General features: G+C 40.8%; 1 protein-coding gene across 3 annotated transcripts; it reads left to right on the top strand.

The window, feature by feature from the left end:
• The first annotated feature begins 48,830 nt into the window (after positions 1–48,830).
• On the top strand, positions 48,831–142,645 carry LOC126212896 (uncharacterized). 3 transcript variants are annotated; one of them, XR_007540960.1, is made up of 8 exons: positions 48,831–48,980; positions 79,614–79,682; positions 86,083–86,151; positions 97,361–97,429; positions 105,925–105,980; positions 116,688–116,842; positions 135,078–135,146; positions 141,486–142,645. XR_007540960.1 is itself a non-coding variant. In XM_049940416.1 (7 exons), exons 1-5 carry the CDS (start codon positions 48,850–48,852, stop codon positions 116,699–116,701), a joined length of 339 nt encoding a protein of 112 aa, XP_049796373.1. In that variant the 5' UTR covers positions 48,831–48,849; the 3' UTR covers positions 116,702–116,842; positions 135,078–135,146; positions 141,486–142,645. The 3 variants fall into 3 exon arrangements, 1 of the variants encoding a protein (XP_049796373.1); XR_007540959.1 differs by having other exon boundaries at positions 48,831–49,081; XM_049940416.1 differs by lacking the exon at positions 86,083–86,151.
• Positions 142,646–144,179: the final 1,534 nt, after the last annotated feature.

Below are 144,179 nucleotides of genomic sequence, written 5' to 3'. Positions count from 1 at the left end.
TGTGTTCATGTTCTTTAGACATCAAGTTTTTAGCTACCAAATAAGTAAAAATAACAGCATTAATAACCTCATTATTATGACAATACGACCTATTTCTGTCTGTGTTTCTTATATGTTCATCATTTTCTAATACTAAAAGACTTTTATCTAGCTCTAAATATGTTTTAGATGTCTCACATCCCAGCTTCTTAAGAACAGATCTGGCATAATACCCTCAAGAGTATGTGAAAACAGGCAAGTATTCCTGAACAGACTGAATTTGTTCCTCACTGAAATCGATTATACCGTAAATGTTTGTTGGAGGTAAGGTCACATCATCTTCACAGTCAGTTATAAAAGAATCTGAATCTATTCCAGCTTCTCCAAGAGCAGATGATGGAATTTTCAGGGACAGCAGCGTCTGAATCCTAACCTTGAATTGAATGTCAAAATCTGTCTCAACATACCAAAGATTCCAATCATTGAGATCCTTCCACCGTTCGCTATTTCCCAAATTTCGCTTCTACAGCATCTGTCTGAACATTTCATGGCAAAACATATTTAAAATTCGTGTCCTCGCTGCAGTACTTGGTCATCTCTAGACTGTGAATGGTATCTGATATGGCCAAATGTGTGCTATTGGATAATTCAAATGTGTGTTCAGGACGACATTCCCATATATCCAACCACAATGAAAAACTTTCTAAATATCTGATATTTTTTTCGCTGGTTCCGGAAAGTGGTTTCTGCAGTGCATCCTTGAAAGGGATAATCTACCAGGACATCAAACATTTAGAATATTCCACCATGTACAAATTAATTTTGATGAATTTAGCAGTGTTCTCAAAACTTTCAGCAAGATAATGTTCCTACAAGGCTAACAAACCTTGATTAGCGATCTCACTGAAACTATTAAGCACAGGTTTGGCATTTTGTTGCTCAATGTTGCTTTTGTAAAGAGCCTTTAAATTAAGTTTGTTGACAGATTTTATTATCTCTGTATGCACTCCATCATGTAGCTTTTTAACTGCAGAGAACTTGGTCACTAGCAGTTGTATACTTTCTGAAATTGTTTCAAACTGTGGGTACTTTATTTTCTCATCAGTATCTTTCTTACTGATTCAGTTGTTTCTGACACATTTTTATATGTGAACAGAACATAAATCACAAAGAGGCGTTTTGTGTCATCACAGGGGTGTTTGTAAATATTTGACAGTTGAGGAGGGGAGTGATGTGGCATGTGTGTCAATTGGAATCTTATCACTAACAACATAGGCTAATTAAAACAAATTGCGTGAAGTCTATGAAATATTATCTTAATTAGAGTGAAGAGTTCTTCACCATTTACATTCCTAACTGGAGATATAAAAACCTGAACACTAGTTGCCACAATTTTAGAACTGAATCCAGTCTCCAAAATGTTACCTCCTGTGTAGTCTAAATAGTGACTCAAGTGAATTTTGTCAACTATTAGTGAAACAACATAATCTGATTCACAAAGGAACTGTATCTTCTGTTTTGTACAACAGAAAATTGCCACCTAGATACTCACCTGTTTGGTGTGTTTCAAAATATGGACTAATCTTATGCAGTGTATTAGGACAGGGTAGCACAAGACACTGGTGATATTGAAAATAAAATCCTACAAAATATAATAAAATCTAGCTAATATCTGTAATGTTTCTTTTGTTCACCCATTAAATTCACTTCCTCACTTAAGAAATTAATCTTGCTACTTTCAGTTTCTTCAAAACAATTTACCATATTTTCAAATATTTGGTTATGAATAGCGAGTGGTCTGTTGTGAACTATCATCATTCTTTCTGGTGAAATTTCCCAAGTTATCAAAAAAGTCAAGCAAGTCTTTTAAATGATTTACAGTTAAAGGGAAACTCCTTGTACCAAGTTTTGTGGTTTCACTTCTACCAACTGCATATTCTGGTCAGTATTTATTACAACAAAGCTCTCACTAAGTTAAGTGATTAATATTGAAATAAGAGCTAATTTTGTTAATATTAAATTTTAGATTACTGTACTTACTTCTCCTGTAGTCTATCTATTGAAGGTATCGGTTTCCTGACTGTATTTCGATCTAAAAGGAAGTAATTCGTAAAGGTCGTTAGTCGCTAGTTTGTTTACGTTTTTTAGCCGTAAATATGGCACGAGTGTAGATTTTCATTTTTGACTAGAGTTATCCCTTCAAATCCTAACTAATTCGTTTCTCTCATACAGTGTTTATATAGTTAAAACTTTCGGAAATAAGTTTAAAAGTTTGTATACATTAGTGTTTATTTACGGATTGGTACAGGTCTTGTGCCAACCTATTGTCTGCTATTGTGTTAAGTTTGTCTATCAAATCATATGTGACAAATGTGCTGTTTGTCATAGAAATTTGAAAGAGGAGGTGTTCTGTGTAGACTGTAAGTTATGGTTTCGTGGAGGGAATAAAATGAGGCTTTTCTATGGCAGTGTAAGTTATGTAGAAAGGATAGAAAAATCGCTGAACATGAGGCAAAAATTGGTGCCCTTAAGGCTGAACTAGAAAACGCGCACTAGGAATTATGTAATTTAAGGGAGGAAAAACAGACTGGGAACTGGGAAAAGTAGAAAGCAAAGGGCGAAAAAGGGAAACACTTGAAAAGACTCCAGAAATTCAAATACTAAATCAGTTTGGGTTGCTATCTGAAGTGGAGGAAGGGCCTCATCCAGATGTAGTTGAAAGTAGGTTGAAGCAGAATATTAGCTTAAAGGAGAAAGATAGGTCAGGATCAAACCAGAATAGGAAAAGAAGAAGTTTGCTTATAGGCAGCTCTCATGGGAGGAGTGAGACAATTAGGTGCGGGGTACCGGGAAACAAGTTTTGTGAAACGAAGTGCTAGCCTTAGGCAGGTGACAGAAGGATCAGCTATGCAATGACTTTGAGAAGGAAGATCAGGTAATTATAGTTGTGGGAGAAGGAAACACCCTGGCTATGAATCCAAGATACAGTATTAGAAGTGACCTGGATAAAATAGGAGCAGAAACTGGGCACACAAATGTGGCTTCTGAGGAGGTCTTTCAGCGCCATGATCAGCCCTGGGTAAACACTGCTTTAAGGTATGTTAACAGTGAGTTGAATGTGCTGCTCCAGACACCGACAAAATCTCACGTATGTGTTTTTCCAGTTAATGCTATTGGTAGGTGGGGATACACTACATACGGCCTCCACCTGAATAGGAAGGGGGAAAATAAGTTAGCTTCTCTATTAGCAGAAACCGTAAGGGCGGGGGGCAGTCGCACAATAGGTGATACCTGTGGTTAATTGGTCCAGGCAGACAGGTTTTTTAGTTTAAAGCCAAAGTCCAGACAGACACCAATCAAGATAAATAGAATAAAAGAAGCTTCATGTACAGTGAATAGGGGCAAAACTAAGGGCAGTATCAAGTTACTTCATCAAAGTATCATGGGAATAAAAAATAAAGTAGATGAGCTATTAGCGTGTTTAGATGGTCTCAAAAAAAAGAATGTGATTGATATACTCTGTCTGTTTGAACACCATGTAACTGTGGGGATGGATAGTGAACAGTATAAATGAGTATAATTTAGCATTTTAGACTTGTAGATCTAGGATGGATAAAGGAGGAGTTGCCACTTTCATAAAACAAGGGTATAAATACAAAACGCCAGCCGGAGTGGCCGAGCAGTTCTAGGCGCTACAGTCTGGAACCACGAGACCGCTACGGTCGCAGTTTCGAATCCTGCATTGGGCATGGATGTGTGTGATGTTCTTAGGTTAGTTAGGTTTAAGTAGTTCTAAGATCTAGGGGACTGATGACCTCAGAAGTTAAGTGCTCAGAGCCATTTGAGCCATTAAATACAAAACTATAGAAGTAAGCAAATTTTGTGTTGATTAGCACTTTGAGGTTTCTGCATGTAAACTTCAGCTAGATAATGTAGTATTGATAGTAGCAAAAGTGTACAGGTCCCCATTAGGAGACTGGGAGCTATTCATTATAAAGTTTGACTCCCTATTTTGCTGTCTGTCAGACAAAAAGGAGAATTTATTAATCTGTGGTGATTTCAGTCTAAACTTTCTGAGTAATTCTGATAGGAAAAGTGAACTAGAAGTGTTATTAACAACACATAACTTAGAATCAGTGGTCAATTTCCCTACACGTACAGCATTCTAATAGATAATGTATTTGTACAGAAAGAGGATATAAAACAAACAGATGCTTTCCCTGTGGTAAATGGATTGTCAGACCATGATGCACAATTGATTAACTTACAAAACCTAATGGGGTGTCCAGTTGAGAAGCCATTAAGTAAAAGTGTTAGGTTGCTCAAAGTGGTATCTATAGAGCACTTCAGAGAAAGCTTAAGAAATGTTAACTGGGGAGATGTATATAATGAGCCAAATGGTAATGATTAATGCAACATATTTCTTAATAAATTTTATCCATTTTTGAACATTGTTTCACAAATAAAATTACTAAATGTAACACCACAAACTTTTCAAAGAAACCTTGGATTATTGCAGGTATTACAATGTCTTCAGAAAGAAAAAGAAAACCGTATGAGACAGCAAGAACTAGTAAATATCCAGAAGTAGTTTTACACTATAATAAGTATTGTAACCCTCTGAGGAAAGTTGTAAGTAAATCAAGAAATATGTATGTTAGAGAAGAAATTAACAACTCTGGCAATAAAATCAAATCAATGTGGAATATTATTAGAAGGGAGACAGGAAAAGTAACCACTGGGGGAAGTAATATTACTATTAAAGTACATAGAAGAGTCAGTTTTGAAAAATTTTAGTCAGATTGAGTTTCACCTAACAACCTCTTCTGAAATAAGTAAAGTTATTAAGTCTTTGAAAAATAAATGTTCTGTTGGGGTAGATGACATCTTAAATAAGATATTAAAACGATGTGGAGCAATTATAACTGATGTCCTGAGTCACATATGTAATGCATTACTAACTCAAGGTATTTTCCCAGACAGGTGATATACACTTTTCAGGGCTCTCTGCAGAAAGGGGGACACCACAGATGTCAATAATTATTGGCCAGTATCCTTGCTTACAGCATTTTCAAAAATCTAACAGGAACTAATGTACTCAAGTTTGGTTAGCCATCTCAACGGGGATGGGATACTTAGTAAATCACAGTTCGGATTTCGAAAATTCTGTTCCACTGAGACAGCAATATACAATTTCACTGTCCACATAATAGTCTTTAATAGTAAAATGTCACCATTAGGAATTTCTGTGACTTGTCCAAAGTATCTGATTGTGTGAACCATGACATTATGTTACAGAAAGACTATACTTTGGTGTTAATGGAATAGCATAGAGTGGTTTAAGTGATACCTACAGAACAGCAAACAAAAAGTTTCTTTGTATGGGTCAAGTGATTTATGGAATTGTCCCACTTCATGTAACTGTGGTAAAATTACATTAGGTGTTCCATGGGGTTCAATCTTGGGCGCCTATTGTTTTTGATATATGTGAACGACCTTCTTTCTTATCTGAAACCTGAAGCTGAACTGACACTCTTTGTTAACGATATAAGCATCATTATTACTCCCGTAAAAGAATATCCAATTCAAAATGATAGAAATAAAGTCTCTGGAAAAGACATTAATTGGTTTCCTGCAAATGGGCTTACTTTAAACTTTGAAAAATAACCAATACACCTAGTTCTCTTCTGTAAAAATTACAGTTGCTTCAATAATATAACTCACCAACAGAAGTCAGTAGACAGGGTAGAGCATACTAAATTTTTTGGTGTACGTATAGATCACAATCTTAATTGGAAAGTATTTTAGATTTTCTAAGGCGACTAGGTTCTGCAACTTTTGCAGTCAGAATAATTGCCCATTTTGAGGATATACAAATTAGTAAGCTATCATAGTTTGCATACTGTCACTCTCTGATGTCATAGGGAGTAATAATTAGGGGTAAGGTCAGCAAGAATTTTAGCTGTCTGGGCGGGATAAGTCTCAGTGTTAAGAGACTATACAGGAATTCGAAATATTTATGTCTCACTGTGCGGAAAGTGAGTCGCAGATATCGACAGTAGGATTGCAGTCAGATGTTGTGGCAGAAGCCGATGGAGGTTTCCGTCCTGATCTCGCATTTTTACTCAGATTTGACGCAGCAGACATACCGTGAGCGTGAGTGTCCGTAATTCCGTTCCCATTTGTAACAAAATTTTTACCCGGAGTTGTTTTGGGCACCCTTTTTTTTGTTACATGCCATCTTAGTTGTTCCGTTATCCGATCCTGACGAACTGTAAACTAGTCAGCTGGGGTGACATTTAGTGACGATGGCTTCGGACCTCTGGCAGGTTGCTCGGACAGTGGAGCCAACTGCAGTCAATATTGGTAACTTGTGCGTCCTGTCATAGCATGATACTCAAGTGTGTGACTCCCATACGAGATAGCACCGACAGCGGCTACTGAACGTCTACAGAGAAGGGCAGCACAAATAATCACAGGTGTGGTTGACCCACGTGAGAGTGTCACGCAAGTGTTAAAATAACACAATCGACAGACACTTGAAGAGAGTGCAAGTTACCCCACGAGAGGCCGCTTACAATATTTCGCAGGCGACTGGTAAGTGAGGAGTCCAGATGCGCTCTCCAGCCACTACCCGTCGCTGCCGTAAGGAGGCTGAAGGCAGAGTCAGGCCGGCCACAGCACGGAGACGTCTCAGCACTCGCCCTTCACGCACTCCGTACGCGAACGGAACGGGGAAAAAAATTCGAAACTTGTTGCTCTTCCAAGTACTCTCTGCCATGCACTTCACAGTGGTTTGCAGTGTAGTCCGCGGATGTAAATGTGACAGTCAAGTTGGTGCTTGTAAATACGTCGCGTAACTGGGCGATTTAATGGCACGATTGTGTAAAATCGCATGAGACATCCAGCTATCAAAGGAAATATACGGCACATTTCCAAAGTTCACTATTATGTCTCCCTATGCGTTTTAGAATCTGGACGACGTTGATGTATTCTCACCACCGGGTGTGATGTAATCGCTTGCCGATTCATAGAGAAACATGTGAATATTTAGAAACTGAACATACAAATGTTTTTGGACAGGGTCCGCCTTTAGCAAAACACTATTTTGTTTCATATCCGAAACGTGTTTCACTACAATTGCAGCATCATCAGTGGACTTTTATTTCATGGCTGCTATTTGTAATATTACGTTTTAAAATCGTAATTACAAATTTTTGAAGAACACATAAAGTTATATATTCATACTTTTTACCACATGGTGTGGTTTCCGTGAGAGATTATTATTTTATAGTGCCTATTTTCTTTCAGAGATACGGATCCCATACTGATGAGCAGTACTCAAGTATTGGTCAAACTATTGTCTTGTACGCTACTGCCTTTGTTGATGAATTACATTTCCTGAGGATTCTTCCAATAAATCGCAGTCTAGCATCTGCCTTGTCTCCTTTCTAGAAGTAGTTTATCTTTGCAGATCGCTGGAGCAACGAAGGGTATGTAGTGTTGGAGAAAAGCACATGTCATTCCAGTTCCAAGATGGGTCTTATGAAAGATGCACATAGTTATAGACTTGTGTTGTTGATGTCAATCTGTTATGGGACATATTCCCCATGCATGTATTAATACGTTTCTGTGTAACGAAAATATCTTCTGTAAAAATGCACATGGATTCCACAAACAGGGACTTTAAGAAATTCAGCTCGCTCTGTTCCTCCACTAAACACCAGTGCCCAGGTCCATGCCATGGAGAGAGGGAGGGATACAGCAATAGAGTTGCAGCAACAGGTGTGGGGGGGGGGAGATGAAGGAGAAAACCAGGGGGCGGGGGGACCAAGCCTGTGGACAGTGTAAAGGATGTGAAGATGTTGGGGGAATAAGAGGAAGTGGGGGAAGGTGATGAGGCCATACAGGAGTCATGTAGGGGAAGGAAGGCAGATACGGAAGGCAAGGCAAAGTGCATGGCATTCTAGCACTTGGAGAGCCATATAGAAGTAGGGGAGGGGGTGGAGATCCAGGCACTACTAGCATAGCAGAGGATGGGATGTATGAGGGATTTGTAGGTGTGAAGGATGGTGGAAGGTTGCAGTCCAAATGTCTGGCCAGACAGGTGTTTCAGGAGGCAGAGGTGGGAATGGGCTTTCTGCTGGATGGTCAGGAGGTGAGGGGGCCAGGTGAGGTGATGGTCGAGGGCGAGGTATCTCAGGGTGGGGGTGATCTGGATGGGATGACCATAAATGGTGAGGTAGAAATGAAAACAGTGGGTTTGGAGTGTGCTAGGACCAATGAAGGGTAGGATAGAGAGGCAGGAACGTGGTTACATCAGCGTATTGGAGGAGGTGGACAGGAGGAGGAGATTTGGACATACTGGCAGTGTTCAGGAGACAGAGGAGTATGTAGAGAATGGAGGTCTGGGGAACGTCAGCGGTGGGATAAAAGAGATAGGATTTGGTGGCTTGGAGAGTGAAATAGGGGCAGCATGAGAGGAAGAATCCGACCAGACAGACAAAATCGATTGGCAGGGCGTAGGTTTGGCGTTTAAAGAGTAGATCGGGATGCCACATGCTGTCGTAGGCATTTCGGAGGATGAGGGAAACAAAAATGTCTGTGCGATGGGAGTTAAGCTGGAGGGAGAGAAGGTGGACGAGGTTAAGGAGTTGGTTGGGAGTTAACTTGGAGGGAGAGAAGGTGGATGAGGTTAAGGAGTTAGTCTTCGGTGGAGAATGAGGGTCGGAAGCCACACTGGGTAATGGGGAGGAGGTGGTGTTGATGGAGGTGGTGATGGAGACGACGGGAGAGGATGGATTCAAAGACCTTACTGAAAACGGTGTTGAGGCAGATGGGATTATAGGACGAGGTGACAGATGGGGGTTTGTTGGGTTTGAGGAATAAGAGGATGCGGGAAGTTGTCGACAGGTTGGGGCAGAAGCCAGCAGAGAGGATGACTTTGTATAGAACCTTTACATATTTTAACTACCTTTAAAATACAGTTTATGTAACTTCCATCTGAAGTGCTGTTTTAATCTGCTGTCAATGCGCCAACTTTGAGAGGAGTTGAAATCACTATAAAGAAGGAGACTTTTTTTATTCAGGCCTTTATCACAGTCTAACATAACAATCGCAACACTCACTGCTGTAAAAGTTATTACCCTTTTGACAAGTGGAGCGACACTAGCACTCAAAGCGGCGAGGAAGCAGAACTTAAGATGCGTCGTAAGCATAATCTCCTTTGGCAACCCCTTGCTACGTGATTTAAGAAATATTTGAATTATTTTTTTTTACTTCCAAGAGTTTGTGTAACATCAGAAGACATATATGTTTCTAAAAATGATTTTAAAATTAGCGCAACTAGGGATAAAACTCATGAATCCAATGGCAAGCTACAGCACACTCGTGAAGAAACGTTTTTGACGTTGCATAGGACTGCAGCTTACCGCCTTTATATTCACGGAATATAAACACATAGATTCACATTTGAGAAGCACAGACGCCTACCTCTACATGCAAAAGGGATCGACGCCCAATTCTGTAGGTTTACTGTGTCTTAGTCATTGTCGTCTGTTGCCACTAGTACGACTTTCAGCTTTATATTATTCTAAGTGGGGAAATCAACTACCAAATAGTGGGATAAATATACTGTGAATGTAAACTCCAAGCCCTGAAAGCCAAAAACACTGTCAGAAGTGCTGTCATACATTAAATTTGCCTCTAAAGACTTTTCATCCAATGACATATGCACTAGTTTATCAGTATCGGAGAAATGCTGTACCTTCTGCTTTAAAAGGTGGAACATAGTGTCACTTATCCCACATTTTATTTGTATGCCTTCCATATATCTCTGTAATGTGCACACTGATGGAAACATAAAACATTCTGACAAAACCTGTATGCCTGAGTGCTGTAATATAATAAATTTAGAGCGAACAGCTTAGTTTTGTCTTTCCATCTTGCAGATGGCATGCTAATCTGGTATAACAACAAGCCAATGGCATCTATTTTTAAACACTGGGATCCTATAGTCTTCAAAATTTGTTTGCCCTTCACTTGATCCTTTTTATACAGCTTCTGTTGGTGTTTGCACTTAAAATGATAGGCACTGTCCTTGTACCATAACAGTTTTGTGCAAAGTCTAGCTGTCTGCACAATCTCATTCTCCACACACATTTTATAAACACGAATAACTGCACTTCATTTTACCATTTCATCGTCAACGCAGATCTGTGTTGTCGATTCAGATGAATCTGGCACTGATATATGGAGAGTTGAACCGATTGCTCGTGTGCCATTGGAGTGTTTCACAGCTTTAGACGGATTGTCGAACATTTGTGGCAGTCTCCTCTTCATCATCAGTTGAGATGGCGTATTTGAAATGTCAAACAGTGTGGTTAACTGCATTCCACAAGAGTTTTTTATTCATGAATTGGTTATGTTCGACGTCGAGCGGACAAAACTCACATATTATTATAAAGGTAGACAGGGTCTTTCTTCATAGGATCTTCTCGTCTGCTATTCACTAGCCATTTACTACTCCTAAAACTGAACTTCTTTTTTCTTTAATGTTACTTCACTCCCTAGCATGGGGTGGGCTGGCAGCAGCACAATATGCCGCTCTTCAGCCAAGAGAGTTACAGAAAAAACATAGTCAAATTAGAAAATAACACATTAACATAGAATGGTATAAAGTGATGAATAAACATGAACAAAAATAGATGAGTATAAACGGTAGATTTAGAAACAAAATAGATGAGAGCCACACACACATACAGAGAATCAACACAGTGTCAACACAAAAACAAAGAAACACCACACTGTGGGAACACAAATGAATGATGCTGGTGACACTGCTGGTGCTGGTGGAACATAGCACTGCACACGGCACTGGAGTAACACTGACACCACAACGAAAACGTTAAAAATCATGGTGCTTAAGGGGACCTACCACTGGGTGAAGGGAGGATGGGGGAAGAAAAGGGGGGAGAGACGGTGGGGGGGGGTGTACGAGGGGGCAGTGGAGGGGAGAAGGAAAGGAGCTGGAAGCCCTGGGAGGTGACAAGGAAAAAGAATGTGTTTGGGGAAAAGGATGAAGAAGGGAAGGGGGAGAGGGAGTGATGTGTCGGCAGCTGGGCCAACACCTTGTAGATATAGGTGGCTGCAAATGCACGCTAAACTAACGCAGACGGGCGTGAAGTACTGGAACAGGATACGTAATTAATGCTATGAAGAAAAGTACGTAGCTGGAATAATATACTTAACTTTAATATATTCTTGTACATCTCTTGGTAATACAAATGAGTCTCTCTCCAGATATGAATAACTGCGCCTTGCTAGGTCGTAGCTATGGACTGAGCTGAAGGCTATTCTATCTGTCTCTCGGCAAATGAGAGGAAGGCATCGTACGTCTGGTCGCTAGTAATGTCGTCCGTACAACTGGGCCGAGTTATAGTCAGTGTCTTTAGACCTGCCATGTGGTGGCGCTCGGTCTGCGATCACACAGTGGCGACACGCGGGTCCGACATGTACTACAGGACCGCGGCCGATTTAAGTTACCACGTAGCAAGTGTGGTGTCTGGCTGTGACACCACATTCCTCCCCCGCAAATCGGCGAACGGTCGTGAGATAAGGCTTCCGCCCGCCGTGGGGAGGACCCCATGTTGACGTATGCGATGAGGTGGGGAGCCTAACAACAGGCGAGGTTGTGCCACCCGCACCCGGCCATTCGGTCTGAGGGGAGCTAGGAAACGCCTGAAAACCTAGTCCAGGGTGCACGTCAACATGCGGTGTATGCGCCCGTAATGAGACACGAGGGGCCGAAGGGTCGACCTCCATTGCGCCGGGGAATCCAACGCGCGATGACGACATCTGGTCCGGAGCGGGCAAGAGGTCCATGGCGGAGGACGGCTGGGCACGGGAAGCGAGCTGCGGCGCGTGACCCAGGGAGGCGCGTGGCGGCTGCAGCGAAGCGTCCACTGCGGGCGGCGCCGGAGGCGGCTGCGGCGGCGGCGCGACGCCATGAGGCAAAATGGAAGGCAGCGTCGGTAACACCTGGGGATGAGGCGAGCCAGTAGATGGGTCCCCAGGGCGCTGACCTGACGGCACCGTCGCTGAAAGCAGACGGGGAGCGGCAGAACCCAGGCGACGACAGAGGCGCAGCTGATTGAGATGCCGACGCACCTCACCAGAGGCCCCCAAAACCCAATACATCGCGCGGCCGAGGCGGCGAAGAATGCGCCCTGCGAGCCAACGCCGTGAACAGCGATAGTTGCGATAATAGACAACGTCGCCAGGAGCAAAAGCAGGAGTCTGCCGCTGCACAGGAACCTGATGCGGCGGATGCAGCAAAGACATTTACTGTTTCTTTGAAATAGGCATCTAAAGCAGACAAAATTTCTTCGTAGGACAGAGTGGCTACGTCGCGTCGGGGAAACAATTTCACTATCACACGGTAGGTAGACACACCAACACAAGAAAGCAAAAACGGCTGCCGCTCATTACCTTGAATTCTGTTGGCGGCGAGGTGGAAGGCGAATTGACGTGACCATTCCGGCCACGTCTCGTGAGTTGCATCAAATGGTCTAAATTGCGGTGCAACAGCATGTTGTGGCTGCGGTAGCGATGAAGCGGTGGCTGCCGCATCGTTTTGCAGCGCACGTTGACCCTGGACGAGCTGTCCAAGGGCATCCATTAACGCCTGCGTCTGCTGATTCTGCAAGCGAAAAAATTCGGACAGGACATCTGGAGATTGTGGCGAAGCCATGACACAAGCAAATCAGAGCACAACAAGGGAAAAAAAGAGCAATTCAGTCCAAAGCAGAAAGAACACTTTTACTCTCGTCGCCATGTGATGTGTCGGCAGCTGGGCCAACACCTTGTAGATATAGGTGGCTGCAAATGCACGCTAAACTAACGCAGACGGGCGTGAAGTACTGGAACAGGATACGTAATTAATGCTATGAAGAAAAGTACGTAGCTGGAATAATATACTTAACTTTAATATATTCTTGTACATCTCTTGGTAATACAAATGAGTCTCTCTCCAGATATGAATAACTGCGCCTTGCTAGGTCGTAGCTATGGACTGAGCTGAAGGCTATTCTATCTGTCTCTCGGCAAATGAGAGGAAGGCTTCGTACGTCTGGTCGCTAGCAATGTCGTCCGTACAACTGGGCCGAGTTCTAGTCAGTGTCTTTAGACCTGCCATGTGGTGGCGCTCGGTCTGCAATCACACAGTGGCGACACGCGGGTCCGACATGTACTACAGGACCGCGGCCGATTTAAGTTACCACCTAGCAAGTGTGGTGTCTGGCTGTGACACCACAGGGAGGTAGAGAGGGAGCCTTGAGGAGGGGGAAGACGACCTGGTATGAGGGGTAGATGGAAGGCACAAGGACATCATTTGGGAGGGGGAGTTGGTGGAAGCCACCTTGGGCGAGGGTATGGAGCATGTGGAGATGGAGACCAGGTGGGACACTGTGGTACGGGCAGGGCAGTGGGCTAGGGTGGGAGAGGATGGATGAAACCAAAGGATGGGGGGATCCAGTTTGCAGGAGACATATAGGATCTGTATTTATTCTAGGAACAGGAGGAGACGTGGGAAGGGAATCAGATCATAAAGTATCCATGTGGGGGCAGGAGACGGATGCAGTAAGTGAGGCACAGAGCTTAGTGCTCAAGGACTTGGAGGGATTTCTAGCAGATGTGGGGGCAGAGATCCAAGTTGGGTGGGCATAGCATAGGATGGGGCGGATGAGGGACTTATAGGTACGTAGGATAGTGGAAGGGTCTAATCTGCATGTTCAACCAGAGAGGAGTTTGAGGAGACAGACAGTTATATACCTTGACTTGGGATGTGAAATTGGGGGGGGGGGTCCAGGCAGCGGTCGAGGATGATGCCAAGGTACTTGAGGGTGGGAGCGAGGGCAATGGGGCGGAAATGGAAATAGATGGTGAGGTAGAAATATAGAAGGTGGAAGGAGGGGGTGTTAGGGCCTATGATGACTGCCTCGGTCTTGGAGGGATTAATCTTAAGGAGCCATTGGTTGCACCAGGTGGTGAAAAGGTCAAGGTGTGACTGGAGGAGGCGCTGGGAATGTAGGGGTGGGGGGCAAGAACAAGGAAGGTGGTGTCATTGGCATATTGCAGAGGATGGACAGGTGGTGGGGACTGCAGCATCTCTGCCACATATAAGAGGTAGAGGAGAGGGGACACCTGCCAAGGGGTAGAAGGTATAAGAGGTGGAGTTGTGGATGGTAACATAGGAGGGGCAGTAAGAGCGGAAGGAGGCTACATTCAAGGTCAAGGGACACAAAGATGGCGGAGTGACAGTAATTGAGGTCAGTGGAACGGAAGTGTGTCAGGTGGAGGAGGAGATCATCGGCAGGGAAGGAAGGTCGGAAGCCACATTGGGTCAATGGAAGGAGACAGTGCTGGTGGAGGGGTGGTGGATGCAGCGGGAAAGGATGGACTTCAGGACTTTGCTGAAGAATGATGTCAAACTGATAGAGTGGTAGGAGGTGGTGTTGGAAGGGGGTTTGTCAGGTTTGGGAAACACAAGTATCCGGGAAGTCTTCCACAGCTCGGGGTAGAAGCCAGTGGAGAGGATAACACTATAGATGGTGACTAGTCCTGTAACGAAGGCGAGCGGGCTTCTTTGAGGTGGTGGTATGTAATAGGATCGTGACCGGGAGCTGTGTTGCATTTGGTGTGTAGTGTGGTGACGATGTCTTTTGTGATGGTGGAGACATTGAGGTCGGTGATGGTGTGGCCCCCAAGTACTGGAAGCTAGGAGCAAGTGGGGGAAGAGAAGTGTCAGTGCGGTTCAGATGTCAGGGAAGAGGGAATAATCAAATTGTGGATCGTCAGGGATGGAAAGGACGTCAGACAGGTGGGAGGCAAAATGATTGGCCTTACTGGTATTGTCCAGGAAAGGGTGGTCATCGTGTATGAGAGGATAATGAGGAGAAGGTTTTGTGCCAGTAAGGTGGTTGATGGCTGACTAGTACTTCGAGGAGTTAATAAGCAGTGAAGCATTAAGACTGGTGCATGTCTGTCACGAGGCCTGGCGTTTTTTGGCCGTGAGCATGTTTCTAATATGGTGTTGGAGTTGCCGGAGGTGGAGGAGTGTGTCCCAGTTCCGGGTACGGAGGAAGGAGCGGTAAAAGCGATGGGATTCGTGGAGGAGGAATACGACCTGTGGTGGTAAGGTAGGACAGTGAGGGTGAATAGTTTTGGTGGGGATGTGCACCGCAACGGCCTCCGACAAAGTCCAGTGGAGAAAGGAAGCGGCATGGGTGATGTCATCAGGGTGCTGGTAGGTGAGAGGTTGGCGTCCGACCTGGGTATCTACGGTATCCTGGTAGGCATCCCAGTTGGCACGGGAGTAATCATGGACGAGTCTCGGGGGCGAGTCTGGGTCATGGGGTGAGTGAGGGCGAGGTCTGCCTGATAGGGTGAGCAGGATGGGAAGGTGATTGCTACCTATAGGGTCAAGGACGTCTGCAGTAATGCGCCCAAGGAGGTTTTGGGAGGCAAGGACTACGTTGGGAGTGGTATTGGATTCTGGGCAGGTATGTTGAAGGAGAGGGGGAGGTCACCTTGGAGGGTGGCAATAAACCAATGCCACCGCCATAACTGTGTGGATGTGTGGCTGTGGATGCTGAGGTTGGCGGCAATCATGTAGGAGGAGAAGGTGCGGTCTATGTCGGCGAGGAAATCATATGGGATCAGGGTATTAGGGGAGATATAAATGGTGGCATAGGTGACGGTAAGGCCAGGGAAGAAGAGACCGAGGATCAGGTGTTCAGTAGGGTCATTGAAGAGAGGTTGAGGTCGAACAGGGAGATGGCAGAGGTGGCCAATGGCAACTCCACTACGCAGAACAGGAAGGGGATTGTTGGTGCGGTGAAAGGTATACGGAGAGATGTTAATTGTGTGAGTAGGCTGGAGAAAGGTTTCATTGAGAATAAAGGCATCCACATGGTGGTGGGGGAGGGTGTGGAGTAGGAGATGTTTGTTGGTGGGGAGGAAGCAGATGTTGTGGAACAGAATACGGTGCTGCTTTTGCACCTTAGCAGGGACCCTAGACTAGGTAGAACTAATTTTTTTTCTTTACTGTTATTTTCACACCTTACATATAAAGGTGGGCTGGCGGCGGCAATAGTACGCCACTCTTCGGCCACAGACAGTACAAAAAGAATCAAGGAGGACATAGAAACACAAAACATAATGGTGCACAAAAACAGTAGACACAGGAGCAAAAAAACACAAAGCCGTTCACAGGTGTAGAAAAATAAAGAAAATGTCAGCACTGTACACGAACACTGACGATTGAGATGACACACATGAATGATGGAGCGTGGGCGGTGAAAACACTGAAGCACTAACACGAAAACACACACACACAGAACCGATGGCGATGATCTCCAGTGCGCAAATGTTCACTTGATGTGTGCGAGTCTGGGGACCTGCCAAAAGGGGAAAAGTGGGGGAACAGGGAGACGGGAGAGTGTAGATACCAGGGGCAGAGGAGAAGGGTGGAAGAAAGAAGGTACAGGGGTGTAGGTGAAGCCCAGGGGAGGAGGGGGGACGAAGAGAGGAGGGAGAGAAGGGAGAGAGGGTGCCCTAAACAAAAAACACAGGAAGTGGAAGAGGAGGGTCAAAGTTGAGAGGAGGGATAGATGTAGGGGATGAAGGCATCATCAGGGAGGAGGAGCTGGTGGAAGCCACCTTGGGAGAGGGTATGGAGAGTGGAGAGATGGAGAGCAGGTGGAACGTGGGAATACAGGCGTGGCAGTGGACGGGAGTGGGATAGGATGGGAGAGCCAACTGGGTGAGGGGGATCAAGTTTAAGTTACATACATAGAGGATCTGTATCCGTTCGAGGAAAAGGAGGAGGTGTGGGAACGGAATAAGGTCATACAGGATCCGCATGGGGGAGGGGAGACGGATGTGATAGGCGAGGCAGAGAGCATGGTGTTCTTGGATTTGAAGGTATTTGTAAAAGGTAGGAGGGGCGGAGCTCCAGCCAGAGTGGATGTAGCAGAGGATAGGGCGGATGAGGGATTTATAGGTATGGAGGTTGGTGGAGGCATCCAGACCCATGTGCGGCCAGAAAGGAGCTTGAGGAGACGGTGTCAGGAGCGTACCTCTACTTGGATTGTCCAGAGACGGGGGGGGGGGGGGGGGGGGGTCCAGGAGAGGCAACAGTCAAGGGTTGGGGTGAGGGTGATAGGAAGGCCACAAATGGTGAGACAGAAATCAAAGAGATGGAAGGAAGGGGTGGCTTTGCCAACAATGATCGCCTGGGTTTTAGAAGGATTGACCTTGAGCAACCACTAGTTACACCAAGTGATGAACCGGTTAAGATGGGATTGGAGAAGGTGTTGGGAGCGTTTAAGGGTGGGGGCGAGGGCGAGGAAGGCGGTATCATCAGCGTATTGGAAAAGACAGGCGGTGTAGGCGGCGGCATGTCCGCCGTGTACAGAATGTACAGAAGAGGGGAGAGGATGGAACTTTGGGAAACACTGGCGGAGGGGTAGAATGTGTAGGAATCCGTGTTATGGATGATGCAAAACTATTTTTTTTTCTTTATTGTGATTTCATTCCCCTGGCCCGTGTGGGCAGGGGAGGGCTGTAGCGGCACAATCCGCCGCCCTTCAGCCGAGTGTCATGGCAACTAAAATAAGAATAAAATGTTACATACATAAGGCGATAAAAAAAGGGGAACATAAAGCAGAGTAAAGGGAGAAAATGGTGGTAAAAATAGACCGACATGGAGACGTTGATGGGGGATAGTGAAAAAGTCACCAGAAAGTTAAAAAACACTGCTGGTGATTCTCAAAACACAGAGAAGACACTGAATGGACATACACAGGTTAAAAGTCGACCATAGTATTAAAAACACTCCAGAACAATACGCTTAAAACCCACTTGTAGCTAACACGATGAAGAATAAAACTGCCAGGTGGGACCTGCCGAGGGAAAGAGCAGAGAGGATGGAAAAGGAGGGGAGGACAAAGGGCAGCAGGGGAAGTGGCGTGATGTAGAGAGTAGGGGCATCAGCGGGTACACGGAGAGGCAGGAGACACGTGGGTTGGGAGATGAAGAGGGAAGACAGGGCAGGAGGGAGTGCAGATACACTGACAGGGGGCACAAGAGAGGGAGGGGGAGTAGAAGGGGGAAGCCACTGAGGAGGAGAGAGGGGGAGGAGTCCCTCTCCTCCTCCCTGAGGAGGAGGCAGGAAGATGGGGTTAGAGTTGGTAGGAAGGGTAGATGTCAGGGCAAAGCTCATCATCCGGGAGGGGTAGATGGTGGAAGTTGTGTTGGGAAAGGAGATAGAGGCTGTGGAGATGGAGAGAGGATGGGACACAACGATAAAGGCGCTGAAACTGGTTGGGAGTGGAGAGGAAGGGAGACACCAGGGGATGAGGGGATCAAGGCGTCAGACAATATATAATGTGCAGATGTGTTCAAGGAAAAGGACAAGGTGAAGGAAGGGGATGAGGTCATAGAGGATGCACGTGGGGGACAGAAGGCGGAGGCGGACGGCGGGGCAGAGTGCATGGCGCTCGAGGATTTGGAGGGCTTTATAGAACTGGTGAGGGGCGGAAATCCAAGCTACACTGGCATAACAGAGGATGGGACGGATTAAGGATTTGTAGATGTGAAGGATGGTGGAAGGATGCAGACCCCACATCCGGCCGGACAAGAGTTGAGGGATTTATAAGTGTGGAGTATGGTGGAGGGGTCCAGACCCAATGTACGGCCGGAAAGGAGCTTGAGGAGACAGAGTCGGGAGCGTCCCTTGGCTTGGATTGTCCAGGGATGGGGGGTCCAGGAGATGTGTCGGTCAAGGGTGACACCAAGGTACTTAAGGGTGGGGGTGAGGGAGATAGGATTGCCATAGACGGTTAGATAGAATTCGAGGAGGCGGATGGAAGGGGTGGTTTTGCCTACAATGATCGCCTGGGTTTTGGAGGGATTGAGCTTGAGCAACCACTGGTTGCACCAAGCGGTGAACCGGTCAAGATGGGATTGGAGAAGGTGCTGGGAGCGCTGCAGGTTGGGGGCAAGGGCAAGGAAGGCGGTGTCATCGGCAAAGTGGAGAAAGTGGACGGGGGGTGACGGCGGCGGCATGTCCGCCATATACAAAAGGGGCACACTGGCAGAGGGGAAAAAGGTGAAGGAATCCGTGTAATGGATGGTGACATAGGAAGGTCGGAGGGAGAGAAAGGAGCCGAGTATATGGACGTAGTTAATGGGAAGGGCGAAGGTTTGGAGCTTGAAGAGGAGGCCGGAATGCCATACGCAGTCATAGGCAAATTCGAGGTCCAGGGAGAGGAAGATTGCGGAGCGACGGGAATTAAGCTGTTCGGAAAGGAGATGAGTGAGGTGAAGGAGAAGGTCATCGGAAGAGAAGGACGGCCGGAAGCCACACTGGGTATCGGGAAGGAGGCGGTGCTGGCGGAGATGCTGGTGGATGCGCCGGGCGAGGATGGATTCCAGGACCTTGCTGAAGACTGAGGTAAGGCTGATGGTAGGAGGAGACGGCGGACGGTGGTTTACCAGGTTTAAGGAACATCAGGATATGGGAAGTTTTCCACAGGTCAGGGTAGTAGCCGGTGGACAGGACTACATTGTAGAGCCTGGCCAGGGTGGAGAGAAAAGAGACAGGAGCTTCACAAAGGTGGCGGTAGGTGACACGATCGTGACCAGGAGCGGTGTTGCGTATTGTGCAGAGTGTGGCAATGAGATCCTGTGTAGTGATAGGGGCATTGAGTTCCGTGTGTGCAATGTTGTCCAAGTACTGGAAACCAGGTGTGAGGGAAGGGACAGAGGTGTCTGTTCGATCGGGGACATCCGGGAAGAGGGAGTAATCGAACTGGGGATCATCAGGGATGGAAAAGATATTGGAGAGGTAGGAGGCAAAGTGATTGGCCTTACTAAGGGTGTCAGGGAAGGGGTGGTCAGCGTGGAGAAGAGGGTAGAAGGGGGAGGGTTTAGTTCTGGTAAGGTGACGGAAGGCTGACCAGAACTTGGACGAGTTTATAGGTAGGGTAGCATTTAAACGGGTGCATGTCTGTCGCCAGTCCCGCCATTTCTTAGCCGTGAGCAAATTTTGAACGTGTCACTGGAGTTGCCGATGGCATTGTAGTGCATCCAGGTCACACGTGTGGAGGAAGCCACGGTAGAGACGGCGGGATTCATGGAGGAGGAGGACGGCCTGTGGGGGTAAGGTAGGACGGTGGGGATGGATGGCAACAGTAGGGACGTGGGCCTCCACGGCCTCAGATAAGGTGTGCTGGAGAAAGGAGGCGGCATGGGTAACATTGTCAGGGTGGTGGTAGGTGAAGGGGTGGCTATCGACCTGTGTGGAGAGGGTATCCCGGTAGGCATTCCAGTTGGCACGGGAATAGTCATGGACGTACTTTGGGGGAGGGTCATTACGAGGGTCGGGGCGGGGGCGACGACCGTCTGAAATGGTGAGGAGGACAGGGAGATGGTCGCTACCAACAAGCTCCTGGACATCCACCGTTATGCGGCCAAGGAGGTTAGGGGAGGAAAGGATAACATTGGGAGGGGAGTTGGATTCGGGACGGGTGTGCTGGGGAATGGAGACGAGATCGCCTTGAAGGAAGGAGAGGAACCGATGCCACTGCCATAACTGGGCGGCAGAACGAATATGGATGTTAAGGTTGGCGGCGATCACGTAGGAGGAGAAGGTATGGTTAATGCGGGAGAGGAAGTCGAAGGGAATAGGGGCGTTAGGGCGGACATAGATGGTGGTGCAGGTGACAGTAAGGTCGGGGAAGAATAGACTAAGGATCAGGTGTTTGGTGGGGTCGGGAAGGAGAGGTTGGAGCCGAACTGGGATCTGGTGGTGGTGACCTATGGCAGGGGGGGTCGGGCCTTACATTTCTGGGAGTAAGTAGGATGAGGGAGGTTATAGGCATTACAGGAGGGGGGACTGGAGATTGGGGCACTGCCGTAAGAAGTGGGCTTGCTTACAGTGCTGGCAGGTGGGGGTCTCGCGGCACTCAGATTTCGGGTGTGCATTATACTGCAAGCACCTCTGGCAGCGGATGGATTGAGGAGGGGAACGGGAAGGGTCAACTTGGCAGCGTTGGTGAAAGAAAAGGGCACCCTCCTTCAGGAGACGGTCTATGTCAGGGGCGGGTTCAGTAAAGACCCGCATAAAGTGGGTGGGGCCAGTGGAGTTGTGTATACGGTGAACTGCACGAACCTCCAGATGGAGATGCGCCTTGAGCTCCGACAACACCTCCTCCTCCGTGATCGTCGGACTAAGCCGAGTGATCATGGTGGTGAGGGTTGGCGGGCGACGTGGATGTTGGGGTTGGCGGGAGGGAGGCAGGGAAGGGGCAGGGGTGAGGGAGGCATTAGGGCCAAAGCGGGTGATAGGGATGCGGGAAAGGAGATCTGTGTGAAGGGTAGGGCTGGTGGAGGTGATGAGGACCGAATCACGGCGAGGAGTGAGGAGGGAGATGGGGGCACCAGGAAAATGCTGGCAAATGAAGAGGGTAAGGTTCTGGGCCTCAAGAAGAGAGGGATCAGGATGGGAGAGGAGGTAGCGGTAGGAGGAGGGGGAGGAGGAGGGGGAGGGGCAGGGACAGGTGGGAAGACATCCATGGTATCATGGGCTGGGGAAGGGGGACGAGGGGGAGCCTTTTTAGGAGTAGAGGAGGCAGGGGTGCCACTGGGGCGTTTGACGGCGGCGGAGGAGGTGTGGGGGATGGGAGCAACTGGAATGTGGCAGGGAGTGGCAGGTCCCGGTGCTGGAGTCGGCGCCAGAGATGGTGAGGGCGATGGCGAAGGCGATGGTGATGATGAAGGCGAAGGAGAGAGTTGAGCGTGGGCCGTGGCCCTCCAGGCGACCACCCTAGTGGGGGCCGCGGAAACGGAAGGAGCAGAGGGAGAGAGTGGAGGGAAGGGATCAGAGGATGCGCGGGAGGGGGGAGACGGGGATGGGGAGACAAATAGTGAGGGAGATGGGAGAGTGAGGAGTGGGGGGATGGCCACATTGGTCAACCATTACTGATTGTATACAGCATTCGTCAGAGAATGCATCAACGATTGTGATATATTCTTGTCGTAAATCTCTCAAGCGCAAGATGATTCATAGGAAGGTAATCAAATAATTAAAAATATATATCTATTGGCCTGAGCTTTAATTCAACTATTCTCCCTTGATACGTTGAACTGCGGAAAAAACTCGACTGCCACAATAGGCTATTATTGAACGGTGGAACGGCCACGGCACTTTTGCTTGGCGCCACCAACAGATGGCAGCGCGGTTGCTGCTCTTGCAGTTACTGCAGTGTTTGTTCGTGGGAGTGAAGTTTTAACGTTAGTTTAAAAGGGAAAAAAAAGCGAGCTGAATGTGTGAATTAGGGTCTTCAACATGTCCTATAGGTAAAGATGACAGACTAGCGTCGTATGTGTTAAGGCCAGTTCCCAGCAACGACAGCGGCAACCGTATTTTGTGGTGACGCGTCTTCTGGAGGAATTGCGTTCCCACCTGGAAGTGGCAGACGATAGTGGCATCCAATGGCTACTTTGCTTGTGACGTATCCTTCCATGTGTTGCATGATTCATGTTCACTTTTTTCACCGTAAAGAGGCTGGATGAAATATAGCTCATGATTGGTCCCTGTTTCATTATGTAGTCAATAACATTTAGAAAACTAATGGCCACTTGCTGTGACTCCTATAACAACTTTTAGTATTGACAGTTGCAGTACCTAAATACAATTTACGAGAATTATAATGCTTTATGCAGCAGACATCTACCACACATTCGAGGGTTGCATCCCCTCAAAAACCACCCACTTGCCCCGACCTTTCCCCAGACGAACTACACGGCGAATACGATGTCCTGATAGCTATTGCCGCTTTCCGCAACCATCCACCTCTGTCTGCTCCCTGACGCCCATGGCAGCGGATCCTACGACGGAAATGTGGCCGGTACTGGACGGAATTTTCAATGAACATCATTGCCGCCTTCCGCATACACCTCTCATCTTGTTCACCAAGATTTTAAATGGTTGTCTCACGTCTGGCTTTTCCCCCCTCAGTGGAAGCATGCCCAGCTGATTGCGATCCCCAAGTGGTTCAAGGACCCTGTGGTCCCTACTAACAAAAGGCCCGTCAGCCTCTTAAATACCAGGGCGAAGGTCCATCAATCTGTGATCCACCATTGACTTTCCCAATCTCTGGCGGCGTTTGAGACAATCCGACCTGAACAGTTCGAATTTACTTCGCACCTCTCTGCCGAACTTCAGGTCCTACGAATCACTGAACAAGTAACCAAACGTTTCAACACCATCAAGTCGACAGCTGCCATTTTTCTCGACTTGAAGAACTCCTATGACAAGTTCTGGCATGACAATTTTCGTTGATTTGGGGGAAGAGACCAAACAGCGAGGTCATCGGTCTCGTTGGATTAGGGAACGATGGGGAAGGAAGTTGGCCTTACCCTGTGAAAGGAACCATCCCAGCATTTGCCTGAAGCGATTTAGGGAAATCACAGAAAACCTGAATCAGGACAGCTGGACTCAGGAATCAACTGTCATCCTCCCAAATGCGAGTCCAGTGTGCTAACCCCTGCGCCACCTCGATCAATGGCATGACAACCTAGTGCACAAGATGCTGACACAGACCCCTACACCGGATATCTATGTCAAGATTGTAGATGACTTCCTCTGCAGTAGGTCTTCCCTAGTGGCTCAACAGGGAATGCGATCCAGTATTCACCAATTGTCGGTAGGCACTCCACAAGGATCAGTGCTGTCTCCCGTTCTTTCTAATATCCATGTGAATGATATGCCAGTCACCCTTGAGTGCCACCTGGCACAATAAGCTCAAGACATAGCACCATATGCCACTGGCCATATCATTGATGCCGTCATCGCCCGCCTCCAGTGACAGATAGATGCCACCATCACCTGGTGTTGGACAAACAGAATAGATCTTAATGTCACCAAAACTATGGCTGTCTATTACATGAAACGCCGCCCAGTCCTCCACTTCAATCTTTTGGTTGCAGGCGGGCAGGTGCACTGGTCCCTATCTAGGGGTCTGGATCGACCACAAGTTACTATTCCGCTTACATGTGGTGTATGTAGCCAACAAGGGGCAAAATTTGACCAGGGCTTTGTACCCCCTCTTTCATATTAGGGAACTTAACTTGCATACCAAACTCCGCATCTACTGAGCAGTTATCCTGCCTGCCCACACCTATGGCTCCGCTGTATAGGCCACAGTTAGTGTCACCAGGGTGCGGGCGTTGCAGCACTTGTAGAACAAGGTTCTCAGGTGCAGCCTGCATGCCCCACCACTCAAGAGAATTGTGACTCTCCATGAGGAAGCAGATATTGTCCCCCTCAAGACAACCATATGCAACAATGCACAGTGACTCTATGAGAAAGTGACTGCCCTGCGGTACGCTATCCATGGGCTACGCCATGTTCGGACCACACTTATAGACTGCTGGCATCGATATCTGGTTCCTCTAACTATCCTTGAGGAATCAGATACTGATCTTGGCTAATGATAGACCTGGCACACCCACTGCAGCTACATCCTTTGGTGGTACAAGCCCCAATTCTAAACCCAATGCTTTCCCACCCTACCCACCAATGTCGGGCTATGTTTTTCTGCCTGACTGATGTAGTACTGTCACCATTGGAGGGTGGTACAGTAAGTCCCACCAACACACCTCCAAAGTGTATTGCAGTGATGCAGCATCACTGCCGTGTGGATAAATTTACTGCCTCGACAACACAGTTAGACCTCAAAAGACCGATGATGCTGTATTGTAATATATCACATATGAAAAAACATCCCCTACTGGATACGAGGGTTGGATCCCCTCAGTTGCAAAGAGTAGAATTACGCTGTTTGGGCTACAGTCAAGGTCTAATCGTAACTTTGGAAGAGCCCCTGCCATTGCCATCTGTCTGCTGGCCACTGCCATCTGTCCATCCGCTCACCATCGCTGCTACCCATCACCTGCCACCTGACGCTTGCCGCCGCTCTGTGCTCGCCACCATTGGCCACTGTCTTAGTTCTTTTCCCACTTCAATCATGGACACCCCCACTACCAGCATCATCTACACCTCCCCTTCGCCAGAACCCACTGTAACCTCGTGGGCCAAACCCTTCTACTCCAGCTCCCCTCTTTAGTCCCCTCCTCTTCTATCTCCTCCTCGTTCCTGTAACACCATCGGTATGTTGCTCCTGCTCCTGCTCCTGCCCCCTCCCCCTACCACTGCTATCGCCAACCGAAATGACTTCCTCCCCCAACCTGCCCTACTACAACTACTCACGCTTCCCCTACCTGAGTCACCACCTGCAGCACCACAGTCGCCACCACATAGTGCCCCACCTTCATTCCCAGTGCTGTCACCTCACAAGAGGGGCCTGCCTCCCACCACCCCATCCATCCTGTCCCTCACCTCACCTTCCAGGCCACACCCAGCAAAAAACCTCCCAAGCACCCAAGTGGTGACCTGATCTCCCCCCTCTCCTCCAAAAAACCACTGTCCAGCCCACTTCCCTCTGATCCCTTCATGGATGCCACCCCTCCTACTGCCTCCCGAGCCTCCACGCTGTATACCTTCATCCTTGCCAACTGAGATCCGAAATCTGTAGATGCCCGCACCCCCACCCTTGAAATCTGAAAATACATCCCCAGTGCCCCTATTACTCAACTTATCCCACACAGAGACTCTGTTCTCATCAAATCCTCCTCTTCCTCTTTCCATACTGATCTCCTCTGGCACCTTCCCCGTATCACCTTTGCCCCCATACATCCCTCAACTTATTCCTTATATCCTCTTCTCCTCAGCACCCCCAACCCGCTCGTCATCCGCCAACCCTCGCCACCATGATCACAAAGCTCAGTCCTGTGATCACCGAGGCGGAGGTGTTGGCGGAACTAAAGACCTATCTCGGCCTGGAAATCCGCTCAGCCTGTCGTATTAACAACTTCTCTGGCACTACCTTCCATAGGCATATCTGTACTGAGTCCGTCTCCTCCATCAACCACCTCATCACACAGGGAGCCCTGCTTTTCATCACTACCACCCCATTGACCTGTCCTGTTCCCCTCCTCAATCCTACACTGCCAATGCTGTCTTCTGTACAATGACCACCTCACCAAAAACTGCAAGAACCCCCACCCCCACCTGTCCCCATTGTGAGGCCTGCCACCTCCTTAAACAGTATCCCAGCCTCGCCTCTCCTCCTTCTTGCAACACCTGTGAGCTGTGGTAAAATTTGCTGCTTTGAATAGCACGTCGCAGCGCGTAGTGTGAAGTAGTTGTCCTCCATTTCTGGCGGTGGCGCCGCTGTGGCAGTCGCAGCTTTGGTGTCTCCCTCTGGTGGGAATAGTTGCCTGTTCACGTGCATTTAAGGGCTGCTATGAGCTTGGCAGTCGGTCAGTCTGTCAGTCTCATGAGTCTGGAGTTGGTCAGCTGGGTCAGTGTGGGGCAGTCAGTGTTTGTCTGTCGTCAGAGTGCTAGTATGGCTGCAGTTTGGATCAAACTTTAAAGCCAGAAAATGAGAGTCTTGACACTCCGTCAGTAACTGAACTCAGCTAGTGGTCACCCAGTCGGGGCTGTGTTCCTGCATTGAGTCTGTGTGTTAGGCCGCCAGTCTGCTCGAGTTGCTTGGGCAACAGTTATTGGTGGTTGGATCAGTCGATTGGTTGGTCACACACTGAGACACAAGATGACTAGTCCGCCTTGAGTGCCGGTGCATGTGAGGTCCCCACGTGAGTCCAGTGGGCCACGCCGTATAGAAAGAGGTAGTGGCTTCGTGGTCGACACGAGAGCAACAAGGGTCAAACCATGACATTGGGCTGGCTGGGGCGAGCTGCGACACCATGAGACGGGTGATCAGTGCACCTTCCTGCGTCCGTTGAAGCGGCTGGCAGCGGACGATTTGGGAGAGTGTTGGGGGTGCTGCGCCTGGTCTTCGACAGAAATCACAGTTTATTAGAAGTTAAGTGAGTGGAGATATGTTGTTTCATTTACTTGTTAAATTCTACTTGTTTTCTCAGTGAGGTCATCAGCCGCTTTGTTTTGGGGTTGTCCCACCATTCTTCTCCATTTGCCCACCTGCAGGGAGGTGGTTATTTATGAATTTGGTGGTCCGTTTTCCCTTGCGGAGTTGGGGCGGGTTAGAACAAGCTGCAGTTCAGGTTGTTCACCCTGTCAATCTGCCAAACGTTAATAGCTGCCTCTGTCATGTTTGTCAGATTCGATGTTAACGAATTTATAGAATTAAAGTGTAAAGGCAAAATTCCTGAAATATGTTTTTATCTTGCCTATCATCTTGTGAGGTGGTATATGTGTAATGTAGAGCATGTTGGTACATTTTATGTAAAACTGCATTTCATGGATTTTATTTAAGTGGTCATTTTAGTTTATAAAGTTGCCACCCTTCCACCGTAAGAGTTCTTTTATAAACAAGTTGCACTTTTGGTGGCAAATAATTTTTATTAGTGTTTTGTACCATTTCCATCCCTCTTACCAGGTGCATAGTTTATGTGTTTGTGTGAGTTGTTAAAATTTTTAGTTTAAAGTAATCTGGTGTGTTGCAGATTTGCACCAATGTAGTCTTTCAAAGGTTGTTGTGAGCGGTCGTGACTACAGCTGTGTTAAAAGGGAGCAGCAAGGTTCTCAGCCCAAAAGCTCATACTATCAAAAAAAAAAAAAAAAAATGTTATTTCTGCCTCTGAGTAAATTGTAACTTGATATTTACAGGTTGCTTTCTGATTATAATTTTAAATCTGTTTTTTTAAAAAAAGGCTTTTAGGAATAAAATTTCCATTGATTAAAAAAAATTAATTTGTGTCTTCAGTTACCATTGGCAACTACTTCCACACTCACATAGTGTGATTAAATGTGTTAAATGTTCTTGATGAATTGCTAGTAAATAAAGTAAATTCTTAAGAAAAGGTTTTGAAAGTAAATTCACAGTTCAACCTGCAATGAACCCCCACCCCACCTACTCCTCCAAATGGAAAGCCAAACCCACTACCACCAACCCTGAGCTCACTATCCCCGTTCGCCCCATTGACCAGCCCATCCTCCCCAACAATTCCGAACGCCCTCCACCTATGCCTGAAGACATAATCCAGTTCCTGACCATCATCCTGCAGAGCATCCACCACTTCCAATGCCCCCACACCCTCAGCAGATTTCCCTTTCCACCCGTTCTGTCTTCCATCTGAATACCTACGCCACCTACTCCCACAACCAGGCCCGCTTTACCTTCAATTGCCTAGACACCCTCGTTTAAGTCCCTCTCTCCTCCCCCCTCCCACATCCTGGTGCATCAACGGTATCATCTCCTCTATGTCAAAATTCGCTCCCTCCCTGTCAACAAATACCTCTTCACGCATACTCTATCCCAGCACCAGGTCGACTCCTTCATCATTAATGAAACCTTCCTCCAACCTCACTATGTCGTCTGTACCTCTTCCTATCCTCTTCGCCACACTGACAATCCTCACCTGAGGTGGAGTTGCTGTTGGCCACCTTAAGCATCTCCCTGTCCAGCCAGCCACAACCCCCACTCAGTGACCCAACTGAAAACCTTCTTCCCCAGCATTTTTCTTCCCTCCCTCCCCATCACCTGTGCCACCATCTATATCTGCAGCCCCCCCCCCCTCCCTTACGACTTCATTTCCCGCATTGATCATACCTTCTCCACCTATGTGATTGCTGCTGACGTCAACATCCACAGCTGTGACCCTGCCACCCTTGTTCTCGACCCCATTGGTAGTGACCACCTCCCTGTCCTTCTCACTGTCTCCTCTGCCCATGAACCCCCCTCACAGCCCACTGCTAAGTTGCCCCTCCAAAGTCCATCCACAAGTACAGCGACACTGACTGGGATGCCTACTGGGAATCCATTGCCTTACGGGTTGACAGCAACCCCTTCACCTTTCCCCATCCTGCTGACATCATCCACGCCTCTTCCTTCCTTCAGGAGACCATCACTGAAGCTGTGGAGGCCCATGTTCCTACCAAACTCAACCACCCTCACCGTCCTGCACTTCCTCCACAAGCTGTCCTCCTTCTTCGTGAATCCTGCAGGCTCTACCGCTCCTTCCTCCACACTAATGACCAGGATACACTTATCTAACACCGGCAATTACAGTGACACATCTGGAACCTCCTTACAGCAAAGAAACGCCAGGACTGGCGCCAGACATGCCCATACCTCCATCCTCCCTGTCATGTCATCAAGTACTGGTCAGCCTTCCACCACCTTACTGGTAGCCATCCCACCCCACATTACCCTATTCTCCATGATTATCACCACTTCCCTGACAACCTCAGTAAGACTAACCATTTTGATTCCCATCTATCTGAGGTCTTCCCACTGTCCTTGACACAACTGATATCTCTCTCCCACCACTCGCCCCTAGTTTCAAGTACTTCATTTACTTAATGGAGCAGAAACTTTAAATTTAAATAGAAAGAGGGATATTGAAGAAATTCAAAAGAAAGAAAGAAAGATAGATTAATAGGAAAATATTAGGCCCACAGTTACTGATGGAGAAACTTATAGGCTGAGAAGTAATAAGGAAGTACAAGACCATACGAGAAAACAAAGACTTAAATTTTATGGGCACATTAAAAGAATAGTACACACTAGGTTGACAAAAAAACAAATTGCAGAATTCTATGAAAACAGAAGAAAGGCCAAATCCGAGCCAATTAAATGGATCACAGTAATTAAGGATCTTAAAGAAGCCGGTATAATTCAGGCAGATGTAAAGATAGAAAAACATTCAGACAAAAGATATTTGATTGGAAAGCTGGTCAGAGGGAAATTAGAAAACAGACTGGAACACCATGGTCTGATGAAAGAAAGCGACATCACTCTGAAAGGATCAAACGAATTTGGACATAAAGGAAGGCCAACCATAAAAAGTGCCAGAGATGGATTGTACCTCACATAGTTTTCTTGGGCCCATATGTGAATAATAATAATAATAATAATAATAATAATAATAATAATAAATAATAATAATAATAACAATAACAAAGTAAGTATAAAATTCATTGCTTGTTCTACATGTTTGGCATAAACTTGGGGTGATAACTGTTTGTTGGCTGAATTATATGCCTGAAATTGATAACAATGTTTTAAACAATTTTGTACATATGTCAAAATAACTTGATGTGATAATTTTTAATTTTAATATCTAAGGTCTGTACTGTTAACAATGGAGTAATTTTTCAAAAGCAACTGTCAGAATGTTAGTTCACTAGACAGCACTGTTAATCAGAGGATATGTAACAGACTAGCTGTGCCACTTTGAGCAATGAAAATGTAATGAAACGCATAAAGGGACATCTGTAACTTAATCCACATAGCGCACTAAATGAACTTTGGAGCTGAAACCAGTGCTTGTGAAGAATTCCAGGATAATGAGCAAGAAAACAAGATAAGTAACCTAGTTACATCCACCATACAGGCTGTTCACATTTCATCAAGTTTAAAATTGCAGCAAGGTCATATCTTTTTTTTTTTTTTTTTTTTTTTTTTTTTTTTTTTTTTTTTTTTTTTGTCAAGATGAAAATACATTTAGTTCAGAGAAAGAAAGAAGTTACTGCATTGAACCATGAAAATGCTGTTATGCCCCTTGCACTAGCTCCAGGCCATAAACAAACATGTATGCCCCTTGCATGTCTTCATATCCTAATCTCAGTATGCCTGGAAAAATTGAGTCAGCACCCCCGATGATGAAAGAGAAGTTGAGTTCAGGAGAGTGAGAACATAGTACTATCAAGCACTGTAGATCTTGGCACATGATTTTCTTGCAAAAACATTGTATTGTGATCATACTTTTAGATTAAAGAAGACCACTCACCAAAAAGCAGAAGCGCTTAGTTGGGTTGGATTAGGTCGTTTGGGGGAAGAGACCAAACAGTGATCTCATCGGTCTCATCAGATTATTGGAAGGAAGTTGGCCGTGCCCTTTTTTTTCGTTTTTTTATGCAGTACTGAATTTCAATTTTATTGAGTTTTATGAAACACAAATCTTAAAATACTTAGTTTTTTCTAAATGTGTTAATTATATGAATATTATTCCATATAAATTATTGATGTTTAAAAACTGCAGTTGAACAACAGATAATATATTTCAGCTGAGAAGAAAGGAACATCAATATTGTGTTCCCCCCCCCCTCCCTCCCTCCTGCTCACCATTGATTTATCACGAACTTCTTATGGCACCATCTTCCCCCCATACCTGGAATTCTCAGGGATTTTGTTCCCCAAGTATGAGTAGGCACTGTGTTAACAAAACTTGCTGTTCATATGTTTGGTAACTAGTTTCAACCAACTTTTTCATTCTCAAGGTTGACCTACTAAGGCTACACTGAAAGTTCCTGATCTTCATAAGACACATCCGAGTCACAGTACGTGCTTTACAAAGTGATCGCAGATGACTGTCACACTCAACATGCCCCTACTTAGCATGTCAGAATCAAACTTACAGGCGATGTTTGTTGTGAAGATCAAGCACTTTCAGTACAGTCTCAGTAGGTCAGGCTTGAGTATGAACCATCTGGTTTAAAACTAGTTTTCAAACTATGTACTGCAACTGTGACTGATCTGTTAATAAACACTTAATGAAATACCGAAAAAAACATTGCTCGTCATGTATCAACAAAATGTTGAAACTGAAAATTGTGCATTATACAGAATTTAAAGCACCAGTCAGCACACAGATTGTGCTTTGCTTTGGGACTGTAGGAGATTGCATCTCTTAAGTTATTATAATGTAACATTATCTCCCTCTCTATCACACACACACACACACACACACACACACACTGTCTCTCTCTCTCTCATGCAACTCACACACACGACTGCAGTCTCTGGCAACTGAAGCCACACTGAAATTTGTGTGTGTGTATGTGTGTGTGTGTGTGTGTGTGTGTGTGTGTGTGTGGGTGGGTGGGTGGGTGGGTGGGTGGTCTATTTTCAATGAAGCCCTTGCTGGCCGAAAGCTTATTTGTGACAGTGTTTTTGTTGTGCCTATTTGCGACTCTGCATCTCCGCCATGTGGTGAGTAGCAACTTTCCTTCCATATTGTTGTACTGTAAATTTAATTTTATGCTACTGCTTTCACGAGTGGTTTCAAAATGAATTTATTACATTTTATGCCTAATTTTATTGTTATTTTGGGCTATAGTTTATTTTAGGCATTATGAGATCATTGGAGTTTTGGGATGTCAGATTGTGTCTAGGAAAAATGTGATATTGCTTTCAATATATCAATTAAAATAATGGGTGATTAAAACCATATGTCCCATTGGTTCCAAAGTGAAACCACCTGCTTAAAACAATTGACTATTTACTTTTTACCCATTTCTTCTTATACTCATTGCTTACTATGATAATAGAGATTAATTATATGAAAAATGTTTAAAAATTATATTCCAAAGTCAAACCACCTCCTGAAAACAATTCATTGTTTGCATTTACAGATTTCTTGTCATATTTGTTGCTCATGACAACGATAAAGGTTAATTTTGTGAAAAAAATTTGAAATAGTTTTTTCATATTGTTGGGACTGATGAGAAAATAGTCCAGAATTGCTCGTACAAATGTTCTGTAAGCCACTCCTTTCATGGATCAATCAAATATCCTTACTATTTTTTTAATGAATTTCAGCCTGTCATCAGGCTTTCCTACATTTAATTTAATATGGTCAATCCAGTTTAGGTCATTGTGATTGTTTGGTCTGTGGTATGTCAAGTTTGTTGATTTATCCGGTGGTTTGTCAACAGTAGTGTAATTGGACAGTAGTGAATCTCTCTAGCTATTTACACACAGCATGTTGTTATTTGCATTCTGGACCAACTGCAAGTCTGTACACCAATAACGGATTCATCGCAAAACTTCTTGCACTTTAATACAGCTTTCTGGCATTTCGACCTTCTTACAGAGAACAGCATCATCTGAAAACAGTCTCACAGAGCAACTGGCATTATACAGTAGATCTTGATTGTTTACTGTAAATAGTAAACATCCTTAGAGTTTGAGCAGCTGCTTATGGCAGGTGCTCTGTCACATATTGGTGTGGATCCAATTGATTCTGTTAGCAGATGGGATTATACTAGGTACAGCCTTCGCCTCAGATAGAAACTCAATGGTAAACTGGCTGGGCTAGTAACAGGGGACTTAAAGGGGGGAGGGGGGGGGGGGCGTCACTCTCGTGAGTGGCAAAACACCAGTGCTTACTGGTGTCACAGCAGCACATTTTTTTAGGATGGGAAAGTCAGAAAGAAATAGTTTTAAGAGAAGTTAGGATGGAAATAGACCTTCAGTTTAAGAAAGACACTTCATCAGCACAAACAGTTGTTGGTAAAAAATTTTCAGCAATCAGCAGAAATTTTATTTCCAACGACTTACAAAGGGCTGACAGATAAAAACTGAATACCCACCACAATGGGACCATGCAATGGTTCCATTCAAAAGTAATCACCTCACAAATCAAGACATCTATATATATACTAAGATGGTATCTGTTCTTTCAGACATGTCTGAAAGAACAGATACCATCGGTCACCATGCAGCTCGTTAGAATGAAATTATAATGAAATGAAAAAGTACCTGTGGTCTAGGGGTAGTGTCTTTGATTCATAATCAAAAACGTCTTTGGTCCCGGGTTCGATCCCCGCCACTGCCTAAATTTTGATAAATAATCAGCATTGGCGGCCGAGGACTTCTGGCATAAGAAGTCAGCCTCATTCTGCCAACGGCCTTGTCAAAGAGGGCGGAGGAGCGGATAGAGGTTCAGGGCACTCTCTTGTCCTAGGGGTGGGAAATTGCCCCTAAAGGCGGAAGAATCAGCAATGATCAATGACATGAGGATGCAGAAGGCATAGGAAATCACTGCATTAAAGACACGTAATGTGTATCCACAGGACATGTGGCCTGTATTTGAAGAAGTGTCATGATGATCTCTCCATTGGCAAAAGATTCCGGAATAGTCCCACATTCGGATCTCCGGGAGGGGACTGCCAAGGGGGAGGTTACCATGAGAAAAAGATTAAATAATCAACGAAAGGATAACGTTCTACGAGTCGGGGCGTGGAATGTCAGAAGCTTGAACGTGGTAGGGAAACTAGAAAATCTGAAAAGGGAAATGCAAAGGCTCAATCTAGATATAGTAGGGGTCAGTGAAGTGAAGTGGAAGGAAGAAAAGGATTTCTGGTCAGATGAGTGTCGGGTAATATCAACAGCAGCAGAAAATGGTATAACAGGTGTAGGATTCGTTATGAATAGGAAGGTAGGGCAGAGGGTGTGTTACTGTGAACAGTTCAGTGACCGGGTTGTTCTAATCAGAATCGACAGCAGACCAACACCGACAACGATAGTTCAGGCATACATGCTGACGTCGCAAGCTGAAGATGAACAGATAGAGAAAGTGTATGAGGGTATTGAAAGGGTAATGCAGTATGTAAAGGGGGACGAAAATCTAATAGTCATGGGCGACTGGAATGCAGTTGTAGGGGAAGGAGTAGAAGAAAAGGTTACAGGAGAATATGGGCTTGGGACAAGGAATGAAAGAGGAGAAAGACTAATTGAGTTCTGTAACAAGTTTCAGCTAGTAATAGCGAATACCCTGTTCAAGAATCACAAGATGAGGAGGTATACTTGGAAAAGGCCGGGAGATACGGAAAGACTTCAATTAGATTACATCATGGTCAGACAGAGATTCTGAAATCAGATACTGGATTGTAAGGCGTACCCAGGAGCAGATATAGACTCAGATCACAATATAGTAGTGATGAAGAGTAGGCTGAAGTTCAAGACATTAGTCAGGAAGAATCAATACGCAAAGAAGTGGGATACGGAAGTACTAAGGAATGACGAGATACGTTTGAAGTTCTCTAACGCTATAGATACAGCAATAAGGAATAGCGCAGTAGGCAGTACAGTCAAAGAGGAATGGACATCTCTAAAATGGGCCATCACAGATGTTGGGAAGGAAAACATAGGTACAAAGAAGGTAGCTGCGAAGAAACCATGGGTAACAGAAGAAATACTTCAGTTGATTGATGAAAGGAGGAAGTACAAACATGTTCTGGGAAAATCAGGAATACAGAAATACAAGTCGCTGAGGAATGAGATAAATAGGAAGTGCAGGGAAGCTAAGATGAAATGGCTGCAGGAAAAATGTGATGACATCGAAAAAGATATGATTGTCGGAAGGACAGACTCAGCATACAGGAAAGTCAAAACAACCTTTGGTGAAATTAAAAGCAACGGTGGTAACATTAAGAGTGCAACGGGAATTCCACTGTTAAATGGCAAAGGCTCAATCTAGATATAGTAGGGGTCAGTGAAGTGAAGTGGAAGGAAGAAAAGGATTTCCGGTCAGATGAGTATCGGGTAATATCAACAGCAGCAGAAAATGGTATAATAGGTGTAGGATTCGTTATGAACAGGAAGGTAGGGCAGAGGGTGTGTTACTGTGAACAGTTCAGTGACCGGGTTGTTCTAATCAGAATCGACAGCAGACCAACACCGACAACGATAGTTCAGGCATACATGCTGACGTCGCAAGCTGAAGATGAACAGATAGAGAAAGTGTATGAGGGTATTGAAAGGGTAATGCAGTATGAAATGGCTGCAGGAAAAATGTGAAGACATCGAAAAAGATATGATTGTCGGAAGGACAGACTCAGCATACAGGAAAGTCAAAACAACCTTTGGTGAAATTAAAAGCAACGGTGGTAACATTAAGAGTGCAACGGGAATTCCACTGTTAAATGCAGAGGAGAGAGCAGATAGGTGGAAAGAATACATTGAAAGCCTGTATGAGGGTGAAGATTTGTCTGATGTGATAGAAGAAGAAACAGGAGTCGATTTAGAAGAGATAGGGGATCCAGTATTAGAATCGGAATTTAAAAGAGCTTTGGAGGACTTACGGTCAAATAGGCAGAAGGGATAGATAACATTCCATCAGAATTTCTAAAATCATTGGGGGAAGTGGCAACAAAAAGACTATTCACGTTGGTGTGTAGAATATATGAATCCGGCGATATACCATCTGACTTTCGGAAAAGCATCATCCACACAATTCCGAAGACGGCAAGAGCTGACAACTGCGAGAATTATCGCACCATCAGCCTAACAGCTAATGCATCGAAGCTGCTTACAAGAACAATATATAGAAGAATGGAAAAGAAAATTGAGAATGCGCTAGGTGACGATCAGTTTGGCTTTAGGAAAAGTAAAGGGACGAGAGAGGCAATTCTGACGTTACGGCTAATAATGGAAGCAAGGCTAAAGAAAAATCAAGGCACTTTCATAGGATTTGTCGACCTGGAGAAAGCGTTCGACAATATAAAATGGTGCAAGCTGTTCGAGATTCTGAAAAAAGTAGGGGTAAGCTAAGGGAGAGACGGGTCATATACAATATGTACAACAACCAAGAGGAAATAATAAGAGTGGATGATCAAGAACGAAGTGCTCGTATTAAGAAGGGTGTAAGACATCGAGGAAGCAATGGTGTAAATAAAAGAAAGGTTCAGGAGTGGAATTAAAATACAAGGTGAAAGGATATCAATGATACAATTCGCTGATGACATTGCTATCCTGAGTGAAAGTGAAGAAGAATTAAATGATCTGCTGAACGGAATGAACAGTCTAATGAGCCTACACAGTATGGTTTGAGAGTAAATCGGAGAAAGACGAAGGTAATGAGAAGTAGTAGAAATGAGAACAGCGAGAAACTTAACATCAGGATTGATGGTCACAAAGTCAATGAAGTTAAGGAATTCTGCTAACTAGGCAGTAAAATAACCAATGACGGATGGAGCAAAGAGGACATCAAAAGCAGACTCGCTATGGCAAAAAGGACATTTCTGGCCAAGAGAAGTCTACTAATATCAAATACCGGCCTTAATTTGAGGAAGAAATTTCTGAGGATTTACGTCTGGAGTACAGCATTGTATGGCAGTGAAACATGGACTGTGGCAAAACCGGAACAGAAGAGAATCGAAGCATTTGAGATGTAGTGCTATAGACGAATGTTGAAAATTAGGTGGACTGATAAGGTAAGGAATGAGGAGGTTCTACGCAGAATCGGAGAGGAAAGGATTATGTGGAAAACACTGATAAGGAGAAGGGACAGGATGATAGGACATCTGCTAAGACATGAGGGAATGACTTCCATGGTACTAGAGGGAGCTGTAGAGGGCAAAAACTATAGAGGAAGACAGAGATTGGAATACGTCAAGCAAATAATTGGGGACTGGGGATGTGGGTTGCAAGTGCTACTCTGAGATGAAGAGGTTAGCACAGGAAAGGAATTCGTGACGGGCCGCATCAATCCAGTCAGTAGACTGATGACCAAAAAAAAAAAAAAAAATGAAAAATGAACACTCTTAGCTGCTTACAGGCATTGACATACATCAACGGGGACAGATGAAAATGTGTGCCCCGACCGGGACTCGAACCCGGGATCTCCTGCTTACGTGGCAGATGCTCTATCCATCTGAGCCACTGAGGACACAGACGATAGTGCGACTACAGGGATTTATCTCTGGCCTCCCGCGAAACCCACGTTCTCAACGTATTGTCCCGCACTACATTCGTAGTGCCCCCACCCATTATACTCATTTCTCGTAGTGCGTTGCCGATTCGCGTAAGAGTTCGGGCACTGTTTGTGCATTCGCACAGAAGAAGAAGATGGTCAAGTGGCCGGTGAGCCTTAACTTCTTCTGTGCGAATGCACAAACAGTTCCCGAACTCTTACAGGAATCGGCAACGCGCCGCGAGTAATGAGTATAATGGGCGGGGGCACTACGAATGTAGTGCGGGACAATGTGTTGAGAATGTGGGTTTCGTGGGAGGCGTGCCACTGATGAATCCCTGTAGTCGCACTATCCTCTGTGTCCTCGGTGGCTCAGATGGATAGAGTGTCTGTCATGTAAGCAGGAGATCCCGGGTTTGAGTCCTGGTCGGGGCACACATTTTCATCTGTCCCCGTTGACGTATGTCAATGCCTGTAAGCAGCTAAGGGTGTTCATTTCATTGTAATTTCAAGACATCTATCACATTGGCAGGAAAGATCATCAATTCACGTTTCACAGAACACAGTCGGCTGCTGACATATCCACAACCTCACCCTCTTGCACTTCCTAGTCTGACTGAAACTGATGTCCACACGTATTTCTTCAGGTCATCAAAGATGTGAAAATCACAGAGTCAATTCAGAGAACCATAGCCTTCATCTGATTGGAGGTGTGGGGGTGGGTGTTATTGTGCAATAGGATGATTCGATCAGACAGCATTCCTCGATATTTTGATGTGATAGCACGTCACAGTTTTGGCAGAGTGTCTTCCTGGCATTGCACATTGATTGTGGTTCCACACTTGAGGAACTCAACAAGCAGAGGACCCAAGGAGTTGAAGGAGGAGGTTATCGTGACCTTACTGGAAATTGTGTGAACAGCTTTGGATTTCTTAGGCAGGGGAGACGTGGGATCTTTCCACTGTCTGTTTTACAATTTGCCCTCTGGCTGGAATCAGCCTTTTGCACAATAATGCCTGCCGCCACACCACCAATCGAACCAAAGCTGTGCCTCAACAATTTGGTTGAGAAATACTGCAACATCCTGAATACAGTCTGAATCGTTTGCCGTAAGATTTTTACATCTTTGGCAATGCCTTAACAAGTTTGGTGATTACTTTTGAATGGAACCATTCCACGTGTTCAGTTTTCGGATCCCTTATATATTTAAGTCATCATATATTTGAGTACTAACAACTAAAATTAATGAACTACAGTACTTATCTGCCTTGGTGAATAACAGTCATCAAATCCATCTGACATAATTTACCTCTATGAACATTATGTGCCCACTGATACATAAGTGTTAAGTGTAACAGGATTTAGATTAGTCTCTTGCTTCTGTAGAGCAGAAATGGAAACAGAAGGAGCTGCTGCATTCATCAGGAATTGTCATCTGCCTAAAGCAGCTTGTGGAAGCATGCAGGACAGAACTAGAATTTCATATTAAATCATTTATAATGGTAAGGGTGTACCGTACTGAACGCCACTGGGTAATTTTAATCTGTTCATAGATCACATTAATGTTCTATAGGCCTATGTAACAGCAATAAAAAAAGATAAACAGTGATTCTGATAACTTTAATCTAGATTATCTTAAAGACTTGTCCAGTAAGGATTTATCAGTTAGTAACACTATCATTCACGTAATCCATACTGTCAACTTCCAAAATAGGATAGCTAATTGCTCAAACACAGCTATTGATAACAATGCACTATTAATATTATCTGCAGGGTCATTTATATACAACAGGAACAGCAAGGTCCCAACACAATTTCCGCACATCTGAAGATACTTCTACATCTGACAATAAAATTCTATGACTTCTCTACCAAAAAGTGCTCAATCCAGTCATAAATTTTACTCGACACCCCATAAGATCGTAGTTTTGATAATAAGCATAGGTGAGTTACTGAGTCAAATGCTTTTCAGAAATGAAGCAACACAGCATCTTCCTGACACCCTTGATCCAAAGCTTTCAGTAGGTCGTGGGAGTAAAGAGTGAGTTGAGCTTCACATGACTCATGTTTTCGGAATACATGGTGCTTGGCAGTGAGGAGATCATTCTGTTAAAGATGCCTCATTATGTTAGCGTTCAGACTATGTTCTAATATTCTACAACAGATCAGTGTGTGGGATATCGGACAGCAGTTTTGTGGTACACTTCTACTACCCTTCCCGTATACATGTGTGACCTGTGCTTTTTTCCAAGAACTGAGCGAGGATTTTTGTTCAAGGGATCTGCGATATATGAAAGTTAGACAAATGGCCAACTCAGATGCGAGTGCAGTCAGACCTGCAGCGCGGAAGAGAGGAGACGAGGATGAAGGGAGAGATGTCAGAGAGAGTAGCTCAGGGATAAAGTGCACTGCCAGCTTCAGTGCAGAAATGACACTGGCACAGTTAAAAGTAAAGATAGATTAGAAGGAAGAGGAATGAATAGTACAATTAGGAACTATGACAGTATAAGGGGTGGACAGAAAGAGGGCCGGTAGTTAAGAGAGTGAAGGTGGACAACAAAAGGAGAGAAAAGCTTAGTGAAAAAAATGAGGAGGAGGGATGTGTTAATGAAGATTAAGATCAGGATAGGATGGTGTCGAAATGTGAGGATGTCACAGATGGGCAGCTCCAAACTATGGAGTCCAGGAAAACAGTACCAGGTGGGGACTGGAGGGGGGAAAGGGGGGGGGGAGGAGGGAGATCCAAATGACCTGTGTTGTGTAGCACCCTTGAATCATGTGGTGGAGTATATTGAGCAACTGGGTACCGGATGTCCCAAAGGCAGAAAGTTCTTCCATGCACATTTGTATGCTCCACCAGTTTAGTGATGGTCAGGTATGTATATAACACAGTGCAGTGGACACAAGTTAATTGATAAACAACATACACAGTTTTGCAAGTTGATCTGCCTTTGATATTGTAGGATTTACTAATGGTGGAACTGGAGTAGGTGGTGGTCAGTTGGTGCACGGAGAAGGATTTACACTATGACAATCCCAATGGCAGGAACTCTGGAGTGCGGGTAATGGTTTGGGAATGTCATATAGTCTGACTAGGATGGTACGGAGATTAGGTGGGTGTTAGAAGGTGACACTGGTTGGTGCGAGAAAGATATAAGGGAGAGATGATCCCATTTCAGGGCTCAACTTGAAAAAGTTGTAGCTGTGGCCTCATAAAGTAATACCCGATATTTGAGGCTGACTGCTGAATAAATCCACTGCTCCCAAAGTACATTTTCCACAAGGTCCATGACGATAAGATGTGAGATATTAGGGCTTGTATTGACATTTTTAGGCCATTGTTTTTTCCTCACTCTATTTGCGAGTGGATTAGTACAGGAAATTATTAGCATGGTAAAAGTTACCCTCTGTCATGCTCTGTGCAGTGATTTGAGCAGTGTGTATGTAGATGTAGGAAGTATAGAAGCAGTTGAGGCCCGGGTGGACCTGTGCACAAAGAGGGGTCCGTCGTCACTCTTTTGTAATTGAGAACTGCATTAACGAGAGGGAGAAAGTATTAAATTGCCCAGGAGATTTGTTTGTGAATAAAATCTGTGAGGTAGCTGTAGTTGAGGACAGTCTGAGAGAGACTGTCAGTGTCAGTGTATGTGTTGAGGGATTTTGTGGTGTTGTTGTGGTCTTCAGTCTTGAGACTGGTTTGATGCAGCTCTCCACGCTACTCTATCCTGTGCGAGCTTCTTCATCTCCCAGTACCTACTGCAGCCTACATCCTTCTGAATCTGCTTAGTATATTCATCTCTTGGTCTCTCTCTACGATTTTTACCCTCCACACTGTTCTCCAGTACTAACTTGGTGATCCCTCCATGTTTGAGAACATGTTCTACCAACCGATCCCTTCTTCTAGTCAAGTTGTGCCACAAGCTCCACATCTCCCCAATTCTATTCGATACCTCCTCATTAGTTATGTGATCTACCCATCTAATCTTCAGCATTCTTCTGTAGCACCACATTTAGAAAGCTCCTATTCTCTTCTTGTCTAAACTATTTATCGTCCACGTTTCACTTCCATATATGGCTACACTCCATACAAATACTTTAAGAAATGACTTCCTGACATTTAAATCTATACTCGATGTTAACAAATTTTTCTTCTTCAGAATCGCTTTCCTTGCCATTGCCAGTCTACATTTTATATCCTCTCTTCTTCGACCATCATCAGTTATTTTGCTCCCCAAATAGCAAAACTCCTTTACTACTTTAAGTGTCTCATTTCCTAATCTAATTCCCTCAGCATCACCCGACTTAATTCGACTACATTCCATTATCCTCGTTTTGCTTTTGTTGGTGTTCATCTTATACCCTCCTTTCAAGACACTGCCCATTCCGTTCACCTGCTCTTCCAAGTCCCTTTCTGTCTGTGACAGAATTACAATGTCATCAGCGAACCTCGAAGTTTTTATTTCTTCTCCTTGGATTTTAATACCTACTCTAAACCTTTCTTTTGTTTCCTTTATTGCTTGCTCAATATACAGATTGAATAACATCGGGGATAGGCTACAACCCTGTTTCACTCCCTTCGCAACCACTGCTTCCCTTTCATACCCCTTGACTCTTATAACTGCCATCTGCTTTCTGTACAAATTGTAAATAGCCTTTTGCTCCCAGTATTTTACCCCTGCCACCTTCAGAATTTGAAAGAAAGTATTCCAATCAACATTGTCAAAAGTTTCTCTAAGTCTGCAAATGCTAGAAACGTAGGTTTGCATTTCCTTAATTTTTCTTCTAAGATAAGTCGTAGGGTCAGTATTGCCTCACGTGTTCAAACATTTCTACAGAATCCAATTTTGTGGTGGAGCAGATATTTTTGCTGCAGATGTGAGTGTTTATCAGAGATGAGAGTATTGTCATGAGTGCCCCAGGGAAGTGTAATCAGACTGCTGTTGTTTTCTATATACATAAATGATTTGGCGGACAGGAGGAGCATCAATCTGCTGTTGTCTGCTGATGATGCTGCAGTGTATAGTAAAGTGTAAAAGCTGAATGACTGCATGAAGATTCAAGATGACTTAGATGAAATTTCTATTTGGTGTGATGAATGGCAGCTAGCTCTAAATGTGGAAAAATGTAAGTTAATGAGGATGAGTAGGAAGAACAAACCTGTAATGTTCAGATACAGTATTACTAGTGACCTGCTTGATACACTCCAGTCAGTTAAATATCTGGTCATAATGTTGCAAAGCAATATGAAATGGAATGAGCATATAAGGTTTGTGGTAGGGAAGGCGAATGGTCAGTTTATTGGGAAAATTTTAGGAAAGAGTGATTCACATGTGAAGGAAATCACATACAGGATGCTGGTGTGACCTATTCTTGAGTACTATTCAAGTGTTTGGGACCTGTACCAGGTCAGATTGAAGGAAGACATTGAATAAATTCAGAGATAGTCTTCTGGATATGTTACTGGTAGGTTGGAACAACACGTAAGTGCTACGGTGATGCTTTGGGAACTCAAATGGGAATCCCTGGAGGGAAGGCAGCATTCTTTTCGAGAAATACTATTGCGAAAATTTAGAGAACTTGCATTTGAGACTGAGTACCGAATGGTTCTACTGCCAGCAACATACATTGCGTGTAAGGACCAAAGAGATAAGATATGAGAAATTAGGGCTCATACAAAGGTGTACAGACAGTCATTTTTCCCTTGCTCTATTTGTGAGTGAAACAGGAAACAAAATGATTAGCAGTGGTACAGTGTACCCTCCACCATGCACCATACGGTGGTTTGTGGAGTATCTCTCTAGATGTAGATGCAGATGCCTGGGTTGTAGGGAAGGGAGCATTTGATGTAGACAGGGTGGCAGCTTTCATAAAGTGTAGGTATTGTTGGTTTTATATGGACTGAGGTTTGGATGTGAGCTTCAGTGAGGCAGAAGTCAGCATGAAAGGAATTTGCTTTGGGTCTGAAAAAAGACCAGGTGAATTTGATTTGGGAAAATTAGTTAAGTTTTTGCAGGAAGAGGAGAAGAGTCCAGACCACAAAGATGTTGTCAGTGAATCTGTATCAAACTAGGGTAGGGGTGGGGGGGGGGGGGGAGCTTATAGGTCTTGGGGAAGGCCTCTTTCATGCACCCATGAAAAGGTTGTCATAGGAATGGGGTGCCCTGGTCCCCATGGCTTTGCCTCTGATTTGTTTGCAGGTCTGGTCCTCAAACGTGAAGTAGTTATGGGTAGGGCCGGAGCCGGCTTGTGTGACAATAAAGGAAGTTTTAGAAAGACTTTCAGGCGACTGTTGGAAGAGGTGGCATTCTAGGACAGAGAGACCATGTGTATGTGGGTATTAGTGTAAAGCAAAGTTGTGTTGGTGGTACATAACAAGGATAGCACACTGTGGGAGAGCATTGGAAATAAATTGGACACATTCCAGGTGGTGATTGGTGTAGGAGTTGGACACAACTATTGAGGTATTTGAGCAATTGGCTACACAGATTCTTAAGATGGTGAGAGGTTTTGTTCAAGTTTATGGCTGGCTTCAAGGAGAACCACACTGAGTGTGTTAGCACATTAAGGGGCTGAAAGGTAGGATTTTCAAGAGAGAATGCAGCTGTCGGGAATGGCAGTTTGGGAGGCAGTTTATTTGTCAAGGGCAAGGTGGGTAAGGAGTACAGATTTTTCAGTCTGGAATTTAAGGAGGGAATGGTAGAATAAAGGGTCACATCCAAAGATGGGTCTTGGCCTTTGGGAACAGAAACAAAGGTTAAGCGTGTTGGGAATGTGCGTCTCGCGGGGAGCATGCAAGGGATAAGTGCCTGCAGGTGCACTATTCTCTGTGCCCTCGGTGGCTCAGATGGATAGAGCATCTGCCATGTAAGTAGGAGATCACGGGTTCGAGTCCCAGTTGGGGCACACATTTTCAACATGTCCCCAATGAAGTATATCAACGCCTGGTTACAGCTAAGGTGTACATTTAATTATCATTTCATTCTAGCAAAGCTGCATGGTCATATACGGTAACTGTTCTTTTGGGAACAGATAATAACGTCATATATAGTTAAAAAATATGGCTTCCCGACCATCGACCTTCTTGTGTGAACGCACACACTATGCCCGAACTTGTACGGTAGATTAATCTGCCACGAGTAATGAGAATGATGGGCAAACATCTATTAGGCGCACTACGAATGTAGTGGTGTGGTCATGTTGGGAATGTGCATCTCACAGGGAGCATGCAAGGGATAAGTGCCTGCAGGTGCACTATTCTCTGTGCCCTCGGTGGCTCAGATGGATAGAGCGTCTGCCATGTAAGGAGGAGGTCCCGGGTTTGAGTCCCAGTCAAGGCACACATTTTCAACATGTCCCCAATGAAGTATGTCAGTGCCTGGTTGCAGCTATGGTTTCCATTTAATTATCACTTGATTGTGGAATTAATCAGGCCATAAAAAGGAGTAATTTTGCTGTAGTGTTTCTAGAACAGTTTTGACATCTTGTGCTGAGTTTGAGAGCATTATCTTTATGAACAATCAGTAAATCACTCAGAGCATATTTCCTGATGGACTTAAATATGCTGTCACACCAATCTAGAAACTGGACAAACACAGAAAATCACTTTTAATTACAGAACTATATCACTCCTTCCAGGCTTTTCAAAAATGATTGAGAAAGTGGCATGTGATAGAATACGGACTCAATTAACTGAAGAGAACTTGTTAACTGCCTCCCAGTTTGGCGTTTATAAAGGATTATCCACACACAAAGCAATACAAGGCCTCCGAAATAAAGTCTTAGCTAGTGGAGCTAAACAAGAAAAAAATCTTATTGTCATATTCTGTGACCCAACCAAACCCTTTGATTGTGTGGAACACAAAGTTATACTTTGCAAAATAAAGCATTACAGCATTAATGGTGTCTCTCTTGCATGGATGGGACCATACCTCCATGACAGGAACAAACTGTACCTCAGGCTTGAAAATAACTTCAGAATGGAGGAACATAACACATGGAGTGCCACAATGATTGGTACTAGGCCTGCTCTTGTTTCTAACCTACAGACACTGATCAGCCAAACCATTATGACCACCTGCCGAATGGTTGATTGGTACCACATCTGCACACACGTCACCTGGGCTGATGAGCTCTGATGCCAGTTCTACATCTACATCTACATCCATACTCCGCAAGCCACCTGACGGTGTGTGGCGGAGGGTACCCTGAGTACCACTATCGGTTCTCCCTTCTATTCCAGTCTCGTATTGTTCGTGGAAAGAAGGATTGTCGGTATGCTTCTGTGTGGGCCCTAATCTCTCTGATTTTATCCTCATGGTCTCTTCGCGAGATATACGTAGGAGGGAGCAATATACTGCTTGACTCTTCGGTGAAGGTATGTTCTCGAAACTTTAACAAAAGCCCGTACCGAGCTACTGAGCATCTCTCCTGCAGAGTCTTCCACTGGAGTTTATCTATCATCTCCGTAACGCTTTCGCGATTATTAAATGATACTGTAACGAAGCGCACTGCTCTCTGTTGGATCTTCTCTATCTCTTCTATCAACCCTATCTGGTACGGATACCACACTGATGTGCAGTATTCAAGCAGTGGGCGAACAAGCGTACTGTAACCTACTTTCCTTGTTTTCGGATTGCATTTCCTTACGGTTCTTCCAGTGAATCTCAGTCTGGCATCCACTTTACCAACGATCAACTTTATATGATCATTCCATTTTAAATCACTCCTAATGCCTACTCCCAGATAATTTATGGAATTAACTGCTTCCAGTTGCTGACCTGCTATTTTGTAGTCAAATGATAAGGGAACTATCTTTCTATGTATTCGCAGCACATTACACTTGTCTACATTAAGACTCAATTGCCACTCCCTGCACCATGCGTCTATTTGCTGCAGATCCTCCTGCATTTCAGTACAATTTTCCATTGTTACAACCTCTCGATACACCACAGCATCATCTGCAAAAAGCCTCAGTGAACTTCCAATGTCATCCACAAGGTCATTTATGTATATTGTGAATAGCAACGGTCCTATGACACTCCCCTGCGGCACACCTGAAATCACTCTTACTTTGGAAGACTTCTCTCCATTGAAAATGACATGCTGCGTTCTGTTATCTAGGAACTCTTCAATCAAATCACACAATTGGTCTGATAGTCCATATGCTCTTACTTTGTTCATTAAACGACTGTGGGGAACTGTATCGAACGCCTTGCGGAAGTCAAGAAACACGGCATCTACCTGTGAAGTGTGGACGAATAGCGCGAGCTGGGTTTCACACGACCATCTTTTTCGAAACCCATGCTGATTCCTACAGAGTAGATTTCTAGTCTCCAGAAAAGTCAGTTTCAGTCACATCCCAGATGGGTTTGATCGGGTTCACATCTCGAGGGTTGGGGGGCCAGCACATCAATTGGCACTCGCCACTGTATTCCTTGAAACACTCGATCACACTCTTTTCATTGTGACATGGTGCATTATCTTGCTGAAAAATGCCACTGCCATCAGGAAACATGAACATCATGAACTATGTGGTCTGCAATGAGTGTACAATACTCCTTGGCCCTCATGGTGCCTTCCACAAGCTCCGCTGGACCCATGGATGTTTACATGAAAGTTCCCCAGAGCACAATGTAGTTGCCACCAGCTTGTATCCATCCTGAAGCATTGGTGTCAAGGAGCTGTTCCCTGAAAGACTGGGATTCATCACACTGTGCAATGCTCTTCCACTACCCCAACGTCCAGTGCCGATGGTCACGAGTCCATTTCAGTCGTAGTTACCGACATTATAATGTTAACATTGGCACTTGCCAGGGTCGTCAGCATCAGAGGCCCTTCGTTAGGAGTGTTCCGTCTTCTGTGTGTTCAGACACACTTGTACTCTACTCAGATTAACGTCCGATGGCACAGGTTGCTACCTGTCCTGTTTGACGAGTCTACTCAGCCTACAATGTCCAACATCTGTAATGAGGGGTGGCCACCCAACCCTCTGACATCTGGACTTGGTTCCACCTCGGTTTCGCCACATGTTGAAGACACTAATCACAGCACTCCTTGAACACCTGACAAGTTGTGCTGTTTCCGAAATGCTCGTGCCAAGCCTCCGGGCCGTTACAGTCTGCCCTCGCCCAGTCTCAAATAGATCGTGTACCTTCCCCATTGTACACGCAGACAGCATGCTCACCGATACAACATATACCGTGCATTTGCTGGACTACGTTATTCCTTGGCAGGTGACACTGCTATCGCCTGGACGGATTTATATTCATAGTAGGTCGATAATTTAGTTCTGTATCATTTTTTTATGGTACAATCTACATCGCACAAAATATTGTTCAACCTTTTAGTAAGGATTCGAAGCTTTCTTAATAAGCCAATAGTCCAAAATACTTTGAGCTGCTTTCATGCTATGCCTCCAACCCATGTTAACTAAGTGACAGACTTCTTTTAGTCAATAACGATTTACCGTTGTAACTTACATGAAAGCCATGGCCGGTATGCAAGGAATTATCTAACATGATTACGTCTTTCAAGTTCACCTATATTAGTTTTCTGTGCACTTCATTCATCTCACTGTTCACTTTTTTCTATGAATTTATTTACGCATGACCGAGTGGACAGACAAACAGAAAAAGTGGATTGCTGGTGACACCGCGATCGACGCAACTTGAACTAAACATTTCGCCTTCTGAAAATGATGTTTCTACTGCAAGCAATTCTGGCACAAGAGAATTACTTTGACGCTCCTGATCAAACAGTCGCGCATCGGACATAACTCATGAGTGTTTAGAGTACACAGTGACCAGTGTTGAATTAATTCTCTGCACTGCAGTCTGCAAACCACTGTGAACGTGTGAAATGCATGACTCACTCTATACACACAGGAAGTTACACTGACATGCGTAACCGAAACAGATTTTCGGGAGTCTAGCAATGACTGATGCAGCAAATGGGCGATCGAAAGAATTTGAAAAAGCAGTCTCGATATAAAAAAATTCTCACTTCCATGTCAGTGAGAGAGTGATTTTCGATGAACTAAAATGAAGATACAACAGGTTCACGTAATTTAAACGCCTTTAGAAATAGAATTAATGTTTGAAACAACTTAAAAAAAGAAATTTGTAATATTGAGGAGGGTGTAGTAATACTTTCGCGATTTTGATCTGCCTTCAGCTGTTGGGTAAGCAACGATTCGGTTTTTGTCGCCAAAGCTACGTAGTACGTTGGTAGCTTTGGTCTCTGTTCATTTGTTTTAGAGTTATTCCGTAAATCCGTAATAATATGTGGAGCGATATGTTTGTTGTTGGTTACAAACAAAAACAAATTAATAATACTGTGTTCAGTCATGCACGATTTGAATTCAAAAAACGTTACCGAAGATCTGCAGTTCTTGTACATTTTAATACATGGCTGTAAGTGGTTGTACATCACTAGTGTACTACTTTTGCTGTTAATCAAGGCCTTTGAACAAATAGTACAGTAACTTGAAGAATGAGCATGTAATGCGATGCAGGTATTTATCATCCTTGTTATTCGTTTATTTTTGAAACTATGTTAGGTACGTCACGTTACATTGAAAAATGCATACGCGTTGGCAGACAGACAGATGCTTTCAGTTTTGCCGTAATTTAAGCTCATAATATACATTTGAACTTCATCTCACTCATACCACTACTCTAACGCTTCTTCCACTGCCTTAATTTTGTACCCAGCGTAGATAATACTAGAGCAGACAAATTTGATTAAGTTTTGGACCTTGATGTCTCAGTTGTGTCAGATTTTTTGAACATCTGACCATACCCAGGTAGTTAACAAACATCGCGAATTCCAACAGCGTTTACCTATGCTAGAGTTTTTTCTTCGAAATCGTGAGAAACTGCGTGATTTTCCAAACCTTTTGAGAAATATTTCTGCATTTAGCTCTTTAACTATTGAAGCTAGATAGTTAACTCTTGTCAGTTGAAAGCACCTGAACTATGCGTTAATTACTGTGAGATTAAATTTTACTTTAAAAAATTGAAGAAAAAATCCATTTGAAAATCTCAAAAACACACTTTTTATTTTTTTAAGAAAAATATATTGCTGCCATATTTCTGTTTGCCATTGATAAAATTTGAAGGTGAGGAGAGGATGAGTAGAAAGGGGAATTGATTTTTAAATGTACAAGTCTACTGCACTACATTGATTTTTCTTAAGTTACAAGGGATCATCAATAATGAGGAGTGGAAGTTTTGGTGTAGCTTCTATTCTACTTTTAGATGATAGTTACGCTGTTATGTTATTGGAGAGATTTTTTTGGAAATTTGTGGTATGGTCTTATGAGACCAAACTGCTGAGGTCATGGGTCCCTAATGTTATTAAGGGGCAGTCAGTTTTCTTATGATACAAGATGACTCACAAGTTCTCATAACCTATAATTTTGCTGAAAATTACTCATTTGTGCTTTGATGTATGAAATTCAGTCTTACCGGTGGACCGTCTGCCAATCCACAATGCATCCTTCGGTTGCATACTGCAATGAGGATAATACTGAACTCGGATACATGTATTACACATAGACATTTTAGAATGCGTAAAATGCAACACAGTGATATTTAATGTTTTCCATTCAACAGCCTATCTTAAAATGGCAGCATTCACAAGACTTCAACAATAATGAAGCAGCATTCACTGTCTTCTCATAACAAATTGTAAAAGTGCTTATAGCATATTTATGGGCCAGTGACAACAGACTTTCTGCTAATGCGATGTTGATTTGAAAATGAAATTATGAAACACAAACAGCTGTGCAATAATAGCTCAAGAAACCATTGTCGGAATCTGTTTTGAACAAAGGAATACTGTCAGAACCAAGCGATTCAGAAATCATCCCAGGGACTTCCCTCTCTCATTCCAATGTGTTAATTTTAGGTTGCACTTAAGCCATATGCTGTGAATGATAAATCAGGTGCACAGACCATAGACCATTCCTAAACAGAAGACTTCTACAGAAAATGTGTCATTGAACCTCGATTGATTGCATCTGCTTGAACCGAGAGTAGCTTAACATTTTTCAAAGTTGATAGTATGTTGCTTGCCAACATTCAAAGAAATTAAAAGTTAGTGTTCTGTGCCCAAAAGGATCAACAGCTTCATTGTTTTTCCTTATCTATATCTTGAAATATCTTACACATCTTAACTGGTTGTATTCTAGGGTAAGCTGAGCCCAGTACGGCCACTGGGAGAGTCTGTACTTTGATTTTTGATAAAATATCATAATAACCACTTTGTTTGTTCTTGTTTACAATTTGTTGTAAAATCCAAACGAAAGGCATCTTGGCATCTTACAAATGAGACTTCAGGTAACATAGCTCAAGTGACTGCTTTGTGTAATATTATTTTATTCATTTTTATTCTCCTGTGGGAGAAAAGGATTGCTTAAACCTTTCCAAACAAAATGCAAATGATGTTCATTAAAGTCATTGTTAGCCTCTGTTTCTACCGTGGGTAACTTTTATTACTTAAATATATCATCATATTCATACTATATATAGGATTGATAAAGATGTAGTTCAGTTCTTAGTAAGACTAATACCATAGCTTTGCTTCTGGAGGAAAGTTGTTGGTTGGTCGATTTGGGAGAGGGGACCAAACAGTGAAGTTATCAGTCCTGAAGAAAAGTCATCATTTCACGGCTTGTTACTTAAACAACTTAAAATGTACATAATAGAATGGTCTTAACATTGTATCTCAAATACGCTTGCTTTCTTTATCTTGAAATTTAACCCATTGTATGTAAACAAAAGGACTGTTTTGACACTTACCAAACTTTTTAAAAAAAATACAAAATTGAGCATCACTTTAGATTTCTAATCAAAGCTCAAACCTAGACATTTACATTATTTATGTTGATGGTAATTGACAACTGTTTGAAATTAATTCCCTAATTAGGAATAACTTGGTGCCATTGTATTAGGTACAGATGTTGTACCTTCTGGTGTTATATGAAAATGTGCGCCAGACTGGGACTCGAACCCGGATTTCCCGCTTATCGCAAGGAGTCCTCTTACCATTAGGCTATCTGTTCATACCTCCTGGACCGATCCAAACACTGCGTTGCTATACTGTAGCCTTACTTTCATCACTGAATGCCTGCAGCTTAATTCTGTATGCCTGCATTAGTGGGAATAAGACTGTATAGAATAGAGACCTATTCATTATAATCTAGGGCCTGCACCAATATGGAGTATTACATTAATAATGATTAACAGCCGCTTGAATTCAGATCAAAATAAATTAACTGAATGTGAATTATTTGGTGTCAGCTATTTTAGGTACTAATGTTTTACCTGTTGGTGACATTTGAAAATTTGCACCGGACTGGTACTCGAACCCAGATACCCTGCTTATCGTGAGCGGTTGCCTTAGAATGAAGCTATCTGTGCACACCTCTTGGATCGACACAAACTTCTATACGTTACGTTGTCTTCATCCCGACACCATAGGTGCTGGTCGGTCTGGGAGGCAAGTACAGACAGCCTAATCCTGAGGCGAGCACATGTGATAAGTGGGAAAACTGGGTTCGAGTCTCCGTCGGGCACAAATTATCACGTGACCATCTGGTAGGACATCCGTATTGTAACAACTGATGTCAAGTTACTTGGATTCGGTGAATTTATTTCGATCTAAGTCATTTATGTTAACATCAGTTTCAGATTTCTAGCAACAGTAGTTTTGAAGTTTCATGGCAATCTCAAAAAATGCTTCTCTTGTTATTTGAAAAACAAATAACCTGTGCTTCAACAGAATATTAAATTTATTAGGCCTACTTTTTGTTTACTCTGTGGGTATATACTTTAAATAAAAAATAATAAATACCTGACACTTTGATGTCAAAGTCTTTTGGCGATTTGATATAAACTAGCCCACAGGTACCAGAAGCACAGATGATAATTTCCACATTATCCATATTGGTATCTCACATCACGTTTAATAATGATGACAATAAGATATGTAATAATAGACCTAAGCCTCGATAGTACTAAGAAGAGGAATTGACATTTTGTATTAAATAGTCACAAGGGGACAAGATCACAATAAAGCAATGGACAGCACTAGATCTGCTGTTCCAAAAAGCTGACAAAACAGACTGGGGAAAAATAGCACTGTATTGCACCACATGATCAAATAGTGTTCACTCAATGACAAACCCCATTGCAGTGTCCTTGCTAATCAGTGAAATTACATTCTCACCTGTCAGCCCCAAACACACACACACACACACACACACACACACACACACACACACACACACACACATTGATTACATTTTGTGTAATGTAGAATGGAGTATATGGGAAGCAGTCTGTTCTTTTCAGTAATCACAAAGTTTTTCAAGCTCAAATTGTAAACATTCTTAGTGTGGTATCCACATTTGTAGTGTCTCCCAACTTATCTTCAACCACGTTGTTGCCATTTGACCTGACTTATATCCCTAGCCGTATTGCTTAGCAATCTCCCACCGCAACCAAGATTTCAGGCGAGAAACAGTGCCTTAGTGTTGGCAGTAATAACTCGCATTTAGAAGGGTGCATATACATTTTCAGGAAGCTGTTTCTAGGAGTTCTATGTGACACGGTGGGGGTGGGACTAGTGAATACAAAGGGGGGGGGACCCCAAAATCACTGGAATTTCTTTGTAGAAAGCATTTACTTTATTGTTTTTCAAACACAACCTTGACCTCCTTCTAAGTACACTCCATTAGCATTAATGCACTTGTCCAAATGTTTATTCCAGTGTTGGCAATACCTTCTAAATTCGTCCTCTTTGTGAAGTGCTAATACCTTCGTGACACTGCGTCTTACATCTCTGATATCGGCAGAAAACTTTCCTTTCAAGTCTCTTTTTATCCTCAGGAACAGGAAGAAGTCAGAGGGTGGTAAATCTGGCGAAGAAGGCACGGGGTCAAGGTAGTCGTCTTTGCTGAGGACAAAAACTGATGAACACCGAGAGCTGTGTGTGTGTGTTAGTGTTGACAAGATGCAGGGACCAATTGCTGGAATCCCACAAAGTTGGACGTTTTCACTCCAAACTCCTGTGCAGACTTTTCATAACTTCCATATAGAATTGGTGTTTACTGTATGGTCTTGAGGGACAAATTAGGAGTGTGCAATCCGTTTGATGTAAAAAAAAAAAATTGACAGTGTCTTCACGTTCGATTTCACTTGCCGAGCTTTTTCTGGACAATGTGGGCCAGTTAACTTCCATAGAATTGACTATTGCGTACTATCTGGATCATACCGATAGCACTGTTTCTCATCACCTGTGATGATTTTGTTGAAAAAGTTTAGATCGTCTTTGAATGTATCCTTCAGTTTGTGACAGGCTCAAACGTGATAATCCTTTTGATCTGTGATAATTTCCAGCACAAACTTTGCTGCCTCTTTACACCTCCCCAAATCAACAGTCAAAATGCACTGAATTGAGCTCCAGGACAACCCTGGCATGTCCTCAAATTGGTCAGTTGCCTGCATAGATCTTTGTTAATCACATCACGCATTTTGCTGACATTGTCCTCACTTCGAGCAGTCGAAGGGCGATTGGAATGAGGCAGATCTTCAGTGGCCATTTCTCTGATTTTGAACTGAGAAAATTGTTTGTACACTTGAGTTTTACTGAGAGCATGTTGTTTGTGCGCTGTTTTAATCATCATATCTGTTTCCGTTACTTGTCAAGAACATAGCAGAAACAGCTATGATGATGCAAACAGCTCACAAACAACACGTTCTCCGTAAGACTCAAGTGGTTATGTGAATTTTGAAAATAAAATGAAAATGATAGTAATGATGAGGAAAATAATAAGAAATGATAATAGCAAGAAAAAAAATGCATATGTTTACCTTATATAACAGGAACGTGTGCCTTTTAAAAAGCAGACATAATTAACATGAAAGTTTAAGTAAAAGGAATTGAAGAAAATGTGTTTAAGGTCAAAACTGATTATTTTCCTTGACTTCAGTAAGTGTGGTAAAACTGTAATAAGCCTGATCATAAACTATTTGTACTGACATTGTTTCACTACTTCTGTGGACTACACTGCAAAGAGAGCCAATTAGCTGTTAGCATGTCTTGCTTAATCATTAATCTTTTAGTTAAACCAGGTTAAGCAATTAATGTAACTACGTGAAGTAAGTTAAATTAACCTCCCCTGAAAATCCATATCAATTAATATTACTGCCACCCAGTATAAAACAGTATAAACCCAGTTTTGTCACGTAATATACAAAACCCATTTTAACTTATACAACATAAGAACTTCGTATGTAATTTGTTGTTGGAGAGACCTAATCATTTATTCACATAATAACCTTAATCTACACTTGTTAAGGCACCAACATCAGTAAATTATAACTTACCTCTCATAGAAGACTTAGAGGATGTTCCTTTTCTTCAAGCATTTTGATTACTGTTAGCATTACCATTTCTGGAGGACTCTCCCTTCTGAGCAATTCCAGCCAAAAACTAGCCAGTGTCTGTAGCAGGGGAAAAAAAGGAAAAGAATTGTGTCTCTGCAGAGAAAAAAGGGTTTAATTACTATTAGATACGTCGGTAAGTCAATTGTTATCCACAATTTAGTTATATTTTTGTTTATTTTGGTAGTACTGTCATTTTACGTTGATGACGCATACTTTGTTCATTGGCTGCTCCGCTGTCTATTTGCACCAAAGAAGAGCAACGTTCAGTGATGCATTTTTTGTGGTCAGAAGGCGTATCGGGCCGAAATTCATCGAAGACTTTCAGTACAGTACGGGAATAGTGTTTTGCCACAATGGAGTGTCTAGGAATGGATTGAAAAAATTGTGAAATGATCGCACAAGTGTTACACACGATGAAGGAGCCGAACAACCGTTTACCGCCACAAATGAAGAAACCACTGAGCATTCATGTGTAATGATTCTCTTAGGTAGACGATTAACTATTGATGAAGGGGCACATCGTCTGCAAATTAGTCACAGTTCTGCCTATGTAATCATCCACAACAGACTTGCGTTTCATAAAGTTTGTGCAAGATGTGTCCCAAATTAACTCACACAGTTGCATAAACGAATGCGGTTGGACACCTGCAAAAAATATTTGGATTGGTATGGTAATGAAGGGAACAACTTCTTAGACAAGATCATTATTGGTGACGAAACATGGATCCGTCATTACAAGCTGGAAAGTAAACAGCAGTGTGGAATGGAAACAACCAAATTCGCCATGCAAGAAAAAGTTCAAGAGACAACCGTCCGCAGGAAAACTGATGCTTACTGTTTTTTTCGATGCACAAGGCCCAATACTGGAACATTATGGGGAAAGGGGCACAACAATAAACAATATACGTTATAGTGAGGTATTTACTACCAGGCTAAAGCCTGCAGTTCGAAGCAAATGCCCAAATGCTGAGGATTGCTGTCAAAAGGTGTTGTGTTGTTGCACGACAAATCCCTTCTGAATACTGCTGCCCACACTGCTGAAACGCTCCAGAAACTCAAATTTGAAGTACTGGATCATCCTCCATATAATCCTGATCTTGCCCGTTCTGACTATCACTTGTTTGATCCAATCTAACAGGCATTAAGGGGCCGTCGATTTGCCTCGGATGAAGCAGTGAAAGAAGCGGTGCATTCCTGGTTCACAGCTCAACTGAGAACTTTCTTTTATGAGGGAATCAGGAGGCTTATACAACGATGGACCAAGTGTGTTAAAACGCACGGAGGCTATGTCGAAAAATGATGTTCTTGTTAAGTTTCCTGTTTGATTACAATAAAATTTTATAACTACTTTGTGTATAATAATTAACTTAACCTCGTAGGTTCTTCCTTGTAGCAAGGAGAGAAAGATTTCGTGCTACATTAATCTACACCATGTAGGTGCTCACCCCCTCCCTCTTTTTTTTAATGAAAAGAAGGAAGAAGAAACATTACTTGACCTCAATACTAATGTTAAGATTCGTCATGAATTTTTACATCATTTGGTTCATCATAATAGACCCTAACAAATGGTACCTCCTAATCAGGGCACAAAGTCCTTAGGCCACCATCCAGTCACACTTATACAGGGTGTAAATGATAGAAGCTGCCATAATTATACAGCAGGTACACGTCATTGTGCTTGACAAAAAAAAAAAAAAAAAAAAAAAACTATTGAGATATCACTGTATCACATTCTTTATTTTTGTATTCCTAAAAGGCAGATATTTGTGGGTTTGATAGTTGATGCACTTCTGTTTACATTGTCATCTGACGGCATACAGCGTTTCTTGTCTATTAAAGACATTGACACAGTGGTCAGAGAAAGCTACTGGATGAACCACAGCAATGTAAGCATTGGACGTGTACAAGAATGCTGCGTGGTGTCTAGGTATTAAAATACTACCAAAACAAGCAGTTTAAACAGTCACTGGCTGGTTGACAACATATAATCCATTTTACATAATCAATGAATTAAGTACAACCAGATGTTTTCTCTTTTACAACATTACCATAAAGGAGGTCATGGTAGTAAAGAAAAGCTACATAAAATAAAATGTGTTTCCCATAGTACAAAATGAATCAGTTATAATTTGTTGTGCATTAATTACAATCAACTGTTTTCTCTTTTTACAATAAAACTGCAATGAAAATTAAATTCAGGTTGTTTCCCTTTGCTACAATAGTACTGTAATGAAACCCACATTACTTTGTTTAGTGTTACACCAGTGTTCAAAATGCCCGCCATTCATTTCAACACGTGCTTCATGATGGCGAACCCAGTCTTGTCACACTCATTCACACGTGTGCTCATTTGCCTTCACGGTATTGGTAGCATCGAATATCCTCTGTGTAAGTTCATCCACACTATTTACTTTCTGGACATAAGTAATTCCCTTCATAGGGCCCGAAAAGGAAAAAAATCCAGTGGATTTAAATCAGGACTGCATGTTGGCCATCAATGTGCACAAAAACATCCTATCCATTGTCCTAGAAATCGTCCATTCAAAACCTCCATACTGTGTGACCAGTGTGAGGTGGAGCACCGCCATGGAGGAACCATGTGTTCTGACATATGGCTAATGGAACATTTTCCAATGAAGTTGTTAGCAATGTCTCCTCTAGATAGTTTCGGTAATTGTTAGGAATCCATCATGCAGGTAAAACGTAAGGGCCAATAATTAAATCATCGATTATACCTGCCCGTACATTTACAGAAAAGTGGTACTGAAAATGTGTTGCTACTACTTGGCATGGATTGTGTTCATTCCTCGTGTGCACATTATGAAAATTAGTTATTCTGTCGTGAGTCAAACACGGTTCAATCTGTGATGAGTATTTTGTTTACCATGCGATCTGTTGTTGCCTACCTGTTTCCGATTCACTCTCGCTATATCTTTATGCGCAGGGGCAGGGGTGATCCTAGAAGTCGGTCTAGGGGGGGTTTTGGGGGAATGGAATATCGCTTAACTAAACGAGAGTTGGGGTCTTCCACCGACAATTTGTTAAAATTTGGTGTTGCTTCAAGTAGTTTTTGGTAATAGTTTTTGGTAACATGTCTACAGAATGTGTGTGCTCGTGAAATTAATACGATTTGTCCCAGATGTCCAGCAATTTCGAATTTTTTTGTCTGGGGTCAGCAGTTTGTGTTGGTAGGCATACCCAGCATAGGCCTATTTAGCTTCCTTGATTATTGTAGGTGGTATTCGTACTTTAATAATCATCCAGTGTATATTAATAAATAATAAGATGCCCTTTTTAAGTTAATAATCATCTAGTGTATATTAATAAATAATAAGATGCCCTTTTTAAGTTAAATGATATTTATTGGTTTAGATAGTAAGCTATTTGCTGCTCTTATTCTTTTGTTGAAATGTGTTTGAAATACATAGCCCCATAGCTAACCCCTTGCCACCGCCCCTGCGCAGCAGTAAATAATGCGAACCGATCGCTTACATAAGCGTACCTGTGTTGGAGGACGTGTGGGACAGGCTCCCTTAGTTTTTGATTCTCTTCAATGGATTCTTCCAGTCTACTATGCATAATGTTTCCACAAGTCACATCTAATCCGTGTGCACTGTCCAGTGTCAACTTTTCCAAAAACATTGTCCCGAGTCGAACTTTTTTTTTTTTCCCCTGGAACATTTGTAGGAAATGGACAAACATTTTACTAGATGTTTTAAATCATTTTGTTGTGATTTACTAACATGATTTTTTTTTTTGGGCAGCTTATACCAATTACATCTTGTATGTTGGTTCGTATATGCCTAAAATACTTCTCCTTAACTTTCTGCCAGTTCCCATTGTGATAATCTAACTACTTCTCATCTTGTAGCAGACTCTTACAGTTGCCAGATGTTTTATCTGCCAAGTGCCTAAACCTAGTCTGAAGAGCCAGTAGTTACTCAGATACCCTGAATTTTGAATATACGTGTTGGTCAGTTGATAAGACTGTCAGGTTTTCCATGATAATAGCTTACCCTTGCTCTTTGTAGGAAGGTGCTCCCACAAACAGTGATGTTATTTTATTACTTATTTGTCTTCCGCATGTACACTACTGGCCATTAAAATTGCTACACCAAGAAGAAATGAAGATGATAAATGGGTATTCATTGGACAAATATATTATACTACAACTGACGTGATTACATTTTCATGCAATTTGGGTGCATAGATCCTGAGAAATCAGTACCCAGAACAACCACCTCTGGCCGTAATAACGGCCTTGATACGCCTGGGCATTGAGTCAAACAGAGCTTGGATGGCTTGTACAGGTACAGCTGCCCCTGCAGTTTCAACACGATACCACAGTTCATTAAGAGTAGTGACTGGCGCATTGTGATGAGCCAGTTGCTCGGCCAACATTGACCAGAAGTTTTCAGTTGGTGGGAGATCTGGAGAATGTGCTGGCCAAGGCAGCAGTCGAACATTTTCTGTATCCAGAAAGGTCCGTACAGGACCTGCAACATGTGGTCGTGCATTATCCTGCTGAAATGTAGTGTTTCACAGGGATCGAATGAAGGGTAGAGCCACGGGCCTTGAAACATCTGAAATGTCCACTGTTCAAAGTGCCGTCAGTGTGAACAAGAGGTGACAAAGACTTGTAACAAATGGCACCCTGTACCATCATGCCGGGTGATACGTCAGTATGGCGATGACGAATACACGCTTCCAATGTGCGTTCACTGCGATGTCGCAAAACACGGATGCGACTATCATGATGCTGTAAACAGAAGCTGGATGCATCCAAAAAAATGACGTTTTGCCATTCGTGCACCCAGGTTCGTCATTGAGTACACCATTGCAGGCGCTCCTGCTTGTGATGCAGCATCAAGGGTAACCGGAGCCGTGGTCTCCGAGCTGATAGTCCATGCTGCTGCGTCGAACTGTTTGTGCAGATCGTTGTTGTCTTGCAAACATCACCATCTGTTGACTCGGGGATCGAGACGTGGCTGCACGATCCGCTACAGTCATGCGGATAAGATGCCTGTCATGTCGACTGCTAGTGATATGAGGCTGCTGGGATCCAGCACGGTGTTCCCTATTACCCTCCTGAACCAACCGATTCCATATTCTGCTAACAGTCATTGGATCTCGACCAACGTGAGCAGCAGTGTCGTGATACGATATACCGCAATCGCGATAGGCTACAATCCAACCTTTATCAAAGTCGGAAACATGATGGTACGTAAATCTCCTCCTTACACGAGGCATCACAACACTGTTTTACCAGGCAACGCCGGTCAACTGCTGTTTGTGTATGAGAAATCAGTTGGCAACTTTTCTCGTGTCAGCACGTCGTAGGTGTCGCCACCGTCGTCAACCTTATGTGAATGCTCTGAATAGCTAATCATTTGCGTATCACAGCGTCTTCTTCCGGTCGATTAAATTTTGCGCTTGTAGCACGTCATCTTCGTGATGTAGCAATTTTAATGGCCAGTGGTGTAATAAAATAATCTTCAGTCTTGATAAATTTGCTACACGATCAAAGTCCAAACAGAAAAGGGTAATAAATTCCTGTAGTGATTTCTTGATGCAAATACTTAGTCCCCTCATGTATTATAAGTTTCAGTATAGTCCAGATATCTAACTCCAAGGCATGAGATGACAAAAATATAGTAAATTTTGATTACAAATATGTGTAGCAAGGTGTTAGTAATTATTTTCTATTTTAACTGTCAAACCAAATTTCTTCCATTGCAGATTCATGTTACACTCCAGGACTGCCATGTGAGAGAGTCTGCTGTATGTAAAATCTATTAAATTTTTTTTACTCTTAAAGTGTTTTCCTTTTCACTATATTCTTTACTATTATTTATCATTATTATTTACTCCTTCATACTGGGAAATAGTTATCGACAGAATTAGATAACAGAGTACCTTGTTATATGCTACCTCTGTATATACATCAGAGCAACTTTTAGTACTCACTGTCAGCTTTTCTGTACAAGTTTTTACAGAAGCATTTTTGCGTGTAGCTTTAATTGACAGTGTTAGATATCTCTTACTCTGAGGCGCTCCTTAAGACATCCATGTAGAGTTGGAAGCTCTGTCGTGTACTTGGTGTGACATAAAGGCATTTGCTGACAAATTTCTAATGCCACACGTCGCCCAAGGAATACCTCAAATAAACAATAATACAACACAAACAAAATATATGTACTAATATGTAACAATACATGCAAAATCTGGGCCTATGTGCCTTACATTATTAATAAACTGCACAATTCCTCATTTTTAGAGTTCCGTATCTCAGCTGATAAAAATGGAACCCATACAGGATCACTATGTTATCCGTCCGTCTGTCTGCCTACCCGTGCGGCCATTTTTATTTTATTTATTTACGCGTCAAGTTCTGTAAAACCAAATTGAGGAGCAAATCTCCAAGGTCCTGTAACGTGTCAGTACATGACATTACAACATAAAAGTAATAACAGATAAAGATAAAATGTGTATGAGCCTGAAAAACCTCAAGCCATAAGTTTCAGTAAACCCAGTCAGCAATATAACGTAAGAATCAGCTTAATTTTTAAGGAACTCCTCAACAGAATAGGAGGAGTGACCCATGAGGAAACTCTTTAGTTTAGATTTGAAAGCGCATGGATTACTGCAAAATTTTTGAATTCTAGTGGTAACTTCTTGAAAATGGTTGCAGCAGTATACTGCACGCCTTTCTGCACAAGAGTTAAGGGAGTCCAATCCAAATGCGGGTTTGCTTTCTGCCGAGTATTAACTGAGTGAAAGCTGCTTATTCTTGGAAATAAGCTAATATTGTTAACAGGAAATGACAGTAAGGAATATATATATATTGAGAGGCCAATGTCGAAATACCCAGACCTGTGAACAGGGGTCTACAAGAGTTTCGTTAACTTACACGACTTATTGCTCGAACCACCTGTTTCTGGGCCAAAACTATCCTTTTAGAATGGGAATAGTTACCCCAAAAACATAATACCATACGACATAAGTGAATGAAAATAGGCAGAGTAGACTAATTTTCATGTCTGGCGATCACTCAATTCAGATTGCATTCAAATCGTAAAAATGGCAGCATTAAGTCTTTGAACAAGATCCTGAGCGTGTGCTTTCCACGACAGTTTACTATCTATCTGAACACCTAGAAATCTGAACTGTTCAGTTTCACTAATCATATGCCCATTCTGTGAAATTAAAATGTCAGGTTTTGTGGAATTGTGTTAGAAACTGTTAAAACTGAGTCTTACTGTGATTTAGCGTTAGTTTATTTTCTACAGGCCATGAACTTATGTCGTGAAGTGCACTATTTGAAACCGAGCCAATGTTGTGCGCAACATCCTTTACTACCAAGCTAGTGTTACCAGGAACAGAAATATTTTAGAGTTATCCATAATTATTTATTTATTTACATAGTTTATGCCCACATTGGAGCACTAAAATCAAACGTAATACAACAGAGTCTACAATGATTAAATTTAGGTCTTAGCAGTCAGCAATTTCTTCGTTTTCCAGTACTTCTTCATTCGCAGTGATCTGGCTGCTCGTTCTTCTGCAGGTATGACATTTCTTCCATTCTGATGGTTTGAATCTCAGCCGTGTGTATTTGTTCTTCAGAAGCAGTTTCTCTTCACTTTGTTGAATTTGGTGTGTGGTGATGTTCAGTTCGTCCAGATCACTTTGTACTTCTTTAAACCAGATGTTTTTGGTTTTACTGTTCCAGAAGTAGTCAAAAAGTTGCTTCAGGATTCTAGTATTTGGAAGGTGAGATATGTGGCCGAAAAATGCAATCCTTATTTTCTGCATTTTATCAAAAATTGATTCACTTTCTTTATACACTACTGAATTTGGCAAAAGTCTCCTCTGCCCATTAACTTGATGTTTCTTACTGATAATTGTTAGGAGTATTCTTATCTCAACTTTCTGCAATTTGTCAGTTGCTTGAGTATTTGGTCGGAATAGTGTTTCGCTTGCATATGTTGCTTCCAGTTTAACGATGGAGGAGTAATGTAGAAATTTAGCATTTATTGAGAGAGATTGTTTTTAGTAGGTGGCCACATTGTTCTCTGTGACCACTGAAGTTCTAATGTTCTACTATCTACTGATGCTCTTTCATTAACATTCCAGGTAATAATCTCACCAAGATATTTAAACTTTATTTTAATTTTTTGATCAATATGGAGTATGATATGGGATGTGTCAACCGAGAAAGCTGGGCATCATTTCTGTTTTCTCAAACGAAATTTGCAATCCGATCTTTGCCGCTAGTCGTTCTGTTTGTTCTGTCTGAACCTTTGCTTCATTAATATTGTTTGCTAACAGCGCCAAATCATCTGCAAATGCAAGGCAGTTAAGTCGAATCTTTCATCCAGTCTTAACAGGTGGTGGGCATATCTTGTTCCATTTACACATGATTTTCTCCAGCACCCAATAGAACAATAATGGAGACAATCCATTGCCTTCTCATAGGCCAGTATGGACCTCAAAAGGGTTAGAGAATTCATTTCAGAACCTTACTCTAGCTTTAGTATTTTGAAGGGTGACTGCAACGAGGTTGACACGTTTCTGATGTAAACCAAATTCTTTAAGAATTGACAGTAGAGATTCACGATGGATACTATCGTAGGTCTTTTTAAAATCAACAAAGGTGATCACTAGTTTCTGGTCCCTGACCCTTCGATGTTTCATTATCCATATGAGACTAATAATTTGATCAGGACAGTTTCGTCCTGGACGAAAGCCTCCTTGATATTCGCCTAGTTCACCATCAAGCTGTTCATGAATTCTGAAATACAGAACCTTGGAAGAAATTTTATAAGTAATATCCAGCCAGGATGTACCCCTATAATTATTTGGATCCAATCTATCTCCTTTTTTGTGTAGTGGATGGATTATCACAAAATTCCATTCCTCTGGTAACTTCTCAGTATTCCAAATGTCAGTAAGATGTTTAAGTTCGGGATAATTTGTAAATTTGCATATTTCCAAAGTTCTGCCACTAGTTGGTTCTCACCTGCTGCTTTATAATTCCGAAGTGAGTTAATCGCTGCTTGTACTTCATCTGGAAGTGGTGGTATAAGTCTTTCTAAATGTGTTTTGTTTCTTGGATAGGGGTCAGATTCAGAATGATGTTCAGGTTCCACACTATTTAGTAACTGTTTGAAATATTTAGCCAATATCATTGAATTGTCGTAATTGTTGTGTGCTACCTTTCCGTTTGTATCCTTCATCATAAGAGTAGGTGGAGTGTATTGCGACTGGTACTGTTTGAATGTCTGTTAGTAATGTCTGGTTTTGTGGTGATTGAATGCATCCTCAATAGATTTTTAGCGATTCCTTATGAAATTGCCTTTTGACCCAACTGATTTCTTTGGCAGTTGATCATCTAGCATTTATTAATTCCTCCCTGGAGCTTTCAGTTCTCTTTTGTTGGTAATTTAACCAGGTCTTATGTTTACATTGAATCACTACATCGCATTCCTCATTCCACCAAGCATGTTTCTTGCGTTTCCATACAGGAGCTACTTCTTCAGCTAAGGCTTTTAATCAATTGACAGTGGCTTCTAGATTGTCACTTAAAGGTATTCTTGATCTCTCGTAATATATTTGATTATTAATATTATAACTAGGATCATATGTTCTCTTTGTATCTAACTTTTGAGGTTTGCTTTTTCTTTTAGGCGTCAGTTAGATTTTAATTTTAGAAATGTGGTGGTCCGAATAAACATCAACGCCACGCAGCACTTAAAATAGACTTCCTTATGGTATTTCTGATCCATGGCTACATCTATCTGGAACTCTACTAGCTTGACGTTAGGACATTTCTATGTCATTAACTTATGTGATCTTCTCTTAAACCTTGTTGTCTTAAACACCAATCCATTTGTAGTATAAAATTCAATTAACCGTTCCTCATTCCTGTTCATAAGTTTATGAGCTGGCCATCGCCCCACCACACCTCGAAATTCCTTCTCTCGTCTTGTCTTCACATTACAGTCTCCAAGCAGAATTTTAATGTTAGTTTCTAGTATGGTCCTTACTAGTTGATCAAGTTCATCCCAGAATTTTTCTGTTCCATCCTTGTCAGTTCTATTTCTAACATTAGTTGGAGCATGAATATTTATCAGTGTGGATCTTTTGTTTTCCACCTTAATTGTTAACAATGCCATTCTTGAGGAATTGGACGAAAGATCGTCAATGGAATCAAATATTCTATTGTGTACCAAGAAACCCACACCAAATTGGGGAAGATTTTCTATTTCCCTTTCTCCTGGTGGTCCCTTATAAATTCGATATCCCCCTGATTCGATAGTGTCCCGGTTAACTCTTGAAGGGCTGTGATAACTATGTTCTGTTGATCTAAGACATCTGTTAAATGTTTCAATTTACCAACTTTCCTTAAAGAATTAATTTTAGCACCTTCTTATGTGGAATATGTTGCTTGTTTGTTCATTCAGTGCATCGCTAGGTGCTCAGACTCGCCTTTGTACTCTACGTGACACCCCACCGTATCCGAATGGTGTCTTCGCCTGGATAATCTCTACGTGACTGTCCAAACCGGTGGATTCTTTTAATAGAAGACTCCTCATATTTGTTTGATTATCTGATCAATGATTAAGTGTCTGACCAAGGTCAGGGTTTACAATTCCAGTTACCCGTAATACTAGAGGGCATATCATTTATATAAATAAGGAACAGGAGTGGTCCCAACATTGATCCATCTGTTGAGACTCCTTTTTTCTGGGAATGGGTACATGTATCAAGTGTGCCAAGTTGAAATTTTTTGTCAGCTACTGTGGTTCCTTGGCAATGTAAAATATTTAAGCTTCTCCAAGTCCGTGCAGTATGGCCACTTATTTCGCATATTTGACACCCAAAAACCCACTCGTCAAATCCTATAGCGTGCTTTACATTGACTTACAATAGTAAAATTTGGCACGAAGCACGGTTTCACAGTACAGGTAAAGGAAGAAAATCCAGAAACTGTTGAGTTCTTACTATGTCACATAAAGCAATATTTTTTTGCTATTTATTGGCCCCAGTCTGCTGTTCGCCTGCCTGTCAAGACACCTTTTCCTCAGGAGCAGGTATAGGTATGACAATGAAAGTTATGTCAAGCACTAAGCTCTATGGTTCCTTGACTGTGTAAATAATTTAAGTTTCTAATTAATTGCAATCAAAAGATATCACCATATATGTCACATTTATATATATATATATATATATATATATATATATATATATATATATATATATTTGCTATCTGTCGGTGAACTATCCAAGTACATGTTGGACCTGGTGGTTTAATGGTAAAGTGCATGCCTAAAAACCAAGAGGTGTGGGATCGAATCTCAGTTGAATAATGGCTTTTTCAGTCTTAATTTTAAAATAGCCTTCACCTCCCAACAATGTGAGAAGTCTCCAGAAAGCCCCATATCTAACTACAGTCGGGAATAAATCCGAGATTCAACAGTGGGACTGGATTGTGTACATAGCATACACTTATGACACCACCTCCAGCTGGTTCATACCAACTTGTGTCAAAAATATACACAAAGGCAAAAATGGTGAACAGTTTAGAGTCAGAAAGGAAAAAGTTGCACAAAAATACCACACTCAGTTTCCATGAAAACAGTTGGAATTTATGGATCTGCTATGTGATATAAGGCATGCGCATATGTAGTGTATGTGTGTTCGCAAAATGACTGGACAGAATTCACACCCACACTCAGAAATAAACCTCCTATTGTTGTAGTCTTTCCAGGATTGGAAGGTAACTGTTGATGGTGAATACTTTGGAACACCAGCTCCACCCCAGAGAGCACTAGCCTCCTCCTCCAAACCCTACAAATGCTATCAGCCGACTCCTCGATTTCAAGAATTCCGAACTGCTTTCACCCGATCGATTTAAGCAACAGAATTCAGGCATTTCCATTGCCTGTTATTGACACCCACTAACAACATGTACTGCTTAGTAATTCGTGGGACGTATATCGAAGAGACATTGATAAGAATATTTTCTCTATTGAGTTTTAATTAGAGTGTGATGGTGAAGTTGTCTGGTCCTGTATAAGGACAGTTTTAGAGTCATTCGAAGATAGTTTGACCACTGCACGGACCCTCATATGGAAGATACGATAACAGATACACCACTGCTAATTAATTTCAGTACACCCAATAAATGACATCTAGATTCTGTAGATAAGGTCTAATACCGTGGGTACGGTTGATGAAGCAAAGGAATAGTACAACAGTTGTACACATGTCATGATTTTTGTTTGTGGTCATAGAGATACAACAGTATCCAACAAACAATGTTGTATACATAAATATTATGTACCAATCTGATAAGTTTGTTTACCTATTTGGCGACAGACGCCGCATTTAGTGGACCTGCATTTTCCCTGCACTGATGTTATGTCCGCAGTGAATGACAAGCGTTGCTAAGATACGTAACATGTGGTTCCTGCATTTCAGTTCCTTCGTGACATTGAAGTGTGCACACTGCTAGTATGGCTTCACGAGTGGAGATGTCCGTAGAAAAACTGGCTGGTATTGAAGCACTTAGCCAAGCGGGTTTCTCTATTTGCCAAATTGTGAAACAGTGTAGTGTGTCTGTAGGGGGAGTGCAACACACCTTTCACTGCCAGGAGACAATAGGTAGCAATAAGGACATACCATGACCAGGACGACCTTGTAAACAACCAAAAGTGAGATAAATATATCAGTATAACCAGTAAGAGAAACAGATTCAAAACAGCGCCCCAAATTCATGCAGAATTGGTAGAAGTGAACACGACAACAATATCTGTTGCAATAGTAAAAAGGAGACTGACTGAAATCGGGTTGAAAGGATATGTCACAGTAAGGAAACCCCTTCTCAGGCCCATAGATAAACAGAAGAGATTTGAATGGGCTAGAAAACACCGTAGTTGGACACTGGAAGAGTGGATGAAGGTGTTATTCACCGATGAATCAGAGTTTGAGATTTTTGGAACCAGAAGGATAATATTTGTTCGCCGATTTGTAGGGCAAACGGTAGCCCAGAAGTGTGTTCTACCTACAGTTAAACACGGTGGAGGTTCTATTATGGTTTGGGGCTGTTTTGCTGGGGATAGAGTTGGTGACATAGTGAAAATAGAGGGGTGTATGGATCAGAAGCAGTAGCACCGCATGCTTCAGTATCGGGCAATATGAAGTGGATTGCACTTAATAGGGAAGGGGTTCACCTTAAACCAGGATAATGACCCGAAACATTGTTCAGCATACTGTAGAACTACATTGCATCAAAGGAAGAACAGAAAGTGCTGAATGATATGGTATGTCTGTCTCAAAGCCCTGATTGTAATCCCATTTAAATAGTCTGGGATGAAGTGTACAGATATATCATGGAAGTTAATATATCCACCAAGGAATATCTCTGGAGTATTGTTAAGGATCTGTGGAATCATATAGTCCACGATACCTACAAAAACTGATTGACCGCATGCTTCTACTTTGTGAGACATTCATTAAATCCAAAGGAGGGTACTTTAATGAAAGTAAAATATAATGATTGCGATTGTATTATATATGTGGAAGTTAACATAATAATATTTTGTGGGAAATAATGTTCAATTTGTGTTTTAAATATGAAATAGCAGGGTGTATAGAAAATAATGAGCGGTAGTGTACCTCTGGCATAGAGAAACAAGGGAAACAGCTGAAAACAAGTGTCACCAGGTTGGTTTCAAAGAGTACTCTATAGCATTGGTCCTGTACTTAGCTTGCATTTATCGTGAATCTCCTGCCCAACTCAAAGTCCAAAGTGAGTGGAATAAAGCGTAAGTGGCTCCTGTATGTAAGAAAGGTTGAAGAACCGATTCACAAAATTACAGACTAATATCTTTAACATTGATTTGCTACAGAGTTCCTGAATGTATTTTCAATTCAAATGTAATAAATTTCCTGAATACTGAAATGCTTCTGTCCCTCAGTCAGCACAGTTTTAGAAAGCATCACTCATGTGTCATGTGAAACTTGGCTTTTCCTTTTCCCATATGATATCCTTGGAACTGTGGATGAAGGGCAGGATGTAGATTCCATATTCCTAGATTTCTAAAAAAACATTTGACACAGTGCCTCACTACAGACTGTTAACGGAGATACGAGCATATGGAATAGGTTCTCATGAGTGGCTCATAAGTAACAGAACACAGTATGTTGTTCTTGATGATGAGCGTGTCATCGGGAGTGACCCAGGGAAGTGTAATAGGAGCTATGTTATTTTCTGTATACAAAAATGACCTGGGAGATAGGGTGAGCAGCAGTCTGTGGCTGTTAGCAGATGATGCTGTAGTGTATGGGATAGTATCATCACTGAGTGACTGTAGGAGGATACAGTATGACTTAGACTATATTTCTAGTTGGTGTGATGAAAAGCAGCTACTTCTAAAAGTAGAAATATATGAGTTAATGTAAATGAGCAAGAAAAACAAACCTGTAATGTTTGATTATAGCATTAGTAGTGCATTGCTTGACAGTCATGTTGTTTAAATATCGAGGTGTAACATTGCAAAGTGATCTGAAATAGAATGAGCATGTAAGGATTGTAGTAGGAAAGGCAAATGCTTGACTCGAGTTTATAGAGAGAATTTTGAGGAAGTGTGGTTCATCTGTAAAGGCGACAGCATATAGGGCGCTAGTGCGACCTGTTCTTGAGTAACCTATTCTAGAGTGCCAGGGATGTGCACCAGGGAGAATTAAATGAATACATTGGAGCAATGCAGGTGTGGGCTGCTAGATTTGTTACTAGTAGGTTCGATCAGCCTGCAAGTATTATGGAGATGTTTCGGGAACTCGAACTCAAATGGGAATCCCTGGAGGGAAGGTGACACGCTTTTCGAGGAACACTGTTGAGAATATTTAGAGGACCGGCATCTGAAGCTGACTGCAGATTGATCCTACTGCCACAAATGTACATTTCATGTAAGGACCACGAAGATAAGAGAAATTAGGACCCTTAAGGAGGCATGTGGACAGTCATTTTTCCCTCACTCTGCTTGTACATGTAGAAGGGTTATGGATATTTCAGCCCTCTCCCTGGGGAACCGTAGCCCCCATCACCAGAATACCAGAAACCTAGTGTAGCACCCACAATGGCGAACATGACAAGGACACGTATGTGGCCAGGAAATGATGTGCAACAAGGCTTTTTGCTACTATGTGTTTCTTAAATATGAGAAGGTTTTTGGAATACTGCTACCAGTCACAAAATGTGTTGACTACTGAAATTATTTAATTAGCAACATACTTTGAAGTTAGGCATCATCATTGAGCTGCAGTGGCAGTAGAAAAATATTTAGCGCAAGGGTGCGTAGATGTTAAAGTTTGTGTGTGTAGTCTTGGCAGCTGCTGTGGGCATCCTGCAGAGAAACAGAAGGATAGCTTAATAAGAGGCGATGCCTCTTTGTTTGTTGGTCTGCTGTTCACATGGAAAAATTTTAAATAACACCTCACTTTGTTTATCTGAAGTGGCTGTCTTCTTACGATGTGTTCAGCAACCTCCATTTCTATGAACATTTCTATGAATTTGTTAGCCATCATTGACAAATTCCTGAAGGTAACTCTAAACACGATATCGCAAAAGAACTTGACTGTGGAGCAAAGCAACACGGCAGTCAGAACAGACTGTGTTTTGATCTACCTATCAGTATGTCTACCCGGCTGTTGGCAGTCACTTGCGATGCATTCTACATATTATACTGTCACATCACTGATATTGCTCGACAACATATATCACAGAATGGGAGACTGTGACAATTTGAGTTTAGAAATGACACTATAAAATTTTATTTTAAAGAATTTCAAAGATGTTGCTGGGACCTAGGTTTGTATATGATCTTAATGTGTATATGTGTTCTATTGAATTGAAGTTGGTCAAGAAATGTGGGTTCTTAAACTCCACTGTTTCATTTACGATCTTGTTTTTCAACTTTTAACGTGGATGACTCATCCATTTCCTCCGAGATGGCCATTTTTCAGCTCTTTTTGAAATTATGCTGTTGCAACACTGTGGCCTGTTTTGTCCATGTGTTTTGCTGTGGCTGACTTCTTAGGTTCATCAAGTCTGAAACAGTCAACAAGTTCTTTAAAATGGGTTTTAAAATTTCTGCCCATTTGATCACTGTAGTATTACAGTAGTTGCAATGACTGCATATAGCTCAAGTTTGTAATTTGCTCAGTTCTTCTGTTGATTGTGAGATGTCATGAACCAGTTAAGTTGTTGTTGGCAGAAGTGATCCTGATACCTCTGCTTTCGAACAGGTTGGCTGTTTTGTATAAAATGGCTCTGAATTGTGGTATAGTTATACAGTTGGGTTTTTGTATGTTGGCTGATGGCCCTGTCAGTTTGTTTTCTGGTATGTGTTGTGATAGCGCACCTAGTTCATATTCATCATAGCCATTGTTTTGTGAAATCTATTTGATTGTGTGTGTTTGTGGGTCATTGTCGCCAGCACGAAGTGGTAATTTCTGTATTCTGTTTAAGAAAGCAGTGAACGCAGATTGTTTTTCATGTGTTGGTGTGTGTGTGTGTGGTGGGGGGATTTGCAGTGACGGTGACTGTTTGTGTTGGTTTCTGTGCACATTGATGTTCAGGGTCTGCTTTGTATTTGTTATTGTCATGTGAAAGAAGTTTATATTGTTATCTTTCTGATGTTCTCTCTGTGTGAAATGGCTGTTCTTATGAAAGCTGTTGAATCTACATAACAACATTTCTATTTGCTCTTCAATTTTATTATATATTATGAATGTGCCATCTACATATCTGCTGATTTTGTTACTGTTAAGTCAGGTATATGTACAGTGCTTAAGTTGCAACATAAGCAGTAGTAGCATGCACTAATAAGTACCCCATGTGCATACCAAACTAACCAGCTTTACTTCCCCACCAAAGGGGTGACTGAACAACCTAGTGAGTAACAGACAGTTCATCTACGGAGGGGAGCAGTTGTCCACCATTGCAGTTATGTCCTTAAGTGCACATTTTAATTTTAAACAAGTAGCCAATGAAATACAATCAGTGAATTTTTAAAAAATACATTGAGTGATATATTTAAACAACTGGAATCAGGGCAATTCTGATGAATGTAAACAAGACTTTTGAAACACTTGATTTATTCACAATATTTTAGATTTCGAGCTCTAACACCTCGACACAGGATTCGTTGACACCAAATATAAAATGAAAGATGAGATCTTATGATATCAAGATGCTGGAACCAGTTCAATATTATAACAAGAACAAATGAAATAGGCCAAATGATTTACAGTCTTTGGATAAACTATATATGTGAATCTAAAAAAAAAGTTAAGTCGTGCACAAAATGATGCCATCTACTGATATCTCAGAACCACTGAACGAAACACTGATATGTTTCAGTTTGAACATTAAAACATTAACTTCCAAAATTCTTTACTCAACACTCATGCACGAGTAGCATTTTGCTGCCTAAACAACATTACCAGATTGGCGTCCACTGACAAGAGACCCCAAAACACCTCACATGCTCTCGGCTCAGCAAGTCACCTGAGCAAACTGCCCTAGTCAGAAGTCCACTGTGGTGAACCACATTTGGTTGCAAAAAGTCATTTATGCTTAACATTTAAATTATAGACTATTGAAAATTATTAATTACAAATATTGAAACATCCTTTCATTTCATGCATAATTGTTATAAAACTCTCTTATTTTTTTATATCTTTACATCACTGGATTACACACAGTAGACAAAACTCTTACTTTAAAAATTAATTAAAAACAGTTTCGACTGCAATAAAACATTTGTTTACAATGTTATTCAGTTTCGGTTGCAATGTGACCATCTTCAAAAGATTTATACCACGATGCTAGGTAGTGGCAGTGAATGGAGCTGGTGTTATTACTCCATAAATGTCAAAAACTCACTTTGTGGAGTCATAACACCTGTCCCGTTCAGCACTGCGCCACCGCCTACCGTCATCATATAAATGGTCTGAAGATGGTCACAATCTGACTGAAACCGGTAACACTTTTAAATAAATGTTTTATTGTGGTTGAGACAGTTTTTTATCCATTCTTGAAGTACTGTTAGCCAGTCTGATGTTTCTCCATGAGAATTGTTCTCAAAAATTTGTAGAAGTCTTTACTAAGTTTACTCCTACCATTTCCAAACTGTGTTATTCAAGTATTATCTTTATCATACCAATTTCCAAATTTTTGTTCAATAAACATACAGTCAAATCTTGTCAGGATTAATGCAGAACCGCAACTGTTTTTTGGCGGATGACTTGTCTCGGCACTTAAATTTCGAAATCAGTTTCCTCTTCTCTTCTCGGAAAATTCTCAGTAAAATTCACACACATTACACAGGGTCAGTGGACAGCAGTGCCACAACTATGATAGCTTTGCTATTTTGTTACACTTACAGAGTCACTTTCTAAAAACAGCTATTGAATTAAATTAAAACTTAGTTTCTGTAGGGAGTAATTCAACTCTTAGAAAATGACTTTCCATGACTGCTACACGAATTACAGCTCTGTGGTACTGACAACGGGGAGATCGAGTCACTAATTAAATTGCCGAAGACTAAGGATTCCCGTGGATTATAATGGGATGTGTAGCAGAATAACTAAATGCTGTGGCACATACGTTAGCCCAGTAATTAGCCACATTTGTAATTTTTGCTTTGGGAATGGTCAGTTGTATGAACTGCTCTATGAGAAAAGGATAATGTAGGGAAATTTAGACCCATTCCTATGCTATCTGTGTTCTCTGAAGTTTTTAAAAAGGATGTGACAAACAGCACTCGATTTTCAGTGAGGTTTAAGAGCACAGAGGGAACTCACAGGCTGTGAGTTTGTGAATGGGTGTAGAGGCTACTATGACCATCACTAGGAGGATCGGAAATGGGGGGCTGGGTAAACATCATTGAAAATTCCAATATTATCAGGGTTGTCACAGATTATGGAAATCAGGGAATATCAGGGAATTTCAAACACATGAGGGAAATCTGAAAAAAAAAAACACTGGAAATATTTGGTTTTTGTCTCAGAAAATGAAATGGTTTGTTTACTGAGGTGTCGTGCATCATCGCGGCTGGGTGCAGCCGAGTGTGTGCGCCGCTTCCTTACTTCCTCATTCCCACTGCTTCTTCCCTTCCTACCACTCCCCTCAGCTTGCAGTCAGTGCTGCCACCACTTCTTGCCCCTAGCCTAGCAGCTGCCAACGAGAGCCAGGGAGGCAAGAGTAGTAGTTTATTTGGGTCTGATTCTCAGAAACTGTAGATGCAGTAGCCGGAGACAGAGGTTATGTGTGACTGAGTTGTGTCTGAGTGGAGAGAGAGAGAGAGAGAGAGAGAGAGAGAGAGAGAGAGAGAGAGAGAGAGAGTGTGTGTGTGTGGGGGGGGGGGGGGGGGCACGCGCGCTGTTTCTCTCTCATTTTGTGACAAATACTTAGGATGAACATTTAGTTGTGAGAGTGTGATTGTTTTTTCTACATGTCTGTCTGAGCCTCAGCAATCATCTTTATGGTGAGTTACCGTACTACCTATCCTCAATATTATTGATTCTCAGAGTATTTGAGCAAGTTACCTGTTGCACGGATTGATCACCACGGTCTCATTTCTTCAGCTATCTGTCTGTTGCTCGTGAAGAGCTGGCCGTGCGTGGGGTTTCCGAGGTGGGCCAAAAGTGCAGGCTGCTCCTGTGGGTATCTGTAACGGATCGGGCCTGCCGACCTAAAGCCATTTGGTTCCCACTGAGGTGCAGGCCCTGCCTGTCGGATCTAGTCTCACCGACCTGCCCGCAGGCTGGGTCTGTTTGTGTGTGACATAATGCAGCAGATTTTCACGGTTTATCTGTGGGCCCAGGACTGTGGTGTTCCCCGGCAGGCCAGAGGCCGTGGGCGATGGACTTCAGGAATTACAGCTGTCTCGTCATAAGTATGTTGTACAGTGTGGCATTTTATAGACATTTTATTTGTTATAGTTCATTTTGGCACTTAAAAGTACTGTATATGTTAGAAAGCGTGGAAAATAAGAAGAAAAAGATTATGCCAGTTGCTGGCGGTTTGTGCTTCTATATTTCTCGAAAGAAAAATCCCTGAATACCTGTAAAATAAAAGATATAGCACAGTGGGTAATAACCGACAATAACGAACATTGTAGAACCAATATTTCATTGGGGGTCCCCTGCAGTGTTGCTTTACACAATTCTTTCCCACCTTATACACTTCTTTCAAGAGGCCAGCTTTTTCCTGAGGTTATTTCTGAAATCAGTGAAGGTATTTTAAATCTGTCTTGCAACTCCAAGGAAATATGCATTTTTATCACAATGTGTGTTTCGTTTTATTGAAGTAAAATAATATCAGTGGTCTGAATGAAATACACGTACCATTTGGCTTGGTTTCTCCATCTAAAAACAGTTCATTACAAAAGAGTTTGATGTTAGTACTTAAGATTTTTGCTCACATCAGGAAACCCCATCTGATTGCTAGCTTTTTAAAATATTTCCTCATTTGCACTATTGTACCATAGCTGCAAAGACAGATTGCCAACTTATGTTTTAACTTACCTTTGAGATCTCAAAATTTGTCATGGAAAAGTGCTAAAACTTGTCCGGAAATCAGGGAAATATCTTGGAAATTTGTGGCAACCCTGATTATTATCTGTTAGTATTTGGGGGCTGATGTATTGCACTTTTAGTTACAGTTATGGAGAATGTTCTAGAAGTGTTGAAATGTAGAAGCTTTTTTTTTCTTTCTTTTTTTTCTATTGTGGTATTTTCTGAGAAATTGTTCATCTTCCTAAACACAAAGAGGCACAGGTAAACCTACATTTATACTGCATCTAGTTGATACAGGGTCTGTGTTAAACAAGAAACTATAATCAAGTGGGGAAGTTGGTTTATTTGAAAAACTATATGGTGTGTCCTCAGATGGAAAACCAGTCGTAAGCAAAGAAGTGGAAGCTGAAAGGTGGAGGAGTATGTATAAGGTCTCTACAAGAGAGGTGAACTTGAAGGCAATATTACAGAAATAGAAAATGACGTAGATCAGATGAGATGGGAGATACTACACTATGAGAAGAATTCGACACAGCACTGGAAGACCTAATTCGAAACAAGGTCCTGGGAGTAGATGAGATCCAACTACTGGTAGCCTTGGGGGAGCCACACCTGACAAAACTCTATCTGGAGTGCAAGATGTATGCAACAGGCGAAATAACCTCAGACTCCAAGTAGAATGTAATAATTGTAGTTCCAAAGAATGTAGCTACTGACAGGAGCGAAAATTATCAAAATATCATTTAATAAGTAATAGTTGTAAAATACTAACAGGAATTATTTGCAGTAGAATGGGGAAACTGGTAGAAGCCAACGTCGGGGAGGATCAGTTTGGATTTCGGAGAAATGTAGGCACACACGAGGCAATACTGACCCTATAACTTATCTTAGAAGATAGGTTAAGGAAAGTCAGACATACATTTATAGCATTTGTAGACTTAGACAGTGTTGACTGGAATACTCCCTTTGAAATTCTGAAGGTAGTGGTGATAAAATACAGGGAGCAAAGGGCTATTTACAACTTATACAGAAAACCAGAGAGCAATTATAAAAGTCTAGGGGCATCAAAGGGAAGGAGTAGTTGGGAAGGGAGTGAGATGATGTTGTAGCCTACCCTTGATGTTATTTAGTCCGTACGTTGAACAAGCAGTAAAGAAAACCATAGAAAAATTGGGAGTAGGAATTAAATTCCAAGGAGAAGAAGTAAAGACCTTGAACTTTGTCAATGAGATTGCAATTATGTCAGAAACAGGAAAGTACTTGGAAGAGGAAATGAGTGGAATATACAATGAACAGCAACAAAAGCAAAACAAGGATAGTGGAATATGATCAAATTAAATCAGGCAATTGTGAGGAAATTAAATGTAGTCAAATTAAATCAGGTGATGATGAGAAAATTAGATTAGGAAACAGGACACTGAAAGTAGTAGATAAGTTTTGCTATTTGGGCAGAAAAATGACTGAAGACTGTCATAGTAGAGGGGATATAAAATGTTGGCTGGCAATGGCAAGAAAAGCTTTTCTGAAGAAGATTATGAAAAGGAAAGTTGCTACTCACCACAAAGTGGAAATGCTGAGCCACAAATAGGCACAAAAAAAAAGACTATCACAAGTAAATAAAGCATATCTAATATATGGTGAGTAGCAACTTTGCTTTTCATAATACTGTTACATTCCATCCTGGATTTTCCATTGTTGCATTTTCTGAAAAAGAGAAATTTGTTAACATCGAATACAGATTTAAGTGTTAGGAAATCTTTTCTGGAAATATTTGCCTCGAGTGTAGCCATGTAGAGCAGTGAAAAATGAACTGTAAACAGTTTAGACAAGAATACAAGCTTTTGAAATGTGGTGCTACACATGAATGCTTAAGATTAGATGCGTAGATGATGTAACTAATGAGTAGGTACTGGACAGAGTTGGGGAGAAAAGAAGTTTGTGGCACAACTTGACTGAAAGGCACAATTTGACTGAAAGAAGGGATCAGTTGAGGGGACTCATTCTGAGACATCAAGGGATCACTAAAGTGTGGTGGATAAAAATCGTAGAGGGAGACCAAGAGAGGAATACAGTAAGCAGGTTCAGAAAGATGTAGGCTGCAGTAGTTAGTATGAGATGAAGAGGCTTGCACGGGATAAAGTAGCAGGGAGATGTCCATCAGACCAGTGTCGAGATTGATGACCCTGACAGCAACGTGTTGCTTCTGTAAAATTAAATTTGCCCAAAAATTTATGTATTCTTCTCCCAGAGAGGAAGCTAAAAATATTGTTTATAGTCAAGTTTTATGTTACAGTGCATTGAGTGTGTAAAATATGTTGCTTTATAATTGGTAGACAGTACTTGTACATTTCAAAATTTGTTCAATAGAGGACTTGCATAAATAAATAACTGTGCAGTGGTGAGTAATCAGCTGGCTTGTTATGAGAATGGTAAGCCATGCCTTAGATATGCCAGTGCCTTTATCAGAGCAACTAAAATATTCAGTCCTGTAAGTTCAGGTTTTTTAGTGTTAAATGAGATGGAAGAAACCTATGAAATATAAGAAGAATATTTCAACAATTAAATGCTGCCAATCAGACTACTGGGTGTCGTACTTGTCATCGACATCTACATCAACATCTACACTCCGCATACCACTGTGAGGTGCATGACAGAGGGCATGTCCCATTGTATCAGTTATTAGGGTTTCTTCCTGTTCCATTCACATAAGTAGCATGGGAAGAATGGTTGTTTGAATGCCTCTGTGCATGCAGTAATTATTCTAATCTTATCCTCACGATCCCTGTGTGAGCAATACATAGCGGGTTGTAGTATATCCCTAGAGTTATCATTTAAAGCTGGTTCTTGAAGCATTCTTAATAGATTTTCTTGGGATAGTTTATGTATATCCTCAAGAGTCTGCCATTTCAGCTCCTTGTGTATCTCTGTGACACACTCCCGTGGATTAAACAAATCTGTGACCATTTGTGCTGCCCGTCTCTGTACACATTCATTATCCCTCGTTAGTCCTTTCTGGTACGGACCCCACACACTTGATCAATATTCTAGAACCAGTTGCACGAGTGATTTGCAAGCAATCTCCTTTGTAGACTGATTAACTTCCCCAGGATCCTGCCACCTGCTTTACCCGTGACTGAACCTTTGTGATTATCCCATTTCATATCCGTACAAAGTGTTGCACCCAGGTATTTGTATGAGCTGGCTGATTCCCAACAGTGACTCACTGATGTTATAGTCATAGGATTCTACATTTTTTTCATTTTGTGAAGTGCAAAATTTTACACTTCTGAACCTTTAAAGCAAGTTTCCAATCTTTGCACCTCTTTGAAATCTCGTCAAGATCTCACTGAATATTTATGCAGCTTCTTTCAGACAGTACTCCAACATAGGTAACTGCAGCATCTGCAAAAAGTCTGATGTTACTATTAATATTGCCTACTCACCAAGCGGCAGCAGGGGAACACACACACAAAAGGATTTGACTTTTGCAAGCTTTCAGAGCCGGTGGCATTACATTGTATTATCAATAATTGATTATTTCCATTGTTATATTAATATTGTCTAAAAGGTCATTAATGTACAACACATACAGCAAGGGTCCCTACAAACTTCCCTGGGGCATACCCGAAGTTACTTTAAATCTGACGATGACTCTCCATCCGAGATCATACGCTATGTTCTCCCTACCAAAAAGTCCTGAATCCAGTCTCAAGTTTCACTTTATACACCATATGATCATACTTTTGACAATAACAACAGTCATTCTTATCCACTGTACGCATTGAACACTGTGTAAGAGAATTTGTAACTTCATATCAAAATGCCCTTATAATATTGTGTAATGTTGATTTTTTTTTTTTTTTAAAGAAAGGGAAAAAAAAGAACAACAAAACCATTTGTAAGGTGGCTGTACGAATAAAGCTAATTTAAAGGAAAGAAAAGAGGAAATAAAGAAAAGAGGACATATAATTGAGTGACCTTTTTTTTTTCCGCTTTCAGATACCTGGCCAATGAGATGAAGTTGTACCACTTCCATCAGTCCCGACATTTGTCAAAGAAGTGCAGTTTGTAAGTATTCTGAAACATTGACTGTCGAGTACGCACTGCAGTTATGTGAATATTGACTGAATTCTGTCATGTTGAGAACTTGGATGACGCAGTCTGTGTTTTGTGAGGGGGAAAAAGATTTCAGTAGCAAAGATCACAGAAGTTAGTCTGTATTGTTGACAGTCGGTTTCAACAGTTGGAACTGTTGTTTTCTGGTCTTAAGAAATTTCTGTGATGAAACATGTGCCATTGTGAATTTGTAGCTTATGGATAAAACCCAGCACATTATACATAGGTTTTTCAAAAACAAAACTGTTTACAGTTAAAAAAGCAGCTTGTGCACACGAGCATGTTCACATACATAGCACTCGCAGAGGCTCGTTAAGTCTTAAAATGTACAATATACATTAAACTGTAGTTGCACCATATACTTTGGCTGAGGTGTGGATCCACAATGTGTGGAACATTTCTGCAAACATAAACAGATGTGCATTTTGCTGTATATCATGTGCTTCAAGAATTAAGAAGCCTCTGCGAGCACTACTTATGCAAACGTGCTCGTGTGCACGAGGTGCTTTTTAACTGTAAATGGTTTTATTTTTGATAAAATTATGTATAATGGCCTGCATTTTAAGCAGTGCAATGACAGTGTGGCATAAGGTACAAGCTCACAGTGGAACATGTTTCATAACAAACTTGTTTTGAAGACAAGAGGATGACAGTTAGAACTGTCAAAACCGGTTGTCCACAATAAAGACTAATTTATGCAATATTGGGTATTGAAAGTTTTTCTCATGGAATAAATATTACTTCTGTTCCTTATAGCTATCACAGAGAAGCTGTATGGATGCAGTTTCATATCATGTCTGCTACAGTGAAAGACTGAAGTTGAAACAAGGCTGCTGGATAGACACAGGGTGTATATACCCCAGGCTAACTGGGAAATCTGGGGAGAACACAGGAATCTTTAAGATTTCTGATAATTTTTCATTGTTTTAGTTTCCAGTTAAATTTTTGTAATTTTGACGAGTAAGAACTGATATTCGTAACAAAAATTTTACTTTGGCCAACTACAGCAGGATAGTATTGCAGAAAGAAAACATAAATGAGAGAATAACACCAAAATAAAATTTTAGTTGCGAAGGAAGTCCACCATTTACTACAAAACAAAGTGCACACACAAGTGTCTGCCAACAGCAAAATGTGTTGAAGGCTTTAGGATGAAGACTGTGTCATATATTGTAACAACAAACTGCTTTCAATGAGTATGATGTCACAAAAGTTTACTTTTATAACAGGTCATGGGAAAATATTGAGGATGGTGGTTTGAGAAGCATGATTTACGAAGTAAATTTCCTATTATGCAAGATGACTTACATCGCATGTGAGAATCTGTGATTAATTTCTTAAATCACAGAGCGTTTGACTGTCACTCAAAACTTAACACTTTGAGGGACAGCCGTGTAGAAAAATTTTGAATCTAGAAGACTAGCCATTTATGCCATTATTTAAATATTTACAGCATATTAGACTGAGTAACACCTTACAGTGGTTAGCACACTGGTCTCCCATTTGGCAGGACGACAGTTCATGCCTGCGTCTGGCCATTCTGATTTAGGTTTTCCATAAAAAAAAACTCTCCGAACAGGCCTCGGAAGGCTCAACGGTACCGAACGGCCGCCGTGCCATCCTCAGCCCACAGGCGTCACTGGATGTGGATATGGAGGGGCACATGGTCAGCACACCGCTCTCCCGGCCGTATATCAGTTTACGAGACGGAAGCCACTACTTCACAATCAAGTAGCTCCTCAGTTTGCCTCACAAGGGCTGAGTGCACCTCGCTTGCCCACAGGGCTTGGCAGACCAGATGGTCACCCATCCGAGTACTAGCCAAGCCCGAAAGTGCTTAGCTTCGGTGACCTAACGGGAACCGGTGTTAACGACAGCAGCAAGGCCATTGGCTAGGTTTCCCATGATTTCCCTAAATCGCTTCAGGCAGATGCTGGGATGGTTCCTTATAAAAGGGCATGGCCGACTTCCCCACCCTTCACCTATCCGATGGGACTGATGATCTTGTTGTTTGGTCCCTTCCCCCTAACCAGCCAACCAACCAACCAATCAGCGTATTTGTGTTTGATATATCTTGAAAGGTAACACACTAAAAAAGGAAAATCTTAGTTTTTCATATCTGTTTTATTTCTGTCATAGATTACAAATTATGCAATAACGGTGGCAAAAAGTAAAATTATCCTTCAAAAGCAGTTCGAGGTGAAATCTTGAGCAATTTTCCATGTAATTGGCTTTTCTATGGAAAAGTTGGAGTGCTTGTCAAAGGATCCATCGTATCCTAAAAAAAAGGCCAAAAGCTTTCGATGACTGGTATATTGTAGGTGATAGCTTATCTTTTCATGTAGCTATACTGAATGTATATTAATTTAAACCATTAACTACTGAATGTATATTAATTTAAACCATTAACTTTTCCTATTTGCATATTCACTCTACTTAACAGTGATGTGGCTATTCGCCGACTACAACACAAGTCCTGTGCTCTGAATATTTGCTGTCTTTGGCTGGGGAGTACTGTAACTTGAGCTATGATTGGTGGCAATGGCTCATCGCAATCTCGTTTTCGGTGCTTCGAAAGATACCGTACTTTAATTGGTGGAATTCGTATTTATACTTTTGTAGTTTGAAAATATGCGCTGTACATGATGCTGCGCATCAAATATTTTTCCAAAACAAGTTATATTTTGCTGAAGTACCGGGAAGTTCTACGCTTGTATACAATACCTTTACAATTCAAAGGATTTGTCAGTTCGTCAGCGCCAAGGAAAAGTATATTGTCACTTAACACAGGGAAAGTTTATTTTTAACTGGGAAATTTGGGAAAAAATCCGTTGGCCCCCCCCCTCCCCCCCCTTCCTTGTCAGCGTATATACCCTGAGACAACATTGGCCCAGTATTACTGATGTGTTTGAGAGCGCCAACCATTATATAATTATTGCATGTGCTGTGCAAGATATATGAGACAGACAAACTATCAGTTTAATAACTCATGAAACTTCCTGGCAGATCAAAACTGTGCGCTGCACCAGGGCTCAAACCAGAGATCTTTGCCATTCTCAGAGCTTTACCTCTGCCAGTATATCTCCTACCTTCCAAACTTCTCATTCAAAACCTGTAGGACTAACACTTCTGGAAGAAAGGGTGTAGCAGAGACATTGTTTAGCCTGTGGCTCAGGAAGTTTCCTAATGGCATACTCTCCACTACAGAGAGAAAATTTGTTCTGGTTAATAATTCATGATATTGTCACAAATAATTTACAGAAGAATGGAAAAATTGGTAGAAACCGATCCCAGGGAAGGTAAGTGCAGGTTGTGGAGAAATGTAGCGGTATGTGAGGAAAAAATGACCCTGTGATTTATATTTGAAGATTGGTTAAAGAAAGGGAAACCTGGATTTATAGCATTTGCAGATTCGGAGAATGCTTTTGACAATGTTGACTGGAATAAACTCTTAGAAATTCTGTATATAACAGGGATAAATTATAGTGACCAAACAGGTATCTGCAACTATTACAGAAATCAGACGGCAGTCACAAAGACTTGAATGACGTGAGGGGGAGATAGTGGTTGGTAATGGAGTGAGGCAGGGTTGTAGCCTATCCTCGATGTGTTTCAATATGTACGTAGAGCATGCAGTAAAGGTAAACAAGGAGGAATTCTTAAATGAAATTAAAGTTCAGGAAGAAAAAACTGAGGTTTGCCGAAGACACTGTAATTTCTTCAGAGTCGACAATTTAGTTGGAAGAGCACTGTGGTGTGGGATGTGTAATGTCTTCAACAGAGGCTGTAAGATGAACACCATCGAAGGTAAAACAAGGTCAGTGGAAGGTAGATGAATCGTGATGTTGAGGGAGTTAGATTAGGAAATGAAATGTGTTTTTCTATCTGGGCAACAAAAAGCTGATGATGGTCAGTGAAGGAGAATATAAAATGCAGACTGTTAGTAGCAAGAAAAGTGTTTTGAGAAAAGAGAAATTTGTTAACATCAAACTAAAAGTATAAGTGTTTGGAAGTCTTTTCTGAGGGTATTTGTCTGGTGTGTAGACCGGTACTGAAATAAAACATGGTTGATAAACAATTCAGACAAGAAGAGAATAGAAACGTTTGAAATGTGGTGCTCTGGAATGATGCTGTAGATCAGGTGGGTAGATAGAATAACTAATCAGATTCGCGAAAATAGAGTTTTGTGGCTCAGTTTCACTAAAAGAAGGGTATGGTTAATAATACTCATACTGAGCAATCACCTGTTTGGTAATGAGAAAGTAACTGGGGGGGGGGGGTTAATAATTGGAGATAATGACCAAGGTTTGGCTACTGCTAGCAGGTTGTAATGGATGTAGGTAGCAGTATCATGCATAGATGAAGAGGCTTGCTCAGCATGGACTAGCATGGAGATTTGCATCAAACCAACCTTTGGACTGAAGGCTACATCATCAACAACAACACACTTAATATTGAGGAAATTTATAAACCACACATTATAATAACAGCAGAGTCTTCTTTTTATTTTTGTTTTACCCGGCTTTGCGATATGTTAAATTAATCACTTTTTAATGTTTTGTGCCTTTCTGTTAGCAGCTCAGTATTGTTTCATTCTTTTGACCTTGCTTTCCTATCTTCATCAGAGATGTGGATGTTCGTTTGGATTTGATTTTGGAACCTAACCCCCCCCCCAAACTCTCCCTCCCTCCCTCCCTCACTCCCTCCCTTCCTCCCATTGTGTTGTTCTCCTCCTCTCTCTTTTTCTCAGTTTTATTTTTGAACATAGCTCTTGTGATTTGGAGTTGTCTGAAGTCCTTTTCCATTTCAGTAATCCATTTTTTTCCTGCAGAAGTAGTCATAATTCATTCAGTTGATCTATTTTGGTTCAGAATGAAGATGTATCCATAAAAATGAATTCTTTTTGTCCTAATTGTGTCTGAGAGTTTTTCGGTAGTTTGGTAAAGGGTTTCATTTTTGGTGCGGATTAATTGTTGTGAAATCTGGGGTCAAGAAATGTTTCTAATATCTTTGTTTCTTCTATCTCCAGTCTTTCAACTAGGCCACGGTTGGTGATAGTGTTTCAGCTGCATACAGGGCTTCTGGTTTGACTACTACACTGTTACAATGCTTATTTTTGCATTCTGTGAGAGGGACCTTTTGTTGTATGTGTTTTTTGCGAGATAGAAGACCAGATCAACTTTACTTCTAATTTCCATTGCCTTTTTCTCGAGCCCATTCCAGCTGATGGATTCTGCAAGGTATTTGAGTTCTTTGATTATCTCTACTTTTTGTTGTCCCACAACATTTTAGTGGTGGGTTTTTTATGTTTGTTGTTACATTGGTCTTTTTGAGGGTTTTGAGACCTGTTTTTTCTGTTCAAGGGTCTGTTCTTTGGCTATTTCCCAGGTCTCATCTGCAAAAGCTAGATAGTTGGCTTTGATGCCTTTTGTTTTGTGCTCCTAGACAGATTCCACTATCTCTGTGTACCCGTCTGTCCAACAAGTTTTTCTTGGGAGCACTTAACTAGCAGTGGGGGATTCCATCTCCTTAGCTTACACCAGTTTTTTATTTCAAAAGGGTTAGTGTTCTCCCATGAATTTGGCTTTGGAATATGAGGTGATAAGGGTCTCTGTGATTGGATTTATATTTTTTGTTATCTAGGGCTAATTTTTTTAGTATATATAAGGGATTCCTGGTGTATTGAGTTGCATGATTTTAAAAACTCAATGACAGTCATAACATATCATTTTGCTCTTCATTTTTGGTATGTCATGAAGTTTTTGAGGTTTAGCGTTTGTTTTGGGCAGGCTCTTCCTTTCCTGAAGCCAATTTCATATACTTCAAGTTGATTGTCTAACTGGGATTTTGCTCTGTTTAATAAGACTGTGGAGAGTATCTTGTATGTTATGTCTAGGGGGAGATTCCTCCATAGTTGTGATCTGCTTGGGACACTTTCTTATGGAGTGGGTGGACGAGGGCCGTCTTCCATTCATCAGGGGTTTTTCATGTATTCATATTTCTTCAAAAAAGTTGTGGTGAGCGTCTGTGACATTTTTTCCTCAAAGTTCAGCTCGATTTGGTCTCTCTGAGACCTTGTGGATTTTGAGATTTGAAATGACTGTAATTCCTCAGTGACGGACGGTTCAGAGTTAGGGCTGGTTGTCGAGCTCTTCGAGACCACTTTTCTGTGTTCTTCGTAGTTGAGATGGTTTTGGAAATATTGGAAATTGTTTGCACGTATTTCCATTTCTGTCTTCAGTTTCCAAGTTCAGTGGGTTGTATTTGGTTATTTTTCGTTTAAAATTTGTATAAAAGTTCCTTGTGTTGTTTTTTTATGAAGATCATTGACTAATTTGTTTTCCACTTGCAGATAAATGACCAAGTGGATAAAGCAGCCACACTCTCACTGGTCCAGATATTCCTCAAAGAAGAGGAAGGTGTAAGTATTCATGAAATACTGACTGTCAGTTACACACTGAAGTAATGAGATAACTCTTAATTGTATTTCATTTACTAGTAGTAGAAAACGCATATACATAAAATTTCTTATATACTATTGTTGAAAGTCAAACTGGAGAATACGCATTATAATAAGCCACAATTGTACTGTGTATACACACACAGATTAGGTAGATATTTCTAAGGGACTCTTTGCAAATGATACAGTTGTGTACAGTGATTTCACATAACTAGAAAATTATTGTTAAATGCTGGAGGACTTGATGATGATGTGCATGTGGTTCAGGGACAGGCAAGTCAAGTACTGTAGATGTGTAAACAGATGAAAAGACTGTCGTTGCTCAGTTACTGGAAAAGGACACAACCAGCAATAGCAGCAGTTTCAGGAGAAATCAGATGGCAGAAAATTCGTGCTGGACTGGAACTCAAACCCGGATCTCTGGGACTCAAACCCAGATCTCCCAGTTTATGTGTTAGGTCGCCATAACCACTTTGGCTATCCGTACAGGAGTCATGACAAGAAACACTTCCATATGTTGTCATCTGTGCGTCACAATCTGCACTCTTGCACTTAATTTATAGGGATTGGAAAAATTTACGTTTCTGCTTCAAAATGCAAAATTACGTTTTAGATGCTATTTTGTAGTAAATTGTATCCAGATGAACTATTTTATCAGAGATAATTTGAAATAGCTTGATTCCTGCATAAAAATATTGAAAATGTAACCAGTTTTTGGTTAATGGTATTGTGCATCTTCTGGTGAAGGCCAATTTGTAAAGGTAATGTGTATAAGAACCTTTCTGCAAAATGAAAGTGTACAAATGCAACGACATATCAGTGCACTAAATGATCTGATGCCAGGCCAGTTGTGGGCGGTTGAATGGTCTATTTAAGATACGTGCTGTGTAATACAATGTAGTACTCAGCTGTGGGACCTAGTATTTTATAACAAAGAAATGTGTACATTTGTTTGTTAAAAAAGCCCAAAATATGGTTTAATGTGGACATTTCTAAAGTGGCAAATTAGGAGGAGTATGTTTTGAGCAGTGGTTGTATCGAATACTGCTAGATATCAGGCCTGCACTGAGTCGTTAACAATAGTCCGCTAACATCAGCGAGCAGTTGAGCTGTAGCTTTCCCCCAAATATTTTGTGTCACGTGTTGCTTATCGTTTTCTGATTTTGAAATAAGTGAAGCTACTAATCCTGATCCGTTACGGATTTCGATTACGAACCTTACAACGTTAGAAGAGATGGGTGATCCCTTTGACAATACTGTTGGCTGTCGCCATGTGAAAGGGAGGCGGGGTTTGTTTCTGCACACCACTCTTCTTCCCTCTGGCAGTCAAAATTCTAGTTTGTTTATGCTTGTTGTCATCTGCCACTGTAGCCTGTAGTGTCTGCACTATGTGCTATAGCAAGACAAGATTTGTAACATTTTTCGACTGTGCCAAAATTCTTCTCCTAATGTTAACATAGCATTATGATATGTTCAGTTCTGCTTCTATGCTAACTGCCTTGTCTGTTCTATCTGTAGCATTGTAGAGCATGGGTCGCACACCTACGAATGCCCACAAAAGATAGAAATTAATAGTTTGTAGATTTTGTTATCATCGAATTGTGTAGAAAAGAGAGATAATGTCCAGAAACACCTTAAATTAGAGACGCATTCAGCTCACTGTCAGGAAAAAGCTGTGGCTTTTCAACAGAACAATCATTTTTAAATTCTTAAATATAGCCAAATGAAGAAAACATAGGCTAGTTTGGAAGAAAAAGGTTTTGGAAGTTTTTGCAAAATCAAACATTACTGTCACAAAGTTCCCAATCAGCACCTTTCTGTAGCAGTCAGTTTCAAAGAAATAAGGCTTTGTTTATTTTCACTCACGTGACAACCTTTGAGGTAGGTGCATCTAATCATTAAAAGAAATATGAATCTCAACAAAAATATATGCGAATTTTGCCAAAAAAGAAAGAGATAGAGAGAGAGAGAAATTCCAGTACGTGGGGTACATATAGAAGTTTGGGCCTGGCCAAGAGTTGTGCACAGATAGCCAAAACAGTTAAGGTGACCGCTTGTGTAAAGCAGGAAACCTAGGTTCGAGTTCCAGTATGGCACAAATTTTAGTTGTTTTCATTCCATTATACAGCTGACGGTTGTCCGTATTTGCAACTGCAAATATGTTTTGTGTATTCCATGTGGGCTGTGGTCAGCACAGTGCTTGTTCTTTTGGGCATGCATGTATGTCCAAAGGAACATTGCATCATACTTTTAACAACACAGGCCCTGCAATATCATAAAATGTCTGTGTTTATACAGTGTCTGCATCGTCACAATATAATGCTCTTCAGACACGCATGCCTAAAAGCTGTGGATTAACATTATGAAATAAATCTACTTATTTCATATCTGCATCGATGTCAGCATTTTGTTACACACGAAAGTTTGTGCCGGACCGAGACTCGAACTCAAATTTTCCACTCGTTACGAGCGTTCACCTTAACTGCTTCGGCGATCTGAATGTTCCCCCGGGACTGATCCAGACTTCTATATATCGTGTAGTCACATCCCGTATGCCCACACAATTTGTGATTCTCGTGCAGGGAGAGAAGAGTGTTATATTGTCATTTTAGCCTCTCGTTGGTGCATATTTGTAATACGCGAACTTTTTGACAACATTATATTATTGTATATAAATTAGTTGTCAGTTGACAGCTCCCACCAGCAATACACGAATGGGACTTGGGCTGGTTTTGCAGGCTCCAACCCTGTTGGCAGTTCCACTGTGCAAATCATTGTTCTTGCTGGTACTCAAGTAGCAAATGTATTTTAATGCGAAAATGTTGTCTAAATGAAGAAAAAATGTAACCCTGGCCCTAATGACAATTAACAGCACTACGGAGGTCTAGATCGTAGTCAACTTAGAGAATTTTTATGTACTTTTTGTAGGAAGTACAGACATCAAACTTAATACTTGTTACGAGCTAAATGTTGATAAAATTTCAAAACGATGTCATCCTCGAGCATTATGCACGAGTCTCTATAGACCGTATGCTGAAGCTGTGGCGCGATCCCAACCGAGGGATGTTTGGTGAAGACTAGGGACCGTATTATACGCATTTGCATGCTGCATATCCATTTGCATATTTCGCTCCTTTTCACCAGTTATTGCATATTTTAATAAAAACTGGTGACGATACATATTTCACTCTGTTTACAATATTTTAAAAATTGAGACGTGTAGTCTCTAGCTCTATCTAGTTTTTACGTCTCACACATTCACCGCACCTAAAACTGCGTGTAATAGCTAACCGAAAGCCCACTGCATGGCGAAATCATTACAGAATAGGAACAGGAAGAGGCGTACAGAGTCTGTGCTCCTGCGCCTCTGCCCCCCTGGTTAATCCCCCCCACTGTCCCGCCGTATGCGTTCGCAACAAATAAATTAAATTACGCGAGCTTTTAGTCGCACATCCGTTGTTTCAGTTTAGCTTTCTGCTTACTTGTACACAGTTGAACGTGTTAATGATGTGCAGTGTATAACGTGTCGTGTGCCGTACCACCCGAAAAAAGAATGGTCGTTTCGTGGATAGCTGACCGTCCCGGAACATTTACATATGACGGAATTATTTTATGTTTTCAAGTCTGTGAAAAAAATGTTTTGTGCAAATAAAAAAAAAAAAGTTTCAAGTAGATCAGCATGCCGAGACAGATCTTCCTATCACAGGAATGCAGAAGAAAAGGTGATGACAAAAATTTCTGATAACAGCAAGTTGGAGTAGCAGGGACTTGTCCAGAGGTAACCAAAAAAGTCTGTTTAACATGGATCTGTGTAGAGCATTCATTGCAAGCAATATTCCTCCTCACAAACTTATAAACTCTATCCTCTAAGGCTTCCTGCAGAAATATTGCTTAAATCAAAATATACCAGATGAATCGACATTGTGTAAAAATTACATACCGACAATGAGCTTAAATGTTCTAGAAGAAATACCCAATGAACTCGAGGGCAACATGATCTGGATTTCAGTTGATGAAACTGTAGACAGTTGTGACCTGTACTTTGCAAATTTAATTGTTGGTGTTTTAAAAGAAGAGCCTTCTTCTTCCTATTTAGTGTTATGCAAAGAACTTGAAAAAGTAAATCATTCTACGATCACTAGATTTGTGATTGAGGGTATTAGAAAAATATATCCAGAATCTTCTGCATATGCAAGTGTGTTTGTGTTTATTTGAGATGCTGCTCCCTATATGATCAAAGCAGGAAAAGCCCTCAGAGTATTTTATCGTAATTTGATTCGTGTGATGTGCTTTGTTCACTGAGCACATCGCCTTGCTGAATGTAAGTAAACTGATTTCACCCACAGAGAAAGTGTTTCTAAAGGCTCCTGCTCGCATCAAGACCTACAAAGAAAAACTACCAAATGTGCAATGATTATAAAGAGTCCGCCTCGATTGCAAATAGAAACCGGATGTTCGCCTAGGTTTCGGTGCAGATAACCACGCCTTCTTCGGAACAGACTAAAACTACAAACTGCGTAAATAGGCATCGCCCAGCATTAATACAGTTTGTAGTTTTAGTGTGTTCCGAAGAAGGCACGGTGATCCGCGCCGAAACCTAGGTCAACATCTGGTTTCTATTTGCAATTGAGGCGGATTCTTAATAATCATTGAATTATTCCAGTCGTAACTCATTGGGGTACGTAGGTTGAAGCTGTGTCATTTTACAATAAAAATTTCAAGGCCATTAGACGGGTAGTAAATGACTTTAATAGTGCAGAGGCTTTGGCAGTTTGCCAATCCAAGGAAGCTTTCAATGATTCCGGTATTAAAAACGACATTGCTGTGATTAGCACTACTTTTCCCATATGCCTGCAAGTATTAAAAAGCTTGAAACTCAAGGTTTGGCATTGAATGAATCTATTCAGTTAATGATTGAAATTATTCTAGTGAACTGCTCATTTTCGGAGGTATTCCCGAGAAAACTTATAGAAAAGTTTGAAAATATTTTATACAATAACCCAGGCTTTGAACCCTTGTACCATATTGATAGTTTTATTAATGGGATGGGTGAACTTTTACCAGAAACGGTAAGTGCCAACATAGCACCCAAATTCAAATACTGCCCAGTCACCTCAGTAGATGTAGAACGGTCCTTTTCTACTTATAAAAATGTTTTGAGTGATCGAAGACACAATCTTACCACCAAACTTTTGGAACAGTACTTGTTTGTATGTATTTACAATAGTAGAAAAATGTAAAATAAATTGTAAATGATGCTTTGGTCCAATAGTATTAATTAAAAGTTAATGATGTTAAAAATGTCATTATTGTGTGTTGTTTTTTAAATAAAATATTATTAGGTTTTTGAATGTGACCCCCCCTGCGTGCAGTATATCTCTAAGTTGGTCCTGTACGTATCGATTGTTTTGTCGTGACTCAACTCACATCGCGTCTGTTTGTTACCGACAACAATAGTGAAGAAGGAACAACTCTTGAAATACAGTATGAGTCCCCATTTTGCAAATTTTTAGAAAATAATCCCAGAAAGCTTCCCCCCCCCCCCCCTTCCTAACCTCTACCAAAAATTATTCAGAAAGTGATATCAACATTCTAAATGTACCGATCTTTGGCATGGCTGGCACTCTTCCTCGTAATTGATATGCACAGGTTCGACTTTGAGATGTGATGCACGCAGTAACTCCTATGTTTTTTTATTATTTGGTCTTGCAGATTTCTGCACTTTCTGTGCATTTTTAAGCATTTTTCATGCATATTTTAAGATTTTTATGATGCATATAATCCAGTGATGACACACCCTCAAGAATAGCATTTTAGAGCAGTTTTGAAAAAATTGGAAGCTTTCATCAACCTGAAGGTGGTTTTGAGCAGCACAGTGCTCTACTAGGGACAGTCCTACTCAAGGCCATACACCATTTCCCTCCTCTGACCTTTGAACTCATTCATCTACAGTTTGTCAACTCCAAACTGTGGTGGAACTTGCCGTTTTTCACAATAACAGATCCATCAGGAGGTTAAGGAAGTGATTAACGACAAATAAAAACGTGTAGCTACCTCAGCTCTTACACCACTCTTCACCTGTTTGTCAGCGATGTCGCGAATGACCGACGGTGGAAAGATGGTGTGCTCCAGCAGTCAGTACCTCGCTACCTGCCATGGCGCAAGCATCAGTGTGTGTGCAGATAATGGATGTGTGTTACTTAAAGTAGCAAGCGGGATTATGATATTACGTGTGTTATCAGTTGCTTGTCTTATTACTGTGCTGACTAATAAAACATTGTTATCTCAAAGTGTAGTGTTTGATTAGCTGCAAAGGTGTTACTCATACTGGCACGCTGCCAGCTTCATACTGTATTTACTTGAGTGTAAGACGCCCCTGAATATAAAATGGCCCAATTTTTAAAAAATTTTTATTTGTTCATTTTTTTAATGAGAGGCTCCTTGAGAGAAATTTATTTTTAACAGATTCTGATTAACTAGAATTACAAACTGTTTTATACACATAAAGTATCTGCCAAAAAGGTAACCTTATAACTATTCTAAGCTTTTGCCATTTATTGATTGTCTAAATTTTGATAACACTTGGAGAAATAAAATAAACAACAAGAAATTGTTCACATGAATTTTTGGACTGTTTTCTTTTCTGCCTTTTATGCTTACAATCCCTGTAGTGTGTGCTACCACTGTCTTGGGTCATCACCATCATCAACCTAATGGCACAGCCGTGAAATTTATACCTTCATTGTCACAAACATATGGCTGTTTCTTCAGAATATGTGGCTATTTCTGGGGTGGTTGTTATGTTGGAATTTGAGAACACAGCTATTTTTTCCTGTATACATACCAGATTTCACCTCTATGCTGAGATGAGTATGTTATAATCTCACTTCCAAACATGTCACCTCCCCCCACTCTGTGTAGAACCACCTGATATACCCCCTTTCATTCTTGTCATACGTCATGGAGAGTGTTGACAACATTGCAGCAAGAAACACAAAAGTACATCACTTGCCTAGATCTAGGCTTTTGTTGTCTTGTGCAGAAATGAATACTATTGTTGAGTATTTGTCCAATTTTAAAGTCAGTTCAATTCCGACTACAAATGCATTTGGGCAAACTGCAGTTTAAACACAGTAGATGTTCATACACTGAAGTGCTGAAGAAACTGGTATAAGCATGTTTATTATAACACAGAGATTTGTAAACAGGCAGAATACGGCGCTGCGGTCGGCATTGCCTTTACAAGTCAACAAATGTCTGGGGCAGTTCTTAGATCAGTTACTGCTGCTACAATGGTAGGTTCCCAAGATTTAAATGAGTTTGAACGTGGTGTTACAGCCAGTGCATGAGTGATGGGACACAGCATCCCTGAGCTAGCAATGAAATGCAGATTTTCCTGTACGGCCATTTCATGAGTGTACTGTGTACTGTGACTATCGGGGATCTGGTAAAACAGCAAATCTCAGACATCACAATGGCTGGAAAACAGTCCTGCGAGAACGGGAGCAACGACAACTGAAGACAATTGTTCAGTGTGACAGAACTGCAACCCTTATGCAAATTGCTGCAGATTTCAATACTGGGTTATCAACAAGTGTCAGTGTGTGAACCATTCAACGAAACACCATCGATACGGGATTTCGGAACCGAAAACCCACTCGTGTACCCTTGATGACAGCATGACACAAAGCTTTAGGCCTTGCCTGGGCCCGGTCAACACCAACACTGGACTTATGTTCACTGGAAAAATGTTGCCTGGTCGGACGAGTTTTTTTTTCAAATTATATACAGTTATGGAGACAACCTCATGAATCCATGGACCCTGCATGCCAGCAGTTGACTGTTCAAACTGGTGGAGGCTCTTAATGGTGTGGGGCATGTGCAGTTTGAGTAATATGGGACCCCTGATAAGTCTAGATATGACTCTGACTGGTGACACATACGTAAGCATGCTGTCTGATCACCTGCATCCATTCATGTTCATTGTGCATTCCGATAGACTTGGGCAATTCCAGTAGGACAATACGGGGCAATTACAGCAGGACAATGCGACACCCCACACACCCAGAATTGCTACAGTGTGGCTCCAGGAACACTATTCTGAGTTTAAACACTTTTGCTGGCCATCAAACTCCCGATCATTATTGAACATATCTGGGATGCCTTTCAACGTGCTATTCTCAAGAGTTCCATCTCCTCACACTCTTAGGGATTTGTGGACAGGCCTTCAGGATTTCTGTTGTCAGTTCCCTCCAGCATTACTTCAGGCATTAGTAGAGTCCATGCCACGTCGTGTTGCGGCACTTCTGCGTGCTCGCAGGGGCCCTACGTAATATTCGGCAGGTGTACCAGTTTCTTTGGCTCTTCAGTGTAGAAAGCAAAAGTAGTTGGTATAGATTACCACGCATAAGAACATGATGAAATTTGCTGCGGGCTCAGTGCTTCCCTCCGTGCAATCGTCATAGCTCTCAGCCAAGCTGGTGTCACTGTTCTCCTTCCAAGCTTGAGTAACTGTCAAAAACAGACTGCAATATCTGCTAGTATGCAGGTCATATGTAACAACACCAACTAATATGTAAATAAAAGATTGCATTTAAGATTCCGTTCCACTCTCGAAGTTTTGCTCATCCCACGATCTACTGACGTCTGTCGGTACTATCTCCACAACGGGTCTTGCGACTGTAATTTATTTTTGCTTTGACAATTACAGTCTGTTTAATATGATCTACTTCCTTTGTTAGCCACGTCATTCTATATTAATTTTCCTTCTTGTTTCAACTGAATTTCACCAACGTGGTATACAGCTGAGTAAAATCAGGTAATGTTTTTACATGGTATTGTAATACATGAACAGTGGTCAAATTTCTCATTTGCAATCTACCTAGTAAATCATTACAGTGTCTCATAACCAAATAAAATTTTCATCTGGTTTCTGAATTAACTAATGTTCTTTGAAGGACAAAAATTTCTATATTTGAATGTTACCTTTACTTAAAAAATTGCATTAATGTTTGTGAAGAATATTTATTCGTGTATGAGAATGTTTATTGGAAACCTGTTAAAATACAACAAAAGCTTGTAAGTTGATAGACTTTAATTCTATTTCCTCCTGTGTTTCACCAAACTGTCAAATGTCAATCAGTGCAATAGACTGTTGTGGCTAGTTCATTATTTCTCGTAATTCTCTTGTGCTAGTCAGTGTCACGTGATCGTTCGAGTAACGTCGATACTGTACCGAGCACTTCGGTGTATCGGGAACTCTCGAGCTTGTCGGAACGTATCATTTGCCGAGCCCTGCCCTTCAGAATTATTTAAAATAAAATTGCACAAAGCTTCATCTTCATGATGACCACTGTAAATGTAATACTACTACTGTGCACATTACTAAACAATGTGATAATGGTGACCTCAGAAAAGTAGTTCAATCAGCCAATTTAAGACAACCCTGTAGCTTTTGAATGACACATTTGGAAAGAAACCTCGTCTTATAATTATGTAAATACTCTAGATGATGCAGGGTTTTCAATATGTTATCTGCTGATACATATTTCACCATGAGTGATATGAAGATGACTGTGTGGTCAACTGAAATTAGTCTTCACATTTTAATGTTTTATAGTGCACGGGATCTAGACAGTAAAAAAGTTTTTACTTACTTGAGCTATTAATACCTGCTGGGTCGAAATGGAAACAGTTTCCTTCTGTAATGTGTTTCTGTTGGTTTAGGGGAGGAGACCAAACAGCGAGGTCATCGGTCTCATCGGATTAGGAAAGGAAGTCGGCCGTGCCCTTTCAGAGGAACCGTCCTGGCATTTGCCTGGAACGATTTAGAGAAATCACGGAAAACCTAAACCGGGACGGCCGGACGTGGGATCGAACCGTCGTCCTCCCGAATGCCAGTCCAGTGTCCTAACCACTGCGCCACCTCACTCGGTGTGTGTGTTTCTGTCGTGGCCGGATGACGGTGGGTCGAGTGGTGCCGCTAAATGACTGCCGCATCTGGGAGTGTGGTGGCTCATCAGTTTGCACGAGGGCCGCACTGTTTTGGAAGACTTGCACTGTTGAGGGCTGCAATGTGGCGGGAGCTCTGTGTCTAGTGGTAGCCTGCATTGAGGTAGGCTGGCTTGCACCAGGACGTGGACAGTGCTGTGTCTACCCCTTTAATGTGGAGAGTGAGTGTGCTAGTGTTGTGTCCTGTGAATGGATTTGAGCCTCAGAAGGGCAGTTCTAGTGCTCCACGCAGTGGACCGTGTCAGAGGAAAATGTGGTACGTCATTGCCAGCTCTCTGAGAACAGAAGTAGCCCGTTTTCAGTGCCGTGTTGTTCCACTCGGTAAGTAAGTGTGGAGGGTAAGAATTGTAGAGGGAAACCTAGGTGTAACTACGGGAAGCAGGTCCGAGGGGGGGGAGGGAGGGAGGGAGTTGGGGGAGGGGGGGTTCACCCTTAGTTATGTGGGATTTGAAGAAGGGAAGTGATAGATATAGAACTAAAAGTACTGTCTAATTGAACTTTCCCAAAAATTTTGTAATGCAGGCTATATTCGATTTTTGCTTTTTACCAGGATAATGTGTCATACTTATAGGTACAGCCCGTATTTGCGTGCTGCCTATTGTGGATAATGAAGTCATAAATATTGTTTGATATCGCATACAGTTTTACTGTTGTCCATAAGCATTGCCATCATACCAACTCAAATGCTTTTTGAAAGTTTAGAAATAATCTGTTCAGCTGTTAGGCCCAATCTGTGGCTCTCACAATGTCATAAGAGAAGAATGAAAGTTGGGTTCTGCACTGCTGATCCTTCTGGAATCAGAGCTGGTTGACACAGAGAAAGTAATTCTGTTAGAGACAGCCATTGTAATGCTACAAGACATAATGTAGGGTAAGTTCATATGACTCTGTTGTGGACTTGGACTGGTTGCCAAACCACAAATGGGGTCTGCTTAGCAGCACGGTCACGCACTCTCCTGTCAAAATTGTGTACAGTTAGTACCAATTGTTCGTTGGTAGGACTGAGGGTGTTGCTCAATGTGTAGTTGCGTATGTTGCCTAACTTTGCATTTTTTATTTTAGTTGTGATTGAGCTCCCTTTTGTTTGGATTAAAGTTAATGTTAACTAGTCACTTTTAATATCTAGTGTACAGAGATACAGGTTTAATTCTTTTTTCAGGCGTATTGTAAGGCAGAAGAGCCTGTGCTGGTCTCACTTGTCCCAGTGCTTCTCAAAGAAGAACATGTGGTAAGTTTTGTTATTAAGACATTTGCATTTGGTAATGAATTGGCTTAAGTGGAGACAGTAATGACCCATGATGTATCTTAGAAGATAGATTGAAGCATACATTTTAGATAGGTGTGTTAAATCTCTGACACTGTGGACTGGAATACACTATTTAATATATCAAAAAAATTAATCAATTTTTGAAAATATAATGTAATTGAATAGGTAAAAAATCTACTCACCAAGTGGCGGCAGGAGGAAACATGTACAAAGATATTGAAATCTGCAAGCTTTCAGAGCCAGTGGCTCATTCTTCTGACAGAAGAGTTGAAGGGGATGGAAAGAGGGGTGAAGGAAAGGTCTGGTGAGCTTTAGGCACCAGAGAGGAGAAGACACTGATTCCAAAAGCCTGCGGATTTTAATACGTTTATATTTTTCTCCTGCTGCCACTGCTCGGAATGCACTATTTGGAATTCTTAAGTTGTCACACATAAAATACAGGGAGCGAAACGAAATGTCTTGTACAGAAACAAGACTCCAGCTGTAAGAGTCAAATTGCTGCAGCGCACCTATCACGGACTGCTGGCAGCTCAGTGTCTGCCAGCTGCACAAACCACGGCAGGGCCGAGAAGTCGGCAAGTAGATTGTGTTAAGAGGGCATTGCCAGTGGCCGCACCAAAACGACACTTGCTGCACGGTGTTAGCATTGGCGTTAGGCGATTGAGGCTGTGTTCCGCTTCTGTGACCCGGCCGAGCAGCCAGTCGAAAAGCTGTAGTACTCTGCACACTGAGGATTTAAGTTCGTGCTATGGTAGCAGAAGGCAGTGACATTGCCAGTCCGGAAATGTCGAATTCACCACAGCCGCTGCCGTCCAGTTTGCCGTCCACTGCCACTCGCAACTGAGATGTCGCACGCCCTAGGAACGGTCTCCACCAGCTTGGCGTATCAAATGCGTTGCCACAGTTGCGAGCAAATCGTTTCTGAAAAACAGAAATTTTTAATATTGAATATTAGTTTAAATCTTTGGGAGTCTTTTGTGAACGCCTTTATATGAAGTATAGCCTTGTATGGAAGAGAAATTTGGACGGTCATCATTTCAGGCAAGAGGAGAAGAGCTTTAGATATGTCATACTACAGAAGGCTGCTGAAGATAAGTGGTAGTGGATAATTAGTGAAGTAGTTCTGGATCAAATTAGAAAGAAAAGAAATTTATGTCACATCTTGGCTAAAAGAGGATGTATTCTGGGGCATCAAGGGATTGTCAGTTTGGTGATGGAGGGGATAGGGTTAAAATTGTAGAGGAAGAACAAGGTTTGAATACACTAAGCAAACTGAAGTGGATGCAGGTTGTTGTACCTATACTGTGATCAGGAGAGAGGCTTGCCAAAGATAGACTTCACGGAGAGCTGCCTCAAACCAGTCTTTGTGCTGAAGACCACAGCAGTGTTGAAACCCTAATTTTGTATGAAAGGTCAAATTGAGTGAGTTCGCCATAATGTTACAAGCTATAGTGTAATTAGTGGCTGCTTAGAATGTGTGAACTGTTTCAAGAAGTGTTTAGGCCATACGGTATATAGTGCCGCACTTAATGCTGGAAATGGGTACTGCACTCAAACATGGTGGCAACAGAAGTACACATTAATGGCCACACAGTAAAGGTAACACTGTTTGTAGCATCTTCCACTGTGTAAATGTAAAACAAACTGTTGGCTTGTTTTATGAAAATGAAAGTTGCTACTCACCATATAGCGGAGATGCTGAGTCGCAGATAGGCACAACAAAAAGACTGTCACAAATAAGCTTTTGACCTACAAGGCCTTTGTCAGAAACACACACACACACACACACACACACACACACACACACACACACACACACACACACACACACACACACACACACACGACTGCGGACTTTGGCAGCTGAAGCCACACTTATTCGTAATATATCATTCGTTCTGAATTTTACATTGTTTGATGTTGGCTTACCCCCCCCCCCCCCCCCCTTCAGTAGTGTTCATAAGGAGTTGTCCTCTGGGAGAAAGCACATAAAATAAATAGCTATGGGCACCCACATGGGATCATTCTATGCCAAACTATTCATGGGCCATCTAGAGCAATATTTTCTAACTGCCCAGAGTCCAACCCCTCACCATTTCAGATTCATTGGTGACACCCTCATGATCTGGACTGAGGGTGAGGTCACCCTAGCAACATTCCCCCAAAACCTCAACAAATTCCTCAATGCTGACCTCCACCTCAAGGATAGCTTCATCAGTACCTCCGTCCATACCAAACCTTCCAAACACTGACAGTACTTCCACTTTGACAGCTGCCACCCATTCCGTACCGAGAAATTGCTCGCGTACAGACTAACCACCCGTGGTCATCCCATCTGCAGGGACGAGCAGTGCCACAGCAAATATACCGAGTATCCCACCGAGACCTTCGCAGACCAAAATTACCCTCCCAACCTTTTACAGAAGCAGATCTCACATACCTTGTCTCTCCAGCCATCTACCACCTCCTACTTACTCACCATCTGGCTACAGAGCAGCATTCATCTCGTGCCTCGGCACCACGTACGACTGGAGCAACGGTTTTGACTACCTCTCACTGTGCCCTGAAATAGACCTAGAGGTAAGACCTATCTCGTACATTCTCCCAACCACATACTCCGGTCAGACATCTTCTACCCCATCAGAGGTAGGACTACCTGTGGAAGCAGTTTTTCTGAACTGTGCAGGTGGGAACTCTGCCTGCAATATATCCTATATTACCGTAACCCCCCTGGCCTCAGCCTTCATTAGTTCCTGTCCTCCACTTACCTATCCCCTTCCCTGCTCTCACTCCAGCAATACACGGTCTTCTATTCCACTAACACACCCATTAGTCACTAGTCTTTTTCCCCATCTCTTCTTCTCTCCTCCTTTCCCAACCGCCTCCCCTCCCATCTCCTCCCTCCCCCCTCCCCCACCCCCACACATACAAACCTCCCAACTGCACCTAAATGCCCTACCCTATCCCCACTGCGCCCTTGCAAGCTCCCACAAGCAGCACACCTTCCCCCACCCCACTCTGCACCCCATGTCGCCTCCTTACCATCACAACTCGATAGCTGCTCCTGTCCGGCGCATATACGACTCAGCTCAGCCACAGTGGCCACAGGTGGCAGAGAGAGAGAGAGAGAGAGAGAGAGAGAGAGAGAGAGAGAGAGAGAGAGAGAGAGAGTCCGTCCGTCCGTCCATCCGTCCTCTAGCCCTCTGTATGGCTTTTCACAATATTGTTAAAATAAATAATGTTTTTATTTAGGAGAAATGAGCAGCAAGAATATTGTGTAAAGTAGATAGATGGTGGTGCCCCTTGCAGAGGCTGCTTTACGGATCTCGAAATTCTTACACTCACTTCCTGGTACATTTATGTCACAACGGTTTTTGTTGCTTATAATAAAAATTTCCTTCAACTGAAAAGTGATTTGCACAGGTTCCTTTGGGTCTAGTATTCGGAGTTAAGTTACGTACTCTGGTGCAAAGTATTTCAACATATACTACAAACAGAAAGCAAAGATATTTGGGCAGGAACATTTGGCAGTTGATAAGAAAATGGAAAATATTCCTTGTTTGCCATTCCTTCTAAAATTATCTGAATCTGTAGATTTAAGAATTGAAAATTCATATTAGCTACATGACAAATAACAATGTTCATAGGAATCTACATCTACATCCAGATTCCGCAAGCCACTGTATGGTGCATGTTGGAAGGCATGCTCTACTACTACTAGTCATTTCCTTTCCTGTTCTAGCTGCAAATAGAGCGAGGGAATAACAACTGTCTATATGCCTCCATGTGGCCCCTAATCTCTCTGAGCTTATCTTTGTGGTCGTTACAAGAACTGTACATTGGCGGCAGTAGAATCGCTCTGCAGTCAGCCACAAATGGTGGCTCTCTAAATTTTCTGGATAGTGCTCCTCGAAAAGAACGCTGTCTTCCCTCCGGTGATTCCATTTGAGTTCTTGATGCATCTCCATAATACTTGATTATTGTTGAAACATATTAGTAACAAATCTAGGAGCCTGCTTCTGAATTCCTTCGATGTCTTCGTTTAGTCCGACCTAGTTCGGATCCCAAACATTCGAGCAGAGCTCGAGAAGAGGTTGCACTAGTGTCTTACATGTGGTCTCCTTTACAGATGAACCTCACTTTCCTAAAATTCTCCCAATAAACCAAAGTGGACCATTCGCCTTCCCCACTGCAGTCCTTATATGCTCATTCAGTTTCATATCGCTTTGCATTACGCCTAGATATTTAACTGACATGACTGTGTCAAGCATCTCATTATTTGTAAACTGTGGGTTTGTTTTTCCTACTCATCTGCATTAACTTACATTTTTCTACATTTAGAGGTAGTAGCCATTCACCACACCAACTAGAAATTTTGTCTGAGTCATCAACTATCCTCCTACAGTCACTCAACGATGGCACCTTACTGTACACCACAGCAACATTAGCTAACAACCGCAGACTACTGTCCGCCAAATCATTTACATATGTAGGAAAACAACAACTTTCCTGTCACACTTTCCCGGGGCACTCCTGTCTCTGATGAACACACACCATCAGGCACAATGCACTGGGTTCTGTTACTCAAGAAGTCTTTGAACCACTCGCAAAATCTGGGGACCTATTCCGTATGCTCGTACCTTCATTAACAGTCGGCAGTGTGGTGCCGTGTCAGATGCTTTACAGAAATCTAGGAGTATGGAATGCTGCATGACAAACAATTTTGTGTTTTAAACAGCACTGTTGTGACCTCTCTGGTTATCTCAGGGTGACTGATCAAAGGTGTACACTCTGGTGTTTTGCTGAGTTGTCATTTCCATCTCGTGCACAATATTTCAACAACTGGACGAACCTTCTTCTTTAGGTGCTGTGAGTTTTACTGTTTTGTGCACGTGCTGGGTGGACTCCACTCCACACAGTCTGGTTGGAGTCTGGGAAGTGAGTAACAGCAAAACTCATAGCATCCGTGGAAGACGGCTGTGTGAGATGTCGAAATATTGTGCATAAAATGTAACTGACAACTTGGCAGAACGGCCGGTAGCACACAGTTACAGATTTTGTTCTTAGGATCTGCAGCTGTTTTCTTTTAAAACTGACGGTGTAATCAACTGAATGCACTCACAGAAACAGCAAGTGTCATATCGTGAAGCACCAGTCTGATACTTGTCAACCTTCACGGTGATGTTTATCCTGTAACAGGTATTTCGTGATTAAAATTTCATTCCATTTTGAACTTATTCATCAATAAAAACTTATCTGGTTTTGATGGTGTTCCAGTAGAGTACTAAAGATTTATTCTCATAAAATAAGCCTGGTATTATTGGAAATATAATGCGTCAACTGAGTCAAGACATTTTTCCAGAGAAACTGAAATACACCATTGTTAAACTCCTCTTTAAGTAAGGTGATAGGAGATGTCAATAACTGCTGACCTGTTTCATTGTTGACATCATTTTCCAAAATGCAGTTGAATACCAGCAGCTGCCAGTCTTGTGATGGCTTTTGTTACCACTGGAAAGTTGGCATTGGTGATGCCAAGTTTCCAGACAAGGGGTGTGTGTGTGTGTGTGTGTGTGTGTGTGTGTGTGTGTGTGTGTGTGTAAAGACCTCTTTCACAGTTTTGGTAGCACTTGATTCATAGCTATTGAGCTCACAAAAGATTACCTTTCTTTTAGTGTGGATCATCCAGTAATATTCAGCAGCATTAAGCCAGGAATCCAATCATCTAAGCACAAGGTGGGGGAAGGAGGGGCAGTGAAGGCGCTCGTTCCTTAGATTTCTGCACCTGTAGCGGGACGTTCACATTAATTGTCGTGCCACAAGTAATTAATTTTCCTACATCAGAGCAATTTGATCGCACCTCTTCTGCAACTCTGCGTAACGCATGCCCGAGTCAAATGACATAAACCATACTGCGGTAGAGAATTTGAAGCCCTCGGCTGCTTTAGCCGTGTATGAAGCACCATCTGTTGCCAGAAGCAAAACATTTTCTCTGCTCACAACATCTTGTCACAGTAGCTTCACAGAATTGTGAAACAAAATGGCAACTGTTGAATTTTGTACTCTCTCTCGAGAGCTTCACGCATTAGGAGGAACATTTTTCCAGGCCTGTCAACTTTCAGAACACCCCATAACATATGCAACATGATGTCCACCCACATTGGTACCTTTGTATAGGGACGTTGATCTTTAGTTCAGCAACACTAATTCATTTTTGAGCTACTCTTCGTAGTACACTGATAAATAGTTCTTTCTCAATATAGATTAACCTGGAACAGGATGTTTTGTGTACTTCTCAAGAACTGTCTGAAATGTGGATTCTTCATCTTCTCAGATGGGATGTTGCAAGACACCATCATTTCACCTGTCTTTAAATGTTTGTATAATTGAAGATGAACCTGTCTGCTCAACTAACAGCATTTGTCTGCTGCCATTTTCAGCACTTCTCTTCACACAGCTGCTGTATTTGGTGGTATTACAGTGCTGTTGCACATTAAAGTGCTGTTCTGCACTAACTTTGACTTCACTTAATTAACAAAATAACATTTCCCCACCAGTGCTGAAGAACTTATCATCAAACTCACGAACGAAACCTTGCAACTCCATGCTGATGGACCGCTTTTGTTGCACCACTTGAGTTTATATTCTCACTGAATAGTGTGACCACGTGTGCGATGTTTATCGTGTCGGGAGGTGCCTTTGTTAGTTTTGAGAATGTTTTGTTGGCCCCACCCAACAGTGTCTTACACCAGCAAACTGACTAGTGTGTAATGCTACTTGTCTACTGTTGTTATGATCTTCGGTACAGAGACTGGTTTGACGCAGCCCTCCATGCTACTCTATCCTGCGCAAGCTTCTTCATCTCCAAGTAACTACTGCAACTTACATCCTTCTGAATCTGCTTAGTGTATTCATCTCTTGGTCTCCCTCTACGATTTTTACCCTCCACACTGCCCTCCGATATTAAATTGGTGATCGCTTGATGCCTCAGAACATGTCCTACCAACCGATCCCTTCTTCTTGTCAAGTTGTGCCACAAATTCCTCTTCTCCTCAATTCTACTCAGTACCTCCTCATTAGTTACATGATTTACCCATCTGATCTTCAGCATTCTTCTGTAGCACCACATTTCAAAAGCTTCTATTCTCTTCTTCTCTAAACTAATTATCGTACTTGTTTCACTTCCACACGTGGCTACACTCCATACGAATACTTTCAGAAAAGACTTTCTGACTCTTAAATTTATACTCAATGTTAACAAAGTTCTCTGCTTCAGAAACACTTTCCTTACCATTGCCAGTCTACATTTTATAGCCCCGACCATCATCAGTTATTTTTATCCCCAAATAGCTAAACTCCTTTACTACTTTAAGTGTCTCATTTCCTAATCTAATTCCCTCAGCATCACCTGATTTAATTCGACTACATTCCATTATCCTCTTGTTTTGCTTTTGTTGGTGTTCATCTTACATCCCCCTTTCAAGACACTGTTTATTCAATTCAACTTCTCTTCCAGGTCCTTTGCTGCCTCTGACAGAACTAGTATGTCATCAGTAAACCTCAAAGTTTTTATTTCTTCTCCGTGGATTTTAATTCCTTCTCCAAATTTTTCTTTTGTTTCCTTTACTGCTTGCTCAGTATACAGACTGAATAACATTGAGGATAGGCTACAACCCTGTTTCACTCCCTTTCCAACCACTGCTTCTCTTTCATGTACCTTGACTCGTATAACTTCCGTCTGGTTTCTGTAAAAATTGTAAATAGCCATTTGGCACCTGCCACCTTCAGAATTTGAAAGAGACTATTCCAGTCAACATTGTCAGAAGCCTTCTCTAAGTCTACAGATGCTAGAAACATAAGTTTACCTTTCCTTAATCTATGTTAAGATAAGTCGTAAGTCGTAGGTCAGTATGCCTCACATGATCCAACATTTCTACAGAATCCAAACTGATTCTCCCCAAGGTCGGCTTCTACCAGTCTACTAAAGTCGTGATAAATTAAGCTTTGTAGTAATTGTTGTGTTTATTTGTGGCATTATAATCTGAAACATTGTCATGTGAGCAACATTTTCATGTTTTTATTGGTGTGTCCATATAAGATACAACAAATATATAAAGTTTTGCAAAATTGGGCGGAAATATAACCTGTTACTGAAAAAAAAGATGTAAATATGACTTTGGATGCATAATAGAAGTACATTTATCTATACTATAACACCTGAATTTATGCATAAATTGTTGTTCAATTCACCATGAAGTTAAGCAAAAAATATGACTTGTCATTAAAATATGGGCCCTTGTTCTGATTACTTCAAGTGAAAAGTGAAGTGTCAAAAGTATACGGTAATGTACCATAAGGAAACAGGGAATTAAAACTTTTAAACATAATTTCCGTCATGTAAATTTCATACACCACGAAAACTTTATAAATCTGACATCTGTTGTAAATTTTTCCAGGTTGATGAATCGCCGGAGGACTTTGAAGTTGCAGTCACCCATTGCTAATAAGTCTGGTGAGTCACTGAGTTTTATAATATTTCAGTACTTACGACTTGAATACAAGTTGCAATAAGCTCAGTAAGAAGGCCTGACTGCAACTCATTTTCTCAATGAAATTGTGGTTCTGTTGTTTGTCTCCTTCTTCTTAGTTCTTCAATCTTCAGGTTGGTTGTCGGCAGTGCACAATGATTTTCTTTCTTGGGCCTTCATCTTGAGAGTGGTATGTGGTGCAGTCGGTACTGTCCATGATCTAGGCAAAGTATTCCAGTCTCGGTCTGCCGCTTGTGTTCTTATCTCATTCTGTACAGCGAAACATTCCAAACAAATGCCTTTATGAGGTCTTTCCTGAAATGTCTGTCTATGCAGCTGGGTGCGAAAAGGTTCCGCAGTTTATAAATATTGTAGCATACAGTCACTAATATTAGAAACATGTCCAGAGCAATGTGTTTCGAGAGTCGAGCTCTCATCATCAGGCTGTCTAAGTTAACCCCACATAAAATACACTTCAGAAGCACTGGAGGTCAAAATATAAGTTTATTCAGACATGTAGACTATCATCTTACTTTAAAACTGAAAGCACCAGATTCCCTGCATCCTTATCTGCATATTCTTCAAAACATTGTTTATGCAAGGCAGTAAACATCAGTCACACCAGCTGCCTCTCAGTGCACATCAGAGCTGCACACCTGTTTATAAATAAGTGGTGCCTTAAAAGCAGCACTTCGAAGGATGTGTGTTAACGTGGATAAGGAAGCAGGGAATCTGATGCTACCACTTTTCAAGTAAGACAAGGACTTCGTAGCTTAGTAATTTTATTTGTTTTTCTATTTTTACCTTGAGTGTTTTTGAAGTGCATTTTATGTAGGATTAATTTTGAAGCCAGATGATGGCAGCTTGACCCCAAAAACATGTTGCTGTGGATTATGTTCCTAAAATTAGTGGTTGTATGCTAAAATATGTATAAAGATTGCCTTAAAAATAGCTACCTTTGGTGCTTAAAATGGACAATATTAGAAAGTTTCTTCTCTTGTTAAAATCAGTCTTTGTGTGATAGATTTGGCTTGCAATATTCTTCTTTGATCTTCCATTTGATGTAATTTTACTCCATCAGTAGGTGAAGGATTCGGTGGTTTACAGTTGCTCACTGAGCTTTGAGCAGTGATATTTTGCTTACTCACCACAAAGATCTTTTTTTTAGCTTCATTAATTTCCATGTTATAAGAAAAACTGAGTGTGGTTCCATCTGGGCCAGCATCACTTCTAATTGAAGGGACTGGTGGAAGAAAGCGCTAACTCACAATAGCATAATTTGGGTTGTTACATGTTGTTCGATTAACACTTTTGTTACAGCAGTCTGCTTTGCTGAGCTGATGCCACTGATCGGTGCAGCGTGCCGCGAATTGTGCACATTGTACGTCAGTAAGATGATGTGCAGGTTACTGTATTTAAGTGTTACATAACAATATATTTGGAGATTTTATAAGTATTATAAGAAAAGCCATTTAGGATCATTTGAAAGATTCTTAATAATGTAATTCAGTATGATAAATTTGAAAACAAGGTTCAACACACAAACCCACATTACAATTTTTACACTTGTACTTAGATTCTCATTTTCTGTCATTTGCACTTCAAACAACACACCTTCTATTTTGGTTTCTTCCTACTGGTTTGTAAACCGAAGAAAAGTGTCTTTCTGTTAAGCTCAGTGGATGATTATTGCCTGTTCGGTGTTGATATTTTATGCTTCGATGATACTCTTCCAGTATCTCCCTAATTAACTGCAATTGAAGTTTTGCCATGGATACCAGTTCTTTCCTCTTGTGTTTATAAAGACAATAGGCATTCCACACACAAATGTCCAGCAAGTTAAAGAAATGTTTGCGATGCCATTGCAGAGATTTGAGTGTTGATTCCACAGTGCTTATAACCGCGTCAGCTTTATCAACTGCACCCATTGAATTATTATAATCCAATACGCATACAGGTTTTTGGATAACTTTTACTGTATCGAATTCATCTGAGTGCATGGTAGAAAGCATATAGACTTCTTTTTTTATCCATCCACTTTTTGAATATTAAATTTTTGCACGATTGACAGGTTGCCTGTCCTCATTTTAATCGTTCACCAGTTTTAGGCATTCCTTTCCTTCTCTTTCTTATGGTCCCACACACATTTGTGCAATTATTGTGTAGCTTTCTAAATAAAGCTGCACTGAAATACCAATTATCTATGTGAACGGTATGGCCCTTTCCTAAATAGGGCTTTACAAGTGCTTCAACTATCGCTCCTGACTTTCCAGTATCCTTATTTTTGGTATCCACCAGGGCAGATGATCCCATGTAAACAATTAAATCTTGTACAAATCCTGTCTCACAGTCACAGAGAAAAAAAGATTTTATTCCAAATCTATTTCTTTTTGACGGGATGTATTGTTTGAAAGACAGCCACCCTTTATAAAAAAAAGTAAACTTTCGTCTATGCACAGCTTTTGGAATGGCTGAAATGACTGACTAATTATTTTTTTTTTTTTTTTTTGTAATAAATCAGTGATGATGTTCTGTATTTTGTACAACAATCATTGGTAGAACCGACATCATGGTTGACATAGTGGTCTCTAGTCATTACTTCTCCAAAAATATTGCTTCGCAGAAGTTTGTCTTTACTCCAGTACTCTACTAAATATAATTTCTTGTTCCACGTCATTCAAAATGATATGGCAAGAAAACATAGTTCGGTTACTCCAGTTCCTTCTGAATTGTTTGTTACTGTTATCTTGCTGAGGCCAACAGTGATTTGTTTCATTTGCAATTAACTCTACGAGATCTTCAGAGATAATCACATTTCTGTTTTTCCCTTGGTCTTAAGAATGAAACCTCACTTCAGCTTCTATCTGTTCCTTCCACAGAAAGAACTCCGAAAATAAAATTACACTGCATAAGTAGCGCAAACGTAAGTGCAGCATTTATGTGTTATTCTGAGGAAATAATTTAGTTGAAACACATAAGATAACGTACTAGGTGAATATGAATTGGGGCTAAGAAATGAAAGAGGAAGCTGCCTGATAGAATTTTGCACAGAACACAACTTAATCATAGCTAACACGTGGTTCAAGAATCATAAAAGAAGGTTGTATACATGGAAGAAGCCTGGAGATACTGACAAGTTTCAGATAGGTTATATAATGGTAAGACAGAGATTTAGGAACCAGGTTTTAAATTGTAAGACATTTCCAGGGGCAGATGTGGACTCTGACCACAATCTATTGGTTATGAACTGTAGATTAAAACTGAAACTGCAAAAAAGTGGGAATTTAAGGAGATGGGACCTGGATAAACTGACTAAACCAGAGATTGTACAGTGTTTCAGGGAGAGCATAAGGGAACAATTGACAGGAATGGGGGAAAGAACTACATTAGAAAAAGAATTGGTAACTTTGAGAGATGAAGTAGTGAAGGCAGGAGAGGATCTAGTAGGTAAAAAGACGAGGGCTAGTAGAAATCATTGGGTAACAGAAGAAATATTGAATTTAATTGATGAAAGGAGAAAATACAAAAATGCAGTAAATGAAGCAGGCAAAAAGGAATACAAACGTCTCAAAAATGAGATGGACAGGAAGTGCAAAATGGCTAAGCAGGCATGGCTAGAGGTCAAATGTAAGGATGTAGAGGCTTATCTCACTAGGGTTAAGATAGATAGACTGCCTACAGAAAATTAAAGAGACCTCTGGAGAAAAGAGAACCACTTGCATGAATATCAAGAGCTCAGATGGAAACCCAGTTCTAAGCAAAGGAAGGAAAGCAGAAAGTTGGAAGGAGTACATAGAGGGTCTATACAAGAGCGATGTACTTGAGGACAATATTATGGAAATGGAAGAGGATGTAGATGACGATGAAATGGGAGATACGATACTGCGTGAAGAGTTTGACAGAGCACTGAAAGACCTGAGTCGAAACAAGGCCCCGGGAGTAGAAAACATTCCATTAGAACTACTGACAGTCTTGGGAGAGCCAGTCCTGACAAAACTCTACCATCTGGTGAGCAAGATGTATGAGACAGGCGAAATACCCTCAGACTTCAAGAAGAATATAATAATTCTAATCCCAAAGAAAGCAGGTGTTGACAGATGTGAAAATTACTGAACTATCAGTTTAATAAGCCACAGCTGCAAAATACTAACGCGAATTATTTACAGACGAATGGAAAACCTGGTAGAAGTCGACCTCGGGGAAGATCAGTTTGGATTCCGTAGAAATGTTGGAACACATGAGGCAATACTTACCTTAAGACTTATCTTAGAAGAAAGATTAAGGAAAGGTAAACCTACGTTTCTAGCATTTGTAGACTTAGAGAACGCTTTTGACAATGTTGACTGGAATACTCTCTTTCAAATTCTAAAGGTGGCAGGGGTAAAATACAGGGAGCGACAGGCTATTTACAATTTGTACAGAAACCAAATGGCAGTTACAAGAGTTGAGGGACATGAAAGGGAAGCAGTGGTTGGGAAGGGAATGAGACAGGGTTGTAGCCTCTCCCTGATGTTATTCAATCTGTATATTGAGCAAGCAGTAAAGGAAAGAAAAGAAAAATTTGGAGTAGGTATTAAAATCCAGGGAGAAGAAATAAAAACTTTGAGGTTCGCCGATGACATTGTAATTCTCTGAGACAGCAAAGGACTTGGAAGAGCAGTTGAACAGAATGGACAGTGTCTTGAAAGGGGGCTATAAGATGAACATCAACAAAAGTAAAACGAGGATAATGGAATGTAGTCGAATTAAGTCGGGTGATGCTGAGGGAATTAGATTAGGAAATGAGTCACTTAAAGTAGTAAAGGAGTTTTGCTATTTGGGGAGCAAAAGAACTGATGATGGTCAAAGTAGAGAGGATGTAAAATGTAGACTGGCAATGGCAAGGAAAGCGTTTCTGAAGAAGAGAAATTTGTTAACATCGAGTATAGATTTAAGTGTGGGGAAGTCGTTTCTGAGAGTATTTGTATGGAGTGAAACATGGACAATAAATAGTTTGGACAAGAAGAGAATAGAAGCTTTCAAAATGTGATGCTACAGAAGAATGTTGAAGATTATATGGGTAGATCACGTAACTAATGAGGAGGTATTGAATAGGATTGGGGAGAAGAGAAGTTTGTGGCACAACTTGACTAGAAGATGGAATCGGTTGGTAGGACACGTTCTGAGGCATCAAGGGATCACCAATTTAGTATTGGAGGGCAGCGTGGAGGGTAAAAATCGTAGAGGGAGACCAAGAGATGAATGCACTAAACTGATTCAGAAGGATATAGGTTGCAGTAGGTACTGGGAGATGAAGAAGCTTGCACAGGATAGAGTAGCATGGAGAGCTGCATCAAACCAGTCTCAGGACTGAAGACCACAACAACACACACAAGATAACACTGAGCAAGTATTACCCGCTCTCTAATAATTATTATAAGCAAGGTGCTGGAGAAATTGTGGTAATGGAGACAGTCTGCCCCATTCATATGTTGTATAATCTGAAAATGGTTGTGGTATGTAAATACAATCTATGTCAGAATGCTTTATGCCATACTTCCAACCTAACCTAAGCCTGGGGCTATACCACAGATCAGCCTGTCACCACAACGAAATTTAGAAACATGTAGCATGCTGGGGCAAATCCAGATTAACAATTTAATAAGTCTATCTGACACTGTAGAGTTGTTTAAAGTTATATCCTGAAAATATATTGTCAGTCATGGATTACCCTAAATACTTTCTTATCTGTATTTAGATTAATAATACTCAACATAAACTTTAATGTTTACTGTTGTTGTTGTTGTTGTTGTTGTTGTTGTGGTCTTCAGTCCTGAGACTGGTTTGATGCAGCTCTCCATGCTAATCTATCCTGTGCAAGCTCCTTCATCTCCCAGTACCTACTGCAACCTACTTCCTTCTGAATCTGCTTAGTGTATTCATCTCTTGGTCTCCCTCTACGATTTTTACCCTCCACGCTGCCCTCCAATGCTAAATTTGTGATCCCTTGATGCCTCAGGACATGTCTTACCAACTGATCCCTTCTTCTAGTCAAGTTGTGCCACAAACTTCTCTTCTCCCCAATTCTATTCAATACCTCCTCATTAGTTACATGATCTACCCATCTAATCTTCAACATTCTTCTGTAGCACCACATTTCGAAAGCTTCTGTTCTCTTCTTGTCCAAACTATTTATTGTCCATGTTTCACTCCATACAAATACTCTCAGAAACGACTTCCCCACACTTAAATCTATACTCGATGTTAACAAATTTCTCTTCTTCAGAAACGCTTTCCTTGCCATTGCCAGTCTACATTTTATATCCTCTCTACTTTGACCATCATCAGTTATTTTGCTCCCCAAATAGCAAAACTCCTTTACTACTTTAAGTGACTCATTTCCTAATCTAATTCCCTCAGCATCACCCGACTTAATTCGACTACATTCCATTATCCTCGTTTTACTTTTGTTGATGTTCATCTTATATCCTCCTTTCAAGACACTGTCCATTCTGTTCAACTGCTCTTCCAAGTCCTTTGCTGTCTCTGAGAGAATTACAATGTCATCGGCGAACCTCAAAGTTTTTATTTCTTTTCCCTGGATTTTAATACCTACTCCAAATTTTTCTTTCGTTTCCTTTACTGCTTGCTCAATATACAGATTGAATAACATCAGGGAGAGGCTACAACCCTGTCTCACTCCCTTCCCAAGCACTGCTTCCCTTTCATACCCCCCGACTCTTACAATTGCCATCTGGTTTCTGTTCAAATTGTGAATAGCCTGTCGCTCCCTGTATTTTACCCCTTCCACCTTTAGAATTTGAAAGAGAGTATTCCAGTCAACATTGTCAAAAGCTTTCTCTAAGTCTACAAATGCTAGAAACGTAGGTTTGCCTTTCTTTAATCTTTCTTCTAAGATAAGTCGTAAGGTCAGTATTGCCTCACGTGTTCCAACATTTCTATAGAATCCAAACTGATGTTCCCCGAGGTCGGCTTCTACCAGTTTTTCCATTCGTCTGTAAATAATTCGCGTTAGTATTTTGCAGCTGTGGCTTATTAAACTGATCGTTTGGTAATTTTCACATCTGTCAACACCTGCTTTCTTTGGGATTAGAATTATTATATTCTTCTTGAAGTCTGAGGGTATTTCGCCTGTCTCGTACATCTTGCTCATCAGACGGTAGAGTTTTTTTCAGGACTGGCTCTCCCAAGGCCGTCAGTAGTTCTAATGGAATGTTGTCTATTCCCGGGGCCTTGTTTCGACTCAGGTCTTTCAGTGCTCTGTCAAACTCTTCACGCAGTATCGTATCTCCCATTTCATCTTCATCTACATCCTCTTCCATTTCCATAATATTGTCCTCAAGTACATCGCCCTTGTATAGACCCTCTATATACTCCTTCCACCTTTCTGCTTTCCTTTCTTTGCTTAGAACTGGGTTTCCATCTGAGCTCTTGATATTCATACAAGTGGTTCTCTTTTCTCCAGAGGTCTCTTTAATTTTCCCGTAGGCATTATCTATCTTACCCCTAGTGAGATAAGCCTCTACATCCTTACATTTGTCCTCTAGCCATCCCTGCTTAGCCATTTTGCACTTCCTGTCGATCTCATTTTTGAGACGTTTGTATTCCTTTTTGCCTGCTTCATTTACTGCATTTTTGTATTTTTTCCTTTCATCAATTAAGTTCAATATTTCTTCTGTTACCCAACGGTTTCTACTAACCCTCATCGTTTTACCTACTTGATCCGCTGCTGCCTTCACTACTTCATCTCTCAAAGCTACCCATTTGTCTTCTACTGTATTTCTTTCCCCCATTCCTGTCACTTGTTCCCTTATGCTGTCCCTGAAACTCTGTACAACCTCTGGTTTAGTCAGTTTATCCAAGTCCCATCTCCTTAAATTTCCACCTTTTTGCAATTTCTTCAGTTTTAATCTACAGTTCATAACCAATAGATTGTGGTCAGAGTCCACATCTGCCCCTGGAAATGTCTTACAATTTAAAACCTGGTTCCCAAATCTCTGTCTTACCATTATATAATCTATCTGATACCTTTTAGTATCTCCAGGATTCTTCCATGTATGCAACCTTCTTTTATGATTCTTGAACCAAGTGTTAGCTATGATTAAGTTATGCTCTGCACAAAATTCTACCAGACGGCTTCCTCTTTCATTTCTTAGCCCCAATCCATATTCACCTACTATGTTTCCTTCTCTCCCTTTTCCTACTGTCAAATTCCAGTCACCCATGACTACTAAATTTTCGTCTCCCTTCACTACCTGGATAATTTCTTTTATCTCATCATACATTTCTTCAATTTCTTCATCATCTGCAGAGCTAGTTGGCATATAAACTTGTACTACTGTAGTAGGCATGGGCTTCGTGTCTATCTTGGCCACTGTAATATGTTCACTATGCTGTTTGTAGTAGCTTACCCGCACGCCTATTTTTTTATTCATTATTAAACCTACTCCTGCATTACCCCTGTTTGATTTTGTATTTATAACCCTGTATTCACCTGACCAGAAGTCTTGTTCCTCCTGCCACTGAACTTCACTAATTCCCACTATATCTAACTTTAACCTATCCATTTCTCTTTTTAAATTTTCTAACCTACCTGCCCGATTAAGGGATCTGACATTCCATGCTCCGATCCGTAGAATGCCAGTTTTCTTTCTCCTGATAACGATTACTGCACCATATCATTAACTCATTGGAAAGACCTACACATACAAACAATGTACAACATTAGTTATCTGGCAAATATGTACATACAATACAGTACACTTTAGTTTAGTCACCTTCCACAGAATTAAATGTCATTTCTTTGAACTCCATTTTTTGTTGTGAACACTCTCCAAGTGGTATATAAGTTCTTGCCTCTGAGAGCATCAAAACGTATTGCACTCAGTACATGTCATCTAAATAACAAAGAAAATGGGTTTTTGCTTAATATCTTAATATCATACTGTGATGGAAAAGGAACGTGTAAACAGAATTAATGCACTTATTCATCCATCATGTTTAATGCTGCCAATTATGAAGCAGAGTCTTCAGGGATGTGGAACAACACAGTGAAGGTGCAGTGAGAAACTAGGGCCTGCATTACTTAAATATCTAAAATAAGTTATTTGTGCTTCATGAAACTACTTTAAAAATTCAGGGGAAAGGCCGCACCTCCAACTCTTCGTAAACGATCTATCCAGAGGACCTACACCACAAGTGACACTTTACTTTGCTTAAGGGTACTAGTTACCTGTTAACTGTCAAAGAGTTTTACAGCAGTTCTGGCATTTGCCTCCCATGACTTGCCTAGTAATTAACCCTCTCAACCCTTTCTTTTACAGCCTTAGCTTGGACCCATTTGTGGGCTTTTTGTGATACGTGAACGTTTCTGCTCAGTCTGCAATGCAGAGAGGCTACGACAGACGTTCACACTGGTGATATCTCCATAACATTTTTGCTAATATAGCACACTTGACTATAAACCAGCCATCTGGTTACGGCAGTTGTGTTACATTATTGCATTAAGGTTCACGTAGCATTTAAATGGTGACTGAGAGGTAACCAACATTTCTCCTACCTTTGCAGAAGCAGAACTGTGTCTCTTCATGTGTTTGTTTACATCTGTCACCAGCTTATCATAAATATGTAATATTTCTTTCCTAGGCTCTACTTGTATATTCTTGCGATGCTTCACCCACATACGTCACACAAGCCTGCTACACCACCAGTCTGTGCAACATCAGCCATGGTGTAACGTACGGCGAGAAATTAAGAAAAGCACAACACATACACACACACACCAAGATAGCTCCTGGGAAAATCATAATAACGAAGCGTTCAAAGATCTACATACCGGTAGCTACAACTAACTGGCTCTTACGGCCAACCAATGAGACATCGGTGCCAGTTGAAATAGCTATGTATAATGCCTTGTGGCTGTAGAAGGTGTAATGACAAGCGGCTCGCAAGCCCTGAGGAATCATGGGGTCAACAGAAGCGTCCGATTCCACCTGTCTGCATTGATGTATGGGTGTTGTCATGGGTGATGTCATTACGCCACGGTGTTTATGTGTTGGTTGTGTTTGTAGATGTTGTCTTGTTGTGTTTCATGGTGCCCTCCCGTGTGTGTTTGTTTGTTTGTTTGGTTTTCTAAAAAAAAACTCTTATATTTAGCTTGACCTCTCCCTAAAACCCAGAATTTCCCGCAGTTGTCTCATTAATTTGATGGAAGTTTTGGATGGAGATGTTATTGTCTTATTTATACATATTTTCATGTTTGTTTCCATGTGTCTGTAGTAACATCACAGGTGCCATATTGGAGATGCTTAGAATAGCCATTTCTGCCATATTGATGATGTCATGGGTCAAAGCAGATGGCTGGAATCTGACACTTTTGTAATCCAGGGATCATGACGTCATCTCTCCCGCTAGTCAATATCGCTGGCAGTTTTCAAACCACGGATTTCTTTGGACCTAGCCATCCTTTGCAGAAGCAGCTCACAGGCCCTCAGAAATCATGACGTTATATCATGACATGAGGTCATCTCTCACGCTAGCCAGTATCGCTGGTAGTTTTTGAACCCCAGATATTCTTTGAGCCAAGCCATTCTTTGTGATGCCGTGTGGGTGTATGTACAATGCCAGATTTTGTGTTGCATGTGCGATAAAGCATTTCAATTATGGAAACCTTTGTATCCTTCATTTTCCAGGTGTGTGCATATAGAACCAAATATGGAAGTTACTGTGAAGTGCCTGCAGGATGACTGCAATTTTTTTTCAACGTCTTGGCAAATTTGAGAACACATGCTGCAAAAGCACATGCTTGCAGAGGAGAAAGGAAAGTTTATATTCCAGACAATGGATGGTAAGTAACTTCGTATAATAATTTTATGATGTGCAAGAAAAGAAAAAAAAAGTGTCTGGTAAATCTACAGAATTTCCTTCTTTGTGCCTATAGTATTGTGATGCACTGTGTTACCCTGTAAAGTTTCTTTCAGTACAACTATGAGGATTATTTGTGGTAACAGCATATTCTCATAAGAAATGGCTTCGGTATTTAAGTTGCAATCTTCGTAACTTTTGTTGGTCAGAATTTGTGTAGTAACTGTATTCTAACTTCAGTATCGCTCTAATATTTTGTTTCAGTAACATGTTCCTTCACACTTGAAAATTTCTGAATGTTCAAAATGACATCAGTGACCATAGTCAGTATTTTTACAGTAAAATTGCTATGAATTGCAGTGACAGAATCCAGATTTGTGAGTGGTGTTACCTATTTTTGTAATGGATGTTTCAGAGTTTCTGAAGTGAAAGTCCAAAGAAGGGAAGACAGCAAGAAGTAGCTATTTGTGTTTCTCATGGTTTATAGGCCTACTGGGGAAACTCGCCATGTAAAAAAAATGAGTAACGCATCAAGCTTGGAACCTCTATGGTGATGTGGAAATCCGAGCATTGTTAATAAAGAAATTAATTTTGTGTTTTTTTCGTTTGATTCCTTTATCGTGTTGCCTATAGTTCACAAAATTTAATTGAAATACCAAGTTGATAATTTCAACATAAATTGGACTATGCACATAGCTGTCTCTAATGGCTTTGCTGCTTTTCACAGGTAAAGTATGATTATTCACTAGTCCTTCAGTTTGCATGTTTCTTAATCAATTGTGGCAAAAGAAATCACTGACTCAAAGCATAATTTGCTTGGTACACATAATTGGAAATTGCTTATTTAGTTGTAATTTTACATTTTTAGATTATAGTATTCTCTGAGAGTTTATCTTGCTGCCTTTCTTGGGTGTGGTTTTTCTATATTTAACAAGTTTACTGATATGGTTAATGACAGATGTTTCACCACCAGGTAAGGTATACAGCATTAAGCGTGCTGTGCTGTTGTCGCTGGTGGCAGCAGCATGGTAGTCAATGTGTTAAGGGGGCACTTAGGAACCTTGAGAGTAAAGTATATGCATCTATAATAGTCTTGGCTAAAAAGATACAGCTAGAATGCTAATTACTGTTTGAGCAATTATCCTTTAGACAGTTAATATCTTATGCTAAATATGTATTAAAACTGAATTCGTAAACAACTTTCTACTCATTTAATCGTTTGGCTTTGTAGAAATTGAAATAAAAATACTGCAGACCCAAAAATCGCCTGGAAATGGTAAGGAATATCAGATACAAGTAAGTATTTTTGCTCAGTAAGAATAAAGTGTAAAAATGCTGCTATCTGGTTATTACCTTGAGACCACTGCACACAAAACAGGGCAGTGTTAGACTTTGTTCCCTAGTTCTCATTGGCTGAAGCAACTAAAATTAAATTTCTGAGAAATGCGGAAACTTTGTTATCCGTATATCCCCAGCACGATTTAAAATTTTTGCAGTGAAATGGCACTGATAGTGCATAACATATTTTGCAACTGAGACTAAGTACTTAAAAATTGATGTGGGGTATGTATTTCAAGACATACTTTACAACCAAACCTGATATTTGTATTGACACACAAGTAAACACATCTGAAAGGCACACTGGGTTACACAAGCATTAGCTGTAGGTATGGAATGGGTAATTTACTCAGAAAACTTGCTGTATGAATTTTATTGTAAAGCACACTAAAGTTAAGGGAAAGATGCAGTGCACAGATGAGATACACTTGGATGGGCATGAATTGGTTTTGCTTGGAAAATTAACTGTAGTATTATATTGACATATTTGGTGCAGTTTCCTGTGATAACAACATGTGTGAGGTGCAAATTTGTGGACAGGAGAGATTACATTGAACCTGTCGTGCGTGGTGCACTTTTAGTTGCAGTGCAAGGATGATACCATCCAGATTTGAAAATTAGGGGCCTAGAAATGAAACTCTCATCAGTTTTAATATTTAAAAATAAACATGCATGAAAATGGAAGCTTAATCAGGACTTTCAAATAAATTGCAAAAATTTTCTTGTTTTGCACATTAAATGCAGCTGACACTTACAAGCACAGGGTTAGTGGTTTATGTTGACATTTATAAGTGTCGGCCACAGCTAACATATTGAAGATTTTAAAGTAACAAAGTAGTTGTTGACATTCTGATATTAATGGATAACAGTAAGAACCACAGCAATGAAATGATGTAAATTACTAAATCCAGGAGTTAAACAAATGTACATAGTCATCACAGCCACTTCTTAGTCACTGCATATTTGTGTGCTATAGCTAAGACAGTAACCTTTTGTTTTCTCGTATGATCTGGGACACATGTCAGACCTTACTTGTTTTGCTAGATCAACTCCAGGTTTACAAGTTTCACATTTCAGAATTTTGGTAATTTGTAGTCCTACCTCCTGTGGAAAGTGGGATTGATAGCTGTCTTTTCAGATAAGGTCTCATCAATTGCCATTTAAGGAACTTTAAGCAAAAATGTGATTATTCAATTTTCTGTCAGTGTAGAATATACCACTAATGTATTTACCAGAGAAATATTCATGAGGGCACAGAACAGTGAGAGTCCATCTTCTGGAGCACCTGCTGTGTGGAGTAAATTGTGCACTTCACATCCAGTGGTGCATCAATTTCTTCTTAGGTAGTATCACATTACTCTACTACCTCAGGCTGTTTATTGTGATGCTCAGTGGAGCAGCATTATGCCTTGAAGATACTAAACTAACAGCCTTCTTAAGCTTTTGGATGTAATATATCCAAAAACAAATGACTTTTACATTTAGCTGTCAGGAACTCCTTTGGAATCTTTCTTTTTATTATTATTGTGTGTGGCCGTTTTGTGTCCTCTTCCCAGTTTGACATTTACATCTGATTAGCTTAATCAGGATATTTATGGCTACAAACAAAAAATAAAAAATTAAAAAATGTGGTGACTGTGCAAATTTAGATAACACACAAGTTGGAATTAAATCTGCAGATATGATCCACCAATCCAAATACAGTTTCAAGATTATCCTCCAAAACTTTACAAGCTGAGGAAGTAAGCACAAAGATTTGGACATCATAGCATGTGTTAATAAGCCAGATGTTTCAGGTATTACAGAGCACAGGTATGCCAAAAAAGAACCTTATTATGCACCCATTAACAAAGCATTTCTGCTCATCATTTAGCAGGGAGATCAAGCCTTAAGGTGATGTTGCAAAAGTGGCAAAAATTAGGGCCCCAAAGATGTAAGTTCTTTAAGTGTTGAAGGTGACACTGAACTTTCTGCAATTAACTGTAGTTATGAAAGGACACTCAATTTTGGATATAGACAGACCTCCATCTGCAAGTACAGATATTGTTTTAGCTAATCTCCATCAGTTGCTTATAGAGAGAGATAGTAAACACTCGGGGAAAATTGCTGGGTAATTATGCTGATAATTGTTCAGTCTTGTTGTTGTTGTTGTTGTTGTTGTTGAGGTCTTCAGTCCTGAGACTGGTTTGATGCAGCTCTCCATGCTACTCTATCCTGTGCAAGCTTCTTCATCTCCCAGTACCTACTGCAACCTACATCCTTCTGAATCTGCTTAGTGTATTCATCTCTTGGTCTCCCTCTACAATTCTTACACTCCATGCTGCCCTCCAATACTAAACTGATGATCCCTTGATGATTCAGAATATGCCCCACCAACTGATCCCTTCTCCTAGTCAAGTTGTGCCACAAATTTCTCTTCTCTCCAATTCTATTTGATACCTCCTCATTAGTTATGTGATCTACCCACCTAATCTTCAGCATTCTTCTGTAGCACCACATTTTGAAAGCTTCTATCTCTTCTTGTCCAAACTATTTACTGTTCACATTTCACTTCCATACATGGCTACACTCCATACAAATACTTTCAGAAACGACTTCCTGACATTTAAATCTATACTGGATGTTAAAAAATTTCTCTTCTTCAGAAACGCTTTCCTTGCCATTGCCAGTCTACATCTTATATCTTCTTTTTAGTCTTAGAAAATCTGATCTCACAAAAAATCAGTTTTCACTCTTAAGAATGATGAGTGGCACACACAGATCTGTGTGCACTGATATGTAACACAGGGTACCCTCGACTTTGTACTTTGCTGCCTTCGTTTGTTGATTTTTTTTTTTTATGTAAATGACAAAATACTGCTCCCCAAATTCAAAACTACTTCTGTATACTGATGCTACATCCATTGTGTGCAGGCATAAAGATCACTATGAAACTGTATTACAAATTATATAGTTCAGTATTTAAATGAAAGTACTTTCATTGTCAACACAAGATAACAGCAGTAATGGATTTTAATCCCACAAGACATATTTTGAAATTCAGCTGTGCTGTGGAACTGATATTGCCATCAAAGCAATATATATCAAAATCATGGGAGTAACAACACTGGGATACATATGTCCACTCACTGGGAAGTAAACTGGCTTAAAATGTATTTGCGATAAATATGTAGAGCAAATACCGAAGCAATACCCACGTATTGTTTGCTTATCATATGTCAATGTACTCTAGTATAAAGTATGGATTAGAAGTATGGGATGCCAAACGCGAGCAAATCTTCATAAGCTTTTAAAGTTGGGGTAGAAGGCTGTAAGAATAATTTGTGGTGCAGAACTAAGAGACTCGTGCTGTGTTCAATTCCCTAAAGTTGGGATATTAACTGTTATAAATTTGTTCACTGATCAGCCAGAAAGTTATAGCCACCTACCCAATACCCTGTACGATCAGCTCGGGCACGGATAACAGCAGTGACGCATCACGGCACGGAAGCAGTGCGGCATTGGTAGGTCTGTGAAGGGAGCTGACAACCCATATGGACACACAGGTCACCTAATACCTGTAAATTCTGGGGAGAAGTGCAATGAGCTCTGATGCCACTTCCAATCACTTCCCAGATGTGTTCAATCGAGTTCAGGTTTGGCTATTTAGGGAGCCAGCATACCAATTGGAACTCACCACTGTGTTCCCTGAACCACGCCATCTCACTCCTGGTGTTGTAACATGGCACATTATCTTGTTGAAATATGGCTCTTCTAACAACCCTACCACAACAAAGGTCAAAATTTGATAATGATTGTGGTGTTGCTCACGCTGCTAAATACTGCATTTTCGGGCAACAACAAAGTTATTATGTGGCAGGTGTCATTGGAGCACAGTTAATAAAGTCATTTCATGTAATAATGAATAAACTAGGCACTTATCTTTTCGTATTTCCCACGCTGGTCTCATTGTAAAATCGTGGCTCAATTGTCGAAAATCTAGGTGGTGGTGATTCCAAGCTCGGATGCAAAGAGGCCTAGGTTTTATTCTGTTATATTGAAAAAGTTTTATAGATGTGTTTCACAAACCATTCTTGAAGATTAAACCTTTGAAAGTTAGCACAATGCTGATGTAAAAAATAATCAGCACTCTGAATTTAAGTTACACTTCCTTTTTATTGCTTTTGTTGCAATATCTCTAACACACAAAACATCACTTTGCAATACAAAACATACTTGAAAACATGTTCCTCACTGTTCACATTTTATAAGCTGACTACAATATACGTCTTTTCAACATGACATCCAAGATTTGACTTTCTCAAGGTCCGACTCTCTAACTAACTGATAATCGCTTACGCGCCCAAAAATCAAGAGTTACAAGTACGTCAAAGATCATAGTGACAAAAGAAAGAATACACATAAGAATAATATCGTTGCAACATAAACATATCAATGTATCAAAGTACCTCTACATTACTGAAATCGAATCTGAATGTTGTCTCAGAAATATGTTAACTACTTTACAGAAACACAGTAGAATATTGCTGGTATCGAGAGGTTCAGGTGAGCTGCCGTAATGGTTACGTAACTCAAGTACCATTACACTCTGCACGATTGTCCTGAAGGAGTGTACATGTGCAACCAGTGTACGACACTCCTCGGCCATCGTGGTGCCTCGCACGAGCTCCACTGGACCTGTGGATGCCCATAGCATCATGGAGGTGCAGCCAACTTGTTGGATCCTGCAGTACAGGTATCGAGGAGCTGTTGCCCTGGAGGACAACAGATTCGCGCCCATTGCAGTCACACTTGCCAATGCCGTGATGTCAAGATTGGCATATGCCCGGATTGTCAGCTGCCGCATCCCATCATTAGAAGTGTTTTGTGCACTGTGTGTTCACACACACACACACACAGCCCAGCATTAAATTCCGATGTTCATTCCGCCACAGTCTGCCCAGCCTACACTGTCCGACATCTCTACTGAGGGGTGGTCATCCAACCCCATGATGCCTGTAGTTAGTTTCACCACCTGTTGAAGACACTCACCACAGCACTGCTTAAGCACCCAACTAGTGGTGCCGTTTCTGAAATGCTTATGTTGAGCCTGCAGGCCATCACAATCTGCCCTTGGTGAAATTCAGAAAGGTCATGGGTCTTCCCCATTCTATACACGGACAGCATATTCACTGATACTACAGTCCACCATGTGTGTGTCTCACCAACAGTCATTCCTCACCAGGTGACGCTGCTATTGCCTGGATGGGTTTATATTGATAGTAGGTTCATGATCATAATATTCTTGCTGGTCAGTATGTACTTTTAAACCAATTATGTTGCCCCAAGCTCTTAGTCTAAATGTAAACACTGACCTGAACAAGCATAATACCAGAAACATACATCAGTTTCATCTTATAAGCCACCAAACTGCACTTTATCAGAGAAACCTACTAGATGCAGGATTGATGCTTGTCAGTTCAGTCAGATCACTCTCCACTGCAAAATTTAAAGCCAAACTACAAAGAATATTTATTGCCAACCCACATTAGCCACTGGATGAGTATCTCGGTTTCACACTGAATAAAGGCATTTTCGTATAGGCCTCATTATGTACTTTTAGCATCATTTAATAGAAACGCTTTATTATCCAGTATTAGTTTTAAGTTATTTCTTAAATAACTAATGTAATAAATTAGATCTCAGTTGAAATCAAACAGTGGAAACTTCAGGCTGGAGTAACAACAATATGAGGAAAAGATAGATCGCTGCTCACCATAAAGAAGACATGTTGAGTTGTCAACAGTCACAACAAAAGGACGTGAAGCATTACCTTTCTGCCAAAGCCTTATTCAGAAAATTAAACACACATATACACAGTCATTTATTCACTGTGTGTGTGTGCGGGGGGTTTGTCTTCCTTTTTAAAAACAAAGAAGGCTTTGGTTTAAAGTGTCTTTTTATTAAGTCTGTCCTGTCTGTAACTCAATGTGTTGTATTTTTAGTGACTAGTAATCTGTATTTTCCTTATATTGTTGTTACACATCTTAGCTGTTAAGGTGAAAGGCTCTCTTCCTTCAAATGAAGGCTCACCTACAAGTAAATTACTTTTAGACCTGTGCCTTATTGTATCAAAGTTTGTTGTAAAAAGTGTCCATATGTGTAGCCTGTAACAAATAAAAAATATAAAATAAAATATAATAATAATTGTAATAATAATAATTGTTTGTTTGGATAAGTAATTGAGGATTAAAATTTTACGCCGTGAATTTATCGAGCTTCGCACGTCCGAAGATGTACGGAACGTAGCCAGGGCTCATTATGTATTTTTTTTTTGTAGACAGAGTCTGATATCTGACCACAGCATCAATCATGAAAATGGAATGACTAAAACAAAGAAAAGCATACGATTAAATAAACATATATTCATTTCAACACATACATTACGATATAAATTACACTTACGTAAAATTGTAGATAAATAATGGCAGATCATTCACAAATGAGAGCGACTTATTAATGCTGCGCCTCTTTTCTGCTAATAAATATCAATATGGCTAACTGTGGAGCCGCACAAAATATTAAGTCCTTCTAGGACAACGAATGACATGAGTGTTGATGCCTACAGGCTGTGACAAGAGAGCGGTGTTAATTGCTTTATTTTGCATTCTCTTGTCTTAAAAAATCGATACATATAATCTAAGTTAACTAAATTAAATATTGTCTGTGCTCGAGTGCAAATGGTTCCTTAAACTGCCCCCCCAAATTGCGAGAGCAAAGGTGTACCACATGCAGCTGAGCAATTTGTTGACGTATTTTCTTTATTTGTCATGTCATGAATCATAAGTTATTACGTATCTTGTTTCACAGATTCAACATACTTAAAATATGATAAAATGTCATACATCCACAAAAATACATAAATAATATTTACATACAAGATCAATGCAAGTGAAAAGAAAAAATAAAAATATTAGGTTCCCAGCGGTATTGAACCCGAGATCTCAGGTATCACAGTTCACTATACTGGCTCAGTGCTATCACTGCTAATCCGAAACTAGCTGTCGATGTTATATAACACCTGTAGAGAGACTGTAACAAATTTCACAGTTCGTATTCACTTGTACTGTTACTTTGTCAAAAATTGTAGGGCATATACTCCATTGTTCTCTTTCACTTCAAAATGTTATTACACATGTTCATTCAATAAATAAAATCAATTAATGGTTTTGTGCATATTCAGAGATATGTGAACACATTCTCTTTAGAATGTCACTTGTCGCTAAAGGTTTATACTGTGCTAAAGTCTTTGCACTTTACAATAAATGTCACACGTTTTGTTTACGTTGAGACGAAAGTTCTTGAAGAAATAAGCTGGAGATCTAGAATCTCGCAATGAAGCGTGCTTTGGAAGACGTAGTTAAAATGTGGTTTCGTCTTGGTAGGAATACATGGTGTCAGTGGTTCCGTACTGACCAGTCCATGTTACATCTACACAATAACCTCCAATTTCGTCTTCCAAAAGGTGTATGTCGTCTCCTGGATATTGTGTCGTCGTTTCGTCGAAAAGTGTACCGTGGTTTTGCAACTCACGTCACCTATAGTGTCCCATCATGAGTGCAGTGAACCGTTTTATTTTTTTTAAATTTGCATACAACTTTTTCATACATTGTTCGTTGGAAAACAAAATGTTCGTTCACAACAGAGAGCACAAAACATAACAAATATCACTTCACTTTGAGTACAGTTTTCTGTTACATATTTACATAGATATAAAAATTTTCTGTGAAACATGTACTTATACATTTACATTACATTGTTTGGTAATACATATACATATTTTACATTTTTCAATTGCATTAAACTAGATATTTACAAATACATATGGGTCAGACATAAAAATTATCTTATAGGTTCAGTGTATTGTGATACATTCAGAAAATCCATTTTCTTTTATAGGTCTCTTCCCCTTTTTAATAAAGTTTTCCTTTTAAGTATATTTTCCTTTACATCAGTACTACACAATAAGTGCTCTTCCTCATTAAATGTTTCCTGCAACATAAACTTTCATAATAGGTTAGAAAACATCCTTGAGATGATCTGTCCTGAAAAGTCATGATTACAATAAGACACGACACGTCACATCCACAATCAATTCCAAATTAGCACATGCACAAAGTATCATTTACAAATAAAATGAAGTATATAGCCTTGCTCAATTAATCTCATTTGTCATTTCCTGTAGAATGTTTTTGTGCATGTTGTGTTCATGTGGATTGTGGTGTGAGTGTGAATAGCAGATAAAGTGTCTATCATGCCAATTAATATATCAGGTTCAGGGCAGCAATTAATTGTCTCCGGTTATTTAGTCTGTCAGCTTGTCTGCAGGGTATTAATAAATATAATGAGTAGCTGTGCTTTGCATGAAAATTGTTAGTTCTTCCTGTGTCTTATCTTCTTGCTGCTGCTGCTGCTGCTGCTGGTGCTGTAAAATGTAAATACTTAAGATTATAGCTTATATTTTCTTCTTCTTCCAGCTTGAAGTACCAGATGTGACTTACCTTGTTTTTGTATCAGCATACTCTGCTAAGGGCTAAAAGTTTTCAAATCTTTGTGAGGGTACAAACCTAAAATTCTCTTATTCTTGGGGTTTTGTAGAAGATATGCTCCAGGGTGTGGTATATCAATGATTGTGTAAGGACCTTCATATAATGGACGCCACTTAACATTACGTTTTAGAGGTAATGACGATTTGTAGTGGGTCTTAAGTAAAACTTGCATGCCTATTGTAAAGTTTTGCCTTCTTTTCAGATTAGCACCATAGTTCTTATTTCTAATGTCAGCTTGTTCAGTAATTGCAATGAGTACTTACCTTACCTTTTCCTCGTGTGAAGGTTTGGTGTCAGAAAATTTTGGTAGTGGGTTGCTCCATTCATTAGTTTCCTTTGTGTCAAACATGATTTCTCTGGGAGTATAGGGTGTGTTGTATATATTTAAATTGTTGTGTATTTCCTCAAAAAGTGCTAGGTAATGTATCCAGTTTGTGTGCTGTGTTGAGGTATAAGTTCTCATGAATCTATTTAATTCTCTAAAAATTCTCTCACAAGGGTTGGCTGATGCATGAAACTTTGAAATAAAGATGCTCTTAATGTTATTGTCCCTTAGAAATTTTCTCCAGGTGAATCCTGCATAATACTTGGCGTTATCTGATAGAATGGCTTTAGGTTTTCCACAGTATGGCATGTAATCATTTGTGAATCTTCTCAAACCGCAGGTCGCAGAGCTAGAGGTACATTGTATGACTTGTGGTAATAGATTTGGTGAGGCTTGACTTCAATCGTATACATATATGTGTTGATCCTACCTGGCTTACTAGTGAAAACATCCTTATTCTTAAGTAAAATATGTTTAAGCTGGGATCTCTCCTCTTCATTAATAGCATCACATTCTGATAACTTAGAATTAATTTGTGTAAGTACATCATTCACTACCTCACTGTGTGATACAGGTTGTTGTGTGGAATCTACGTCAGTCTCACGTATAATCTGTCTTGTAGCCAGAACAGTGCTTGTTATGGTCTACTAGTAGAGTGTCCAAGTTCAAAACTATGTCTCTGCCTTCATACTTAAAATAACAAATGCCTTTGGAGAAGTCTATAGTACAGTCCTTCTCGCAAAGAAAATCAATACCCAATATACAATTGGCAGCAAGGTTTTGGACAACTAGGAAAGGCCATTGTACGATTCCATTTCCCATACTAACAGTCACAAATACCTGCTTATTAACTCTACTTGACTTATTACCTAATGCAGTTAATATTAAACAGTTTTGAACTGGGAACTCTGGTATCTTAGAAGTTTTCTTAATCATAGTATAAAAATTGTGAGAAATCACACTGACAGCAGCTCCTGTATCAATAATTATGTTAGTAGGTATACCTCCTACAATGCCTGAGGTGGAAGACAGTACAAATCTTTTCTTTACATTGTGACATTGTGTGTTGTCATTTATCAGATCATCAGATAAGTTTCCACTTTCATTATATCTTAAGAATAGTGTAGGCAACTCTCGTTGTGTAAATGTTAATTTTTCTTGTTTCACAGTTTCACTAGCAAGTGTGTATTCAAACATAGTTCCTAAATTGAAGTTGCCCCCCAAATGTTCCTCAGTCACGACCTGGGGCTCAGTAATGACTGGTTCTAGTTTACCTGGTTTGTCTGGTCATTGGCAAGTGTAGTTGTAGTTTCATTAGCTACCTCAATAATATTTACATTAGGATATTGTCTTTGCCAATCGCCTGTCTGTTTTCGGTTGGCTGAAGTCACTTGTTGGTTTGTGTTACTTGTTTGCGCAAAATTCCCTTGTGGCATCTGAATATGATTTTGTGGTGGCGGTTGCTGTGTTTGCCACTGTCTCACATAATACTGGTTGTTGTTCCGATTAAAGTGTGGTGTAGGTGTTCCATTTCTTGTGTAATCTGTGTTGTTTCTTTGCCAGTATTTCTGTTTGGCTGTGTGTCCGTTGTTGTTTCCGTTATTCCTTCTTGAATTAAAATTGTCGTTTCTTCGTTTTTTGTACGGGTTATCTCCCTGTATATAGTTACAGTTGTTGTTTGTATGCAGCTGTGAGTTTTGGTGATTGTTTTGCATGTTTACTGTGTGTTGTGAATTTTGCTGCGTGTTTGGTAATGTAGCAATATAGACATGTTGATTCCTACTGCGTGAGTTGTGTGTTGGTTCTTGTTCTTCATACAGTAAATCAACAGCATCTAACTTTTCCAAAAAATATTCAGGATCCTCGTCCGGTAAGTACAGTAATTTCTCTTTAATATTAAAAGGAAGTCTTGCTTTCAGTGATCGGATCACATCTTTTGGTTTCACTGGTTCATTAAGGAAGTGTGTCATGTTTAGGTACTTCTCGAAATATCTGCGCAGGTTGCCGTTTTTAGGATTGAAGTATTCGGGTTCAGTGACTTGTTTTCGGATACGTTCCTGCACAGTGGGTGACCAAAACTTATTCAAGAAGGCGCGTTCAAACTGCTCGTATGTTACACATCTGTCGCTTTCATGGTAAGCCCAGACAGCAGCGTTCCCTTGAATGTAATCCACAACGTACGCAATGCGTTTGTGGTCGCTCCACGAACGTGGGAATGCGTTCCTAAAAGCTTTTAAGAAGATGACAGGGTGTACAGTGTTTTTGCCTGGTATAAAAGGTTGGAATTTACGGTGCTTGAATAGACTTTCTTCTTCTTTGTTACGTGTTCGTCTGTTTCTTTCCGTGTAATCATTGAATTCTTCCCTGTGTGTACATGGTTCTTCATCAGAATAATTATATTGTATTTCAGGTGATGGGTATCTGTTGCTATGCGTGTCAGTGTATTGTGTATTTGAGTGTTGAAATTCGTGTGTGTACATGTGTTCATTTCCGAATCGAGATTTTCTTGTGTGTGTGTAAAAATGTGTAGTGGGCGTACTATTCTGTTGTGCTTGGCATTGAGTTGTCTTTGTTTGCATATCGTCAACGATTACTTGTCTATTGTTGTTCATGTATTCCACTACAGAATCGTGCACAATATGTGGCAATTTGTTTTGTATACATTCTTCAAAAATTTCGTCTTTGTGTGCCGTCCATTCTTTAAATTGTGAATTAATGCGAGACAAATGGGGTTCAGCTTCTATCTGTATTGTTGTGTGAATCTGTTTGTGAAAGTCAGCTACGTTTGTTTCTATTGTATTCACCTTTAAATGCGTGCGTGTTTGATTCTAATTTGCAATTCATAGTTTCACAGGTTTTTGTCAAGTCATGGATGTGATTGGCATTGTCGTAACTCTAAATTTTCGAATTTTTGCGTAAGATCGTCGACCTGTTTGGAAAGACGTGTATTAATTTCATCTACCTTTTGAGTCAGTGTGGCGAAGTCTGATTTTATCTCATTTCTGAAGGCTGCATTGTCTGTCATTAATTGTGAGAATTTTTCGTCATTGTCTTGCTTAATATTGGATATGCCTTCCAAAATTGAATTCAGTATAGCGGCAAAATTTTTATTGCAAAATGAGCTTGCCCCCGCCGCGTCATTAGACGTGACGTGGTCTCTCAGGTTTGGTTCTGAATTCCTCCTCTCGGCGTTTATGTGTGTCTGTAGCGGATTATTTTGATGCGTTTGCGTGTCTGCATTAATTTCTGTGTCTGAATGTGTATGTGTATCCATGTTTGCATTACTTGATTGTTGTTCCATTGTGTACTGGTGTCGAGTTTTTACCATATCGTGAATAAATTGTGTGCAAGAAAAAAAAATTGTTTAAGCGCGTAGTGTGAAAATGTACTGCCTATGTGTGTGTTTAAATGACTGAGAATGATTGAGAGATGACTTTAAAGATTGAAAGTAGCATACGTGTTAATGGTGACTAGCCATGTTGCTTGAATCTTGTACAATGTCGGCCATATTGTGCAATGTAACTTGCGTATTGTTGGATCGGACTGTTAATCGTCTGAATAATGAGATTTCGCGGAATTTGGAAAAAATTACTGAATGAAAACTGAATATTGAATTTAATGCTGAGAAAAATAATTTTGAATGAAAAATGTGCTTGGAATCAATTGTGGATGCGCGAGTGCTGCGTCTTACCGTACATGTCGTCTTGATGCGAAGATTGCATTTCCAGTCCAAATTGGTCTCCAGATTTTATTCGTTTTCTTCAATATTCTCATCACATAGGTTGTTGCCGGTCAGGATGTACATGAAAAAGAACAATTAGTTGTAGTACAGATACAATAATGAGTCCTGGCACATAGTCGCCAGTGTAACAAATAAAAAATATATAATAAAATAATAATAATATATAATAATAATAATAATAATTTGTTAGGTGGTTTTGGATAAGTAATTGAGGATTAAAATTTTACGCCGTGAATTTATCGAGCTTCGCACGTCCGAAGATGTACGGAACGTAGCCAGGGCTCATTATGTATTTTTTTTTTGTAGACAGAGTCTGATATCTGACCACAGCATCAATCATGAAAATGGAGTGACTAAAACAACTAAAACAAAGAAAAGCATACGATTAAATAAACATATATTCATTTCAACACATACATTACGATATAAATTACACCTACGTAAAATTGTAGATAAATAATGGCAGATCATTCACAAATGAGAGCGACTTATTAATGCTGCGCCTCTTTTCTGCTAATAAATATCAATATGGCTAACTGTGGAGCCGCACAAAATATTAAGTCCTTCTAGGACAACGAATGACATGAGAGTGTTGATGCCTACAGGCTGTGACAAGAGAGCGGTGTTAATTGCTTTATTTTGCATACTCTTGTCTTAAAAAATCGATACATATAATCTAAGTTAACTAAATTAAATATTGTCTGTGCTCGAGTGCAAATGGTTCCTTAAAAGCCCTTTGTTACGAACTCATGAATTAAGCAAAATTATCCTTGTATCATAAGATGATGAATAAAGTTCTTGTCATTATAATTACTATTATTATTATTGTTATTATTATTATTTCTTTTCTTTCTCAGACATGTCTAGTTAAAAATGGAAAGTGACACGGATCTTGATCAGGCGTGACTTCCTTTTAACTGTACGGTATATGTTACATTGCATTTAGGAACTTCCGGGTAATTGAACAGGTATCAATAATTACAGATTTCTGTAGTTGTATATATAAGTTTGGATGTAGCTGTATTGCGTTGATGTACTGGTGGATATTGTGTGGTATGACTCCTGTAGTTGATAGTATAATTGGTATAATGTCAACTTTGTCCTGATTCCACATGTCCTTGACTTCCCCAGCCAGTTGGATGTATTTTTCAATTTTTTCTCCTGTTTTCTTCTGTATATTTGTTGTATTGGGTATGGATATTTCGATTAGTTGTGTTAATTTCTTCTTTTTGTTTGTGAGTATGAAGTGAGGTTTGTTATGTGGTGTTGTTTTATCTGTTATAATGGTTCTCTTCCAGTATAATTTGTATTCATCATTCTCCAGTACATTTTGTGGTGCATACTTGTATGTGGGAACGTGTTGTTTTATTAGTTTATGTTGTATGGCAAGTTGTTGATGTATTATTTTTGCTACATTGTCATGTCTTCTGGGGTATTCTGTATTTACTAGTATTGTACATCCGCTTGTGATGTGACCTACTGTTTCTATTTGTTGTTTGCAAAGACTGCATTTATCTGTTGTGGTATTGGGATCTTTAATAATATGCTTGCTGTAATATCTGGTGTTTATTGTTTGATCCTGTATTGCAATCATGAATCCTTCTGTCTCACTGTATATATTGCCTTTTCTTAGCCATGTGCTGGATGTGTCTTGATCTATGTGTGGCTGTGTTAGATGATACGGGGTGCTTGCCATGTAGTGTTTTCTTTTTCCAATTTACTTTCTTCGTATCTATTGATGTTATGTGATCTAAAGGGTTGTAGAGGTGGTTATAAAATTGTAGTGGTGTAGCCGATGTATTTATATGAGTGATTGCTTTGTGTATTTTGCTAGTTTCTGCTCGTTGTATAAAGAATTTTCTTAAATTGTCTACCTGTCCATAATGTAGGTTTTTTATGTCAATAAATCCCCTTCCTCCTTCCTTTCTGCTTAATGTGAATCTTTCTGTTGCTGAATGTATGTGATGTATTCTATATTTGTGGCATTGTGATCGTGTAAGTGTATTGAGTGCTTCTAGGTCTGTGTTACTCCATTTCACTACTCCAAATGAGTAGGTCAATATTGGTATGGCATAGGTATTTATAGCTTTTGTCTTGTTTCTTGCTGTCAATTCTGTTTTCAGTATTTTTGTTAGTCTTTGTCTATATTTTTCTTTTAGTTCTTCTTTAATATTTGTATTATCTATTCCTATTTTTTGTCTGTATCCTAGATATTTATAGGCATCTGTTTTTTCCATCGCTTCTATGCAGTCGCTGTGGTTATCCAATATGTGATCTTCTTGTTTAGTATGTTTTCCCTTGACTATGCTATTTTTCTTACATTTGTCTGTTCCAAAGGCTATATTTATATCATTGCTGAATACTTCTGTTATCTTTAGTAATTGGTTGAGTTGTTGATTGGTGCTGCCAGTAGTTTTAGATCATCCATGTATAGCAAATGTGTGATTTTGTGTTGGTATGTTCCAGAAATATTGTATCCATAATTTGTATTATTTAGCATGTTGGATAGTGGGTTCAGAGCAAGGCAGAACCAGAAAGGACTTAATGAGTCTCCTTGGTAAATTCCATGCTTAATCTGTATTGGATGTGATGTGATATTATTTGAATATAAATAAATAACTGTGCAGTGGTGAGTTACCAGCTGGCTTGTTATGAGAATGATAAGCCTTGCCTTAGATATGCCAGTGCCTTTATCAGAGCAACTAAAATATTCCGTCCTGTAAGTTCAGGTTTTTTAGTGTAAAATGAGATGGAAGAAACCTATGCAATATAAGGAGAATATTTCAACAACTAAATGCTGCCAATCGACTACTGGGTGTCGTACTTGTCATCGACATCTACATCAACATCTACACTCCGCATACCACTGTGAGGTGCATGACAGAGGGCATGTCCCATTGTATCAGTTATTAGGGTTTCTTCCTGTTCCATTCACATAAGTAGCATGGGAAGAATGGCTGTTTGAATGCCTCTGTGCATGCAGTAATTATTCTAATCTTATCCTCACGATCCCTGTGTGAGCAATACATAGCGGGTTGTAGTATATTCCTAGAGTTATCATTTATAGCTGGTTCTTGAAGCATTCTTAATAGATTTTCTTGGGATAGTTTATGTATATCCTCAAGAGTCTGCGATTTCAGCTCCTTGTTTATCTCTGTGACACACTCCCGTGGATTAAACAAATCTGTGACCATTTGTGCTGCCCTTCTCTGTACACATTCATTATCCCTCGTTAGTCCTTTCTGGTACGGACCCCACACACTTGATCAATATTCTAGAACCAGTTGCACGAGTGATTTGCAAGCAATCTCCTTTGTAGACTGATTAACTTCCCCAGGATCCTGCCATCTGCTTTACCCGTGACTGAACCTTTGTGATTATTCCATTTCATATCCGTACAAAGTGTTGCACCCAGGTATTTGTATGAGCTGGCTGATTCCCAACAGTAACTCACTGATGTTATAGTCGTAGGATTCTACATTTTTTTCATTTTGTGAAGTGCAGAATTTTACACTTCTGAACCTTTAAAGCAAGTTTCCAATCTTTGCACCTCTTTGCAATCTCGTCAAGATCTCACTGAATATTTATGTAGCTTCTTTCAGACAGTACTCCAACATAGGTAACTGCAGCATCTGCAAAAAGTCTGATGTTACTATTAATATTGCCTACTCACCAAATGGCGGCAGGGGAACACACACACAAAAGGATTTGACTTTTGCAAGCTTTCAGAGCCAGTGGCATTACATTGTATTATCAATAATTGATTATTTCCATTGTTATATTAATATTGTCTAAAAGGTCATTAATGTACAACACATATAGCAAGGGTCCCTACAAACTTCCCTGGGGCATACCCGAAGTTACTTTACATCTGACGATGACTCTCCATCCGAGATCATACGCTATGTTCTCCCTACCAAAAAGTCCTCAATCCAGTCTCAAGTTTCACTTTATGCACCATATGATCATACTTTTGACAATAACAACAGTCATTCTTATCCACTGTACCCATTGAACACTGTGTAAGAGAATTTGTAACTTCATATCTAAATGCCCTTATAATATTGTGTAATGTTGATTTTTTTTTTTTTTTAAGAAAGAGAAAAAAAAGAACAAAAACACCCTTTGTAAGATGGCTGTACGAATAAAACTAATTTAAAGGGAAAAAAAGAGGAAATAAAGAAAAGAGGACAGATAATTGAGTGACCATTTTTTTCGCTTTCAGATACCTGGCCAATGAGATGAAGTTGTACCACTTCCATCAGTCCAGACATTTGTCAAAGAAGTGCAGTTTGTAAGTATTCTGAAACATTGACTATCGAGTATGCACTGCAGTAATGTGAATATTGACTGAATTCTGTCATGTTGAGAACTTGGATGACACAGTCTGTGTTTTGTGAGGGGAAAAAGCTTTCATTAGCAAAGATCACATAAGTTAGTCTGTATTGTTGACAATCGGTTTCAACAGTTGGAGCTGTCGTTTTCTGGTCTTAAGAAATTTCTGTGATGAAACATGTGCCATTCTGAATTTGTAGCTTATGGATAAAACCCAGCACATTATACATAGGTTTTTCAAAAACAAAACCGTTTACAGTTAAAAAAGCAGCTTGTGCACACGAGCATGTTCACATACATAGCACTCGCAGAGGCTCCTTAAGTCTTAAAATGTAAAATATACATTAAACTGTAGTTGCACCATATACTTCGGCTGAGGTGTGGATCCACAATGTGTGGAACATTTCTGCAAACATAAACAGATGTGCATTTTGCTGTATATCATGTGCTTCAAGAATTAACAAGCCTCTGCGAGCACTACTTATGCAAACGTGCTCGTGTGCATGAGATGCTTTTTAACTGTAAATGGTTTTATTTTTGACAAAATTATGTACAGTGTCCCGCATTTTAAGCAGTGCAATGACAGTGTGGCATAAGGTACAAGCAACAGTGGAACATGTTTCATAACAAACTTATTTTGAAGACCAGAGGATGACAGCTGTCAAAACCGGTTGTTCACAATAAAGACTAATTTATGCAATATTGGGTATTGAAAGTTTTTCTCAAGGAATAAATATTACTTCTGTTCCTTATAGCTATCGCAGAGAAGCTGTATGGATGCAGTTTCATATCATGTCTGCTACAGTGAAAGACTGAAGTTGAAACAAGGCTGCTGGATAGACACAGGGTGTATATACCCCAGGCTAACTGGGAAATCTGGGGAGAACACAGGAATCTTTAAGATTTCTGATAATTTTTCATTGTTTTAGTTTCCAGTTAAATTTTTGTAATTTTGACGAGTAAGAACTGATATTCGTAACAAAAATTTTACTTTGGCCCACTACAGCAGGATAATATTGCAGAAAGAAAACATAAATGAGAGAATAACACCAAAATAAAATTTTAGTTGCAAAGAAAGTGCACCATTTACTACAAAACAAAGTGCACACACAAGTGTCTGCCAACAGCAAAATGTGTTGAAGGCTTTAGGATGAAGACTGTGTTATATATTGTAACAACAAACTGCTTTCAATGAGTATGATGTCACAAAAGTTTACTTTTATAACAGGTCATGGGAAAATATTGAGGATGGTGGTTTGAGAAGCATGATTTACGAAGTAAATTTCCTATTATGCAAGATGACTTACATCGCATGTGAGAATCTGTGATTAATTTCTTAAATCACAGAACGTTTGACTGTCACTCAAAACTTAACTCTTTGAGGGATAGCCATGTAGAAAAATTTTGAATCTAGAAGACTAGCCATTTATGCCATTATTTAAATATTTCCAGCATATTAGACTGAGTAACACCTTACAGTGGTTAGCACACTGGTCTCCCATTCGGCAGGACGACAGTTCAGGCCTGCGTCTGGCCATTCTGATTTAGGTTTTCCATAAAAAAACTCTCCGAACAGGCCTCAGAAGGCTCAACGGTACCGAACGGCCGCCGTGCCATCCTCAGCCCACGTGGAGGGGCACGTGGTCAGCACTTCGCTCTCCCGGCCGTATATCAGTTTACGAGATTGAGCCACTGCTTGTCAATCAAGTAGCTCCTCAGTTTGCCTCACATGGGCTGAGTGCACCTCGCTTGCCCACAGGGCTTGGCAGACCAGATGGTCACCCATCCGAGTACTAGCCAAGCCCGAAAGTGCTTAACTTCGGTGACCTGACAGGAACCGGTGTTATGACTGCAGCAAGGCCATTGGCTAGGTTTCCCATGATTTCCCTAAATCGCTTCAGGCAGATGCTGGGATGGTTCCTTATAAAAGGGGATGGCCGACTTCCCCACCCTTCACCTATCCGATGGGACTGATGATCTTTTTGTTTGGTCCCTTCCCCCTAACCAGCCAACCAACCAACCAATCAGCGTATTTGTGTTTGATATATCTTGAAAGGTAACACACTAAAAAAGGACAAGCTTAGTTTTTCATATCTGTTTTATTTCTGTCATAGATTACAAATTATGCAATAACGGTGGCAAAAAGTAAAATTATCCTTCAAAAGCAGTTTGAGGTGAAATCTTGAGCAATTTTCCATGTAATTGGCTTTTCTATGGAAAAGTTGGAGTGCTTGTCAAAGGATCCATCGTATCCTAAAAAAAAGGCAAAAAGCTTTCGATGACTGGTATATTGTAGGTGATAGCTTATCTTTTCATGTAGCTATACTGAATGTATGTTAATTTAAACCATTAACTTTTCCTATTTGCATATTCACTCTACTTAACAGTGATGTTGCTATTAGCTGACTACAACACGAGTCCTGTGCTCTGAATATCTGCTGTCATTGGTTGGGGAGTACTGTAACTTGAGCTATGATTGGTGGCAATGGCTCATCGCAATCTCGTTTTCGGTGCTTCGAAAGATACCGTGCTTTAATTGGTGGAATTCGTATTTATACTTTTGTAATTTGAAAATATGCTCTGTACATGATGCTGCGCATCAAATATTTTTCCAAAACAAGTTATTTTTTGCTGAAGTACCGGGAAGTTCTACGCTTGTATACAATACCTTTACAATTCAAAGGATTTGTCAGTTCGTCAGCGCCAAGGAAAAGTATATTGTCACTTAACACAGGGAAAGTTTATTTTTAACTGGGAAATTTGGGAAAAAGTCCGTCGGCCCTCCCCCCCCCCCCATCCTTGTCAGCGTATATACCCTGAGACAACATTGGCCCAGTATTACTGATGTGTTTGAGAGCGCCAACCATTATATAATTATTGCATGTGCTGTGCAAGATATATGAGACAGACAAACTATCAGTTTAATAACTCATGAAACTTCCTGGCAGATCAAAACTGTGCGCTGCACCAGGGCTCAAACCAGAGATCTTTGCCATTCTCAGAGCTTTACCTCTGCCAGTATATCTCCTACCTTCCAAACTTCTCATTCAAAACCTGTGGGACTAACACTTCTGGAAGAAAGGGTGTTGCAGAGACATTGTTTAGCCACAGCCTTACTCAGGAAGTTTCCTAATGGCATACACTCCGCTACAGAGTGAAAATTTGTTCTGGTTAATAATTCATGATATTGTCACAAATAATTTACAGAAGAATGGAAAAATTGGTAGAAACCGATCCCAGGGAAGGTAAGTGCAGGTTGTGGAGAAATGTAGCGGTATGTGAGGAAAAAATGACCCTGTGATTTATATTTGAAGATTGGTTAAAGAAAGGGAAACCTGGATTTATAGCATTTGCAGATTCGGAGAATGCTTTTGACAATGTTGACTGGAATATACTCTTAGAAATTCTGTAGATAACAGGGATAAATTATAGTGACCAAACAGGTATCTGCAACTATTACAGAAATCAGACGGCAGTCACAAAGACTTGAATGACGTGAGGGGGAGATAGTGGTTGGTAATGGAGTGAGGCAGGGTTGTAGCCTATCCTCGATGTGTTTCAATATGTACGTAGAGCATGCAGTAAAGGTAAACAAGGAGGAATTCTTAAATGAAATTAAAGTTCAGGAAGAAGAGATAAAAACTGAGGTTTGCCAAAGACCCTGTAATTTCTTCAGAGTCGACAAATTAGTTGGAAGAGCAGTGTGGTGTGGGATGTGTAATGTCTTCAACAGAGGCTGTAAGATGAACACCATCGAAGGTAAAACAAGGTCAGTGGAAGGTAGATGAATCGTGATGTTGAGGGAGTTAGATTAGGAAATGAAATGTGTTTTTCTATCTGGGCAACAAAAAGCTGATGATGGTCAGTGAAGGAGAATATAAAATGCAGACTGTTAGTAGCAAGAAAAGCGTTTTGAGAAAAGAGAAATTTGTTAACATCAAACTAAAAGTATAAGTGTTTGGAAGTCTTTTCTGAGGGTATTTGTCTGGTGTGTAGACCGGTACTGAAATAACACATGGTTGATAAACAATTCAGACAAGAAGAGAATAGAAACGTTTGAAATGTGGTGCTCTGGAATGATGCTGTAGATCAGGTGGATAGATAGAATAACTAATCAGATTTGCGAAAAAAGAGTTTTGTGGCTCAGTTTCACTAAAAGAAGGGTATGGTTAATAATACTCATACTGAGCAATCACCAGTTTGGTAATGGGAAAGTAACTGGGTGGGTGGGGGGTTAATAATTGGAGATAATGACCAAGGTTTGGCTACTGCTAGCAGGTTGTAATGGATGTAGGTTGCAGTATCATGCATAGATGAAGAGGCTTGCTCAGCATGGACTAGCATGGAGATTTGCATCAAACCAACCTTTGGACTGAAGGCTACATCATCAACAACAACACAATATTGAGGAAATTTATAAACCACACATTATAATAACAGCAGAGTCTTCTTTTTATTTTTGTTTTACCCGGCTTTGCGATATGTTAAATTAATCACTTTTTAATGTTTTGTGCCTTTCTGTTAGCAGCTCAGTATTGTTTCATTCTTTTGACCTTGCTTTCCTATCTTCATCAGAGATGTGGATGTTCGTTTGGATTTGATTTTGGAACCTAACCCCCCCCCAACCTCTCCCTCCCTCACTCCCTCCCATTGTGTTGTTCTCCTCCTCTCTCTTTTTCTCAGTTTTATTTTTGAACATAGCTCTTGTGATTTGGAGTTGTCTTGAAGTCCTTTTCCATTTCAGTAATCCATTTTTTTCCTGCAGAAGTAATCATAATTTATTCAGTTGATCTATTTTGGTTCAGAATGAAGATGTATCCATAAAAATGAATTCTTTTTGTCCTAATTGTGTCTGAGAGTTTTTCGGTAGTTTGGTAAAGGGTTTCATTTTTGGTGCGGATTAATTGTTGTGAAATCTGGGGTCAAGAAATGTTTCTAATATCTTTGTTTCTTCTATTTCCAGTCTTTCAACTAGGCCATGGTTGGTGATAGTGTTTCAGCTGCATACAGGGCTTCTGGTTTGACTACTACACTGTTACAGTGCTTATGTTTGCGTGCTGTGAGAGGGACCTTTTGTTGTATGTGTTTTTTGCGAGATAGAAGACCAGATCAACTTTACTTCAAATTTCCATTGCCTTTTTCTCGAGCCCATTCCAGCTGATGGATTCTGCAAGGTATTTGAGTTCTTTATCTCTACTTTTTGTTGTGCCACAACATTTTAGTGGTGGGTTTTTTATGTTTGTTGTTACATTGGTCTTTTTGAGGGTTTTGAGACCTGTTTTTTTTGTTCAAGGGTCTGTTCTTTGGCTATTTCCCAGGTTTCAGCTAGTAGGGTTATATCATCTGCAAAGGCTAGATAGTTGGCTTTGATGCCTTTTGTCTTGTGCTCCTAGACAGATTCCACTATCTCTGTGTACCCGTCTGTCCAACAAGTTTTTCTTGGGAGCACTTAACTAGCAGTGGGGGATTCCATCTCCTTAGCTTACACCAGTTTTTATTTCAAAAGGGTTAGTGTTCTCCCATGAATTTGGCTTTGGAATATGTGATGATAAGGGTCTCTGTGATTGGATTTATATTTTTGTTATCTAGGGCTAATTCTTTTAGTATATATAAGGGATTCCTGGTGTATTGAGTTTCATGATTTTAAAAACTCAATAACAGTCATAACACATCATTTTGCTCTTCATTTTTGGTATGTCATGAAGTTTTTGAGGTTTAGCGTTTGTTTTGGGCAGGCTCTTCCTTTCCTGAAGCCAATTTCATATACTTCAAGTTAATTGTCTAACTGGGATTTTGCTCTGTATAGTAAGAGTGTGGAGAGTATCTTGTATGTTATGTCTAGGGGGAGATTCCTCCATAGTTGTGATCTGCTTGGGACACTTTCTTATGGAGTGGGTGGACGAGGGCCGTCTTCCATTCATCAGGGGTTTTTCATGTGTTCATATTTCTTCAAAAAAGTTGTGGTGAGCGTCTGTGACATTTTTTCCTCAAAGTTCAGCTCAATTTGGTCTCTCTGAGACCTTGTGGTTTTTGAGATTTGAAATGACTGTCATTCCTCAGTGATGGACGGTTCAGAGTTAGGGCTGGTTGTCAAGCTCATCGAGACCACTTTTCTGTGTTCTTCGTAGTTGAGATGGTTTTGGAAATATTGGAAATTGTTTGCACATATTTCCATTTCTGTCTTCAGTTTCCAAGTTCTGTGGGCTGTATTTGGTTATTTTTCATTTAAAATTTGTATAAAAGTTTCTTGTGTTGTTTTTTTATGAAGATCATTGACTAATTTGTTTTCCACTTGCAGATAAATGACCAAGTGGATAAAGCAGCCACACTCTCACCGGTCCAGATATTCCTCAAAGAAGAGGAAGGTGAAAGTATTCATGAAATACTGACTGTCAGTTACACACTGAAGTAATGAGATAACTGTTAATTGTATTTCATTTACCAGTAGTAGAAAACGCATATACATAAAATTTCTTATATACTATAGTTGAAAGTCAAACTGGAGAATACGCATTATAATAAGCCACAATTGTACTGTGTATACACAGACAGATTAGGTAGATATTTCTAAGGGACTCTTTGCAAATGATACAGTTGTGTGTAGTGATTTCACATAACTAGAAAATTATTGTTAAATGCTGGAGGACTTGATGATGTTTATGTGATTCAGGGACAGGCAAGTGAAGTACTGTAGATGTGTAAATAGATGAAAAGACTGTCGTTGCTCAGTTACTGGAAAAAGGACACAACCAGCAATAGCTGCAGTTTCAGGAGAAATCAGATGGCAGAAAATTCGTGCTGGACTGGGACTCAAACCCGGATCCCTGGGACTCAAACCCGGATCTCCCGGTTTATGTGTTAGGTCGACATAACCACTTTGGCTATCCGTACAGGAGCCATGACAAGAAACACTTCCATATGTCGTCATCTGTGCGTCACAACCTGCACTCTTGCACTTAATTTATAGGGATTGGAAAAATTTACGTTTCTGCTTCAAAATGCAAAATTACGTTTTAGATGCTATTTTGTAGTAAATTGTATCCAGATGAACTATTTTATCAGAGATAATTTGAAATAGCTTGATTCCTGCATAAAAATATTGAAAATGTAACCAGTTTTTGGTTAATGGTATTGTGCATGTTCTGGCGAAGGCCAATTTGTAAAGGTAATGTGTATAAGAACCTTTCTGCAAAATGAAAGTGTACAAATGCAACAACACATCAATGCACTAAATGATCTGATGCCAGGCCAGTTGTGGGCGGTTGAATGATCTATTTAAGATACGTGCTGTGTAATACAATGTAGTACTCAGCTGTGGGACCTAGTATTTTATAACAAAGAAATGTGTACATTTGTTTGTTAAAAAAGCTCAAAATATGGTTTAATGTGGTCATTTCTAAAGTGGCAAATTAGGAGGAGTATGTTTTGAGCAGTGGTTGTATCGAATACTGCTAGATATCAGGCCTGCACTGAGTTGTTAACAATAGTCCGCTAACATCAGCGAGCAGTTGAGCTGTAGCTTTCCCCCAAATATTTTGTGTCACGTGTTGCTTATCGTTTTCTGATTTTGAAATAAGTGAAGCTACTAATCCTGATCTGTTACGGATTTCGATTACGAACCTTACAACGTTAGAAGAGATGGATGATCCCTTTGACAATACTGTTGGCTGTTACCATGTGAAAGGGAGGCAGGGTTTGTTTCTGCGCACCACTCTTCTTCCCTCTGGCAATCAAAATTCTAGTTTTTTTATGCTTGTGGTCATCTGCCACTGTAGCCTGTAGTGGTTACACTATGTGCCAAAATTCTTCTCCTAATGTTAACATAGCATTATGATATGTTCAGTTCTGTTTCTATGCTAACTGCCTTGTCTGTTCTGTCTGTAGCATTGTAAAGCATGGGTCGCACACGTACGAATGCCCACAAAAGATAGAAATTAATAGTTTGTAGATTTTGTTATCATCGAATTGTGCAGAAAAGAGAGATAATGTCCAGAAACACCTTAAATTAGAGACGCATTCAGCTCACTGTCAGGAAAAAGCTGTGGCTTTTCAACAGAACAATCATTTTTAAATTCTTAAATATAGCCAAATGAAGAAAACATGGGCTAGTTTGGAAGAAAAAGGTTTTGGAAGTTTTTGCAAAATCAAACATTACTGTCACAAAGTTCCCAATCAGCACCTTTCTGTAGCAGTCAGTTTCAAAGAAATAAGGCTTTGTTTATTTTCACTCATGTGACAACCTTTGAGGTAGGTGCATCTAATCATTAAAAGAAATATGAATCTCAACAAAAATAGATGCGAATTTTGCCAAAAAAAGAGAGAAAGAGAGAAATTCCAGTACGTGGGGTACATATAGAAGTTTGGGCCTGGCCAAGAGTTGTGAACAGATAGCCAAAACAGTTAAAGTGACCGCTCGTGTAAAGCAGGAAACCTAGGTTCGAGTTCCAGTATGGCACAAATTTTAGTTGTTTTCATTCCATTATACAGCTGACGGTTGTCCGTATTTGCAACTGCAAATATGTTTTGTGTATTCCATGTGGGCTGTGGTCAGCACAGTGCTTGTTCTTTTGGGCATGCATGTATGTCCAAAGGAACATTGCATCATACTTTTAACAACACAGGCACTGCAATATCATAAAATGTTTGTGTTTATACAGTGTCTGCATCGTCACAATACAGTGCTCTTCAGACATGCATGCCTAAAAGCTGTGGATTAACATTATGAAATAAATCTACTTATTTCATATCTGCATCGATGTCAGCATTTTGTTACATACGAAAGTTTGTGCCGGACCGAGACTCGAACTCAAATTTTCCACTCGTTACGAGCGTTCACCTTAACTGCTTCGGCGATCTGGATGTTCCCCCGGGACTGATCCAGACTTCTATGTATCGTGTAGTCACATCCCGTATGCCCACACAATTTGCGATTCTCGTACAGGGAGAGAAGAGTGTTATATTGTCATTTTAGCCTCTCGTTGGTGCATATTTG

This window comes from Schistocerca nitens, chromosome 11 (assembly GCF_023898315.1).
Source record: "Schistocerca nitens isolate TAMUIC-IGC-003100 chromosome 11, iqSchNite1.1, whole genome shotgun sequence".
Classification (NCBI taxonomy): domain Eukaryota; kingdom Metazoa; phylum Arthropoda; class Insecta; order Orthoptera; family Acrididae; genus Schistocerca; species Schistocerca nitens.
Note: the sequence above shows the minus strand (reverse complement) of the source record. Positions and strands in the feature narration are given on the sequence as shown.

Coding starts and splice junctions, on each gene's coding strand:
- LOC126212896 (XM_049940416.1), top strand. CDS start 48,850: ATGTGGAGCGATATGTTTGTTGTTGGTTACAAACAAAAACAAATTAAT. Junction 48,981..79,613: donor GTACATTTTAATACATGGCT/GTAAGTGGTTGT, acceptor TTCCGCTTTCAG/ATACCTGGCCAATGAGATGA. Junction 79,683..97,360: donor TTGTCAAAGAAGTGCAGTTT/GTAAGTATTCTG, acceptor TTCTTTTTTCAG/GCGTATTGTAAGGCAGAAGA.